Source organism: Emys orbicularis, chromosome 3, assembly GCF_028017835.1.
Source record: "Emys orbicularis isolate rEmyOrb1 chromosome 3, rEmyOrb1.hap1, whole genome shotgun sequence".
Taxonomy (NCBI): Eukaryota; Metazoa; Chordata; order Testudines; family Emydidae; genus Emys; species Emys orbicularis.
The window spans coordinates 213,837,477-213,976,962 of record NC_088685.1 but is presented as its reverse complement, the minus strand read 5'-3'; the positions used below and the strand labels follow the sequence as shown (position 1 = coordinate 213,976,962).

The 139,486-nt window shown below is 56.0% G+C and overlaps 2 protein-coding genes across 2 annotated transcripts; both read left to right on the top strand.

Moving 5' to 3' along the window:
* The first annotated feature begins 70,534 nt into the window (after positions 1–70,534).
* PTK7 (protein tyrosine kinase 7 (inactive)) lies at positions 70,535–95,967 on the top strand. Its single transcript, XM_065401506.1, has 20 exons — positions 70,535–70,559; positions 74,284–74,625; positions 77,034–77,136; positions 77,517–77,707; positions 78,760–78,910; positions 81,572–81,702; positions 81,930–82,196; positions 82,963–83,096; positions 83,556–83,691; positions 85,193–85,312; positions 85,588–85,737; positions 86,267–86,417; positions 87,907–88,034; positions 88,614–88,817; positions 89,653–89,808; positions 90,997–91,229; positions 91,812–91,892; positions 92,064–92,215; positions 92,307–92,485; positions 95,807–95,967. Exons 1-20 carry the CDS (start codon positions 70,535–70,537, stop codon positions 95,965–95,967), a joined length of 3,195 nt encoding a protein of 1,064 aa, XP_065257578.1.
* A 13,265-nt stretch (positions 95,968–109,232) lies between these two features.
* Positions 109,233–138,444, top strand: SRF (serum response factor). Its single transcript, XM_065401777.1, has 7 exons — positions 109,233–109,742; positions 115,562–115,828; positions 126,304–126,565; positions 130,026–130,145; positions 136,663–136,854; positions 137,761–137,837; positions 138,349–138,444. Exons 1-7 carry the CDS (start codon positions 109,233–109,235, stop codon positions 138,442–138,444), a joined length of 1,524 nt encoding a protein of 507 aa, XP_065257849.1.
* Positions 138,445–139,486: the final 1,042 nt, after the last annotated feature.

Here is a 139,486-nt window from a genome sequence, read left to right as displayed (position 1 = left end):
CTCTAGTCTTTACAGCAGTGTATTGGACCACTCCCCGCCTTAGAAAGACTGACAGTGCAGACTCCAACTTTTAGTGCTGGGACTCAGAAGCGATCACGGCAGCTGCCAGTGTTGCCAACTCTCTTGATTCTGTCACGAGTCTCGTGATAATTCTTGTTTTCCCTAAAGCCCCAGCTCCTGGAGTCAGTGGAGATGTGATGATTTCAACCTTCATTTTTAAAGAAAAAGTAAATTTCTAGCCCTTGTGGCTGTGGAGAACGCTTCAAAATGTGACCCCAGTGTACCTAAAGGCTCAAAAAGCAGAAGGCAAATAAAAACACCACCAAATCTTGTATTTTTACATAATCTCATGATTTTGGGTGAGCCTGAATCATGATTGTTGAACATTTGGGGTTGTCAATACTGCATCTCTGACTGTCACAGAAAGGCTAAGAGCAGTTTGGGGAAGACGATGGGTGCTATAGCCACCAATGAAACAGGCCATCACTTTAAAAACGCTGCCCTGCTCCACAGACTGGGGCTGGGGGAGAGGAGTGTGGTGCATGGGCCGTACTCTGATACTTCCTTGGAGTTTATAGGAGACAACTAAACTTTGTGTTTACTCTCTTATGTTTGCAGTGATCTCTGACATGCCAGCCAGGCATGAAAGGGTGCCCGAGAGGGCCCAGAGCGGACTGTGGGGAGGAAAGGGTACTATCAGTTACTGCACTGAGGGGGGGAACGGTGGGCACGAGGCATTGAGGGCCAGTGAGGTAGGAACTGATGCAGGGGTTTTTGTTCCCAGGTGGAATGCCTTTGCACTTTTGCTGGGTGGATGCATAGGTGGTGGTGGGAGAACAAAGTCACGAATGGTGTGGCGGAAGTGGGCAATGACAGAGCTGTTCCAGGGTGGGTGCTCAGGTCAAGCGCAGTCTTTTGCTCACTGGGAAATCTCTAGGAGGAGGTGAATGCAAATTCACGCCCCCAACTCCCTTGTTATGCAAAACCCAAGCCTTTGGAAGCTATGCCCTGGAGAAGGGACCATTGTCTAGTCATTACCTGTTCCCATAGTGTAAAGATCAAAGGCCCAGGCTGTATACAGGAAAGACTAACCTATTCAGGGGTGTACTTGTGCAGTGACCCAGGCCTTGGCTAGGCTACGCCTACTGTATGGAGAGGCAGAGGTGAACTAAAGACACCCGAGATAACCTTACATTGTTAAACTTTATAAAGGACACCCCAGAAATTTGGCAAACACATAAACAATAGGAAGTAACATCAACTATTTGCTTAGGAAAATAATCAACCGTAAATGACCATCACACAAATAGAACAGGAGTACTTGTGGCACCTTAGAGACTAACAAATTTATTTGAGCATAAGCTTTCGTGGGCTACAGCTCACTTCAGCGGATGCTCAAATAAATTTGTTAGTCTCTAAGGTGCCACAAGTACTCCTGTTCTTTTTGCGGATACAGACTAACACGGCTGCTACTCTGAAACCATCACACAAATAGTAACTGTGACACGCTGAGCACCTTTCCCAGCCCTGAAGTAAAGCTGTGTGTGGCAGGAAAGCGTGTCTCTCTCACCAACAGTGGCTGGTCCAATAAAAGATATTCCCTCCCCCACCTTGTCTATCACAATAAAAGAAACCTGTCAACAAGGCGTAGGGCCACCCCAAGAAGGAATCAGCTCCTGCTCTCCCTGGCTGCAAAGTCCAGTTTTACGCCGGCTGTCCCGCCTCCGTCTCTCTCTGGCCTGCACCTCTGTCCAGCAGGTCTGTCCGCAAGCAACAGCTCCTCACCCGAAGGGCCACGCCAGTTCCCCAGGCGCCCAAACTGTGTTTCCTCTGTCAGTGCCCCAATGGTCAACCTCCCTGGTGATATGCTTTGTGCTCCTGGCATGCCCACGGCCCTTCACAGTCCAACTTCCTCTAGCCAATCCCCTTTTTAGCCAGCACTACCTTCCTTTGCCTCCTTCTGTAACTGCCGTCCAGCTTCCCCTTTGGGCAGTTCCTGAGCCTCTCCCCAGCTCCAGCCACCCCCTCGCCTTTCTCTCTCCCCCCGGCTGCATTCTGAGCTGCTGCAGCACACCTACCTCTCCTGTTGGAAAGTCCAGCAGGTGCTAGTGCTGGGGCCAGGGTTATTAGACTTATTCTGAGCTAAGGTGGTTATGGACGTGCAATCATTGAGAGAACCCCTGTGTGGGGTTTGAAGGACTGACTCCTACGCGAGCCCCTGGTGGAGCTGGGGTGACGTCTGGTAAGTGTTCCACCGTAGGCAGCGGTTCTCTGATTGTTTTAACAGGTTTTCCCTGTAATGCTTTCACCGTTCGAATACGTGTGCTTGCTTAGAAAGAGCCGTGTTATAACTCACCTGTCGGTAACGATGCCGTTCCCAGCCTTGGAGGAGACAGCGGAGTGCAGACCATGGCCTGCTTAGGCCGTCTGGCTTACTGGGGTATCAGAAGATCTGTGCAGCCTGGTCAGACCCTGGCCAGGAGGGCATGAGAGGCAGGCCTCTGCCCCAGGGAGGTGATGGCTGGGAGCCAGGAGCACAGAGTAGGTGCCCTCCAGGGAGCAAGTGGGTGCTGTTGCCCTGACCTGGCAGTGGGCATGTGGGAAAGGGGTGGTGGCAGGGCACTGAGTGCCAGAGGGGGTGTGTGTTGGTGCATCCAGCCAGGGCAGGGTAAGTGGGGGGTGTCTGTTGCTTAGGGTGGGGCCCATGGGGGCGTCAGTTGCTAAGGGGAGGAGCTGGGGTGGGGTGATTCTCTGGGGGCAGGGCCCCATGGGAGGAGGGGTGAGTTACTAAGGGGCAGGGCAGGACCCCCCTGGGTCAGTTGCTAACGGGTGGGGCCAGAGGTGGAGCGGGGGGGGGTCAGTTGCTAGGAGAGGGGCTGGGGCGGGGGTTAGTTGCTAGTGGGGGGCTGGGGGAAATGTGTTGCTAAGGGGAATGGCCAGAGGCGGGACCAGGGGTGTCAGTTGCTAGGGGAGGAGCCAGGGTGACCATCAGTAGGGGTGGGGCGGGGTCAGAAGCTAGGGGCGGGGCCGGCTGGAGTCTGTAGCTATGGGGTGGGGTTGGGGGGGCGGGATCAGTTGCTAGGGGAGGAGCCGGGCCGGGGGCCAGTAGCCAAGGGGCAGGGTTGGGAGTGGGGGTCAGTTGCTAGGGGAGGGACGGGGTCTGTCGCTAAGGGGCGGGACCGGAGATCAGTTGCTAGGTGACGGCCCCGCGGTGGCGGTGGGGGAGGGGGTCCGCGTTCCAGAGGGGGTCGCGGCGCCTCCCCGGGGTCAGAGGTCGTGGCGCTGATCAGGGCGGTTTCCGGTGCGGACCCCCCCCCCCCCGCCGGAAGCCCCTCCTGTGTGTGTCGGGGCGGGGCCGGCGGGCGGAGCTGGCGGCGGCGGCGGCATGGAGTGAGCGCGGCGGCGGCGGCGGCGGGGACCCAGCGGGCTGCGATGGAGGCGGCGCGGGGGGTCTGGCTCCTGCTGCTGCTCGGTGAGTGCGGGGCGGCCGGGCCCAGCGCCCCCCTCAGCCCGGGCGCGGGTCCCACGGGGGCGCGGGGCCGGCCCGGGCTGGAGCAGGCGGGGCGCGGCGGGGCTTGGGGCCCGGGGCCCGGTGGCGGGGGGCTCCGGAGAGCCCGAGGGCAGCAGGGGACCGGAGCCCCCTGGGCTGGCTCTGGACCATACAGGGGCGGCCCGTTCTTCCCCAGCCCCCCCGGGCTTCGGGGAGACCCGCCTGCGGAGCGCGCTGCCTGAGAGCCGGGGCTCCCTAGGGGCGAGTCAGAGACTCGGGGAGCGGGGCCAGAAAAGACCCTCCAGCCCGACCGCCCAGGCCAGGGGACTTCACCCCGCCAGTCCCGCTGCAGGCGATGGCTCCACCGCAGCCCTTGGGAGGCTGTTCCCCTGGCCGTGTGCCTGTATTGTTCCCTTCTAACTGGGAACGGGGGGTAACTTTCCCCCGTGTCAGTCCCCAGCCACTGGTTAGGCGTTTGCTTGTTAGACTAAAGAACTTTTAATGATCAAGTCGGCACCTAGCCTGTGATCAAGTCGCCTTTGACCTTTCCTTGTGGTAAATGCAATTGACGGTGCTCTTGACGTTTCTCGGTGTGGGGTGTGAATCATTCTCGTGGGTCTTTTCAATGTTTCACCCCTTTTGGACACTGTATTCCAGCCAGGGTGTTCCCTACCTCATGTGCAGAGATCACACCTCCCTATGCTGTTCTTTGTTCCCTGTTAGTTCCTACATGCAAGGATCACCTTCACCCTTTTGGCCACAACATTGCTGTGGGAGCTCGTGTTCAGTTGCTTCCCACCAGTCCTTTTCAGTACCAGCTTTCCAAATGATGTACTCCTGCCTGCTCATTTCCCGCTGGTCCTCCCCATTAATGGGGGGAGTCCTGCAGGCAGCTGAGCACAGGGACTGCAAAGCAGTGAGAACCCATGTGCATGGAATGGTCCCTAATAGCACTAGGCTAAAGACGGAAAGGAAGCCTTGTGGTCACTTGTGAAAAAGACTTGCTTTTTATCCACTTCACCCAGTGTCACTGCTTGATGCAGGATGGCTGCATGCCCTGTAAACGATAATGCCCTCTACAGCACACCATCATTTCAAGCTGTAACAACTTTCATACAGATCTTTTAGATCTTGCAACTTGGAACTTCATTCTAAACTAGCAAGGCCTGAACTGAGAGTAGAGGGAGTTGGGTTTAGCTGGCATGTTTTTAGGATTTGAAATGTGTATTATGGTCAGGTAACTCTCCCCTTTTGAATTTTGCCCCCTTGGATCCTTACCCTGACATGTCCATAAGAGAGTTGACAGCCTCTTATCCTCCTTTAGCTTCTGTGTAAAGTGTGAGCTCTGCAAACCAGCAGCAAGTACTCCCTGGGTCAGAGGTGCTGTGCCTGTTGGCTATGTGAATAGGAGTGCTGTGTTGGACTGGGGTGGGCACAGAGAATGGGAGGGTAAGGTACTGGATATTCCCAGGTCCTGTTGCCATTTCCCCGAGGGCAGCAGCGGTAAGGTGGTGTGATTGTGATATGTAGGAAGTGTCACGTAGCTCTGCATTTTCTAACAATTTTGGTTTGCTTTTCCTTGTAAGGGGACCTTAACTCAGCATTTCGTGGTTTTCCAGCCTTTAAGTTTTGGGAAGGAAGCTCTAATATTCTAGAAGGGCTTGAGGAGCACAAGGCTGTGTTGACTGCCAGCAAATTTAATTCCACACTGGCTAAGCTTTTTGCTTGTGACGCTTAGTTATAACCACAACCATAGTTTTGAAAGTGAGGAAATTAGAAGGCTGTTATTGTGGGGGGAAAAATATCTAAGCATGAGTCTGGAAATACTTAACTTTATAAAGCATGTGGGGTTCCTGGCAGAGTATTTCCAGACTCTTCAGTGCTTATGTTATTTGGATGACTCAGACAGCATTTGTTTTTTTAATATCTACAGCGTTCTAATGTGTGAGTTAAGTTGTCAAATTATTTATTTTAACACACTGTGAAATGTGCATTAGAGAGAATGAATATATTTTTGGAGGGATATGTTTCCAATACCGATGATATAACTTATTTGTACTTTCCAATGAGGCTTTGGCAGAGTTAATCACAAGAGTCCATTAAGGAAATTAAGTAGTCCCAGGGTGAGAGGCAAAGTTCTGTCCTATTAGAAAGCAGCGATGAGAAATCAGAGGAATAAATGGCCAACTTTCACTGTAGTAAAAGGTTACCAGTGTGGTGCTCCAAAAGCCTGTACTAGGATCAGTGTGTAATAAATACATGAATTGCATAAAAACACCAGTGTTAAAAGAACATGAAAGTTGTAAAGTGAACATGCAAAAGCTAGGAAATGCCAGAATTAAGGTTGCCTGAGAGTCTTAACTTGGCCCCTTTGTGCATATGCATTATGAGTCCGTCTTTAATTACATGATCACATACTATTTTTTTCCACAGGACCGATTGCTCAGGAAATGAATTAGGGTTGTGCATTGTGTAGTGCATGAAACTTGCCTGTTAGGAGCTCTGCTTCATTTGTTGCAGAATTGGGAAGGTCTGTGGTGAATGAATCAGGGAACTGCAGGAATAGTCTCATGCTAAAGACAAGTTGAATGCTGCCCTGGATTCTATCCCTGCCTCTGCCACAGAGTTTCTATATGATACCGGGCAAGTCACAAATGAAAACTTTCACAGATGGCCACTGAGTATTCCTCATTTTCAGAGCCACCTGGGGTCTGATCTGCAGAAGTGCTGAATGCTCACACTTCCAACTGAAAGCAATGGGAGCTGTGTTCTGAACAAATAAAGTGCTACACAATGCTACTCTGAAAAATCAGTGCCTAGGTGTGTCAAATTGGGCACCCGTGTTAGTGGATACTTAGGACCTTAATCTCTCTGTGCCTCAGTTCCCCACCTGTATAATGGGGATAATTATATCTCCTCTCACAGGGGTGTTGTGAAGCTTGTTTGTGAAGCACTCAGACACTGTAGTGATGAGCACCATAGAAAAGCCATTGAGGAAACTGTATTCAGAGCAGGGTTTGAATAGTGTGTAATGAGAAGCGCAGTCAGGAAAGTAACTGAAATAGTTCCCTCCTGGATTGTATTTTCTAAATGGACAACCTACCTAATTCTCAATTACTGAGGGACAATCTCCACTCATTGATATATTTTGCTTTTCACCGCCACTTTCTACAACTTTTCATGAGTGATGTACCTGAGTATTCAGATTCTAATATCTGAACTGTATTGTTAAATCTAGTCACCTAAATGTGGGTTATTGCTGATAATGGACTCTATGTATCATATGACTTTTCAAAACTAACTTGGTATTTATGGATAATCTAAGCACTATCCCCAGATGTACAGACACTCTTTCCCCAAACTATGTATTCTATACTTTTTTTAACATTAGCTTTAATAATTTTTTAAAATCTGTTCTTATCAAATAGTATGGGGCCAATTAAATCAGCACCATCCATCCTGTGTATGGAATGAGGCATTTGGCATGTGACCATGCAATTGAAGACTGTATCATAATACATACGCACAAGGCAGTATATGTTGGCAACCTTAATTCTGGCCGTTTCCAGCTTTTGATTCTGCAAACTTAATGTGTTAACATTTTTTGTATGAAACTTCTTATGTTTTTTAAAAACTTAAAACTTGAAGAAACAAATTTAGGATTCAGAAGAGGATTATGTTCATATGGAGGACAATATCTAGTTATATTAGGTAACTAGTATATAGTCCCTCCTGCTTCATAGCATAAGCTAGGTTCTAACTGATAGGGGTAAGAAGAAACTTCCTCTGTGGACAGGTTATTCCACAGTTACCCAGTTGAAGAGTGTTCTTGTACCTTCCTCTAACTCAGGGGTTGGCAACCTTTCAGAAGTGGTGTACCGAGTCTTCATTTATTCACTCTAATTTAAGGTTTCGCATGCCAGTAATACATTTTAACGTTTTTAGGTCTCTTTCTATAAGTCTATAATATATAACTAAACTATTGTTGTATGTAAAGTAAATAAGGTTTTTAAAATGTTTAAGAAGCTTCATTTAAAATTAAATTAAAATGCAGAGCCCCCCCAGACTGGTGGCCAGGACCCGGGCAGTGTGAGTGCCACTGAAAATCAGCTTGTGTGCCGCCTTCAGCACGCGTGCCATAGGTTGCCTACCCCTGCTCTAACTAAAACATCAGGTAAAGACTACTGTTGGAGACAGAGCAGATGGGCCCTGCTCTGATCTGACAATGCCTTTTCCCCCCAAATTAATTGGTAATTAAGATCTGATGAACAGCCCATTCTGTAAAAATGGGAGCAACCAGATGTGAGCGGAGAGACCAGCAACTGGAGCCCTTGGAAATGTCAGGACTCCAGCAACCGCCAGTGCTTTTAAATGCTTAATCGGAAAAGTTTGGTAACCACCTCCTGTTGCTGGTTTTAAATGTTACTTTATGAGCTGCTATTTACATTCTTCCAGTAAGTAGCTAATGCAGTGTGGGGCTGTATTAAGCATCTGAAATATTTAAGTACTATACTCTTTCTTCAAACAGGAAAGAGTGGCAAGAAGCCACGCATGCAACGGGATAACTGCTACAAGAGTGCAGTGAAGATTCAGCTGGTCTGATTAGTTACCTTACAGTGCAGCAACTTGAGCATTGTGGGTGGAATAGCCGGGGCTTTTGAACTAAAGGAGCTGTTAAGTTGTAAAAGCAGCCATTCTCCCTGCAGGAGCTTGCACTGGCTTGAGGCTGGAGTATATTGCCTGCTTGTTAGTGCAAATTGCATTCTTTGTGTGGTGATCCCTTTGTTGTCTGGCAAGGTAGGGGCTGTAAAGCACCCATCACACTTGTGGGCACTGTACATATAGTAAAAAGGGTGACATGAAACCGTCTGCCACAGTTACACACTGAAGCGCTCCCTCTGAAGCTGGCACTTCACTGCTCAAATTTGTATTGCTTTATCAAGTTTAGCAGGAGGAATTGAAAAGAATTACTAAGGATGCATGGTAGGCAGGTGCCTAAATCACTGATGAACACAATCCTCCTTGTGCTGTCCCCAAGCCTTCTGCTTTGCAGAGACTTCTCTGTGTGTGCTTCAGGAATAAAAGTTACTTCATCCCTGGGGCCTCAGAAAGCAAAGTCTTCATGTTGCTGGAGAGTTTGATTTATTAGTGAAATGCAAGGCACACATTTATAATGCAAAAATAGTATTCATGCAGTGATAAGATAATGCAGTTAAAATCAGACAGGAAATATGGCAGTTAAGGCAACAGCTGCATTACCTTGATCCCATAAGACACGTGGTGTGTTTTCTGGTATGTGCTCCATAGCATGAATACCAATGTATTTCTATATTTAACAAGAAACATAGTAATAGAAATTGCAGCTTTGTAGTGGGACCAAGTTAGTGTTACTGCCGGGACTCTTAACTCTTGCGTTTACTGGCTTTTTTTGTGACTTACCTGCATGTTTAGCATTATATTACCATAAGGTTTTTTTTGCATGTAATTTACTTGTTTTCATCCATCTTTAAGGCCAGAAGGGACTGTGGGGACCATCTAGTCTGACCTCGTGTGAAATATAGGTTGTAGAATTTCACCAAGTGGTTCCCGTGGCAAGCCCTTAACTCGTGGTGAAGGCTAAGCTAGAGTTTACTCTGATTTCAAGCAAGGTGAGCACCTGTGGTGCAGATTGTGACTTTATCCGGCCACACTAGGGGAGTGAACTGGGGCAGCTCTGCTGGTGGCTGTCATGGGAGCACATCCCTTGCATAGACAAGGCCTAGCTCTCTGTCCTTGAAATTGGCCCAGGACCAGCCCCTGACCTGATGCCCTGCTTAGGCTGGGGAGGGAGTGCATGTGATGTCACAAAGGGAAGGAGCTTCAGTAGGCTCTGATAAGTCTTAGCTGAGTGTGTGGAGAGCGTCAGATTCTAGTTTTGATTAGCAATTAAAAACTACTTAGTGGCAGTACAGGTTGGGGCGGTTCAGGTCCATCTACCCAAGCCCTTAACAGCCTGGAAATAACAAGGGGGAAGACTTGTGCATTCCTTGCTGCCTTCACATCACCTACAACGCTGTCAATAGCACACTCCAGTGCTCCAGAAGGCTTTCATTTCCATCTCCCAAAGATACCCAAAAGCAATATGCGCCCAGCTTCATCAGACGTGTCCTGTCCAGCAAGGCATTAACAGATCTAAACAGATCAGCGCGTCTGACTGTCACGTATCATGTGCATTTGGAAAGTTATTCTGCCTTAATGCTGCTGAGCAGGGCCAGCTCCAGGGTTTTTGCCGCCCCAAGCGGCGGGGGAAAAAAAAAAAAAAGTCGCGATCGGCAGCAGCTCCACCGCGCCGCTTTCTTCTTTGGCGGCAATTCGGCGGCAGGTCCTTCCCTCCAAGAGGGACCGAGGGACCCGCCGCCAAATTGCCACCGAAGAGCCCGACGTGCCGCCCCTTCCCCTTGGCAGCCCCAAGCACCTGCTTGCTGGGCTGGTACCTGGAGCCGGCCCTGCTGCTGAGGTCACTGTTAAGGTTTTATGTGAGTCTTTCCAGCTTCTGCTGAAAAGCCAGGCTCTCAAGTTAAGAGCTGTCAGACTCTCCTCTGTGGATTGGTGACAGAGGGGCTCACCACACGGGTACTGACTTAACACCCACAACCCTTGAGTGTAACACGCTATGTATTAGTCAGCAGTGAAACAATAGTGATCATGAATCCTGAACTCTGTCCCTGGTGATGAGAGAGGGCTGTGGGTAGTAGTAGCTAGGGATGGGATAATCCAAACGGGTTTAGTCACTCGGGAAGGCATTTGGTGCAGTGGATTTGACTGGAATTTGTCATGTTAGGAAAAACTTTCTAACTCTAAGGATGGTTAGGCACTGGAACAGGTTACCACAGAGACCGTGGAATTCCCGTAATTGGAGGTGTTTAAGAACAGGTTGGACCAAACACCTGTCAAGGGTGGTCTAGGTTTACTTGGTCCTGCCTCAGCGCACAGGGTCTTGTTTAGATGATGTCTTGATCTCTTCCAGCCCTGCCTTTGTGATTCTATGTTAGAAACCTGGGTTGTGGGCCTGAAGTGATCTTGCATAAGCTCACTGCTAGCTTCTTTTTAAAGTGGTGTCAGCGGCATTTCTGGTGTGGCCATAGTAAATTGCTTGGGAATTTAAACAGAAGAGGTGAGATTTGAATGCCTGGTTTGATGGTGTTTGTGTTGCTTGTCATCCGATTCTGCGGGTTTGCTTTGCCGCTATGTCTAAAAAGTTGCAAAATGTTCTGTACATGCTCTTGATGTATAAGTGATACTGTAGGTCTCATCAAACCATCATGAACACTTCAAATAATGCTCAGTGTTTATTTTGTGTGATTTGGCTTGTGCCATTAAAAAACTTTTCAATTAAAATCTCATTGAAAGTTGCTGTTAAATTGAACTCTAAGTAACACAACCTTAAGTGTGGAGTTGGGACCAGCGCCTCCGTAATCCCGTGGACTGGGGTATACACTTAGGCCTGTGAACGACCCTCAGTCCGTCACAGATCCCCCCCCACTGTGATGTCAGTGGGAAGTTTGCCCAAACCTCAAGGATAGAGTCTGGTCCTTACATATTGACTGCATTTTAGTTACCATCATTTATTCAGCACCTGATTGTCTAACTTGGCAGCGCTTAGTAGGAAGAATTCTTGCCAGCATCACTGTTCGTCTGCCCTTTGCTTGTCCTTTGTCTCCTCTTTCCTGCAATCATCTTCTGATTTTCTTCCTCATGGCTCCTCCCAGCTTCTATCCCTGTTCATTTTCCTCCCGCTCCCTTCCTGTTTTCATCTGCTCGGATGCTCAGTGCTTTAGAGGTCTCACCTTAGTGAGATGAATGGGGTGGAGGGAGTTCTTGCCTTAGAGAAGAAGGATGGGGTGCTGGCCAGGGTGTGGGGAGACCTGAGTTCGGTTTCCTGCTCCACAGCTGGCTGCCTGTGGGATCTTGGACAAATCTCTGTGCCTTGGTCCCTGTTTGAGAGATGGGGACAATGGCACCGCCCTCAGAGGTTGTGGAGGGTAAATGCATTAAAGGTTGAGATGTGCAGACACTGGTGATGGGGGATGGAGAGATTGTTGCCCCTCTGTGAGCCAGTATTTCAGCCTGTCCATAGATCTGGAAAATCAACGCTGATGTGCGGCACTTTGAGCTCCCATTTTGAAGGCTTTCCTTGCAACCGGGTGGCATAGAAGCTGACCCTTTGAAATAAAAGCTCAGATTCTCTAGCCCCTGGACACGCCATGTGGCTGTCAGATCCGTGAATCCCCCCTTATTGAAATTTGCTTCTCCGGTGAAGCCATTCAGTGAAAACCCACCACAGATAAACATTTTGGGTAAAAAATCAAAAACATAATCCCACTGAAACTTAAGTTCTACCCTGTGTTATTTCAACAGCCAAAAGTGTATGTCTACAGGGCAAACAAAGCCGAAAAGCCACCTTGTGACAGTGAGTCTCAGAGCCCAGGTCAGCTGTCTCAGGCTTGCTCTATGGGGCTAAAAGTCGCAGTGCAGATGTTCCCACTTGGGCTGGAGCCTGGGCTCTGTGCCCCCCTTCCACTGGATTTCAGAGCCCTGCCCCAGCCCAAACATCTACACTGCAATTTTTAGCCCCTTAGCATGAGCCCAAGTCAGTTGATCCGGGCTCTGAGACTGTCGCCTCAGGGTTTTTTCTGCAGTGTAGACTTACCGTTAGGTGATTCAGAGACTTAGACGAGGGTACCTTTTCTATGGGGCTCCCAGTCTGAACTCAGCCCTGGTGCATCGCGTGGCAAACCGTAAGGAGGATGTGTGGGGAGTAAGGACAAGGTCCCAGCATGACAACCATGCAGTCATTCAGCTCAAGACATGTGGGGTTCAAATATTAAAAATAAGACCCAAGTTACAAGTAGTAAAATGACTTTTTTGTAGCCATCACTGCAGATGAGCACTTCAGCAGGGACTTGGCGAGTGAGCTTGGCCTATGTGCTGCAGTTCTCCTGGCCTCCTGTTGATTTGGGTTTATGTGTCTGCTCTATGGCTTGTCTCTCTCCCAGTGAAAGCTCCATGGGATGAGCGTGGGGAGGGCACGGACAGACTGCTTTCGTTACTGGAATGGACGATGCCTAGCTAGCTGTTAGCATTGGCCAGTGAACAGCAATTCCACCCCCAACTCCATTAACAGCTGTCTGCCATCCCCCAACACCCTGCCAACACCTGGGGGAGGCTGCCCAGAGAAATGCAGCGAAACCGAGAAGCTCAGTAACACATTATAAAAAGCCTCTGCAATTCACAGTGCTGTGAGACCTCCAGTGTTAGGAGTCAAAAGCAGGTTTTGTGTCCTTCCCTGGAGGATGCTTGCAGTGCCCCCTCCGTGTTCCCCTCTCCCCTTTGGCTGGGCATCTCTTCTCTTGCTGCTGCTCTCTTCTTCGGGCCAATGGAGCCTCCCTTTCCTGTTCCGTTCTCTCCCCCCTTGCCATATCAAGAGCTAAACTGTACCAATCACCTGACTGGTAAGTGCCTCTCTGGGCAGGTCCTGGATAAAGGAGCTACCTAATGAATAGGAGCGCGGAACGCTTCTTACGCCCAGCTCTTCCCTCCCTGCAGGTGTATGATCCCAGGCACCATTCTTTCCCTCTGCCAGGACGCAATGGGAGTCTGCCCTACCTGCCAGTAGTTCTTGGGGTGGGCGAGCCTTTCAGGCCTACTTCACAAGGCTCCTGTGCCTGTAACTGTGTGCCTAAGTGTTTCGTTACCTTCTCAAACAGCTCTGGATTTTTGTTGCACGATAATCAACTCCTTTAAATACTGCCTTTGGGAAATATGCCTCTGTGGCACTTCTCGTCTGTTCCTTGAAGAGGAAATACATTAATATACAATGGTCCTAGTCTGTTTATGCTACAGAGCTCGGTGTTTGCATAAATCTAAACGTGTCAGAGGGGAGTAACATCGTATGTCTGATGGAATGGTATTCAGCGCTCCAGCTTTACTCTTCATGTGTAAGGAGCTGTGATTGGGTGCTGCTATTGGACTGGAAATAACGTGCAGTTTGGAGGCAGCGTGCACAAAATGCAGCTTTTGTTTAACTAATTAGCACCGGAATTGCTGACTGGCTCACAGCATCCTGGGAATCTGGTTTTAGTGCTCACAACTTGACAAAGCTCTGACTGGTAGCTCTTCATTCTCCTATGTATATGCTTAAGAACATAAGAATGGCCATGCTGGGTCAGACCAATGGTCCAGCTAGCCCAGTATCCTGTCTTCTGACAGTGGCCAGTGCCAGATGCTTCACAGGGAATGAACAGAATTATTGTGTGATCCATCCCCTGTCGTCCAGTCCCTGCTTCTGGCAGTCAGGGGCTTAGGGACACCCAGAGCATGAGGTTGCATCCCTGACAATCTTGGCTAATAAGGTCCATCAGTGGCTATCCTCCATGAACTTATCTAATTGTTTTTTGAACCCAGTTATACTTTTGGCTTTCCAACATGAGTTGGAGCTTTCCTGGCAAGGAGTTCCACGGGTTGACTGTGCGTTGTGTGCAGGAATACTTCCTTTTGTTTGATTTTAAACCTGCTGCCTATTAATTTAATTGGGTGACCACTGGTTCATGTGTTATGTGAAGGAGTAAATAACACTTTCCTGGTCACCTTCTCCTGGTCACTTTCTCCAAATTATTCATGATTTTATACACCTCTGTCATATCCCCCCTTAGTCGTCTCTCTTCCAAACTGTACAATTCCAGTCTTTTAAATCTCTCTTCATATAGAAGCTGCTCAATACCCCTAATCATTTTTGTTGCCGTTGTACCTTTTGCCGTTCTAATATCTTTTTTGAGACTGGGTAACCAGAACTGCAGGCAATATTCAAGGTGTGGGCGTACCATGGATTTTTATAGTGGCATTATGATATTTTCTGTCTTATCTATCCCTTTTCTAATGGTTTCTAACATTGTTAGCTTTTTTGACTGCCACTACATATTTAGCAGGTGTTTTCAGAGAACTATCCATGATAACTTCAAGATCTTTCTTGAGTGGTAACAGCTAATTTAGACCCCATCATTTTGTATGTGTAGTTGGGATTATGTTTTCCAATGTGCATTATTTTGCATTTATCAACATTGAATTTCATTTGCCATTTTGTTGCCCCATCATTTAGTGGTGTGAGATCCCTTTGTAACTCTTCAGTCTGCTTTGGAGTTAACTATCTTGAGTAATTTTGTATCGTCTGCAAATTTTTCCACCTCCACTGGTTACCCCTTTTTCCAGATTATTTAGGAATATGTTGAACAGCACCAGTCCCGATACAGATCCCTTGGGGACCTTGCTATTTACCTTTCTCCAGTCTGAAAACTAATGATTTTTTCCTTCCCTTTGTTTCCTTTCTTTTAACCAGTTACTGATCCATGAGAGGACCTGCCCTCTTATCCCATGACAGCTTACTTTGCTGAAGAGCATTTGGTGAGGGACTTTGTCAAAGGCTTTTTGAAAGTCCAAGTACACTATATTGATGAGATATCCTTGTCCACATATTTGTTGATCATCCACAAACAATTCTAGTAGATTAGTGAGGCATGATTTTCCTTTACAAGAGCTGTGGTGTCTGTTCCCTGAAAAACTTGCAAAATCTCTTGTAAACAGGCCTCAGTATTTCATCAACTTGCTCATAAATTTTGTTCTGTCGTAAGCACAGCCACGCTGCATTTCGTGGCTGGGCTTTTTTTCCTCATTTTGGGCCAAAGGAGACAATTATTGATGTTTCTGTGTTGCTCTGCTAAAGTTCTGTTCTAAATATATTCTTTGTATTCGTCAGTGTGCTGCCTGCTCACTAACTGCAGTATTTGTGAGTTTGTCCCATGTGCACACTTGAAGCCATTGTAAATGTAGATCCAAACTTTAACTTTGTCTGACTGCTTTAATAGGAAGGCTGACCTTAAATATAGAATTTATTTGGTGATGTTCAGTCTCCTAGGTCCCCGAGGGAGGGTTTCTCCATTGTTCCTTTCCTGACTGAAGAGTTGTCACCCGACAGCAGTTGAGCGTGCTCAGTTGTTTTGGAGAAAGTGTTGGATCGATCCAGTTTACACAGATCATTTCACCTTCCTCTTCTCACTTGCCCTCTTTTAGTTACTGAAGCAACTTGTATCTGATCCGCCAGTCCATCCTCTTTGGTTAGATCTTGTAGTCTTTCCCACGATGGCCGACTCTGGCATTCCAGATATGAATTACTAGCAAAGGAATTATGGGCCAAGTCAATTTCTTCTGTACGTTTTCCAGTTTGCATCAGTGTGCAAGTCCTGCTCTTACCCAGGCCTTGCTCTCCATCCTTGAAATTGGCCCAGTACCAGCCCGTGACTTGAGGCCCTGCTGTCATGGGGGCACATCCTTTGCATCTGAGCTGACCAATATTGAAATATGCAGCTGAAATTACTAGCTCTTACCCATGTGGTGAATTGTCTGTTTGGTGGTGATGGTGCCCTCTAGGTGATTCATCCCACTTATGAGGATCATGGTTTGTAAAGGAGAGTTTTTTCCTAAATTTAATGTCTTGATACTGCTTAGCTGAAACCAGGCCTTTCCTTGTTCTAACCCTACTCTCCGTTTTACAGGACTTTTCTTGTTCATAGATTCCCGGGTCATTGAAATCCTGTAGTCTGACCTTCAGTATAAAACAGGCCAGAGAACGGCCCTGAATTAATTCCTTGAGCAGATCTTTTAGAAAAACATCCAATATTGATTTTAAAGCCATCCGGGATGGAGACTCCACCACGACCCTTGGTAAATTGTTCCAATGGTTAATGACTCTCACTGTTAAAAATGTACACCTTATTTACGGTCTGTTTGTCTAGATTCAACTTCCAGCTATTGGATTTTACCTTTCTCTGCTAGATTGAGGACCCATCTCTGTGAATGGTACAGACGTTGTACCAACCATTTAAATGGTTAAGCTGAGCAAAAATCCCTCTGGGCTCTGAATAGCTATCTTGTTCACAACTTGGCTGCTGTGAAATTAAAAAATAAACCAACCCCATACTCCTGTGGGCTGCTCTGAACTGATGAGACCCCTCTTCTGGCTTTGCAGCGGCACTGAACTGACCACCAGCCAAGAGCTGAGCTGTGGATTATACAAACAAGGAATTAAACCGAGCAGCATTAAATCCCTCGTCAAAGCTGAATACCTAGCTTCGCCGTGATGAGGAAGAGTCAGAACCTATCTGAAGAATGGATGTTGGTGCAGGCATGTGAATTTCTTCCTACTGTAAACAAGGGCTCTTTTATTTTTAGGGTTAAACACAACCCCCCTGAATTGAAGTAACATGCTGGGATGTGCATTGAAGGTACAATGGGGGGAAGCATGTCTGAAGTTGGGAATTATGTTAATTTTTTCAGGGATTTTACAGCAAATGAACAACTTCCATACTGTTGCATCTCACTCAACCTCTTTCTAGCCTTAAATTGTTTTGCATTTTCAGTCAATTTTTTAAAACACAGACTAAAAAATATATAAACCTGTCCATCAGATTGGCCTAGTTGTAAACAACTAAGAGCCGATTCAAGACACTGCATGTTGCAGCTTTCTAGGAATACACACCCCGATGAGGAGTCATGTCTTCCTCCTAGATCTTGTGCAGCTTGGGTGTGAAGCCTTCTGGCACGTTTTGCATGTGTCTGTCAGCTCAGCCCAGCCTGATCCTTGCTGGGATAAAGCAGAGAATATGTAACCTCTAGATCTCTGGGGTATTTCTTCAGGTGAATAGAACTTCTCCTTCACTTATCAAAGCAGGCAGGTAGAAGGGGAAGACTGGGTCTCGGAGTGCAGGCAGTATATAGTATCCGGATCTCAGTACGCTGGCTCTACAAAGTACCATGTTGTGCATCCTTGGACCTCACAGGTCACCAGTGTGTCAGAGCAGAGTGCCCAGTGGGCTTTTCATGGAGAAGTCTGAATAAAGGCCATAAAACATGTCCCCCGCAGGGTCTGAATCAGAAACAATCATTCCTTATCCCCGGCTTGCTGCTCAGTTTTAGAGGCTAGATCCATTGGTGGTGCTTCTGGTTAACTTGGAGGGTAACTGTGTTTTGTCCTAGCCTGTGTGTGGATCTCGCCCCCAGAGATGGAGGCTTTGGTGGCCACTACTCTGACCTCCAGGTTTCTGTACGAAAGCCTATTGGCTACTCCCTCCTTTGTTCAGTATTAGGCACCATCTACACACACAAGTTTCACTGGCATGACGTGCGTTGCTAGAGTTAAACTGACATGTCTTTGATTGATTGTATGCCTTGTGCCTCATTTGTGTGAGCGGCTTTGCATTTGAGCCCCTGCGCTGCTTGTAGAACGTGGCTGGATGGGTCGGTATCCCAGGGTTCCTGGCACTGCTCTCGGGCTTGCTGAATTTCTCACGCCAGGAGGCCAGAGGAACTGTTGGAAGAGGGGCTCAGACTCCCCCCACCCCTCGTGCTCTATCACAGAGCTCAGCTAGCTGCTAATGCCAGTTCCAAACTAATCTCCATCTGTGTGGAGGAGGCCCAGGGGAGCCCTGCCTTGCAGCAGGAGTCTTGAGTCACTCAAGGACCCAGAAGTGGAATGGGCACAGTCTGCTGAAACGTATGGTATCATTCTCTGTGCTCCAGGGGAACGGTGGCCCAGTGGTTATGGCATTAGCTTGGCACTCAGAAGACCAGGTTCAAGTCCCTGCTCCACACAGTGTGTGTGGGCAAGTCCCTTAGTGTATGTCTACACTGCAGTGTAAGCCCAGGCTCAAGCCTAGCCCCCCTTCCATCTACCCTGAAATCGCGCTGACCCAGGGTTTGAGCCCTGTTGCTTTGCAGTGTGGACACAATCTCCCCGACTCGGGTGCTGGGAGTCCTCCAAAAACTATCCCACAATCCTATGGGCCAATGTCCTTTGTCTTTTCTAGCCCAAGAACTTCGCATCTACTCTACTGAAAATGGAGGCAGCCCTTCCATTGGCTTCTGACCACCAAGCTGCAAATGCACCACCAGAGCCTTCTGTGTTTGCGATGGCGACTGAACAGAGCAAGCCTTTTACCAATCGTGCTGCTCCGTGGTCAGGGGAGCCCAGCCAGAGTTCGGTTCGGTTCTGGCAGGAGGCCAGCAAAACTGCAGACTTCAGTCAGAGTAACAGGAGTAACCATACAAACCAGCAAATAGCTAAGCAGCTGGCAGTGCTGCAAATTTACTGGACTGGTGACCAGTACAGACAGTGGGATAAGCAGCTGAATTGTGAGTACTGGAAAGCCAGGGACCAGAACCACACCGTGGGCAACTTGCCGACATCGTGCCCATTTGATGAGGGGTTTGGGTGCTGGGCACTAAACCTAACATCGAGCCAATGGTGGTGCATGATGACCTACCTGCTCAGCTGGGACAGTGTCCTGCTGATCCCAGAATCCTGCATGGGGACTGATGGGAGCCAGCAGCAGGCACCATGTGGGGACAACAAAATCTGCTGTTACTGAAAGCAGCCCCAGAGCAGGCTCTGGGCCACGGGTCCATACTCGGAGGAGCTGTTTGATGCCCCTCCCAGGAACAGCCGGTAGTGGAGCAGGCAGCAGACAAAGAAGGGACAGAAGCCGCCCCTGAGCCTGGTAAGTTTCTGGCTTATTAATATAGGAATGGGAGGGATTTCCGCTCTAGGAACCAATGCAAAAGTTATGAGAAGCCCTGGCTAGCAATGTGTATCCGCTAATGGGGGATTGTATGCCAATGCCTTGACGTCCTCCCCCCAAAGATGACTGGGGTTTGTAATTTTGCCCAGAATCGTGCCATGGGTGGGGAGGAGTTCTGTGTATTTGCATGCAGCCATAACCGGGTAAGCCATGTGGAAGCTAGCGGAGCAGCATCCCATCGATTCCTTCATGAATCCTGGCCCAATCCTGGGTGCTGAGCTCTGCAAACTTTTCCTGAAGCAGGAACTCTAGATCAGTTGTTTTCAACCTTTTTTCATGTGTGAACCCTTTAAAAATTTGGCAGTGTGGACCCCTTTATCTAAAATTTCCAAAGTCTGGGGACCCCTGGGGGTTCATGGACCATAGGTGGAAAACCACTCTTCTATGGTAACGACAACCTTTTGTGAACCCCCAGGGTCTGTGAACCACCGGTTGAAAACCACTGCTCTAGATAGGTAGTCACATTTCAGGGCATATTTTCCTTGGTAGCTGACCAGCCCACTCCACTCATCGATATGCTGCTTAGTCACTTTGTTTGAATTGTTTGCTTGCATAAACTGCAGGTTTCCCACCAGCAGCTTGGAATAACCTCTCTCTTTGCCAATCAGGCACCACGAGAACTGTTATGTCCCCCAAAATGTGCAAGGCCTGAAATGATAGAAAAAGCTTTTGTGGCACAGCCACTGATGGCAAGCCCCCCTTTCCCCAAACTCAAGTAGTTTTGCAATTGTCTCAAATGAACAAAGCAGCTTTGCATGGAATTAACCAGGCTGTGTCCAGGGAGCGCCTGTGGCCTGAAGCATCCGTCTCACAATAGACTGACATTCCGTTTGTAGCAGGATCATTTTATGTCCTTGACATTCCACAAGGATTTTTTCTGGGTTCCTGCAGTGAGCTATTTGAGACTGTAACTCTCTGGGTCTTGTCCTGTTCCAGGCTCCTCGCTCTCTACTGGCTACAGCACTTACACAGCAGAAGCCTGGGCCAACACACCTGCATGGACTGTTCCAGGAGGAATTGTTTCCGTGATGAACTTATGGTTGAAGTTCTGGAGAGGGCCAACAAGCAGGCCCAGTACCAAAGACACAGAGGGACATGCAGCTAGAGAAAAGGCATGCTGCAAGGCAAGAGGAAAGGCTCAGGCGGGCTGCACAACTTGAGGACAGGGTTTCAGCGCAGGAGCAGTTACTTGCTTCGCAGTTCCCGGAACAGGAACGGCAGCTAAGGGAGGACGGAGCTCAGCAGAAAGAGCCCTTTGAGTGGCTCATGTCACTAATGACTGCAAGAGTGGAGGCTCCTGCTGCATCACCCAGACCACAGCCCGAGTTCCTTGTGTGCTACCCTGAGCCGCAGTCCAGAAGCAGCTTGGAAGACTCCATGGTTGGTTGGCCCATGGAGTTAGGCCTCATGAGTGGCTGGCCAGGGCAACCTTGCTCCATGCAGCCCTTCATATTGACCCCTTTCCACAGGGAATGAAGGGAGAGGAGACTGGGGGGCCGGGGCCATGCCTCAGTAGCGGGTTTCTGTCTTGTACATGGTTTCACTGTTTGCACTTGTTCATGCGCTCTGTTTTTCTGTAAGGGTCTGATGTTACTGGTGTTTAGGTCTGGTAATGGCAGCTGTCCTGCCTGGCAATGGTGAATGTTGTAATTCCTTATGTTTACAAATAAAAACGTTTTTATTATATCTGGAAAGTTTATTTCTGTCACTGCTTCACCTCACATGAGGTGTGTTCAAAATAATAAAGGTAAACAGCTGATCGTGGACAATTAGGAATTCGTATGCAAAGACTATCCCTCAGTACAGTTATCTATAGCAAGTCACACTTCAGTCTCTTCCTTACATCAATCCACCGTGTGAATAACCCCTCTCCCCATTTCAAAAGTGTCATGTCATTCATAAGTACATTGCCTGACACTAACATTCCCCACCCCTCCCAGAAGCACATTCACAAAGGTACTATATCCCCTCTTCCATTGGGCCATGCATGTCTAATATGGGAGCACACAGCATCCCTGACTCTGTTGCCAGCTCCAGCAATGGGAGGTGCCCTTTCTGTACCAGTTCTGCGGCCCCTCGTGGTCACAGGCCCATTCAGGGGGAAATGTCTAGCTTCTGGCTTTACAAAGACTGTAAGGGCACAGGAAACGAACAGCATTGATGACACTAGCATCAAAACGGGTCTGTAGACACCCAACACGGGATTTCAATCTGCCAAGAGCACATTCAGCCACCATTCTGGACCTGCTGAGAGTGTAATTAAACTGTCTTTTGCCAGGGCCTTTGAAATCAGGGTACGGTTTCATAAGCCAAGGCAAAAGGAGATCGGTTTGTTTACCTTAACCAAAAGAAGGCTGAGGGGGGATATGATTGCTCTCTTTAAATATATCAGAGGGATAAATACCAGGGAGGGAGAGGAATTATTTCAGCTCAGTACTAATGTGGACACGAGAACAAATGGATATAAACTGGCCGTCGGGAAGTTTAGGCTTGAAATTAGACAACGGTTTCTAACCATCAGAGGGGTGAAGTTCTGGAACAGCCTTCCGAGGGAAATAGTGGGGGCGAAAGACCTCTCTGGCTTTAAGATTAAGCTTGATAAGTTTATGGAGGGGATGGTTTGATGGGATAACGTGATTTTAGTCAATAGGTCAATAAAGTGCCATCGCTGGTAATTAGTAACAATGATCAATGATGGGATGTTAAAAGTTACTACAGAGAACTTTTTTCCGGAGGGTCTGGCTGGAGAATCTTGCTCGCATGCTCAGGGTTCAGCTGATCGCCATATTTGGGGTCGGGAAGGAATTTTCCTCCAGGGTAGATTGGCAGAGGCCCTGGAGGTTTTTCGCCTTCCTCCGCAGCATGGGGCAGGGGTCGCTTGCTGGAGGATTCTCTGCGACTTGAAGTCTTTAAATCATGATTTGGGGACTTCAACAGCTGAGTCAAGGGAGAGAATTATTCCAAGAGTGGGTGGGTCTTTTGTGGCCTGCATCATGCAGGAGGTCAGACTAGATGATCATAATGGTCACTTCTGACCTTAAAGTCTATGAGTCTATGAGAGTCTTTTGCCAGGGCCTTTGAAATCAGGGTACGGTTTCATAAGCCAAGGCAAAAGGAGCTATGTGGGGTTCCCCAGAATACCGGTGGAGACAGTAACTCCATTCATGATGTCATTTGGTGGGAATAGTGTCCCAGCCTGTCCATGGATGTAGACTGCTGATTGGCGGAAAACCCTGGCATCATGAACTTTTCCAGTGTAACCCATGTTGTCATTCATAAATCTCCCTCTGTGGTCCACGAGGGCCTGCATAAGTGTAACAGTGCTCTTCACAATCTATGTACTCATTGAGGAGGGCAAACCTTGGGCACATGAATCCATCAGTGGCCCCAGCGTAGTTTGGAAACCCCATTCTTTCAAAGCCAGCAGTTTCTTCAGGAATATAAATCCATGGTACGCCCACATCTTGAATACTGTGTGCAAATGTGGTCCCCCATCTCAAAAAAGATATATATGAATTGGAAAAGGTTCAGAAAAGGGCAACAAAAATGATTAGGGATATGGAACGGCTTCTGTATGAGGAGAGATTAATAAGACTGGGACTTTTCAGCTTGGAAAAGGGGCAACTAAGGGGGGATATGATTGAGGTCTATAAAATCATGACTGGTGTAGAGAAAGTAGATAAAGTGTTGTTTACTACTTCTCATAACACAAGAACTAGGGGGTCACCAAATGAAATTAATAGGCAGCAGGTTTAAAACAAATAAAAGGAAATATTTCTTCACACAATGCACAGTCAACCTGTGGAACTCCATGCCAGAGGATATTGTGAAGGCCAAGACCATAACAGGGTTCAAAAAAGAACTAGATAAATTCATGGAGGATAGGTCCATCAATGGCTATTAGCCAGGATGGGCAGGGATGGTGTCCCTAGCCTCTGTTTGCCAGATGCTGGGAATGAGTGACAGGGGATGGATCACTTGATGATTACCTGTTCTGTTCATTCCCTCTGGGGCACCTGGCATTGGGCACTGTCGGAAGACAGGATACTGGGCTAGATGGACCGTTGGCCTGACCCAATAGGGCCATTCTTATGTAATATCTTTTATGTCTGCCACCTTGGGGCAAACTACACACCTGTTTGCCTCAGAAACCTCTACTACCACTTTATCCACCGTCAATGTTTCATCACCAAACTGGTCTGCAATGGACTTGTAGCAGTCTGGGGGTAGCCAGCTTCCAGACAGCTGTAGCAACCTGCTTCTTGATTGGCAAAGGTAGCCTCAAGTGTGTATCTTTATGCTGGAGGGTGGGGGCAAGCTGCTCACAAAGCTCCAGCAACGTAGCTTTCGTCCTATAAAAGTTCTGGAGCCACCGCTGGTCATCCCAGGTGTGCATGACAGCGTGATCCCACCAGTCTGTGTTTGCGGCTCTGCTCGGGCTACGTAGGGGGCATCCATGGGTATAGTGAGTGTAATGAGCAGCTCCATGCCTGGGTACGCCTCTTCTGCTGCTGCCTCCTCTTGCTGATGGGCCAGAAAACACCGCAGAAATGTCCACTGGCATCTCACGAATGCTCTGCCCGTTTCCTGACCCAAGAGTGAAAGCGCAAGCAAGAGAAGTTCTTCAGAAGGTGCCTTCTCCATGCTGGTGCCTCCAGTAGCTGGGAGCACACACAGCTTGGCAGGATTTGGTGGCAGGTTGTTCATGAAACATGCAGGGTTGGCCAGTCAAGTTTTCCCACTGTGCACCGCATCAGAGGTCTAGATCGGCCACATTTCAGATGGGCGCAGGGAGTCTGGGATATGGTTGGTCTGGCTCAGGTCTGCATTCTGCAGTGTTGACGCTAGAGCCGTGGGTTCGAGCCAGGGTTAGAAAATTCTTAACCTAAGGTTAACAATCAATGTTGATGCCCAAGCCCTGGGTTCTTTAACCCAGGGCTAGCTGATTTGAGTCCCACTGACATTGCAGTGTAGACAGACCCTTCCTCTCTGCCTCAGTTCCCCCACCTGTCCAATGGTGATAAGAATAGTGCCCTGCTGAGGCTTCACAGATTTCAAGGCCTGAAGGGACCCTTCTGGGGGTCTAGTCTGACCTTCCTAACATGGGCATTAGGACTTCCCGGCATTCGCTCCTGTTTGAGCTAGTACTGCGGGCAGTATCCAGCAGAGAGTGCACCACAGTATGTTCTGTAGTGTTCTCCATTACCGTTCCTTGATGCATCCGAACATTTCGTGCTTTCTTGACTGGAGCGGCGCGTTGAGCTGAGCTCTCCGTTTAGCCTAATGGCTGGAATGGAGAGTAATTAAACTGGAGACGTTAGGGTCCGTCAGTACATTCTGGGAGGGCTTGTGGAATTGTAGGAACACAATCGTGTTGTGGAACACAGCCAAAAGCCCTCGATTACTCAGGAGCAGTAGGAGAAAGTTCAGGGCCCCGTCCAGGCATAACTGACAGCACCTTTCTTTAAATTGAGCTGAAAAGCAGCAAGATATCAGTGACAGATATTTAGTGGTGGAGCTGTACATGGATTTTTCCTACTCCGCTTACAATTCATTTGCTACTTGAATCACCAAGATCAAAGCAGGACTCCACCAAGTACACGTGGGCATAAGTAAATACCCTGATCTTTAGCTCCAGCCCATGAATAAACACTCCTGCCTCTCTCCAGCGTTTGAAGCCTAGCTCTTGGTGCTGGAATGTGAAATATTTCATGTTAGCAGTGGGCTTGGGCTTTGGGTATTCATAAACTCCACACAAATGCTCATTGAGCAGCGGACAGACCTGGTCACAAATGTGTTCTTTGTTGATACTTGAATCTGCCACATGTATTTGTAGAGAAATTCCACTGCAATTTTTGATGGTATGGCCAGGCTGTTTGTTTAGACCCTGAACCAGCTTCTCTTCTAAGAACTGCCGTGAGTGCGGCTGCCAGTCTTGCTGGGTTCTCAGGCAGGGGGCACCTTCAGGCCTCCCCTGGGGCCTTTTGAAGTTCTGTAGGATCTTGTCAACTTACTGATGACCCTCAGGAGTGATTTTCAGCTGTGTAGAGGATTCTGGTCTAGCGGCCATTGGTTTTTTTTGTATGCAGCCCCTTCATTTGTTTTATTACTGGCGGATGGTCACGTGCCGCTCTCAGCCTGTCCATATGGTACCTCCGCGTTGGTGGGGAGGAGGGATAATGTGTATGTGAGATGTTTCTTGTCTTGATGAGGAGCAGACTCGGCTACATTCATATTTAAAATGGAATTTTTCAATTCATTGTTTCAAAAAAATTATCTTCACAGTTTTGCAGTTGGTCTCATTTGACAAGTGACCACTCTATATTTAAATAGCCTATCAGAATATCTTGACCAGTAATGTATGCCTTTTTGCCATAGTTAGACTGTCAGTATAAAACTGAATATAACAATTGGTTTATACATTTCTGGGGGGGTGGTGATCTGGGCTGGAAATAAGCAAGGTCAGTTCTTTATTCTTGGAGAAAAGGAGGCACAAAACTACCTGGCTCTTAGAGGAGATCCAATAGGTAGTTTGTGTGGCTGTGGTGAGGAGGAGTGGGGGGGAAATGCTGTGATAAAACCCTGCAGGAGATTGCTACTAAATAATGGGCTAAGGGATCTTATAGGCAGAGAAATAGTCACTGAATGTGTCACCCAAACTAACAGCCCAGAGCGTGCAGCTGTGGGGAGCTGGGAAGGCAGCTTGTAGGCCAGTCAGCATCAACAAGAAACTCTGGGAGAAAGGCAGAAGAAAACTCTGAGCCCTCAAGTCCTCAACTAGGGAAGTATCTGAAGACTGCGTTTGAACTGGATACTAGCCACTTGTGCAGGGATTCTCATACTGGGGTTGTGACCACTCGGGGTCACAGGGTGGTTACATGGGGGTTGTGAGCTGCCTGCTCTGTGGGGCTGACAGCCCCGAGCCCCCATTAAATTACCCCCCTCCATTTTTAATTTTGAAGGGGGGTCCCACTCATGCTTGCTGTGTGAACGGGGTCACAGTTTGAAACGCACTGCACTCGTGGAAGCACTGGGTGGCAGGAGGCCGTGCGGAAGAGGAATCCCAAGGAAGAGTGACTCCATGCGAGTCCCTGACTCCATGCGACTGGGCACATGAAGTGGAAAGCGAAGGGGCTGCGCAGGGGGAGGTGGGAGTGTGACCCGAGGAAAGCCTGACAGTGCAAGGATGAGAGATGGGATAGAGCAGGGGAGGTGGAGGGTTACTGAGAGCTCTACTGTGAGATGGAAGTGAGAGGGCTTCCGACTAAAGCTGGGAGTGTCCGGCTGAGGATGTAGGATCCTAGTCTTTTTTTTAGGCATGACATTGAAATCTCACTGCTTCTCAGATGGCCCTTAATTCCCATCTGCACATAGGGTTGCCACCTTTCTAATTGCTGGTAACCGGAACCCCCCCCCGAGGCCCTGCCCTGCACCCCACCCCTGCTCAGTCTCTTCCCGCAAGGCCCTGCCCCGTCGATTGCTCCTCTCCCTCTGTCGCTCGCTGGATCGTCTCCACCTCCCCCCCCAACCCACCCCTCAACTGGGCTCCCTCTGCTCCTGGGCTGGGACGGGAGCTGCTGCAGCCTGACAAGGGGCTGGCGCGTGTTAATGACCCGGAGTCTCCCCGTAGTAACTGGACTTTTGATGTCCAGTCATGTGACCGGACACTGCCAAGTCTCCTTTTCGACCGGACCTTCTGGTCGAAAACCGGGCACCTGGCAACCCTAAATGGCACCTGAACACAGAAGCCAAAAACTGGTCTGTCCAGGTAAACCCCATATGGTGGCAACCCTATCTGTACAACACAGCTGAAATGCAAAATGGCTAGTGGGGGTGCACAAACGTAGAGCTTACCAGCGCCGGGCAAGTTTTAGCTTAAATAGAGAACCAGGATAGCATAGCTGCTGAGAGTCCACTGCAAAAGCTCTGGATCCCAATGGTTCCAGTACAATAGCGTCAGAAGTTGGAGGCTGAGAGCGAAGAGGTGAGGATGGGGTGGAAGCAGAGAGTATATGATGGATGGTGTTGATGTGCCACTGGCAGTTAGAAGTGTGGGAGCTTGTCAAGAAGGCAAAGTATAGCTCAGCGCAGGCAAGGATTGGCTTTAAACCGCCCCAGGTCTGTGTCTCTGAGATCTGTGACTGTCTGTTGTATCGTGTGTCATGGAGTTACTGGTTTGGTGGCACTAGCTTGTTTACTTTTACAGTTGGCTTAAGGCGTCTGTGGAGATTATTGAGTACGGTTCTGAGAACGCTCTCTATAGTGAAGTGCTGCATGCTTCAAGCACTAGCTAATCTTAAATAAGCAGCCCTTACTGAGAGGAGAAAGAAAGAAGGGTCATGGGGAATGCTTTGTTGAGGAGCATGTGAGTCACAGTTCCTACTGCTTTAAGTGAAGGGGGAAGCACAGGGAAGTAATTGCAGCCTTCCCCTTAGAGGAGGAATGTCAGATGGAGCCTTTGTCTCACCTGGGCAGGGGGAGTGTTCTGAAGGGACATGGCAAGGCACCTGGCTCCCCACCAGGCCGTGGGGAAAGATTAGTCCTGTGGCATGTTATCATAATCCCCCGGAGCTGTGCTAAGCAAGGGCAGCGGTAGTGCCAGGAGGGGCCACCACAACCCAGTGAGCGTTTCAGAGTTGGGGGCAAACACGGAGACGTTGATTGGGCATTCTGGCCAGCTGCTAATTACGGCGGCCGTTGCATCTCATTGGCCTTAACAAGCTTAGCTGCTGAAACCAACAGTCTACCCCTTGTTGTGACCCAGCAGGCCATAGACGCTGGGTATGGGAAAGACAGGCGAGCCAGGCCTTTCCATCGGCCAGGGGCCAGTGCAGGCTTGCTCCTGTGCTGGGCTTCTTTCTCAGCCTTTGTCCAGTATTCGAATCCCCGTCTGCCTCTTTCCTTGGGAAGCTGCCCAGTGCTCGTGCTGGGCACTGCAGTGGTGAATGCCTCCAGGTCTCCTGCCCTGCAGGCTCTAGTGGGGTGGCTTTCACTTCCGTTTCAGGCAGCTTTTAAAATAGCAAAATTGTGTGTGTGTGTGTGTGTGTAACAGTTGTCAGCCTGGTAATCCCGTGCAATGTGGGACTGTCTGGGAAGCAGGGTTCTTGGACCTGCATTTCATGTAATGGTGATCGAAGTGCGGGATACTTAGCTCTTAAAAGCAATGATTTCTCTAAATCTTGGCGGCGTCAGCCCTGTGTGTATCCATCCCCTTCCCCCGTCTGCTCTCTGGAGGATCTGCTAGTGACATGTGGCTGCAGAGACCTTTTTCATAAAGGAAAGATAAATGGGCAGCAGTGGCCGGTTTGTTACTGACACCATTGTTGCTCGGTTCCTGTTTTTCTCTCCCTGATGAGCAGCACTTAGGACAAGTGCTGGACTGGGGGGATGTAAAGCCAGTTTTTGTGTCTCATGTCTGAGACTGACACCTAGGGCTTGACTACACTACAAAATTAGGTTGACTTAAGTTAAATCGACCTGCAGCCACCGCAGCAATTAAATCAGCTGTTGATGTCCACACTGCCCTCCTCCTGTCGTTGGTGTGCGTCCACGCCGGGGCGCCTGCACCGACTGACGTGGGGCATTGTGAGGCACTGACCGCTGGGCAGGGCTCACAGCTGGAGCTCCCTTGCCCCCAGGGCTGACAGCGGGAGCCCCAAACTAAATGGGAAAAAATAGAAGCCGTGAAACTGACAAGAAGGTCAATCGCACTGCTGGTAGGCTCCCTGCTGTGAAACGGAGCCATGCTTGGGGCTCAGGGCTAGGATTGTCAGCCCTGGGGCTGGGGGCGGGTTCCCACTCTGAGCCCTGACAACCAACAGGCGATGTAAGTAACACAGTGCCTACATGGACACTGCTTCACCCTAACTACATCGACCTAAGGGCTACGCCTCTCATGGCGCAGTTATTAAATTGATGTAGTCGGTGACTTACATTGGCGGGAGCAATGTTATAGTGTGGACATTAAGAGTTAGGTCAATGTAAGCTTACGTCCATAGAGTAGTCCAAGCCTTCGATTGCAGCTTTTATTTCATCCCAACTTGGCCATACAGGCCCACTTTACGTGGGTCTCTGAACCAATCTGCAGACCCCTAGGAAGCAGTGAGGGTTGAAGAAAGAGAAGGCTAAGGGGCCATATTCTTGTATTGATACCAGTGGACATTGTAAACAGATGAGAGTGACTTTTGCTGCTGCTGGCTAAAGCTTGAAAGGAAGCGCACCATTGCCCATCATCTCAAAGCTGGAGCGTGGCACTTTCTGGCTGGCCATGCAGGAAACACTGCTGTTAACCAGAATAGCTGGCATTCCAAGTTAGGGTATCTGGTTTATTGAAAATGTTCAGCAGCTGTTTGGCACTTCATCTGTTGAAAACACTGAGCCTTATTCTTGTAGAGCAACCACTGGAATGTCTGCGCCTGGGGCAACCAGCTGTGCTGCATACGTGCGTGCTGGGTGTTTCTAGGAAAAGGGATTGATTAGGGATTCTCCAGGTTACCCCACTTAGAATAATGGGCAGCTTTGGCTTTCGGATGCTGACTCTGCAAGAGCAGGCTATCTGTTTGCATTGGGATACCCAACCATTGCCCACCGTGGCATACAGTGGCAACTCACCAATAGTCTGAGACTTAGCAGTGTCCACGCATGGGAATCTGACTCCGGCATGGGCAGTAGCATCTGCAAGTTTCCATCTTGATCAATGCAACCTCCCCCAAGCATCTTGGTTTCCCCTACTTTACAGTGGGGAATTGACACTTGCATTATGAAGGGTTCTGTAGAAAGCTGTGGAGAGACACATCGTTGGCAGTCGTTGATCTGACATTCCCTGTACTTGAGGATTTTGGTAGTTCCAAAATCCTGCCTAGTGCAGCCGAGTAGTAAGGTAGGAGTTGATAGATACTCAAAGCCAGCCTCGGAAAGCATTTGGAATTGCATCACTAACGTGTCCCTCAGAAACATAGGCTGTGTCTACGCTGCAGCTGTGTTGTCGGAGCGCCGTACTGTAGATGCTTCCTACTTTGGCGAAAGGGTTTTTTCCATCGCTGTAATTTGTCCACCGCTCTGAGAGGCGGGAACGAGGTTGATGGAAGGGTTCATTAACAAAGGCCACGTCTACACTGCAGCTTATGTCGGCAAAACTTATGTCGCTCTGGGGTATGAAACTTATGTCCCCCTGAGCGACATAAGTTTCACTGGCATAAGCGCTCATGTGCACAGCGCTATGTTGGCAAGAAAGCTTCTCCCACCAACAGAGCTACTTACGCTTGTTGGGGGTGGTTTAACTGTGTTGATGGGAGAGCTCTCTCCTGTCGGCTTAGAGCGGCTACACGAGCCATCTTACAACAGCGCAGTGCGACTGTAAGCTTGCTAGTGTGGACGTGGCCGAAGTGTCACTTCCCCATTGTAAAGCAGGGAAAACCGAGATGCACGGCGAAGGATGCACTGATCACGATGGAAACTTGCCGGGTTAAGTTGGCTTAACATAAGAACGGTAAAACTGGGTCAGACCAAAGGTCCATCTAGCCCAGTATCCTGTCTGCTGACAGTGGCCAATGCCAGGTGCCCCAGAGGGAATGAACAGAACAGGGAATCGTCAAGTGATCCATCCCCTGTCACCCATTAACTCTATCGCTCAGGGGTGGGGGTGAGTTTTTCACGTCCCTGAGAGGTGTAGGTAGGTCAGAAGCCATGGATTTCATACAGTCGTACTGTAAGCAGATAACTGCTAATGCACATCTCTAAAATACTCCTATGTGGAATACTGGTCAGTAAACACATGCACTTTACTTATTAGGGTTAACTTGGTAGCATGATACAAACCAGTGTGATAGTTTAGAGAGGCACATGCCAATTTACAATAATGGTGCTATGGCACTGTGAAGTGTGTCATGTCTTGGTGTGTTCAGTAGCCACAGCGGCTTCCACGCAAGACTTCTTTCCCCGTTTCACACCCGGTGGGGCACCTACTACCTGGAGTCCTCCTTCGTATGTGTGGAATCATTGCCTCCCTACCTAGTAGTGTTTGATTCAACTTGACTATAAGCCGACAACATGATTTAAGGATCAGTTTCTCCTGGCTTCTCTTGCCTGGTGAATCTGTAGAAGGTATTCAGGGATTAAAACCTATGAGGAGGAGTCTGATAGTATCTTGACCACTTCTTTGTTTAACATAACAGTCCTTGGCAGTAGGGGATAGATGTTCTGCACAGACATGCAGCTTTCTTTAAGCTCTGTTGCCCCACTCCCAATAGTCTGGGAAGATCTGAGAACACAAGTGGCCTTTGTTACAAAGGCATCAGTTTGAGTTGGCAGTGGAGGCCTGGATGCATATGCTTTTCATTGAGTGCTCGCCGTTCCAGCTTCATACTTCCACTCCCCGGGCCAGCTTTTTTCTAGGTCTAATGTGAAAATGTTTTCCCCAAGTTTACGTACAAAAACGAGAACTCTTTCATTTAGCATTAAACGGATCCCTGAGCCATTATGGAAGTGGTCTCCTGGTGCCTGCACAGGGTAGGCTGATGCTCTTTTGTGTTTGAGAATTGCGTGTTATGCCTGATCACTTTATTCACAAGGCTTCCAAAAGCACCATGTATACGAGGTCAGTGTTTGCTCTTTGTAGGCCTACACTGAGGCTTGATCAAACCCATTCTTACACAAAGGAATGCGGATTATGGTCTAAAAAGAATCAGTTGGGGTGGATTCTGCCATGGCTTTCAATACTGGTTCTTGAAAACCATTTCTACGCTTGTGGCTTTGCTGCCTGGTGCTGGCCTGTTTCGATTTGAAAGCGGTTTTCCACAATCATTTTTAAAAACCTTTCTCAGTCTACACAGGTTTCTCTCTACTAGCAACATGATTTCCTGAAGCTGTTGTCTAGACTGGTCCTTGTAAAACAGTCTGGCCCCTGAACTACATTGTGGATGTAAGTCACAGAGCAACCCAGGCCCTGATTAGAATGGCGTACTCTGGGAGATGCGCCGTGTATGGTAGAGGCGGATAAAGGGGAGCTGAGAACTCTGTCTAGAAGCTAGGCTTTCCGAATTGCATCAGGAATGTGGCGTGGAAGGTATAACTGGGATTCCAGTTCATATAGAGGGTGGCTGCTCATATTGTGATGGTGACTGGGGAATACTTGTATCTGCAGAATGAAATGCACTGTACTGTGGTCTTTCGGTCATCGTAGGAAGTTAGGGCGGAGTAGAGAGGCTGAGTCGTCTTACTTCGGAAAGCAAGAAGTGAGTTGTTGGCATCTCTGGCCTATAAAGGGCTGGTGAACTGGAGGGCCGACATTGGGGCATATAGGGGAGTGTGTGGTGTGGATTGAGAAAGTTGTAGCCCTTGTAGGAGATGTATACAGTGAAAGGGGGGGGGGTGTAAGTGGGCTTTTGGCCTGCCAGCTAGAGAGGGAATGATATTACCATGGCACCTAGGAACCCTTGTGATGGACCAAGATCCCATTACGCTAGGGGCTGGACAAACAGACCCAAAGGATGGTCCCTGCCCCAGAGAGCTCACAGTCTAAGGGGGGACTACATTGCAGGTGTGATTGCAGCGGCGCACACTAGCAATGTGCGTATATGTGACGGAGCGGGGCAGATTTGACCTGGGAATGTTGCAGGGGGGTTACATTGGGGATGGAGGACTTCCCTGAGCTGTAACCTTAGCCAGGAGGGGGGTTGGGAGAAGTGACACCTTCTGGCCTGGAGACTGAACAAAGGAGAGGAGGAGCAGAGGTGAGGGGGGAGAGTGCTGCTGGAGGAGTTTGGAGTTTCAGTTTGGGCTGGGTGGTGCAATGCAGGGAACCCCAAGCTGGGGTCTAAGCTCCCTAAACCCCACAGAAGGACTTGATTGAGGGGTTCTGGTTGTACCTACACGCTCTGCTTGGGACTGTGTTCCAGTCATCTAATAAACCTTCTGTTTTACTGGCTGGCTGAGAGTCACGGTGATCTCAGGAAGAGGGGTGCAGGGCCCTGACTCCCCCACACTCCATGACAGTATATACCCAGGGTGGGTTTATACAGCCTGCGCTCAACCCTGTGCTGCCCCATCTTCGCTGCTAGTGGGCTTGAGCTAGTGTGGCTATGCCTACCTGAGCGGCAATCACACCGATAGACAATAGACACAGCAGGCCAATGGGGGGAAATGAGAGACAGTTGGTGAGTCTGGGAGGCGGTGGGCTTGGTACACCAGTGGCCTGTTACGTTTTTATAAGCATCATGGCAGAGGAGAGTTTTAAGGGGCAGCTTGAAGCCTTTTTACCATGCAGTGTGATACTTTACACACTTCAAGAGTGTATTTAAATCTCTCTTTCTCTTCACTCCAATTCCAGGTACTAAAGGCTGATTACATTTAACTTGGTTGTTTTAAATCTGTGGAACAGGAATGGCCCCCAAGGATTTTGCACACAGACTTCAATGCAAAACCGATAGACTGCTGCTTTCAAGACCCCTTGATAGCTAGCAAATTGAATAACCATTGGATAGTTCTGCTCCCTTTGTCATCGCTGCATCAAGTAGTTAGTTGCCCTGGAATCGATGTTCCTAGGTCCGAGTGCAAAGGTGTATACTGAAATTGGCTATAGTACACATCCTATTGAGCCTAGAGCTCAAAATAATTGCACAGACGGCTGTAATGGTGCTGGCAAATCAGATCCATTTTTCTCTGCCCAAAGGGGAAAATGAGACCTGAATCCAGTTACACTAAGGGTATGTCTGCACAGCAAATGAAATGTGATTGTAGTACGGGAAGCCTACCCGCACCAACCGGGATCTATCCACCACTGGTGACAGTAGCCGTGAAGACATGGCCGCAAGGACTGCAGCATGTGCTAGCCCATTGGGGGCCCTAAGCAGGAATATTTTTGGGCTCCCCCCACAACGCATACTAATAATTAATGGGGGGTCTCTTGGGCTGCTCGGGGCCCTAAGCAATTGTTTAGTCTGCTTATGCCTATCTCCAGCTCTGAGAACAATCCTGCTGGGGACCCTGGTTATGTATTCTGGTTGTTAACCCGCCTGCTTAATCACACCTTCATTTGCTGGTAGATCTATCCAGAAGAGTATCAGGGGGTAGCCGTGTTAGTCTGTATTAGGGTGACCAGACAGCAAATGTGAAAAATCGGGACGGGGGTGGGGGGTAATAGGAGCCTATATAAGAAAAAGACCCAAAAATCGGGACTGTCCCTATAAAATTGGGACATCTGGTCACCCTAGTCTGTATCTACAAAAACAACAAGGAGTCTGGTGGCACCTTAAAGACTAACAGATTTATTTGGGCATAAGCTTTCGTGGGTAAAAACCTCACTTCTTCGGATGCAGTGAGGTTTTTACCCACGAAAGCTTATGCCCAAATAAATCTGTTAGTCTTTAAGGTGCCACCAGACTCCTTGTTGTTTCTATCCAGAAGAGAAACCCAAATCCCCTAAGCTTCATCAACTGGGAATCTGCTTGTCATCCGCTAAGCACTGACTCTCTCCTCAAAGGTGGGTGTAGACCAGTTAGCTACTGTATCCAATCTTTCAGTTTGTAATTTGCAGTGTTAATCATTGCTGTTGAAAGCAGAGTTATTGTAAAGCTAATGTGTAAGCCACATACCCTATTATTTAAGATCCATCAGCAAACAGTCCTCTTGTTTGGGGTTGTTAGTCTCTTAAGAGTACAAAGAAATGCTTTGACTTCAAAACAAGTGGCTGTTGTAAGAAAGGTCACAGTTAAAAGCCAATTGGGATCTGAGTGGCCAGTGTCTTTGTTGCTTTCTACACTGTGTGTTGTACCTTCTTTGTGCTTCATGGCTCTCTCTGGGTGTCTCTTCTCTAGGAAAAAAGAAAAGGGCATGTTCTTAACTTATGTGAAAACTACAAATTGCCTTGTCTTCACTAGGGTGTTACCATGTGCCACTAACACAAGATAAGGACACATCCTTTTTGCCTAGTGAAGAGAGAGCCTGAAAGGCGGGGACTTGCAATACAATTGTGAACGGCCGTCTGGCAAGAGTGCTCTGTGAAGGAGCATCTGGGTTCCTGGTAAAGTGAGCATCTCAAACTTGTGCTGCAGGGTGTCCCCTGAGTTCTGGGCGTTATCTAACCACCTTGAGCGTGGTACGCACTAAGGGGCATATGAGCTGCATGGTGTTAGAATTAAGCTAGAAAATAGCTTTACAATTTCGGGTTGCTTTAAGGGAGTGGTTTTTGTTGCTGAACGATATACGTTTGCTGAGAGCGGAGAAGAGTGAGGACCGTTAAGGCACCCGTATTGATTTTCTGAGTTTCCTGCCTTCAGAACTCATGAAACATTCATGCGAGCAGGATGGGGTTAGCACTGCAGAGGACGGGTCATTCAAATGCTTATTAAACTGCTGACTGCAGTGGAAAGGGGCCAGCTACTAAATATGAAAAATGTTTCCCCCAGCAGCTAAAGAGTTGTGCTAATCAGCTTAGGCCAAAGAAAATAGACGTTTCTAATCAGTTACTGTTTCTTCATTCACATTCCTGCTTTTCCTGTGACTCTTGAAATGGAGTCCTGACGAAACAGGCTAGTTTCCAGGCGCAGGTGCAGTGTTTAAAGTATTCTGCATGCTCCCAAGTCCTTGAAAGGTATTGACGAGGAAAGAGAAGGGGGTTGGGAGTGCTGAAAGGACTCTTCATGGGTGTGCCTATGCTTAAGTTCCCAGAAACTTTCTGCTAGGCTCTGCGCTTCATCCTGTGGGCCAAGGGCAGCGCGCAAACTGACTGCAGAGCCCCAGTCCGGAATGGGGGACTGAATAGCTGTCTCTGGGATATACAATAGCACAGCTTAGCGAGCTGCTTAGTCTGAGTTTTTCTTCTAAACTGGCTCAGGAAGGGCAGAGTGAGGATCTGTCCTTCGGGGTGGCCTCTCCATAGTCCCACACTTGTGTTCCCGAGGGACCCAGCTCTACCTTCCGAAACCCTCAATGTCCGGTACTTTGATGCGGCTATCTGCACTCTTAGAATAGTGCCTCGCTAATCTTAAGAGTTCTTCGAATGTGTCAGTACAGTACTGGATAAAGCAGAATAGGTTGTCATCGTTTATTTAGACTTCCTAAAGGCCTTGATAAGTTCCCACACAAGAGGCTACTAAAGAAGCTAAGCAGTTAAGGGAAGAGGCAAAGAATTGTCCAGGATCAATAGCTTGGTAAGAGACAGGAAGCAATGAGTAGGATTAAATGGTCAGCTTTCATCATGGCAAAAAGTTGACACTTGTGACCTAAGGATCCACACTAATTCCTCTGTTACTTATTGGTCTGGTAAGGGGAGTGAGATCGAGAGAGAGCAAAATTTGCAGAGGACGCGTGGTTTGTCAGTCAGGACCAGAGAACGGTGAGGAACTTCAGAGAGACCTAATTAACCTGGGTGAACGGGCAGCACAGTGGCAAATGAAATACAATGTCAACAAATATGAAGTAATGGATACAAGAGGGAAAATGCAAACTACTCGTAAACCTGGCAGGGTTCTAAATTCCCTGCATCAACCCACAAAAGGTGTCACTGGAGACAGCTCAGAGGAGACCCTTGTTCAGTGCCCAGCTGAGATCAAAAAGCAAACATACTGGTGCATAAGGAATGTGATCATAGGCGCCAATTTCCTCGCTTTCCCCTGGGTACTCGACCCCTCCTCTGCCTTCGGCCCCGCCCCCACTCCACCCCTTCCATGCGGCCCTGCCCCACCTCTTCCCACCCCCGCCCCCATTCCAACCCCTTCCCCAAATCCCGGCCCCGCCTCTTCCCCACCTCCTCCCCTGAGCACGCCAAGTTCCCGCTTCTCCTCCTCCTTCCCAACACGCCGCCAAACAGCTGTTTGGCAGCGGCTGGGGGGAAGTGTTGGGAGGTAGGCAGAGGACCGGGGACACGGTGCACCCCGGAGCACCCATGGAGTCGGCGCCTGTGAATGTGATAGCATTATCATATTCTTTGTACTATTCACTGTTATATAAATCAGCTGTGAGGCCTCTTCTGGGCACAGTGCAGTACTGACCACCCCATCTCCAAATGGTTATTGCAGAACTAGAGGGGGTCAGAGAAAAGTGACAAGAATGATCACAGTAGCTCTCCTGTAAAGGCAGATTGAAGAGGTGAACAAGGCAGGGGGAACATGCTAAAACTGTATGAAATTACACACAAACTCCATTGCAAGAACATTATTCAGATTGCAAAGTCAAGCACTCAAAAATAAGTAAATGCCAGAATTAGGGTTGCCTGTACAGCCTCAGTCCCCTTGTCCATATGCATTGTGATAGTCTTTAATTACCCAATCAAGTACAGGTTTTCTACAAGCCTGTACCTCATTCAGTGCGTGGAGTGGATGGTGCTCACTTGATGAGCAGCCAGTCAATATTTTGTTCTGTTCTTATTGTTCAGTGTGTGATCCTGGCCTTTTTACTGCTACTTTTTAGCCTCTGCTCTGAAGACAGAGTTATTAATTCCCTCATGGGCTTTTCTCTGGTGCTCATCACTCTTACACGGAGTACGTCACAAACATGACTTAGGAGGAGGGGGCATTAGCCTCATTTTACAGATGGGGAACTGAGGTGCAGAGCAAAAAAGGCTTATGAGAGAAGGGGGGCTGGCAGTCACTTTCAGGTCAGGGCAGGTTGGGCCAACACATTCACAGGAGGGAACAGAGCTGGCCCTGTCTTCCTGCTCCCTTCCCTTCTAAGTGCATCTCCTCAGGACCCTGTGGAGGCAGTGGCTGGGTAAGTGGAGGGGTAAATAAGCAAAAGGGAGGGAGGGGCAGGGAAGAGAGGAAAAAGCAGGAATGTCGAGAACAAAGCAGCCTTTGGCCTTCTGCTCGCTTGGTGCTGAGACCATGGTGGGTCGTTAAAAGAACCTGTGGGGAGGGAGCGGAAGAGGAAGTAGAGAGACAGGGCCCGTGGGGTTGGTTGGAGCCAGGACCTGGAGGACGGGGGTTTGGAGTGGGACCCAGAAAAGAGCTGGGGAACCAGTGGAGATTCAGAGGGGTGGGAAGGGGTTGTGTTTGTGCTGCTGAGTGTACGTGAGAAGGTGGCAGTACAAGTCTGGAAAGCTGGAACCTGGGGAGGCCCCAGAAGGAAGCTGTAATGTTATTTAAACATGTAGGGTCACGGGGAAGTCCCAGCTGGGGTACTGTGAGCCTCAGGCCCTGGGCGTGAGTATTCCTTCACCAGAGCTGCCTGTGAGCCGCTCTGGAGACTGGTCACACCCCTGCAGTGCTCAGTTCACCTACCAACAAACTGTGTTTGTCTGTGCACCCACTCCTCATCCCCTATGAAATATCAGCAAGGTCCCCTCGTGGCCCCGGTTGGGCTGATCCTGTCTAGGCACTTTTAACCAAATGTGTGTCTGGACCAATCTGGTTGCTTTAATCAGAAGCTTCAGAAGTTGTTCCAGGAATCCTTGAATCTAAACCAAGAGCTTGGCAATATGCCTACAGAAAATTACAGAGAGGTCTACAAAGGGTCTGTTCTATGGGAAAGGACAGAGTGTTGTCCAAATGCATAACAAATCTCAATACTTCTCCTGCTTGTAAATTAGTTACTGAAATAGAAATGATTAATTCTCCAGCTCTCCTGGTGATCAAATGAGCTGATGCTGTAATGAGGGAAGCGCTTGTTTTTCAGGAATGCTTGATTTAATGTGAATTTCTATCGCTGAGCATCAGTTCTGCTTGGTTCTCCTGTTAATTGGTTACTGGGCTCGCTATCAGACTGTACTGGGGCAAACATTCTGCCCACCTATTGATTTGTAAAAGTGCCCTGTTTGCATATCCCTACTGCGAATGGCTTTTATCCATTTTTAGAGGGGCGGAAATGCAGTAATGTTTAGCAGTAGAGCATCCTTTTATTAAATATTGTATGAGCACAGGAAATACTAGCTTCTCTGGCTGTTCACTAATTTTGTGGCTGTTAATATAGATTTTTAAATTTCTATAATAAAACAAACACAGATTTGAAGTTGCATATCCCAACTTTCCCTATAAGCAATCGATTGATACTAAAGGTAAGTTTTGAAAGTAGAGGCCATTGGCTCTCTATCCTGGCATCTCCAAGCCCGCAGAGAGAGCTTGCTCCGTTTGCGTGGAAAGGCGGCACGCAGCTGTCTGACAAGTGGCGCAAAGGTGGCCTTTCTGCTTGAGAGTTCAGTCAGCAGCTTGGGCTGGGTTTGAGCGGAGTTACTCGGTGATGCTTTTCTGGGCCATGGGTTTGGGGATAGGCTATCGCTCCCCCGGAGACTGATTTACACCAGCTACAAAGATGGTCTAAACCTGCGGGTGCCCTTGGTATTAAATTAACGGATTATTGTAACACTCCCTCAGTAACTGCCAGATAACAATATACTAGCACAGCTTTTTACGGAGCTGAAACCCTCTGAAATGCCTTCGGTCTCCCCTTCCTCAGAGGCAGGGAGAATAGGTGGGCCCTTCTGCCCTGTGCTAAAGGCTAGAAATTTGGGCTCTTCTGGACCAGCAATGAGTGAATTTCTAAAGAGCAGGACACCTGCCCCTCCTTTCTTTTATCTGCCTGGGGTTGCTGGGAGAGGCCCGGAGAATTCCGGTCAGGTGAGCCATACTGCTGTACCCAATCAGTTGGCTGAAATTATCATTAAAACAGAATTTTAAAACCGGGAAGTTCACGATATGATAGGGACAAACTAGCACAGCTTTTGCAACGCAAACCGTGTCTGACTCATCTGCTAGAATCTTTGACTGTCTAGAGAAGAGAGTGGGTAAAGGAGAACTGCCTGACCATTTATTTAGGCTTTCAAAACTGCTGTGACAGAGTTCCTCGCAAGAGGCTAACCCCCAAATTGTACTGCTTTAACTAAAGTGTTTTCTTAATCAATTTACACAGGTGCAATAGCTGCATGTCGAGCAGACCTGAAGAAACTAGGTAGTCCAGGGCCAAAGGACCAAGCCGTGTCATAGATCAGAAACTGGCTAAGGAGTCATGGCTCAGTTTTCCTTGGGATAGGCTATCACAGGGAGAGGCATGCTCGGTTAGGGAGGTCCCTGCTCATTTAAGGCTTTAAGTCCTAGCCGTACACTCCACCTGGAGACCAGTAGGCAGCCAGTGTCGATCTCAAAGCATGGGGGCGTGTGTGATGGCTTCTGTGCCAGCTTCGATCTCCAGATGCCGATGGTGAAAAGCAGTCTGGGTTGGTGCTGTAATATGACCATCCAGCTGCGGCTGGATTCTGGAGTCCTCCAGTTGTGAACTTTGGTGATCAAAGGGATTGCCTCCAGCTGTTTTCCTCCTCCCTCCTTCCTCACCCCAGTGTAATCTTCAGCCAGCTCACTCTTATCTGTGCCCCAATCTCAAGTAGATGCTGGCTGAGGCCTAGAGCCCCCCTGGCTGAATCGGAGGAGACAGACATACATTGACTGGGTGTCAGCATAGTGAAAACCTCACGCCTCCTACTGCCCCCATATGCGGAACAGGAGGGGGACCGAGCAGCTCCCTGCAGCACTCCATGCTGGAGAGCTCTGAAGGAAAAGGGACAGTTCCCCACAATTACTTGTTATGATCTTTCCAAGGCAAAAAGAACAGTTACTGAAACACAGCCCTGTCCGCTCCTGCCAAGCTCTGCAGGCACATCGGAGCCTCTTGTGATCAGTTGTCTCAAAGCAGCTGATAGAGCTAATAACTTCATGGACACCTGGACTGCATCCATTGTATTAATGATCAGGAAAAGCCAGTGAACAGTGGGGGGGGAAACTTGCAGTTATGTCTAGGGGAGTTTAGACCAGGGAAGATGTGAGGAGCATCAGTGGACCTCACTAATTGAGGAGAATGGGCAGCACAACGGTGGGTGAAATTCAGTACTGACAAACGCAAAGCAATGCAGATTAGAAATTTGTAAATGAGCGGCTACCACTCAAGAGAGGGATCTTGGAGTCACGGTGGAGAGTTCTCTGAAAACATCCACTCAACGTGCAGCGGCAGTCAAAAAAGCCAACAGCATGTTGGGAATCATTAAGAAAGGGATAGCTAATAAGACACACTGCCTCTTGGTGGCCCTCTGGTCTTTCCCAGTCTGGCAGTTCCTATATGCCCCGTGCTACTCTTTCATAGAGTCAGTTGCTAGCTAGAGTGACCTGTAGAGGGGACACCATTGTCTGGGTTAAAAGTCCACCGTTCGTTGTCTGACCGCAGAGAGAGAGAGACAGGCAACACCATGTTTGTGCAGCACACTGCACAGTGGGGCCCCAAATCTGCCTGAGGCCTTTGGACACTACCCCAATAGAAATGCTTAATAATGATAAATCCACATTGCCTTGGCCGTATCTGTTTGACCCTTAGCCAGCTAGCTCTTATCCAGTCCCTGAGCACTGCAAGGGACTGCTCTCAGGGGCTGGACAGCCGGAACCCATGTCTCTTCACCAGCCCTCCCATGCAGCTACACCCCTCAGACAAGAGGGGACCTGGTAGAACCTGCCTGACAGCATGCGGATGCCCTTTAGCAAATCAGCAAGGTACCAGTGGAGAAACCCGTGGGCAGCCCCACAGTTACAGAGACCTATCGAAGCTCATTTCACACGGGTGTCCAGACCGGAACTCAAGCCTGGCGGTGAATGGACAGCTATTGATCCTCTCCATCACGTACTCGTACATGGACGTGGGGATAGGTTGGGCGAGAGAATTCCTGCAATCGGGCATCTTTCTTGAACATGGGTGCCCAGAACTGTACACAGTGGTCCAGAGGAGGTCTCACCGGTGCCTTCCAGTATCCTGCTCTGTACATGCTGCCAGCACTCTCTGGTGAGGAGGGATTCCCCCTCTAGAGCTCAAAGAAAGCCGATCAGTAGTGTTGCTTGGGTGCTTCTGTTTGAATATTGCACTCGAGGAGCTGCATCCTGCCTCTCCCCTCTCTTCAGCAAGGGAAAGTGTGGTCCCAAGTTCCCCAGGGGATTGGGGCAGGTGGCACTGACCGATGGGATCAGGGTCTTCCCGGATTTGTGGTAGAAAGGTTTTGTTTGGTCTCCTGTGCTGTAGGGACTGAGGCCCAGATCCTCGAGGGTATTTAGATGCCTGCCTTCCATGAGGATCTGAGTCGTAGCCCAGGCAAGGGAAAGAAGCTGTGTGGGGTGGGGGAACCGTGAAAAGGGTAGTGAAGTTCTCAAGAGGTGGGCTTCTCTTCCCTCTGTGTCCCAAGCACTTCCCGGGTTCAACTCTATCAGTGTTTCTAGCCTCCAGCCTAGCATCCCGTGCTGGAACTGCTACCAGCATCTAGTGTCTGTTGTGGATGGTGCTTCTTGCTTAAGTGTGGGACGTAGACTTTCTGTGGCGAGTGCTACGGTATGTATCCTGCAAAATAACCAGGGACAGGAAATAGGGCCTGGTACATACTCAAGAGACTTGCAGGCATCCTAGCCTGGAGCTGAGCGTAGGCCGTTCACCAGCACCGTGTGCATGCGGGCAGTTGGTCTCAGAGTTTAGCGAGCATGGCTCTGCAAAGTCAGAGCGGCAACAAGCTGTTCTGAATGGCCTCCCCTAGCCTGGAGTTTTCGAAGCGACGGCAGTGGGTAAAAGCAGCCAGCTAGTTAATCCGGGAGCTGATCTCCCCTGGATTTTGAGTTTGGTAAGCAGAGAAGAGGCAGTTGCTCGCAGCCAAGGTACAATGGAGCAGCTGTGTGCAGGAATTCAGTGGCGAATCCCTGCAGCTGTCACCGAGATCCGGAAGTCTCCTTTTGGAATCTCTGCAAGTGGAAGAGGCTTTTCTCCAAGGCCCTGTAACCCTCTCTGAGGCGCAGCCAGATGGGTCCTTCTGGCTTCCCGTTAAGCCTGCCTGACCCTAGCACTACATTTCCAGACGTGTTGTTACGTGAGAGTTACAGTTGTAAATAGAGTCATAGAAGTCATAGAATATCAGGGTTGGAAGGGACCTCAGGAGGTCATCTAGTCCAACCCCCTGCTCAAAGCAGGACCAATCCCCAACTAAATCCCCAAATGGCCCCCTCAAGGATTGAACTCACAACCCTGGGTTTAGCAGGCCAATGCTCAAACCACTAAGCTACATATCCATGACTTCGGGGGGGGAGCCGTAAATAAAATAGTCATTTAAAATCCGCGTTCCGGAGGTGGGGAATTGAAAACAAAGGTTACATTTACCACCCCAAGCATGGAAGAGTTAGATTGGCCTGGCGTCTCAGTGTTTGACAAGTGTCACAGCTAATTGGCATGTTTACATTCTGAATGTCCTTGATGGCTCAACCAGGAACAGCTGGGTTATTTTAAAGGTGAGGTGCAGAATGGGGTAGGGAATTGCCCTTTTCAGCTGCTTTATGATAGCTAGAGAGAGCCTGAATGGGTTGGGGGCGGAGGGGGGGGGGGTTCTGCCTGTTTTTTATACTGAACTCTGGCCTTGCCTGCCCGTTAGCCCAGCCTGCTTCTCAGTGGCACCGATTTAAAAGCTGGAGAAGTGCAGCAGATTGGTGAAGGACATTCTTTTCCAGAAGACTAGTAGCTGCTCCCTTCATAGCCCCATTGGCCCCTTTGCTTGTCAGCTCTTTGTGCAGTTGACTTATCTGTGAAGCATGGAGCGTGGCGTGGTTCCAGACCTGGACCCTAGCAGCAGGGGGCTGCAAACGGACCCAGAATGAGACTGGAAATGGGACAGGTAGCAGCCTCGTCTCTCCCTGCCCCCTCCTTCCAGGGAGATGCAGCTGTGTGTTTGTTTGTTGTTGTGCATGTAGCTAAACCTTCCTTGCCTAATGCACATTATAAGACTCCAGGAAGTTACTGACCTGACAAGAACACAGAGGAAACAGCCCCTTTTAATCAGTGCAAAGCGTTCTCAGCGACACACGATAGTCTCAAATTAGGTTCCTCTTGGCCTGGTTTCAAATGTGCCTGAGGACCGGCACCGCACTGTATTCCCCAGAAGACAGAGCTGATGTAGCTAAATGGGGCTGCTGCTCAGTTGGAGGAAGGTGCTGTGCTCAGATTCACTGTTCATGTGCTTTTAGACTAGGGCTCTGGACAGATGTACTTTCCAGCACGGACAGATTTTCTCGTTATCACATTAAAAGAGCGGCTAAGGGTCCTGGCAGCAGATGGCTGCCGGTTCCTCTGCCCATGCTTGCACTCTGTGCGTGCTTTTGGTTCATCCGCTCCTCTGCTGGCCGATCGCAAGACAGCACAGCCAGCCAGATGAAACAGTTGGATTGATTCACAGGCATTGCATTCATGCTTCCTGTCCCCTTTCTCTTCCCTTCTCTTTCCCTTTTGTCTTTACAGCCTTGTAGCAGAAGTTTCCATGCTCCAGCTGGCCACAGTTCTCATTTGCTGGAGGTAACCCCTGGGCTGCTTTATTGGCTTGGTTCTGATTTTCCCATTGTCTCCCAGTGAGGCAGTTCTGCATGAACAGGAGAACGTTAAACAATTGGCCAGAACTGTGCAGTTGTGAAATTGTGTGTGTCACTGTCGTTACGTTCTGGGGTGTTCGAACCGTGCAGCGTCCGAGCTGGCTTTGAATAACCAAAAGCATTTTCAGCGCTCATCCTTTTATGTCAACTAAAAGGAGACGACTTAATGGGCACATCCTGGTTTGATGTACGAGGTATTGATCTTGATTCACTTGGGTACAAACCCTGGTTTCTCTGCAGGCAAGTCAAGTAGCTTTACCCTGTAGGCTCTGTGCTTTCTCAGCAGGCTAGCAACGCTCCACAGGGAGGTTCCGGGCCAGTAGTCTGCCTCACCGGCAGAAGGTACACGCCTGCCCCCTTGGGCTGTGGGAGCCTCCTGCAGAGAGTGAGGTGCTCTATTCTCTGACTGCCCTTTATGCAGCATCTTCCTCCACTTCCTCCATTTTCCTTTCTGGTGACTGTTTATTTCCTGAGATCATTGCAAAGTCCTTGTTTAAAACATGTTATCCCATCTGTAACGTTCATGTTTCTTCTGGGGCCCTCACACCAATTCTGGTTTCACTTGGTATCCGGTCTTGTCTTTTCCTGTCACCGTCACTTTTCCTATCACTTGTCTCCTCGCCCCACTTTCAGGCTTATCCACGGCAGAGCTGAAACAGGACAGTGACCTCAAGAATCAGAGACCAAAAGCAAAATGACATGAGAACATAAGAATGGCCATACTGGGTCAGATCAAAGGTCCACCTAGCCCAGTATCCTGTTTTCTGACAGTGGCCAATGCCAGGTGCCCCAGGGGGAATGAACAGAACAGGTAATCATCAAGTGATCCATCCTCTGTCACCCATTCCCAGCTTCTGACAAACAGAGGCTACGGACACCATCCCTGTCCATCCTGGCTAATAGCCATTGATGGACCTATCCTCCATGAACTTATCTAGTTCTTTTTTGTAAACCTGTTTTAGTCTTGGCCTTCAGAACATCCTCTGGCAAGGAGTTCCACAGATTGACGGTACATTGTGTGAAAAAATACTTCCTTTTGTTTGTTTTGAACCTGCTGCCTATTAATATCATTTGGTGACCCCTAGTTGGTGTGTTATAAGAAGGAGTAAATAACACTTCCTTATTTACTTTCTCCACACCAGTCATGATTTTATAAACCTCTATCATATCCCCCCTTAGTCGTCTCTTTTCCAAGCTGAACAGTCCAGTCTTATTAATTTCTCCTCATATGGCAGCCGTTCCATACCCTTTCTTAATGATTCCCAACATTCTGTTCGCTTTTTTGACTGCCGCTGCAGATTGAGTGGATGTTTTCAGAGAACTATCCACAATGACTCCAAGATCTCTTTCTTGAGTGGTAACAGCTAATTTAGACCCATCATTTTATATGTATAGTTGGAATTATGTTTTCCAATGTGCATTACTTTGCATTTATCAACATTGAATTTCATCTGCCATTTTGTTGTGAGATCCTTTTGTAGCTCTTTGCAGTCTGCTTGGGACTTAACTATCTTGAGTAGTTTTGTATCATCTGCATATTTTGCTACCTCACTGTTTACCCCTTTTTCCAGATCCATTTATGAATATGTTGAATAGCACTGGCCCCGGTACAGACCCCTCAGGGACACCACTATTTACCTCTCTCCGTTCTGAAAACTGACCATTTATTCCTACCCTTTGTTTCCTATCTTTTAACCAGTTACCAATCCATGAGAGAACCTTCCCTCTTATCCCATGAGTGCTTACTTTGATTAAGAGCCTTTCTGAGGGACCTTGTCAAAGGCTTTCTGAAAATCTAAGTACATTATATCCACTGAATCCCCCTTGTCCACATGCTTGTTGACCCCCTCAAGGAATTCTAGTAGATTGATGAGGCATGATTTCCCTTTACAAAAATCATGTTGACATTTCCCCAACAAATTATGTTCATCTATATGTCTGACAATTTTGTTCTTTACTATAATTTCAACCAGTCTGCCTGGTACGGAAAAGTCAGGCTTACCGGCCTGTCGTTGCTGGGGTCACCTCTGGAGCCCTTTTTAAAAATTGGCATCACATTAGCTTGACATGCTGGCTGTAAGTTTTGCCTTGGGAAGAGAGGAACATAGGGCATCTGGATCTGCAGTGATCTCGTCAGGCTGTCAGGGCTGAAAGTAGCACGTTTGGCTATACATCACCTCCTCTGAAGCAGCTTGATTTGGTTCATAAGTCAGTGCAGAAGCCCTTGAAGAAGCCCCCTTCTTTTATGCTGGAAGTAGAGCTCAAGTATCAGAGTTGCGAGGTGTAGCAGAAATCTGCTTGTGGTTGGGCTGGGGCAGTTCTGAAGCAGCCCCTGTTTCGGGAAGGGGCATGTCGGCTGGGACTTTGTGAAGAGTTTAATGAGGTGTCCGCAGTGGCACTCTGTGTGCCCCATGCATTGAACTACAAAAGCTTCTGCAAAAGCTGAACTGAGTCGCCTCAGAATTTCAGACCCCATGTGTGTTGGATCAGGTGGCTTTGTCACATCCATTTGCTTCTTGAGGTTTGTGCTGCAAGACAGTCCAAGCCTCCAGTGCTTCAAACAGATCATGTCACTCCAAGGTTCAGCGCAGTAGGTGCGCCTCACTCCCAGGGTGCTCTGCATGTGGAGATATTCTCTGGAGACACCAGGCGAGTACCACCAAAAGCACTTTGAGGAGTCCAGTCCTCCTGAGACTGGAGGTTGGGAGTAGAAAGCCACAAGCCAGCACCTGAAAGGCCCATGCTCCCCATCTTAGTGACATAGAAGCAAATGGTTTAAGAGACTGCAAGGCTTCCAGCCTGGAAATGTTGGTCCTTTCCAGGCTTGCTTTGCTCATCTAAGAGTCTGGACCAAACTCTGGAGGGACGGGCCACCCCAATCACTCTTAAGCAGGTAGAGCATAAGTGTCTGCCTCAGAGGGACAAAATTAACACTTTCTCCCAATCTCTCCCCATGAGATTGGCTGCACCAGACCCTGCCAAAGTCAGCCGGGCAGATTGGTGCTGTCTGGAAGTTGTACGTTATTAAGACTGTATCAGCTACCATCAGCCCTATATTAGTATGTACCTGTTCCTCAGTTCTCTGCTCCTGGAAGCCGAACGCATTCACTGTCCTTCTCTATAGCGGGTTGGAGGCCTGGCACTGGATTAAGGTGGAAGGCAGTAATGAGAACAGCTGCCAGAGGAAGACACTCAGGCCTGCATGCTGCAAGTTTTGGGATCTGCTGTGTGATCGAGAGAACCTTTTGAGGGGAGAGTACGGCCACCCATGGGTCCCTGCAAGCTCTCAGCCCTTCTCTTGCCTTACCTGGGATGCTGAACCCTGAAGGAAACTAGCTGTTTGTTCAGCAGAGCCCTGGCGGCCTGATTTCCGTTTGTCACTGCCCCTTTAGACTGCTCTGCAACCACTCAGGTAACGTGCACCCGCTTCACACTGCCAGGTTAGTGTAAACGGGAAGCCAGCCCTAAAGCTCTGCGTGTTCAGTGGCATCCCACTTCTGGGCCTCCCAGCACGCAGGGTGACCATGCTCAGCTTCCCCAGGAACTGGGTGTCGGAGAAGACGAGCAGGATCATGCCTTGGGAATCTCTCTCCGCGGCAGACACTCCTGCGCTCGAAGTACTGAAGATGCCTGTGGCTGAGTGTACCGGAGGCATCTCTGGGAGAACATCGTCATCGACCTGGGGATGCTTGGCACCTCCTTTCCTGGGCTTGGCTGGCTTAGAGAGCATGGAGAGCAGGTTTGGGAGGCAGCCCAGGCCCTGGGGCAGCCCACGCAGTAGCAGTGACATACAGTTTCAGGATGGAGGCCAGTTGTTCTGCTTAGGCAGCTCCTCTTGTTGGCTGGTAGATCTGCAGAGGCGTTAGACTCCTGAAGCGATATTTTACTTAACCCTCCTCTTCTCCCTGCCCCAGCACACACCTTTGCAGGTGACGTGGTGGGGTGAAAAACATCGTTAGCAGTTCAGGCAGAGTTTGTCTGCCTGGAGCCAAGCCACTCGGTCTGAACCCTCTCCCGCAAGCCTGGGGCAAGATGGCTCTTTGGCTGTGTTTGAAAGAGGGTTGCCTTTCCATGGGACACAAGCTGTGGCTGTTCTGCTGCGTAGCAAATCCTTGGCTGTGAGACAAGCTCCCCTGTGCAGCTGGAGGTTTCTCTGGGTGTTGGTCTGGGCTGTGAAATAATAATGCATTGCCCGTTAAAACTGTCTGTCTGCTGCGGGTTAGCAGTGAGCAGCCCCAGCAAACGGGATCTCTTCAAGGAGATTTGTTTAATTAGCCGTTAACCCCCGATGACCTGTTCCTTTGCCTCCCTGCTTGGGGATGCCTGAGGAAACCATCAGGAGGATGTGGGGATTAGTCATCTCTGGTCAGCTTTGGGAATGGGAACTGCATCACAAAGCCTTTGTATATTGTGGTCCTCTCTCCCTGTGGGCATCTCACCAAGCCCTCGTGTGGGCCCTGCACACTGCCAACGGGGGAAACATTTTCTCTGATCATTCTCACCGGGCTGCCAGGCTCCGCTGTCATGCCAGGCTACTGCACAGTGCAGCTGCTGGCCAGTTGGTCTGGCAGACGCGTATAACCTCCCCTCCTTGTCTCCCTTTGGCTTTTCCCTTCCAGAATGTTACTTCCAAAGCTGTTCGTCCTTAGGGTGCCACCCTATGTTCTGCCATGCAGCATGCATCCGGAGACAGGGAGAGAGTCCCCTGCTCAGTATGTCGTCTTGCGGGCAAAGATGAGATGTGCAGGGACACGAAGGATGCCGTTGGCTTAGACTGAAATGCTCTCCTGGAAGCAATGTGAGATTGAGCCGGGTTAGTCTCTGTGGCTTTTGCAGAGGGAAGGGAGTCTGTAGGAGAGATCTGAATGGGGAAAGGGTCAGGGCTTGGCACGCTGATTTTGGAGGTCATGCCACACATGGGGTGGCGTTGTTACCTGCACACTCTAGGGCACCTCACTTTTACCCTTCCGTAGGCTCAGGGCATAATCTTCTGCGGGTTTGCGGGGCCTTTTACCAGTGAACGAGCCTTACACAGTAATATCCTTAACCTCTATTTATTAACAGTTACCAGACAGAATACACACGCTAAGCATACAATGCGCACCACTGCCAATACGGCAGATGAACCTTTCCTGGTGGCCAGTCAGGATCAGGTCGTCCTGGGCTCCTCCAGCTTCTGCGCAGTGTGGCTGGCAGCGTGTTGAGGTCTGGCAGCTCTGATCTTGGAGCTGTGTCCTGGAGTTCCTTTTGGACCCCAGTTAATATAGTTAAACTTGGGTCCTGCTTAGCTGTCCCGTAACCAATCATTGTAAACTGAAGTCCTACAAACCAGTATTTCCCCCCAATCCTAGCCTATTACAAAACAATTCTTTAACCAATCACATCCCACCATCTTAGTTGATTTAAATATTGTAAAAAATTAGTTACACAACAGACAGAACCAATTAAAGAACGAGACAGACCCTACAGAAGTGGGGACCGTAAAGGCCAAACAATAGAAGTAGAGATTTCACAATCACAACGGTTGATAAGTGGTTTCTTGCCAGAGAGAACACTATCAAAGTTTTCTTTAAAAATCTTAAGATCTGTCTCTTTATCTGGTGGTGGGTGGGTACGATTAGGACAGGAGCCTTTCTAACAGCCCAATTTAAAATTTTTATTAAAGCTAATGTTAAAATGTTGTATAGTACACAGGTTAAGAAAAGTGTGTCTGTACATCTGGGGATAGTGCTTAGATTGTCCACAAATACAAAGTTTGTTTTTAAAAGTCATATGATACATATAGTGCATAATCAGCAATAACCCAAATTTAGGTGACTAAATTTAAGAATACAGTTTTGATATTAGCATCTAAGCATTCAGGTACATCACTCATGAAAAGTTGTACAAAGTGGTTGTGGAAAGCAAAATATAACAATGAGCGAAGATTGTTTCCCAGTAATTGAGCATTTAGGGTATGTTGTCCATTTAGAATACAATCCGTGAGGGAAGTATTTCAGTTACTTTCCCCACTGCACTTCTTATCGGCACTCCAGCTCCTCCCTCCCGGTATTGCCGATGTCCGGTGATGTGTTCTAGGTAGATGTCTCTTGACCATCTGATGGCGTCCGACACCACGAATCGCCACATCAGCCGAGCGTAGCATTGACCGATTCCGCATTCCCGCAACACTGGCTTGTTATTGGGGTCCCATGTGCCCAGGGCTCCAATGATCAACGCTTCTGTCTGAACCTGGTAACCCTTAGCTCTCAAGGTGTTGGACAGAGGGGCATATTTCTCCAGCTTTCGAGCTCGGGTGTTGCGGAAGGCTGGGGTCCTGTTCTCGAAGAGCACTGTGACATCCACCATGATGATCTCCTTCCGGTCCTCGTCAGTGATGATGATGTCCGGTCACAGTTGGCTGTCGGTTCCGGGGATGGCAGAGTTTACGGCAGCCTTCCCTATGGGTGGTGGGATGGCTCTGACTGGGTGATCTTGGCTGGTGTTGTGTTGCAGCTGCCAGGCTCTGGAATGGGGCTTGCAGTTACACAGGACGTGGGGTAGTGTCTCGTTGGCATAGCCGCACTTGTCCCGATTCCCGTGGCGGGAACATTGTTTTGATGCAATTTAGATGGAAGGTGAGGATGTGACTCTCTGCTTCTTAGCTCATGGCTGCTGCTGCCCTAATGTGGCTGCTTCTGCTTACTAAAGAAAAATGCCTCAGCCCTTACAGCATGGAAGATTGCCTGGAGAAGGGAGGTGGAGGAAGCGGGTACCGTTTGCGGGGAGGAATACTACGGAACAGGTCCTGAGGGGTGGCTGGGGCAGAGAGCTCTGCAAGGTAAGGGCTAGTAGCTCAGATTGCATCAGTGAGGGGGTTCCTGGAGGTGCATTCCCTGCTCCAAGGTTCCTGCAGGGTTTTTGTGTTCAGGTTGCTCTATGTAACAGGATCAGCATTGAAATGCTCTTTGGAGGCAATTGTTACAGTTGGAGGGGGAGTTATCATGCAGCAGTGAAGGAGAGCATGTGTGAGCAGCGGCTGCCTGTTTTGTGATGTTAACCATGTGCAGTGGAGACTGCCTGTGCTTCCCTGCTGAGTGTGGTATTGAAGGAATTCCTCTTGGAACCCTTCCGGAGGCCAGCTGTTTCCATGACCGTTACTGGGTGGGTTGCCTCAGCCTTGTCTTCAGCGATCAGTTTACAGGCATGAAACTATAATTGCTTTGTTCTCTTTTTATTGTAATAATTGGTTAGAAATTCAGCTTAAGGCTGCACAGCCGTTCTTCGGTACAGATCCTGGGCATGAGGCGGGTGGAGAGACATGGAAAAACATTGCTTACAGCATCTCTTAATGAGCAGCTTGGAAGAGACTGATGGGAACTAAGGGCTTGTCTACACTTAAAATGCTGCAGTGCTTCACTGGAGAGGCTACCTATGCCGACAGGATGGCTTCTCCCACCCGTGTAGCTACTCCACTTCCCTGAGAGGGGGTAGCCATGGTGATGGGAGAATTCTCCTGTTGACCTCTCTAAACCAGGGGTTAGGCCGGTTGAACTGTCGTTCAGGGGGGTGATTTTCACACCCCTGAGCGATGTTGTTATACCAACCTAACTCCCTGGTGTAGACCAGGCCTAAGACTGTTTGGTGGTTGTGGTTTTTGTTTTAAACTCTGGCTGAAGATGTAGCTGGCTTCTCAGCCGTACTCTCAGAGCCTGTTTTTAAAAGACATTGCCCACTGGGGGCCGCAGAGCCAATGCCTTGTGATGGAGATGTCAGCCGTTTGCTCCAGCCCAGCTTCTCCTGCGTGTTGCCTTCCTAGGAGGGCTGGTGCTGTGATTGTCAGACCAGCGGAGGGAGCAGAGAGGTGACAGCAGTCTCCTGAGTCTATGTATCCTCTTGGGGGGTCCATGTGACTCTGACGAGCATCACAGCTAATATGTGCAGAGGATACACCCGCTCTAAGTACTTGGAGTTTTACCGGCCCAGCCCGTGGAGAAGGGGCATTGAGTTTCAGGGCCCTCCTTTTTCTCTAGGTAGGATGTGGCCAGTGATTTTAACATTCCAGTTATGTGACTCCTCTCAGCACCGCTCAGCAATACTAGTTGTCTCAAATTTCATACATCAATGAGCATTTCTAATTCCTCTTGTTTAACCAGGCTTCCAGCATTGCTGTACTGGTGATCAAAGAATTTATTCTGTGTCCCTTGACACCTTGAGTCTGGGCCACCGGCTTGGGTTTGTCCTGTGTTTACCCCGGTACCCTGCCCCTTCTGTTGCTAGTCTAATGCCTGCCTGGCCTGTCTAGCTAGTCTGTCACCCAGAGGATTGGTTTCCCTATCGCTGGGATGGAGCTGTTCGCTTGGTGCAGCAGCCATCTCTCCCATGGTAGAGTTGTGTTGTGATCCAGTGATAGTTGGCCATAGACTAGCCAGATCAGTATGGTTCTGGGTGCAGAGAAGTTTTTTGTTCCTCTTTTTCCTCCTAAAGTTCTGGTTTGGATGCAGTGTATGTCTTAAAAAGTTAGCCTGATGGGCTTTAAAGGAATTTCCAGATGTTGAGGTTGATTACAACAGGCCAGCCGCATCCAGAAATTCTTCCCTGCCGTTAAAGTAGTTCCATATGGCCTGGATGGTTAAAATGTTTTATTGTCAACTCCGCAGGTCTGAGGGGCTTTCTAAACCGGAGCCCCTCACGCTGAGCGGCATGGGGGCTGGAAATCATGTTGAGTTTCAAATCGCTCTCACTGTTTAGTTTGGCTCCCATCCCTGGACTAGCCGAGCATCTCTCCATCCTGCTAAGCTGTAGACTAGGCCTAGCACAGAGCAGGCTGTCACGCTCTGAGCAGTGTTCTTTACGCGGCTTGGGAGACTGCCTTTCTAAGCAAGGATTCATATTGTACTGGTAAGCATTCAAGGGATCTGCCGAACCTCCTAGCTTTCGGCACTCGCTCCCACAGCTTCCAGTAGTGAGAAATCAGGGACGTGGTTTCATGTTTTTGTCGGAGGGGAGCTAAACTCGGGAGTTTTGTGCTGTTCCCTGTCCCGTCATGCTGAAAATTAGCAACAAGAGAAGGAAGTTCATAAAGTCCCGCTGACTGGTGCCAGGAAACACATGGCTCACTTGGCTGTGAATGAGAGGTCTGTGGCAGGGCTGGGTGTCGGACTTGCTCAGAGGTGTCCGGAGCTCGTGAGCCTCGCAGGCTGGGAGGGCTGGGCAGAGGTAGGAGTTGGGAGGGCTGAAGTGGGGCACGGAAGACTGCTTAAAACCTGTGGTTGAGACTGTGAAGAGAGCAGCGCTTCGCTCCAGCTCTCCACGCTGAGTGTGCTGGGTTGGGAGTCATGAGACCCGGGAGTTCGTCTGCTTTGGGCTGGCTGGCCGGCCTGGGCAACTCACGTCAATGCCCTCACCTGGGAGAATGGGGTAGCTGCTCGTGGGAAGATGGAGCAACTAATGTCTGAAGCTCTTCAGCCAGGAGGTGCTAGAGAGAAGCGCTTAGTTATTGGGTTTAGCTGGGCCGAATCCTAGCCCCTCTTTTTGTTCCTGGCCGAGGGGGCGGAGCACAGCACCCATTGTCTCAGTGCGACCACTTGGGGCACCAGGTCATCCAGCACTCCTGCTACCCGACTGGCTCAGGGTGCTGTCCCAGTAAGAGAGCATCTGTGATCGGGGGATGCTGCACTGTGGGGACAGCTGCTCCAGCATTGGTTAGTTCATGTGTGTGCAGGTCTCCGAGGCCTGTCAGTCATCAGACATGTGCCAAGGAAAATATTTCCTGGCCGGACCGGGCTCCGTGTTCTGTGACAGGGTCCCTTCACGTGATGGTTTGATTGAGCCCTCCAAGATGACCAGCTAACAGATTGCGTTGCCGGTCATTTAACCAAAAGACCTCTCTTTACCCTGCCAGTGTACCCAAAGCTGGAAACACGGGGTGCTAAAGATGTTGGGGAGAGCATTTACCATAAATCAGGTGACTGAATCGTTAACCTAGTTGCCCAGATTACAAACTGCTGCCTCTGCCCCCTCTCTTTGTTGGGGTTTTGTAATTAGCAAATGAGTCCAAAGTTGTATTCTGTGACTAGGAAGGTGTGGAAGTGTCTCTGTTCTTTAAAGATGCAAATCTGAAAGGAGCCCTTTCTATTCCTGCTTATAGGACGTGTCCGCTGCGTCTGTACTAAATCCCCCAAAGAAGGCATCACACTTCAAATGGCAGCTTGGTATATTGTGGAAGTGCCTAGGCTCGGGTCAGGACTGGGGCCCTGTTGTGCTGGGCACAACACAAATGACTTTGTCATTGCCTAAGGAGCTTACAATCTAATTTGGTTTGTAAGTATTGAAGTGTCCCACCTTTGCCGGGATAAATGGCGTTCAGGATCTCTGGGCCAGGGGTAAATGACTGGGTGTGCAGCAGGCCGTGGTAGTACCGTGGGTCAGTTCCACGCGGTGGGATCAGTCGGCATTTTGTTTTCCCTGGTGGCTGAAGGCCTGTGTCTCTCTCAGGGGTCTAATGTGACATGGCTTCACAGGCCATTACTGATCCGGAGCTCTTCCTGAGGCTGACACTTTGCAATTGGCTGACTCCTGGGAAGATCTGACAGTCTTGAAATCCCAGGGCTGTTCACTGGTCGTTGATGGCGAAGGCTTTTTGGTGTTATTTGTAAAACTCAAACGCTCATCCTGTTTAAGCTGCTGGTTCGCTGTGTGCAAACTTACACTGCACCACAAGATCTGTGCGAGCTCCTCAGTGCATCTCCAGAGAGCAGAGTGCAGGGGGCTGGCTCTCTCTGGGAACGACCTGGGCTTCAGTGTTGTCAGCTGTAGGGAAAAGCCTCATCTCAAGAGGCTAGTCTGGCTGAAAATGTGTTGGCTGATTCAGGGCCCAGAGCTCTATGGTGTTAGCATCTCTGAAACAGATTTTCTCTGTTTAAAAACATCTCTTCACATTTGATGCTCTTTGCCATTCACCTGATTGTGTAAAGGAATTGCCCTACTTATGTATCTTGCCCTGTTGCTGTGTAAGACGTTTAGCATGTGCCCAAGGCAGGCACTGAACTTGCTTAAAATGGACCAGGTGGTAGCCAGCCTTCTTTTTAACACACAAATGTGACTGCCTGCTTGACGCTGCAGAGCCCAGCAGGCAATGTGGCTTTGCTCAGGCCACAAAGGATCATCATAAGCTGGGACCTGTGGTCCCCGCCCTGCCGCACCTCTGGCAGGGTGAACAAGAATCCATGGCTTCTTACTTACAAATGAATTTTTAATTTAAATCAGATTTTAAAAATTTAAATTAAATATTAAAAAAAAACAACCTTATTTAACATTAAATTTGAAATTGACAGCCTTTAAGGCCTTAACTTACTATAGTCTATTAAAATCATTTCAGTTTAATGCAAATAATTAATATTCAAGCAATACACATTTGCTGTCTGAAGTTTTAAAGATAATCAAACCACTGAACTGCTGGAAGTCACTGGCTCAGCACCTGCAATCCGAGTTTGAATAGCTAACCCAGGTTTTGACAGCACTGTGCAAATAAAGATTTTTTTCATTTCAGTTTATTCAACTAGTTCAGTTCAATGGCTAGTTTATTCCAAGCTAAGAAACTGATTGGGATTGAAAAAGCAGGAGAGTTTTGTTTTCCTCTTCCAATCTATGAATAAAAAGTAGGTGTGAGAGGATGAGATCTGTTAGTTCTAAATGCTTGCAGGACATGGTGACCAGAACCAATTAGTTAAACTTGTTAACTACAAATAATATTTGCATTGTTTAATAAGTCACTTGGTTTTAACATGTTCTGAAAAACTTACTTATTTGTTCTTATGTGTCCAGCACGTTTAAGGTTGTTTTATTTAAGGTTTATTTACTTTAAAATGCTGGCTTTGTGCATTTTTTATTGAATTTGAATTTCCATCCAAATAGAGCATGACACAAATCATGAGTAAAAAAAAAACAAAAAATCACCTAGTAAAAAAGATTTTCTAATGTAATAAAAAATGTAAAATTAAGAATCTGAATAAATATATGTTAAGCTAGATATAATTGCTTAAATACATGTGTATAGGTATAGTATATCCTCCTGGTAAGCAAAATGAAACACCACATTTAGTGTAAAGGTTATATTTAATTGCAAATCAATGTGTTTTAATGGATATACCAATCAATGAGAATCGACCTTTCTTTAGGAAAATAAAAAGTATGAATGCAAAACAAGATTAAATTATTTAAATCAAGGTTTCTTGCTTGCTGCTTTAACTCATGATGAAAATGGACTGACGATAAGTGGCTATGGGCCATAGGTGTGTTGCTGAGGTGGTTCTACCTCTGACACTTCCAATAGAGCAGGGGTTCTCAAACTGGGGGTCGTGACCCCTCAGGGGGTCATGAGGTTATTACATGAGGGGTCGTGAGCTGTCAGCCTTCACCCCAAGCCCTGCTTTGCCTCCAGCATTTATAATGGTGTTAAATATTTTTAAAGTGTTTTTAATTTATAAGGGGGGGGTCGCACTCATAGGTTTGCTGTGTGAAGGGGGTCACTAATACAAACGTTTGAGGGGGAGGGATAGCTCCGTGGTTTGAGCATTGGCCTGCTAAACCCAGGGTTGTGAGTTCAATCCTTGAGGGGGCCACTTAGGGATCTGGGGCAAAATCAGTACTTGGTCCTGCTAGTGAAGGCAGGGGACTGGATTCAATGACCTTTCAGGGTCCCTTCCAGTTCTATGAGATAGGTCTCTCTCTCTCTCTCTCTCTCTCTCTCTCTCTCTCTCTCTTTAACCACTGCAGTAGAACATAAGTATCTTTTGCAAGACAGAGTGGCTAGAGCCTGGACTCAGATGTATGTCTAGCTGGCGGGACCCCTTGGTGATCTGCTGCTCTGTGAGCTTTTCTTGCACTAGAAGAGCTTTTCTTTCTTGCTGGTGTTGTCTGTGTCAAACCGGAAAGCAGCCACTCTTGCTGGAATTGCTTCCTAAGCCAGGCTGCTGGAGCTAGTCCCGTGACTTTGAGAGGGTACCGTGTACGCTGAGCCCACCATCTCTGCCGGCAGTAGAGCTCCTTGGAGAACCAGGCTCACATCAGTTTTCTCCATTAACGTCCAGGGTACGTTTATTTATGGAAAAGACATTTGTCTCAATGCTGTGGAGCCAGTCAGTCTTGGTTATTCTCATACTAACTGTGAGGAATTAGCCAGCCACTGCGCCAGCTGCTGAGCTCCTCCTCTGAACCAGGGAACGAAGGCTGCCCCATGCTCTGGGAGGAGACAGGCTTCTGTTGGCTTGTCGTGTGCTCTGCGTTCTGCAGCCTCTGCACAATGGTCGTTTTCTAGTGCTCCGGATTTTATCTTCTGCGTTGGGATTGGACTAACGTTAGCTGAACTCTACACGTGGCCCCACCCTGCCAGGGCTCGCTGCGAGCCGGCACGGATTCGCTTCGCTTTGGAAGCAAGCAGCGGGACAGTAATGCTCTGGTGGTTAGGTCCAAGATGGGCTTGGGGCATCCGCTGAGCCTGTCCATTGCAACTAGTGTGTGAAAGACTCTGTACTGTTGTGAACACACGGCCGTGCCCACTTCACCCCAAGCCCTGACTGCCCAGGCAGCTGGCTGAGAGACCAAGCTGTCTCATCGGTGAATAAAGCTAATGCCCTGAAGCACTGCAATGAGCACCTGAAAACGACAGGTAACTTCCTAACCCTGGCTTGTGGAACACCCTCCAGTCCCCCCGCTTGTCTAATGTGATGTGGGGAGCGATTACATCCTCTCAGCCGCTAACGGAAGGAATGGGGTGACTTCCTGCTGCTCCATTCCACACCTGGCTTGGCGATCAGAGAGGCAACAGGCTGTTCCTGCTGCCCTGTGTCCGACTGAGAGTCGTGGTACGGCTGCCGCTGTGCGTGGAGTCACTGCACACCTCAGATTCTATCGATCTAGGGCACTTCTGTGGCCCCAGCAGCATAGTGCTGGGGCACCTGGCAGTCGCTCCTGTACCTACCCTCACACCACTGGGGGAGGCAGGACCAGGCTGTTATCTCCATGGGTAGGACCCTACCAAAATCACGGTCCATTTTGGTAAATTTCATGGTCATAGGATTTTTTAAATCTTAAATGTCATGGATTCAGCTATTTAAATCTGAAACTTCATGGTGTTCTAGCATGAACTCACAGCACCATGCGGGTTTGGCCCGGAGCGCAGCTGTGTGCTGGGCACTGCACAAACACAAAGGCAGGCATGGTCCCGCATAGTCTGACTAGCTGAGCGGCTGCTGCTCTCAAATGAAGCTACAGGTCAGCAAAACGTCGGCACGCATTCCAACCTGGCGGAATTCCGGCACCACCCTCTGGTTTGCTCAGTGTACGTGGTCGTACAAGTGGTATTGAAAAGTCCCCATTACTGCATCCCCTGCAGCTAGAAACGAGGGCTGGTGAGGTTCCCACATGGCTTAATGTGACACCAAGTGTCTGGATGGGGTAGCTGATTCCTGAGTGCAGCTGCAGTGTCCCCCGCTCCTTCTAGTGAGAAACTAGGTGAGGAGGGTCCGTGCGAAGACAAAGGGGAGCGCCAGCTGTGTAGCAATGTCTGGCCTGTGGTCAGGCTGCATTCCCCAGAGATGGTACTGAGGAAGCGGGAGAGACGGTGATGTTCAGATTGTTTCAAGCTGTTGGCGATTGTTCAGATCAGGCGCAGCGGGAGGCGGGGGGGCTGCTGCCTGGCACAGAAAGAGGGACGCTGGAGTGCCTGCAATGGGAACACCCGATTAGCCATGCTGGGGGCGGCCAAGGAGGAGTTAAGCAGTGGGTGCGGAAATAAGCTTTGCCTCTTATTTTGAGCCTGAGTCTTTCTGGTTTGTGCTTCTCCTTGTCCGGCTGCCGTGAGCTGCTGGGTCTGGGGGCAGAGTAGAGCCTGAAGCAGGAGGCATATGGGGCTCTGTGTTCGTGTGCTGGGATGCTCTGAATACGTGGCAGTGTTGGTGTGTTGTAAGCTCCCCGGTGCTGGCAGGGGTTGCTCCAGGAGAAGCCATGCGTGCGCGAGCACCAGGGTTAGAGGAATTCTCTGGAATGCTTTGGTGAGTCTGTTCCTGCAGCACTGAACAGTCAGTCGCTTCCCCGCTCCGAGCCGAGCCCTGGCGCCTGGGTCGCTGTCTCCAGGCCCGTGGCTGGCGATGACTCACTCCTGCCTGCAGCGCAGCGCTGGGTGTTTGGGTGCCGAGGACAGTGTGGATCCCAGTCCTGCTCACCGCCAGGGGTACCTGCAGTATCACCTGCCCTCTCCCTCTCGTGCCCATGCTCAGCTCCCTCCCCTCCTGGCACTCTCAGGGGCCGTGGGCCAGGCCGCAAGTGTGGCAGCCAGAACCGCACGTGCTGCAATGGAAGTCTCTGCAGCTCACTGTTAACATGCAGGCAGGCCCCACGTATCATGGCTGGGGGCTCCGGCCTTCCTCCATGGGGTGATGAGCTCCTGGGCTTCAGTTCAGTAACAGCAGCACCCTTCTCCTGTCGCCAAGGGGCAGTTCCGGCGGGAGAGCTGGTGGCTTGGCCCAGGTCACTTGGCAAGTCAGGTCAGTGGCAGTCACAGCAACAGAGTCCTGGTCTTCTGCCTGGCAGCCTGGTGCCCACCGTGTCCCGCTTCGAAGGGCTAGCACTGGGCCAGCTGCTGCCCCAGCTCCTCCTGACGCCCTCCCCGCACTGCACTCTGCTGCAGCTGGGCGTGGGGCCCAGGCTGGCCATGGGGAGGCCAAGGCGAATTCCTCCAGCTGCCAGGAGTCCTCTCTTGTCCCCAGCGCCGTGCCCTGAGAAATCCCCTAGGTTATGGCCACTTCCAAGGAGCCAAGTCCCTTGACGCTGGCCAGTTTTCTGAGGGCTAAAACAGGCTGGCCTGCTGCCCCCAGCACCCGAGGAGGCTGGAGGGACGCAGGCTGCAATGTTAAGCGCAGTCTGCCGGGTTACGTGCACTCAGCACTGGCTGCTATTAACCTTGTCTGCTCACACTTTTGGGATCTGTCAGTACCAACCCGAAGGCCTGGACAGGTCTCCCCTGGAATAAATCCACCCATTGGGTTTGGGGTCACTCCCATCCCACAACTCAGAGGGCATCAGGCCACAGTCTTGCTGCTGAGGGGAGCTCGCCAAGGCCACGGCAGTGCAGGGGGGTGGGAGAGAGGAGAGCGGGCGACCTGGGAAGGTGATGGCCATGTGGCTGGCTGCTCCCCTCCGTCCTGCGGGAGCCAGGCTGGCACAGCAGATGCAGTTGGCCATTGATTTCTGGGCATGACTGCTCAGATTTCCAAAGGCCCGGAAGGCCCTTTTCCATGTGGGGGAGGCGCTGCTCCCCAGGAACAGATGAGCCCCCCCCCACTCCGTTCCCATCTCTGCAGCAGCTTTTTGGCCTTTGCTGTGGGATTTGACTGTGTCCAGATCCCCCCCTTCTCACACCTCTCCATATGCCAGCCTCACTCGGCCAGGTGCTGCTCCTGTGTCACACCAAACAGTGTTAAAAAAATAATTCCCAACACCACAAACCAGTGTTACTCCTCGTGAGCCCAAGTGGTTAGCCAGCAGTCAGTGTTAGCCAGCTTGAGTCCGGGTCATAGACCGGTCTTGCAGTGGTTCTTATTAAGAGCTAATGCGCAAGATGTTTCCACAGGAAGCCACCTGCACCCTCTTCTTCTTTCTTGCCACTCTCCTGTTCAGGGTCGGTGACTGCTATAGACTTTCTGCATTCCGGCCGGATGCCAGGCTGGCATGCAAATATACGTTGTAAGCAAACGAAAAGAAATTCGGTTTTGAACACAAGTCTCTCTTAATTCAGAACTCTGCCTAATGAGTCCCATGGACCCACTGTGGCCCTGCTGCCTCCATGTGTGTCCCCGGAGGCTGGAGGTCCTGGGAGCCCCCCGTGTCAGAGGATCTGCTTAAGGAGGGGCCTGCTGTTGTCCACTGGGGAATGTACCAGGCCTGAATTTGCAGAACTCACCAAGCATATGGTATAATTTCACTCTGAGCCACCACCAGCCACAGAACTAGATCTCCTTAACCTCAGCAGGGAGCCAGGGTCCTCCCTCAGCTGTCTCACTGCTGGTGCAGCTGGGTGCGTGCTCGCACAGTTGGATACAGTTTGTACCCACACCTGTCTGCAGAAACCTTGTGAATCCTCTTTTGCCACATGAGAGCAGGGTTTGTATTTCACTCCTCGCTGTCCCGTGGACGAAGGGACAAGGCCACTCACCTGGCTGCCCAAGAGTCCAGTGGCCCTGGCCCTCAACCTTCATTAACTAGCTCAGCTGGAGGCTTGTACCTTTCAGTCAGACGTATTTAAAGTGAAATACCCCCGTTTATTTTACAAAGTGCCAGAGCTTAAGGCTTGCTTCTCTGATCAGTCAGAAACTGTCCCAAAACACACTCCTCCGGCAAGAGGCCACAGAGAAACAGTTCAGGCCAAAACCAGATTTTTGAGCGTGTTTTTTTTTTTTTTTTGCATAACATGGGGGTGAGTTATTGTGGTACACACACATAATAGTGGGTGTGGGTGTGTACACAAGTTTAACAGAGCTGTTTTAGCACTTGTGTCCATGGTGGTGTGGGCTGGCGCAGTTACATTTCACTCATGAAATGCTTTGGAGCTCAGCCTTGACTTTTAGGTTGATTCCTAATTAAGTTAATCAGCTTTTTCATGACTGTGTTTTTTCAAGCAGCCCTTTTGGTTGAAGTCAGAACAATTGTGCTATTCATCCCTCAGTCTGCCTTGGAGCCGCCGCTCAGCCCCTCTCTGACTTTCTGAGAGTCCCGATTGCCCAGGCCTGCCTTGCTGTCTGGGTTGTGTTGGGGAACAGTCTCCTCGAATCACACACTGGGCACTCATGGCAGAGAGCCTGCTGTCCATTGGGAGGGATTCCGCTGGTCTGACATTGGTCAGTGGCGGGGACTCAAATGCTGCCTTTCCTCAGTGCAATTATAAAGGGCTTTGCTTGTCTGAGCTGCATTATCCCTGGCCTGCAGGGACTATCCGGGCGTGATTATCTAGACAGCCCCTCGTGCTTTACGGAGAGCTGAAACTGACAGCCTGTGGTGCACCGAACGTGCAGTCTACCTGACCTACCCCACAAGAGGCAGTGGCTGGAAAAGGGGGGCTGGTGTCGGAGGGGGAGAGATGACGCATGTGGGATGCAGCTCTGGTACTAGAATTTTTCATTCCGCAGGAATCCAAAGCGTCTCTCAAACCGTGTGCCTGGCGCTGCACGTGGGTCGCTGGCCGGCCGTTCTGCACCCGCAGCGCTGCAGGCCAGGAAAGAACCACGAGTCAGTTCGGCAAAGTGTAACAGAGCCGTTAAAATGTGAGCAGGACGCTGGCCCCTGGCGTCCAGCCACCTGCTATGGAGTCTTTACTGGCCCGAGGAGTCAGGACTCCTCCACAGGGGCACCTCTGGCAGGGCAGCGCCCCAGTGCCACATGGAGATGTCAGGGGCCGACTTGAGGGCACCAACCCCACCTCTGCAGCACCTGTGTTTTCCTACCAAGTCCCCCTTGGAGTGTGAGCAGGTCAGCCTGGGCTCAGCTGGAGAGGGGCCTAAGGTGAGATGTCTGCTGCAGGAGGCCAAGGGCTGCTCTCTCCAGCGCTATGCTCTGAAAGCCTCCGAGGAAGCTTCTCTGTGCAGAAACAAGCCCTGTCAAACTCACAGTTTACCTTGACATGGATACTGTTGGGTCTCTATGTGGGGAGACAAAACTGTTTACTTATCGAGTGACTGAGCAGGTGGGTTCTGATGTCCTTTGGTCAGAACACTTTGGTCAGGTCCCAGATCTGAAGCATTAATTTCACTCTGTGATTAGTCCTACCCCTGCATTATCTCCTTGTATTGCTGTTTATCAGCCACAGGGTAGCAGCCACAAGTATATGGTGTCAGATACAATTGTTCATGAAACCAGCGAAGACAAAGAAATGCCTTTGGGAAGGTTTCAAGTGCTAATTGTGTCACACCAAACTGAGTGCTAAAGAAATTGTTCACAACACAAAAAAATCTAGTGTTACTCCTCGTTAGCCCAAGTGGTTAGCCAGCATTCGGGGTGTTGTGGGATGTCTCCGCCAGGAAGAGAAATTGAGATGGGGATTTCTTTGGGGCAATCCTGTTTATTTTGTTTCCTTGAACACAGTAAGAATCAAACAGGAGGCTGTTTCTTTGCTCACAATTCCAAGCCTCTTTCAGCCAGCACTCTGCCCAAAAAAACCTCTCTCTTTACTTTCTCTCAGGGTCAGACTACAAGAACTTCTCTTGTTGTCTACTGATTTTCTTGCTTCTGGCTGCTGCTTAATCACAGAGGCAGGCAACTCCATCAGACAAGACCCAGCCCCTGTGTTTGCATTCAGTCTAATCTCTGGGCGGTGGCTTCCATTGTAATTGCTCCCTCATGTAGTCTGGGTGGTAAGTAGCCAGCATGCTCATCAGCTGCAGTGAAGTTTCACCCAGGACTAGATCAAAGCTCATTAACCAACTGTTAATGCGTGTCAGCAGGAACCACAGGGACAGTTAGTCCATGGTGGGCTAGTGCGGGGTAGAGTCACGCCCCAGCTTTCTGTGAACTAAATGTCTGTGTCGGCAAGCCCCAAGTCTGGTTGCTGCTAGTTCACGCTAAAATTCAGACTCTGACGAGTCCTCGCCATGAGCCCTTAGAAAATCTGTCTCCAGCTCCTGGATGCACGCGAAGGAGAGCGCAAGTGTTGCTGCTCCTGTTCTGCGTCATGCCGCAGGTTCCCAATGCATCCTGGTGCTAGAGTGCTTAATCCAGCATGTCACTAGGCTCTACCTTGGCCCAACCAATGTTTGCCCCATTACCCCCCAAATAGACTATAAAAATGGAGAACAAGCGAGTCGTTTCCCCTGGTTCACCAGAGAGATCCGGCCTCGGACACATCCTGGGCCCTGAGTGTTTGTAAAATCCGTAGTCAAGACCTGGATCCGGCTGGCCCCAGCTCATTTTCACACAGACCCCTTCTGTACAGACAGCAAGTGTATCCACCCCTGTACACCAGAGACTCCTGTGTCCCACGCATAGTGCTTCAGGGAGGCCACAATAACCCCGCCTGACATCTTGATCTGTAGATGCATCACAAGTCCCTCAGTAACACTGTGGTTTCCCTCTCTGCAGGAACAAGAAGTGGTGCTGGCATAGCAGATGGGTTGCTGCACACGATCAGATTATATTGGAGCTTAGCTGGTCAGCTCTTCATGTATGCGATGTGATTGCACTGGTACCCGAGGGCCTGGTGATGGTGGTTCTGCCAGATTCTTTTTGTGTTGCATAAGTTAATGATTGTTGCTTTATTGGTTTAAGCACTCTTGGTTTGAAATTAATTGCTTAATACTTTAATCCCCTGGTACTTAAAACAAGGATGACGCATCCCTACATCAGATGCGAGGTTTGTACAAATTAATAGATCACAGTGAAAGTATTCAGGGCAAGGAGGGTGCTGGCATGAAAGTCAGGCTACCGCGCTGTAATTGAACGGATCTCCTTATGCATAGCCTGGCTTTTACATGAGGAACATTTCCAAAGGCCGGGACCCCTGGAACTTTCCTTTGGAGGTCGAAGGCAGGAGCATGTGTGCCTAACTGAGGGAAGGATTCTGCAGATTACTGCTGTCATATCCCCCGCCCCCCTCTGTTCCTGTGGGTCTGTTCATCCGCCTGTTGTCTTCTTGTAAACCTGTTCTGTGACTTGTCTGTGCAGCACCTTGTCTGGGGGCTACTTGACTACAAATGAATAACAGCGTGCATGGAGCTGTACGTACAGTGCAATGTCACATCTGCTGGTTGTCTGTTAGCCTTCGCCCCTCACCTACAGTGTCAGATAGCTAGCGCCCAGCCCGTCACAAGTGCAGCTTAATGGAAGAGCATGTGGGCAGCCTTGAGAGATTGAGCCGGCTTGGATTGTTTATGCGACAGCTGCTGCGGGCTAATGGACAGACTGTACCTCGTTGTAGGGCACGTGGGATGTGGCGGCTGACAGCGGAAAGCCCCTTTGGACTTGCACCGTTGTCATCCAGGGCACACACCATTGAAGACAAGCCCCCAAACCCAAGATTTCAGGCCCTGGTTCATGGCAGTGGGCTTGCACTGTGGATCGTACCATGCCTGGCGTGGGGGTCAGGGTCACTATACCTACCTTGTACTATTCAGTGCAAACTCCAGGGCTGATCAAAGTCAGCTGATTGGCACCATTTGATGGGCGGGTGTGTGTATCTCTGCAGAAGCTCTAGGTCCCCCCGGGAGGCCTCGGTGTTGAGGCGTGATCTGAAGAAGGGCCCTGTGTGCGTTCTCCGAGCTGCGCACATAAGAGTGGGCTGGCGCTTAATCACCCTCTGCCGTGCCTGGCCCAGACACAAATGGCAGGGGTGCTGGTGCTGGTCCCCCGTTGGTGTCGGGCCTACACCAGCACCTGGACACAACGCCAGGTGGCATGTTCACAAGCCAGCCAAAAAGCTGGGCCGTGGTCTGTCAAGATCCAGCCCTTCCCCAGCACCTCCACCACATGGGATGGGCTCTGTCCTGCCACCTGGGCCAGCTTCCCTCTGCATGACATCAGGTTTGCTCCCCAGTACTTTCCTATTGGCTTCTGTGGACGCGTAGTCGCAGCAAGGCCGGTCCAGCGAGGCTCTGGGAATCCAGCGCAGGAGCAGCCCCTCCTTAGCCCACGTGTTGGGTTGATCTCTCCCTGCTCACGTGACGGGGAAGAGGCCAAATGCTGCATGTAGCCACACAATGTGTGATGCTTTTAGTGGTCTTGCTCCTTTGCAAAGTGCTTCAGGAAGGCTCCGGTCATCATAGCCCTGTGCTCTCAGCCCTTAGCATGTGGCAGGTGACAGCTCCCACATCCACTTCCTGCACTGTTCCAGAACAGCAGGCCCAACCCGTCAGCGCCGCTGCGGTCCTTTCCATCCCCAGCACCTCTGGGCTCGGGCTCCAGACGGCGCTCCTCAAGGCACGGGGGGGCCGACACAGCTCAGGCACCCAAAGCACTTGGTATTGAACCGGCTTTTCAAATACTACTCCGTCCCCCCAACCCAACAGCAGCCAGGAGGGAGAGGGCGTTGAGCCGCCAGAGGAACCTGCTTAGATCAGTTGGACTCAGCTTCCTGTTAGTCCCTGGGCGGCAGCGTCTGCCAACGCTCGGTGTGGGGCACAGGGGCTGAGTGAGGTCCCCCGAAGCAGGGCTTGCTGCCCTCCCCGCCCAGAGCTTGGCCATCCCCGACGCGTTGCTCCCTGGCTCTGGCAGAGGCCTCAGCTGGGTCTGCGTTAGCCTTTGCCGTGGGTGCCTCCGCTTTTTGCGCTGCCCTGCTGCCGGTATTTGAACGGCCGTGTCGTGTAACCCTGCTGCGGGCGTGGTGGTGGAAGGCTGGCAGCAGCTGTGGGCTGCACACAAACTGGGGCAGTGGGGCTGGGATGTGACCGGCAGGCCTGGTGGTGGATGGGGAGATGTGCATGTCCGAAGACCAGCAAGGAGCAGTTTGTGATCAAGGCCTGGGTGAGATCTGGGGTGGCAGTGGAAAGTCTGGTTTTCTCTGGGAGGGGCTGCTGTTTAAACAAATCCCACATCTGATTCGAGGCCAGGATTGGAAATGGTGGCTTTCCCTTTGCAGGGCTCTCAGCTTTGTAACTGCTGGTTACCAGAGCACTGTGCCTGGGTGGATCGAGAGTGCTGACCGCTTCTGTGCTGCTTCCAGAGGCATTGTGAGGAGAGCCAGGCCTTGGCCATCAGCCCGGGGAGCTCAGGATGGCCAAGGATCTGGTTTGGATGCCTTGTAGTCCCAGCAAGACAGACATGCAAGAGATTTTCCCCCTTGCCTTTCCCAGCAAGGAGCAGACACTCAGACATGGAGATCTGCTGTGGCGACTCAGGTCCACCTGTCGGGTGCCTGTTAGCCCTGTGGCCATCCCAGCGCTCTGCAGAGCAGCCAGCCGCCCTGCGGGCCGTGCTAACCAGGCAGTAGGGTTTAGTCTTTATTTTCCACTTGAAAATGTTCTCACCCAGTGTCTGGGCATAGAGAGCCATGTTCTAAAGCTCCATGGCGCTGGGCACCAGGCTTCGTAGCCTTCACAGCCATTGCTCCTCCTGCCTGCCCTTCAGTTGAGCTAGCCAATCCCAGGCTGGGTGGGGCATGGTGGTGCAGTGCCCTCTCCCCATGGGCTGAGGAGTCTCTTCTGGGGGATTTTCCTCCTCCTGGGCCATGGTGGGGTGCTACATATGCCGTGTGCAGGCCCTGGGAGGTGAGCTGCTCTGGGATGGCGCGGTGACCCAGCAGAGCAGTTCCTCTCATCCCCTGCCCGTGCGAGGCTCGCTCCGAGGGGTTTCTGGGAGGCTGAGCACATTGGTCGAATGGGGCCAGCTGCAGATGAATATTAAAATGTCCAGCTCAAGAATGTGGGCATCAGGGCCTGAGCTAAGGCACTCCCTCCACGTTAGTGTCTGTGAAACCTCCTCTACAAGTCAGGTTTGCTTGGGTCTGGAACGTGTTCTGCTGTCTGGCCTGAGCCGCGGGGCTGGGTGATTGCTCACCTGCAGCCGTGCCCTCGCTGTCTGTGTGAATTGTGGGGGCCAGGAGCTCTGTGTCCTGCTCACGTGGGAGCTGCAGCGAGGGTATTGCATGGTGACGGTGGAAGCAAGCTGTGAGCCCCACGACTGGGCAGGGTTTGCAGTGGGAATGCAGATGGGATGGGGCCCTGAGCCGTCTCTGCCCCAGGAGTGTCCTATCCATTGTGCGTGGGCGAAGGAGGATCCCGTGGCACTGCCCCTGGGCTCCCTGCGGAGCAGCAGTGGGTGGGGCAGGCAGTGTCACGCTCCAGCACAGCCCTGGCTTTGGCTCTCCATTGCCACAGCCCCTTCCGAGGGGTGAGCCGCGGCCAGCAGGCTTCCTCTGGCCCAGGTGCAAGCTGAGCTGTCTGAGGTACCCATTGTGGGAGACACCTACCGCGTTTGTTGCCTCTTCTCGCCAGAGCAGAGACTCCTTTGACAGACCGGCGAGGCTTGGTGCAGGAGCCTGGTTCTGAAAGGGGCAGGGGCTGGCCACCCCCGCAGCCCGTGGTGGGCTGTCGGGGATCTGCCCCTGATTGTCACCAGACCAGTTGGATGTGCAGCGCTTGTGAGTGTCAGCTGCACTGCTTCCTCCAGGCTGGGCGGGCTGGCTGGCTGCGTTTTCTCCCCAGCCCCACCCCAGTGGGTCCCTGACCACCTTCTTTAGGTAGGTCTGGAGCTTGTTGCTGGAATACAGGCAGGAAGCCTGTTCCTGAAGCCATTCCCCCTGCCGGAGCAGCTGTGGGAACACGCCATCTTGGGCGCTTCGCTGTTCACCTTCGATGTATAAAATGCTCAACATCTGCCTCGTGCTGAATGGCCCCCCAAGCTCTGCGCTGCTTTGGCCTCGTTCCATGTGAGAGCGGGAGGCTGGGAACGGGATCGGGTAGCGAGCAGCAAATGCTGAATTGCCCTTTGTCTGTTTCGCTTCCGATTGCCAGCTGGTAACCCGAGCGGCGCGCACATGCAGCTGGCTGCACACAGGCAGTTTGCACGCTCCTGGGTGGAGCGTTAGACCGACCTTGTTGTATGCTCAACAATGCCCGGCATGGCCCCGGCCGGTTCTCCAGCCACATGGCCCGGGCCTGGCCAGTGCTCCCTGGCCGTGGGGGGTGCTGGGGAAGAACTGCTCAGCCTGCATTTCCGGCCATTGACACTGCGTATCCTTTTCCTGCCGCGCATTGAGGCTCAGCCCCCGCAGCAGCATCCACACGGGTCTGCTGGCTGGACCCTGTTCAGGCCGAGAGGGCAAGCATCTCTGGAGGGGCGGGGAGCAGGCGCTGGGATTGCAACAAGCTCCCCTCTAGGGAAGGGGCTTCACAGCGGCCGTTCCCCCTGCACCTGTGTGCAGATGGGCTTTGGTGGGGGGGTCTCCCAAGCGTTGGAGCAGTGGCTATCATCTGCTGCAGGGACGCTCCCCTCTCCTCCCCCAGATGTGCACACCTCAGGCTGGGGTGGCCGCACCGCTTGCCCAGCCTTGCCCGAGCCAGGCGGGGTGAACAGCCCGCAGGAGAGAGCGGAGTCCTTGTTCACGCTGCTTCCCCCGTTCCTGTGTGCCCTCCTGACATGGGACCCGAGGGGCCTGGGCAGTCTCTGAGCTCTGGGACTGTTTGGCAGGGGCAGGGCAGGAGTGCCCCTTTGGTCAGCTCTGAGCAATGGGCTTTGCCCCTTTCCCCGAGAGGCTCTCCCACAGCCTCGCAGACCCTCCCTGCTGGGGCGATTCAGCCAGAGCTGTGCCTTCGCCAGTGCTGCTCCTCCGCCTCTCCCATAGCTCTGTGCTCATCTCCTCTGGCCCGCGGCTGCCTGGCTCTGGCTGTGACTCCGCAGGGCTTCAACTGGGATTTGAACTGGTGCCAGGGTGTTTTCTTGCCTAGCTGGGTATTTGCCTCTCCTCTGAGGTGCTTTGTTCTCTTCCTGTGGCCAAAGTTCCTGCCCTCTGGGCCACTCCTGTTTCAAACCAGGAGCTGTGTTTCTGGGTGAACCCCTTCCTCTCCCAGGCGGTGTAAGGTAGAGATCAAGCCGAGGTGTGGGTTGAAAACTGGCCCTCCGGTAGGTCCGAGAGAGGAGACAGTTTTACCGGCGCGGGGGATCATTTGGGGAGGGGAGATGCTGGAGCGGAAAGCCCAGGAACAGAGCCTGTAACAGACTTGTCTGCTCCTGAAATGTAACCTGTGAAATCTGGAAACTTGGCAAGCAGGTTAGCACGTGCCAGAGCATTCGGAGCCTCCCAGCGCCCTGTGCGTGGCACGGAGAGGGTGGCCTTCTCCTTTGGCCTTGTTACTGTTGTCCTGAATGGGCACAGGGCTGAGAAAACAACGGTGCTGCCTTTTCAGTGCGGGTTTTTCTGGAAGTCGAGGCTCTGAGAATTCAAGCTGGAGATTGAGGTGCACATTTGTAACAGGGAGGGGAGTTGATCACTGGACCAGCTTCCTTAGTGACATGGCGGATTCTCCACCGCTTGGAGTTGTTAACTCCAGACTCTAGCTCCAGAAGAAGCAATGGGCTCCATGAAGGAATTGCTAGGTGAGGTTCTGTGGCCTGGGCTAGGCAGGAGGCCAGCCGAGTCCCTTTTGGCCTTGAAGTCGGACTCCCCTGGAGCCAGAGCGCCACTAGCTATTGCATTGGCCAGCAGTGCCAGGCTGAACGCTGTTGGCTCCGTGAGTTGGATTCAGAGCCCTTGGGTCACTCCCCAGGAAATGAGCCCCGGGGGGCAATTCAGCGGGTTCTCGGACAAGGGCTCGGTCACTCTGAGGACGAGGAGGAACCTGCTTGCTGGAAAACTGCCAAACAGAACACTTCAGTCACCTGGAAGGGCCTGAGCTCTTCGACGAACTCCTCGGGAGACATGATTGGCTGTCCGCACCCTTCGGGGCCTTTGAACCTCCGCCCCAACACAACTAGCCGGTTCCCCCTGCTTTCCCTCCCCAGGGTTCCCATCTGGTTCCCAGTCGAGCCCGTCAGCGCCTGTGCAGTCCCTGGGCCAGCAGCTATGGCTCCCATGGGGCAGTCAAGCTACAGAGGCGGCCGTGGGCCCTTAGTTTCTTTGGCTGGGATTCAGCGGCTGGAAAAGAGAGTTACAGCCTCAGAGACCAGCCAGCTCTGGGTTAGGAGCAGCAGCCCAGACAGAGGAGCTGGTTGGAACGGCCTGGCACTGGCCTTTGATGGGGGAGGAGAAGCCATCCGCTACCCGGCTGGGCATGCGCCGCCCTTCTGGTGCGCAGACTGGCTAGTCCTGGGCTTTGGCATGCTGCGTGCCTCTCCTGCAAGCTCCCTCTGGGCCCAGGCTCTGGAGAGACTATGCCAGGGCCCTGACTGCTGCTCTCTCCGACTCTTATTGACCAGATCAGTGGGCTTCCTTCAAAGGGCCTTCCCCTCCCCTGCCCAATCCCTGCCTTTGGGAAGGGCTGGGGGGGGAAGGTGCTGCAGGAGAGTTCCTGGTAGGGACAGTCCTGGGACCCCACCTGGGGCAGGGCTCCAGGCAGAGCTTTGCAGAGGGGCCATTGTGGGAGTGAAGTCAAGGTGCCTTCGGGGGGTTTCAGGCTTCAGGGATGCAGCTCGGAGCCAGGGTGTCCCTTTGTGACTCCTCTCAGCAGCCCAGCCCAGGGCTCGGCCCTTCTCGGCCAGCGCTCCCCTGAGAGAGGGGAGTGTTTCCAGTCGGCCTGGCACGCCGGTGTTCGGGACAGGCCACCTGCGTGAGGTTCCTGGGCTCAGCAGCGTGCGTACGCTGGGGAACGGCCCCCCTAGACTGCCCGGGGCTGAGCTGCCGGAGGGCCGTGGGTTTGGGCTCCAGAGGAAGAAAATCGAAACTGCTCTACGTCCCAATTCCGAAGGAAATGGAAACCGCCCGGGCGTCTCGTTATCAGACAGTGTTTAACCCTTGATGGGCCAGACTAGATCATGGTGCAGTGGTCCCTGGGGGCGTCTGTAGTGTTGGGCACTGAAAGCATGTGGCTGGCCCGGGTGTGGGTGTGTATCTCACTTTGCAGTGAAGCCATCGCAATGGATGTTCCACACCGGGATGTGTGTCCCTGGGGTTCCCATCACTGCAGTTCCCAGCACCTGAGCATTGCGGGATCAGAGACGTGGAGTGCCTGTAGTGTTGAAAGTGCAGCCCTGTTCAACCTCCATGTTCCACCAGGTCCTGGGGGTTCGTGTCCTTCTGGCCAGGAGGGTTCCCTGCATTCCCCCTCAGCTTGCTGCCTGTCCGCAGGACCGAGAGCGCTCGGGGCTGAAGCTGCAGAGGTGTGTGTGCCCTGCAGTGTGTTCCCCAGCCTCAGGCGCCGGGGGAGAGCTGTGAGAAACGTCCCCTCGGGCGGTGGAGAGGCCGCCGAGCTGCGTCCTGGCGCTGGCTGGGAGGCTGATTTTCACTTCGGCCTTCTCTTCTCTGGGCCGGAAGGGCATGTTCTGGCCTGGCACGAGCTAGCGCGGGGGCCCCTAGTGCCCACAGGGCAGTTTGCAGCTTACGCCCGAGCGTCCAGGCGACGGGGTGCCTGGGTTTACCCCGGGGAAGCTGCAGTCTGCCCTGTCGGCACTGGGGCTGTACCCCATGGTGGTTGTGGAGCAGATATTGGCTAACGGGGTAAAGTCCTAGGCCGTGTCTTCACTACAGAAGGGCAGGGTTTGCTGTGAAGTGCTTAACGCGCCTTTGCTGGCCTGCTGTGGAGCCGAAGCGCGGTCGGGGGCGAGGACAAACCTGGGCGCGGATGGAGCCCTGATCTGTTTGGGCAGTGAAGTCACAGCCTGGGGAGCGGGGGGTCCTGGAGCCGGGCCTGGGCAGAGCAGCTGACACAGGGCCCCCAGCACCTTTCTCCCCCTCACGTTAACCGAGCCATTCCCCAGCCGTTCTGCCCCCAGACCAATCTCAGCGCTCGTGAGGAGCTCTCTTGACAGTCTGGCCCCAGTTGTGGGACTGTGGCCCGGAGCTGTGGGGAGCCCCTGGCCTGGAGTGGGAGCACCCGCTCCCTGTCCTGCTGCCCCTCAAGCGCGGCAGCCCTCTCCAGGGCGCCGTGGCTCAGAAAGCTCTGAAGCGGGTGTGTAGTGAAAGAAGCAGGCTGTGTTCCCAGGGTCTCTCATGCACAGGCCCTGGCCTTCTCCGTGGGCTGCAGCCTTTTCACTCGCCTGCTTTCATTGCTATCTGGGCAAGGCCTCTGCCTCCCCCGCGGATGGGCGGGGACAAGGGTGGGGCGCAAGGCGAGAGCTGTTCGGGGGTACAAGTAAAGAGGCACTAAAGTCAGAAATGCTTCCAAGAGAAATAAAGAGAAATCGCTTCCCTGTACTGAACTTCCCAAGCTGTCCACGTGTCCAGTAACGCTGCTGACCAAACCCTCCGGCCGTTTCTTTCCTGGTCTTAGGTGAACAGGAGAGAGATGGGTGGGGAGAGAGAACCGGGGGAGGGGGGGTTGCCCCCTCACTTTTATAGTTCAGTCCCCCTTTGAAGTACATTGTCCTGAGGGTGACCCCTAGATAAAGGTGTTTCCCCCTGAGAACCAGGAGACAAGGAGCCGGGGGTGGGGGGAGAGGTTCCATGCTGCTGTTTGCTAAGATCAGATCTGTTTGTTCCTGCCCCGTCCTTGGTAGTCGATGGCCCATCAGCTGTGATGGCACCTGACAACTTGTCCTTTGTCTTTGGGGAGCAGGTTTACCCCTCCCCAGGCTTGCCTGGCGAACGCCCTTCAGTCAGGAGTTGGGCTAATGCTCAGAGCTTTACACAGACTGTTCCGCCAGCCCTGTCCCCGGGATGTTCTTGCCCAGGGAGTTATTAGCTGTCAATGACCCCTCCCCGGTATTTGTACAAAGCTGATTGCAGTGGTGTGCAGGTGTGACGGCAGGGGGGCCTTCTGTCACAGAGGGGCACTCGAGCCCCACGCACGCGCACTGACTGGGTCGACACTTAGAAGTCACATCGCCCGAGCTGGGTGTGAAAAGTTCTACTGGCCTAGACCCCGGTGTGGATGTGGCTAGACCGGCAGCAGAATTCTCCCACCAAATGCTATCGCCGCTCAGGGAGGCGGCTTAACTGCAGGCACAGAAAACCCCCTTCCATCGAAACGTCTATGCTACGGCACTACAGCACCGGAGCTGGGCCGCCCCCAGCCCAGGCATGGCCTTCAGTTCCCCAGGTCCTGCTGGGGCCCATTTCACGCTGTCTTCCCCTGCCTGAGAGCTGAGTCTGACCCCTTCCCCCATACGCTTCCAGCGGGGGGCTGCTCTTGCCCCATTTGATGTCTGATCTGCACCCCTTCCCCAGGGTACCCCCTGGCCCCGCAAGTGACCTCCTTTCCTGCCTTCCTTTCAGCCGTGGGCACTCGGGCGCGGATCCTCTTCACCAAGGAGCCGTCCTCTCAGGACGCCCTGCACGGCCGCAGCGCCATCCTGCGCTGCGAGGTGGAGGAGCCGAGCGGCGTGGAGTTCGAGTGGCTGCACAATGGCCTTTCCGTCCAGGACACCGAGCGCCGCTTCCAGGAGGGCAGCAACCTGCAGTTCACCGCCGTGGATCGGCAGCAGGACGCCGGGGGCTTCCAGTGCGTGGCCAGGAGCACGGTCACGGGAGAGGAGGCCCGAACGGCAAACGCATCTTTCAACATCAAGTGTGAGTACGAGAGCAGGGCCAGCGAGCCTGCCCCAGGCCTCTCCTCCTGACCCAGACCCCAGGGTGGGCACATGGGAGCGGGTACAGCCCTCCCTCCTGCTGCCTTTTCCTTGCCAGAACATCCCCTCAGCCAGTGTCCACTTTCCCATAGAGCCAGCTAACGGCCTGGCTCCTTCCTTCGATGTATGCTGTGGAGGGGCACACACCACAGCCACTGGTCTCCAGGCCTGGCCCGGTCACCCCCGCCCTCCGCAGAGAGACATGGCAGTTCCCACCTAGAAACTGCAGTGACCCAGTGACTCCTCAGGGATGTGGATGGGGTGGGGCAGGGGTGGGGGTGGCCAGGGTATGACTGGGTGTGGATGGGGTGGGGCAGGGGTGTGGATGGGGTGGAGCAGGGGTGGGGGTGGCCAGGGTATGACTGGGTGTGGATGGGGTGGGGCAGGAGTGTGGATGGGATGGGATGGGGGTGGCCAGGGTATGACGGGGTGGGGATAGGGTGGGGTGGCCGGGGGTGTGGATGGGGTGGGGCAGGGCTGTGGATGGGGTTGGGCGCGGGTGTGGGTGGGGTGGCCAGGGTATGATGGGGTGGGGCGGGGGTGGCCGGGGGTGGGGATGGGGTGGGGGTGGCCAGGGTATGACTGGGTGTGGGTGAGGTGGGGTGGGGGTGGTTGCCCCCTCACTTCTTCCCTGTCACACTGAGCGAAAAGCTGGGCTGTACACAGAGTGGTTCCTGCAGGACCCAGCAGATGTCCTGTTGGGCCCGTCTGACTCCTCGGGGGGTAAGTGGGAGAAGAGGGACTGACCGGGGTAGGAGGGGGGATTTCTAACTGGGAGCTGTGCCAGGCTGGGACCATGGGTTGGAGGAGTGGGTGGGAGCCCTTGGCACTTTGAGCTGCCAAACTAGACCAAAGCCTAGGCAGGGATCTGCGGTGCCCACCACCCGGGGAATGGGCCGGGAGCTGTGATAGGTCCTTCTCGTGGGAATTACCCTTCTGCTCTCCACCTTCCCTCCACTACACCGGGCACAAGCCATCAGACATGGCTACTAGGAAAGTGACCCCCTGTCACCATGTGAGGCCAGGCCGATGGCGCTGCCCCCGAACGCCTGCCACTTGCTCGGTGGGGAGCTGGGCCCTAGCCCGGCAGCACTCCCGCGGTGACGCCGGCATGGAGAGCTGCGAGCTGGAGTCTGTGCAGTGTCTGGAGTAACCTGATGCTGGCCAGTGGCCCTTAGCTCCGCCAGTCTTAGCCCCACTCCTTTACCTCCAGCAGTCTGTTTGTCGTGGGCCACTTGTCTCCATCTTTCGCTGATTTTACTAACCAGTGTTTGCTCCAGGCTCTGCTGGACTTTTGTCCCCTTGGCTGACGTTGAGCACAGGCCTCGGCCCTTCTGCCCAGCACTCTCCGCCAACACTAGAGAGACCGAACAGCCATGCTGGGTCAGCCCAATGGGCTAGCTAGCCCTTATCGATTTCCTAGTTCTACTTCTGGCCTTCACAACATCCCCTGGCAGGGAGTTCCACAGGTTGACTGTGCGGTGTGTGAAGAAATACTTCCTTCTGTTTGTTTTATACCTGCTGCCTGTTAATTTCATTGGTTGACTCCTGGTTCTTGTGTTATGGGAAGAGGTAAACGACATGTCCCTAGTCCCTTTCTCCACACCGGTTGTGAGTTTATAGCCCTCTCTCATATCCCCCTCAGTCCTCTCTTTTCCAAGCTGAGACATCCCAGTCTCTTTCATCTCTCCTCAGATGGAAGCTGTTCCATCCCCCTGAAGATTTTTGTTGCCCTTCTCTGCACCGTTTCCAATTCTAATGGGTCTGTGATGAGCTGGGTGACCCTCGTGGTTTGACTGAGCCCTCTGGGTGCCCCTCCCCCATGTTCCCAGCGCAGCCCCCGGGCCAGGCATGCTCAGGCTGGGCTTGTGACCTCGGCTTGCATATCTGCCTGGTTTTGATCTGCTCCATTGCCCGCTTTAAAGGCCCTTCATGGATCTCTGCAAATGCTCTACTCCCTGCTGCTGCCCCCCACAGTGGCGCAGAGCCCCCGTGTGCCGCAGGCCACGGCTGGAGACACTGCTGATGTGAGCGCTGGAGGTTGGGGGGTGTGGAGAGGCCCAGGCCCAGCTGTGATCTGCCTGGGGCCAGGGCTGCAGTGCGCTGGCTGGGGGAGCGGAGCAGCTGGACCAAGCCCAGAGCCCCAAGAACCAGCTCGGGCGCTCTGGGGCCCACGAGCAGCCTGTGGGTACCTGGGGCAGTGCTGTCGCTGACAGGTGGCAGCAGCAGTGTGGGAGGGCTGGCATGCGCCGAGCTAGGGCCGTGGCAGCGGTGGGGTGCAGGCAGGACGGCGTGGGGTGTGCACGCTGATCCAAGCAGGGGGTGCTGGAACTCCCTTTCCTTTTGCAGGGCTGGAAACGGGCGGCGTTGTCCTGAAGCACCCAGCAAGTGTGGCAGAGATCCAGCCCTCTGCCTCCGTGACGCTGCGCTGCCACATCGACGGCCATCCGCGGTAAGGAGCCACTCGCACTTCGCCAGCGGCCGGGCTGGGCTCTGCCTGGCCTTTCACCTGCTCTCTCTCTCTCTCTCTGTCTCTCCTGTGAAGATCCACCAAAGTCTAGGGGGAAGGTGAGAGGCAGGAGTAAGCACCACAGACCGCGGGAGCACAGTAAGGGCGGGCCTAGAGCCCCAGCTCCTGGAGCTGCTTGGTGTGCTGACCGGGGTCACTGTCTGTCCTTGGAACGGCTGCATGCGTCATGGCTTCCCGAGCTGTGTGTCCGTGTGTCCAGGCCAGCGGTCAGCCGAGCGGGCCATTTCCCGGCTGCTTTCTCAGCGCATGTGCTCTCAGGCCCGCTGCTGGCCGCCATGCTGACGTTCCTGCCTGTCTCCTAGCCCAGCGGGCCAGTGGTTCCGGGATGGCAGCCAGCTCCTGGACGACCGTAGCAGCTACTGGATCAGCAATAAGGAGCGGACGCTAACCCTAAAGAGCGCCAGCCCCGAAGAGAACGGCATCTACTACTGCTGTGCTCGCAACGCCGTGGGCACGGTGTGCAGCAGCGACAACTTCACGCTGAATCTCGTCGGTAAGGGGCGCGCTGCCAGCCCAGGCAACAGGGCCCCACGGGAGGGCTGGTCAGTGCTGTGTCAACTGCCTTCTCTTTGATGTTGCTGTGACCTCAGATCTGCCGCAGCTGGGGAAGTGTCAGGCTGGTGTGATTTCCTCTGTCCCCCCAGGAGGGAGGGGAAATTGTCATTCCCAGGGGCCCCGCCTGAGATAGAGAAAGGAGCAAGCACCACCCCTGCGTGGCCACATTTTAACCCCGCCTCGTCCCCGGGGCAGGCCCAGCCAGGGATGCGCAGTCCCAGGCCCCCAGCAGGTAGCTGGCGGGTTGTTAGCCCTGCTCTGCACACGGTGTATCGGTCAGCAGGGCCGTTGTACCAGTGTGTTCTACCCAGCGCAGCCCCAGTTACACCGGGATAAAGGTGCCCAGGACCAGGATAGCATATTCCAGCAGTGCCGGCCGCGTGAAAGCAGCATCCACCCAAGGGGCTGGACTGCTGTGCCCCTCCCAGTCCAGGTGAAGTGACCCGCCTTGTGTGTGTAGACAAGGCCTTAGCCACCCCTCCCGTTCCGAGTCTTGGCGGGGCCCAGCGCAAGGGCTGGAGCTGGCAGAGGGGCAGCATGCCCAGAAGGGAGGTTGGGTGAAGGTACATTTCCGCCATGGGGGAAGGGAGCAAGCAGCTTGGTGCCAGACCCCCTCTCCGTGGCTTCTTGGGAGGCAGGCTGGGCCTTCCCCAGCTCTGCTGGCCCGGCTGGGCTGGGCTGCGGCAGCAGACTGACGCTTGTGGCTCTGGCTGCGCTTTCCAGACTGGTCAGCGTTCCCAAAGGGGAGCCAGGGGCCAAAACCACCCCGTGAAAGCCAGATGTGAGGACACAGCGGCCTTTCCAGGAGGCAGGGCCTGTGCCGGGCCAGGCTGGAAACACCCGCGGGTGTGAGGGTCCCTGTCCTGGCACGCTCAGCCCTGCCCTGTGTGGGATTCCCGCCAGCCCCTGGCCAGGTCTCCCCGTGTCTTGTGTCTCGGGGGAGAGACGGGACCCCCGCCACCCTAATGTTCCTGCGGTCTCCCCTCCCAGACGAGAGCTTCCCTCGCCCAGTGCTCATCCCGCAGGACCTGATCGTGAGTAAGAACGAAGAGGCCATGTTCCACTGCCAGTTCACGGCAGTGCCTCCTCCCACGCAGGAGTGGGTCTTCGAGGACAGCTCGCCCATCACCAACAGGACCCGGTAAGTGTCCCCGCCCCCACGTGGGAAGCTGCGCTGGGGCGGGGGGAGGAAAGGAAACCCGTCTCCCATTTCATTGCGTGCCCCTGAGACCTGCAAGGCTGGAGGAGCTGTGAGCCCTGCGCGTGTGAGGGGATCAATCCCGCTTCCCATACTGAATTCCCTCCCCGCCCAGTCCAAGGGCCAGGCTCCTTCTGGGTCGGTCCCAATTCCCATGAGGCGCGGTCTCTGCCAGTCACTTGCCAGGGGCTTGGAAGGGGAGCGGCAGTCTGGGGGCTTGTCTCTCCGGTTAAGACGCGGGATGAGGGAAAGTGGTCTGATTTCTGGCTAGCTCACGTCCGGAAGGAATCGGTCGAAGCTGGCTTGACCCAAGCCACTCTTCGCCTGCAGTCAGAACGTCTGCACTGCTCTTTGCACGGCCTTAACGATGTCGGTTTAAAAACACCCTGGTAATTAAACTCCTGCCAACTCGTGGGTAGGCCAGGCCAGGCCAGGCCTCAGGGTGGCTTGTTACCGTCCCTGCCCTGTCGTTAGGGCACCTGCCTTGTGAACCGTGATCCCACTGTTCACTCCCTCCCCTGAGCTGGCCCAGGCTGTTGCTGCTGGCCCTTGGCCTGGTTCGCTTCTGTTGTGTGGCAGCACCCTGGGTGATGGGGCAGCTTGAGAGCCGGGCTTGGAATCGCCTGGTAGCCTGGGGTATCTCAGCGCTTGATGCAAGAGCTGAGGACATGGGCAGAGTGGCCGTGCACAATGGCACTGAGCAGACACGTGCCTGGCCATTGCGCTGCGCCAGGATCCGGAGTGAAGAGCCGAGGGTAAGAGCTGGAGCCATTTGCAGCACGTGGCAACAAGCCTGACCCGCCCTCCGAAGCCTAGGAGTGGCGCTGGAGAGTCTCGAGCACCCTCTGCTGGGCACATGCAGACAGCTCTGTGTGTTTCGTGGAGCACTGCGGTGACGCTGGGGCTGCCTGGCCTGTTGATTGCTTCAGAATCCCCAGCTGGCAAATTAACACTGTCCTCCGGTGGGTTCTAGGCCCCCGACCAGGCTGTGGCGTGGGCATTGCTGTTAAACTGGGAATCCCGACCTGCGCTGTTGGGAAAAAGCTTCTGAGTTTGCAATAGTTTTATTAACGCCAGTAGCAAAATCACACACGCTCCCACCCAGCGGGGGGGTGGGGGGGAGAGAGAATACAGAGTGCCTGTCTGAGCGGCCATGTACTCACACCATCCCCCGCAGGAAAACCTGCAGTCAGTCATTGTCCTCACCATCAGCCTGGCCTCTCCCAGGGCACACAGGCTGGGATACAGCTTTCCCAGTGTGGGGTGCTGGCGCCCCTGGGCCTAGCGCATATTCACTAGGGGTTCAGCCCCTTTTCCTTACTTGAACTTCTGCCCCCCCACTAACGTTGGGGTGCCCATCTCCCATAGGTTACTAGGCCTTTTACCTCAAGCTTCATAGCATATATGTCAGTGACCGTTGCATTGTGGTGGTCGGACATCTGCTGATGTTCCTGACTTGAGGAGATCTAAAGCTGCTATCAGCTGGTATCCTGTGATTACCGATCAGCAGTTCAGTCCTACGTGCACTGCAGCACCCTAGCCTGGGCTAGCTCACGACCCGGGCTTGCTCCTGGCCAACTGCTTATGCGAAGACCGTTTCAGCCCTAGCCTCTGTGAGTTTAGGTGGTGTCGCCCTGGCCTTGAGGCTTGTAGGCGCATTGCATTGCTGCCGTTAACGGAGACCTGTGCCTCAACTAGCAGATACCTATAGGCTGTGGTGCTCCCAGCTGGCCCCCGTCATGCCGAGGCGGTGGCCGGGCCAAAACTGAGCAGAGTTGCCACCCTGTGCGCCAGGTCACAGCACCCTGGGCAGGGAGCCACCGGAGCGGCCGCCGCGGGGCGAGGTTTTCGTTGGGTTTCGGTTTATTCGTTTCCCATTTGTGCAGAGCCCGGGCTCGATCTCTGCAGCCCGGGGGCACCCAGCTGACGGTTCTTGCCCCCACCGCTTCCGAACGGAGCTGAGTGTAGCTGCGGCAGGGCTGTCTGCAGCCAGCCTGGCCCCATGGCTCTGAGGAGCAGATCCCAGCTGTGACACCACCAGCCCACTGGAGCCTGGGGACTAGGAAGGGCGAAGAAGACGGCAGCAGCAGCGTGGCGGGGCGTGGGTGCAGCAGGGTTCCTCACTGGGTGGTGCTGAATGTGGCAACAAGGGACCGAGTAGCTTGGGGGTCAGTTACTCGCTGAAACTGCGCTCTCCCTTCATCACAGAATCATAGAAACGGGGCCCTGCTCTGCGCCCTCTCAGGCTGGGCGCACACACCGCCGGCAGCAGACTGCCTCAGGATCCCCTCGCAGGCCTGTGGGCTCTTGGTCATATCCCCGGGCCTGTGCATCCAGGACCACCTCCCCCGGAATTCCCTGTCAGAGAGTCCCCTGCACAACGCGCAGCCTGGGGCCTGTGAGTCACCCCGGGCCCTCCTGAGCTGGGCAGCCAGGCCTGCCCCCAGCCCCCTGTCCCAGGAGCCTGCTCCCGACCCCCTGTGTCTCATGTTCCAGTGCCCAGGAGAGGGAGCGCGTGACCACGGAGCGTATTGCTTAGACAGGCCGTGCTGCTGCTTTGCACGTCTGTCCCTCTTGTCTCAGCCCCTCGCTCCCTTCGTGCAGGGTCACGGTGTTTGCCAATGGCTCCCTGCTGATAACCCAGGTGAGAGCGCGCAGCACGGGGATCTACAGGTGCATTGGCCACGGGCAGAGAGGGAAACCCACCGTCCTGGAGGCAAGTCTGCGGCTGGCAGGTAAGGCCCCACGTGGCTGGCCGGGTGCTCATGCGGCTCCGGACGTGCTCTGAGCCAGGCGGGTGCGGCGCTGCCTCTGTAGGGTGGTTGGGGATGAGCTGTTCGTTCTCCAGGCTGCCCGGCCACAGCAGAGCAGTCCCGTCCCACTGCCCAGCTCTGCTCTGCTCCAAGGCACAGGGCCTCGGCGACGGCTGGGGGTAAGTCACGTCTCCCCCGGTTTCTCTCAGAGATCGAGGACATGGCGCCGTTCTCCCCGAAGGTTTTCATAGCGAGCCAGGAGCAGCGCGTGGCCTGCCCTGCCCCCCGCGGCGTGCCCCAGCCCCGCGTCTGGTGGGAGAGGAACGGCGTCCCGATACCCGCGAGTGGCAGGGTGCGCCAGGAGGCCGAGGAGCTGGTCTTCACCAGCGTTACCGGGAGCGACGCTGGCACTTACACCTGCCACGCGGCAAACAAGGCTGGGGAGAAGAAGCAAGACCTCAGCGTCACCGTAGCCAGTAAGTGTCTTCTGCTGGGGGCGCTGGGCAGGGGGCGGTGGGGATGGGCTGTGGGGTGCTGGGGATGGGCTGTGGGGTCCTGGGCAAGGGGTGCTGGGGATGGGCTGTGGGGTGCTGGGCAGGGGGCGATGGGGATGGGCTGTGGGGTGCTGGGGAGGGGGCAGTGGGTGTCGGGTCCTGGGCAAGGGGTGCTGGGGATGGGCTGTGGGGTGCTGGGGATGGGCTGTGGGGTGCTTGGCAGGGGGTGCTGGGGGTGGGCTGTGGGGTGCTGGGGAGGGGGCAGTGGGTGTCGGGTGCTGGGCAAGGGGTGCTGGGGATGGCCTGTGGGGTCCTGGGCAAGGGGTGCTGGGGAGGGCCGGTGGGTCGAGATGGCAGACGGGCAGTGCCCCGTGTGTCACTGACTCTGGAGCAAAGGCTGAGCGAGTGCAGGCTGCGTAGCAGACCCTCACTCAGCAGACAGCCCTAGGCGCAGCAGGGAGGAGACTGTCTTTGGGGTGGCCTCTGGCAGGTCTCCCCAGCCCGGGGGCAGTGCCCGGGTGTCCCTGTGGCTCTGGGAGGAGGTGGGGCCTTTCCCAAAGGCCCCCTGCCCCACGCCCACGTTGCAATGCAGAGCTCCTGCTGCCCCAGCAGTCAGAGCTGGGCAGGCGGGTGGTGCAGTGCCCGAGCTCTCCAGGCCAGCCAGGGGCACTGCCAGGGTCCTGGTGTGGCTGAGGCAAGCACTGCGCTGCTGGTGGGAGCCCAGGTAACGCTGTCCCCTCTTCCCCAGCGGTGCCCAGGTGGGTGGAGATGCCCAGGGACAGCCAGCTGGAGGAGGGGAAGCCGGGCTATCTCCACTGCCTCAGCAAGGCCTCCCTGAAACCCACCGTCTCCTGGTACCGCAATGGCGTCTCCATTTCCGAGGTGAGTGGAGTGCGTCAAACCCCCAGCCAGCCCGGCCGTGCTCTGCCGCTGGTCGGGCAGCCCCGGAGACCTGCTCAGCCCTATCGTCTCCGGGCTGCGCGTGGGTCCAGGGAGCAGGCTCACGCCCTGCTGCCCCGGCTGTGTGGGGCAGCTCCAATCCGTCAGCCTTTCCCAGTGCTAGGACCCCCTGAGCCCTGGCATGTCTCCCCCCACCTGCCACTGTCAGCTCCTAGCGCCCTGGGCCCTACGCTCCACACCTCAGCCCCAAGCTCTACCCCCTCCCACGGCCCCTCCCTGACCTGCTCCAGTGGGCCAGGTCCCAGCCTGAGCCCGGGCCGGGGAGGCGGCTGAGCCAGCCGTGGGCAGTCCATGCAATGGGCCTGTGGGCCAGGGCAGGGCCGGCTCCATGCCCGGGTCGGGGAGGGCAGCAGGACTGATGCCTCTGTTCTGGCTGGGCAGGACTCGCGCTTTGAGATCTCGGAGAACGGGACGCTGCGCATAAACAGCGTGGAGGTGTACGACGGGACCGTGTATAAGTGTGTGAGCAGCACTCCGGCGGGGAGCATCGAGGGACACGCCCGTGTGCACGTCCTGGGTAGGCTGGGTGACTGCGTGCTGCCGCGGGGACCCCCCCTGCCCCTGCTCGCACTGCTTGAGCAGGCGCTGCACCCCTGCTCTGGGCTCTGAGCCTCAGGCCTCTCCCTCCGTGGCTCCTTGGCTCTTCCAGCGTGAGCCCTGCTCCCTGTGTGCATGCAGCAGGGCCGGGTCTCCAGCCGGGGCCCCCTGCTCCTGTGTGTGCAGCAGGGCCGGGTCTCCAGCCGGGGCCCCCTGCTCCCTGTGTGTGTGCAGCAGGGCCGGGTCTCCAGCCGGGGCCCCCTGCTCCTGTGTGTGCAGCAGGGCCGGGTCTCCAGCCCGGGGCCCCCTGCTCCTGTGTGTGCAGCAGGGCCGGGTCTCCAGCCCGGGGCCCCCTGCTCCCTGTGTGTGCAGCAGGGCCGGGTCTCCAGCCCGGGGCCCCCTGCTCCCTGTGTGTGCAGCAGGGCCGGGTCTCCAGCCGGGGCCCCCTGCTCCTGTGTGTGCAGCAGGGCCGGGTCTCCAGCCGGGGCCCCCTGCTCCCTGTGTGTGCAGCAGGGCCGGGTCTCCAGCCGGGGCCCCCTGCTCCCTGTGTGCATGCAGCAGGGCCGGGTCTCCAGCCGGGGCCCCCTGCTCCTGTGCGTGTGCAGCAGGGCCGGGTCTCCAGCCGGGGCCCCCTGCTCCTGTGCGTGTGCAGCAGGGCCGGGTCTCCAGCCGGGGCCCTGCTCCTGTGCGTGTGCAGCAGGGCCGGGTCTCCAGCCGGGGCCCCCTGCTCCCTGTGTGTGCAGCAGGGCCGGGTCTCCAGCCGGGGCCCCCTGCTCCTGTGTGTGCAGCAGGGCCGGGTCTCCAGCCGGGGCCCCCTGCTCCCTGTGTGTGCAGCAGGGCCGGGTCTCCAGCCGGGGCCCCCTGCTCCCTGTGTGCATGCAGCAGGGCCGGGTCTCCAGCCGGGGCCCCCTGCTCCTGTGCGTGTGCAGCAGGGCCGGGTCTCCAGCCGGGGCCCCCTGCTCCTGTGCGTGTGCAGCAGGGCCGGGTCTCCAGCCGGGGCCCCCTGCTCCTGTGCGTGTGCAGCAGGGCCGGGTCTCCAGCCGGGGCCCCCTGCTCCTGTGCGTGTGCAGCAGGGCCGGGTCTCCAGCCGGGGCCCCCTGCTCCCTGTGTGTGCAGCAGGGCCGGGTCTCCAGCCGGGGCCCCCTGCTCCCTGTGTGCATGCAGCAGGGCCGGGTCTCCATCCGGGGCCCCCTGCTCCCTGTGTGTGCAGCAGGGCCGGGTCTCCAGCCGGGGCCCTGCTCCCTGTGTGTGCAGCAGCGCCCCCGCTGCCCGCGTGGGTCTCCAGGCACGGCTCCCCCCCACTCCCGGTACCAGCGCAGGTATCCAGACACGGACCCTGGTGCCAGCGCGGGTCTCCAGGAATGCCCCCCCAGCTCCCAGCACGGGTCTCCAGGCACGGCTCCCAGTGCCAGCGCGGGTAGGCAGTGGGGTCAGTTCCACTCAGGGGTCCCTGGGCTGACTGCCCCGTCTGTTTGTTGCAGAGAAGCTGAAGTTCACGCCCCCCCCGCAGCCCCTGCAGTGCCTGGAGTTCGACAAGGAGGTCACCGTGTCCTGCTCGGCCACTGGCCGCGAGAAGCCCACCGTCCGGTGGGTCAAAACAGGTGCGGGGGTGGGGCCGGGCTCTGTTTCCGGACTGCCTGGGGCTGGGCTTCCCGGCGTGGTGGTGGCTGGGCTCGGCACCAGGGATCGTTCTGGCCTAAGGCCTCTGGCCTGGCCGGGCAGCTCGGTGCCCTGCTTTGCCAGCGCCACAGCGAGGGGGAGCCCAGGCCACAGCCGTGCTGCAGGATACCTGCTGCCCGTGTCCTGGGCACAACGCTGGGGCCCGCAGTGCCCAGAGTCTCCTGGCTGCACCCTAACCCCCGTTCCTGCCCTCCAGACGGGAGCAGCCTGCCGGCTCACGTCAGCCTCAGCGCTGGCGCCCTGCACTTCCGCAAGGTGAGCCGCAGCGACGCTGGGAACTACACCTGCATCGCCTCCAACAGCCCCCAGGGCGAGATCCGGGCCACGGTGCAGCTCACGGTGGCAGGTGAGTGCTGCGCGGCTCCAGGGAGGTGCGGGGCATCGCCTGTCCCGCTGCACCACCCCTTAAACATCTGTCCTGGCCTCAGGCTCCCAGCACCTGCTGGTGCTGCAAGTCGTGGCCTCCCGGTCAGCTGAGCTGCTGGCAGCGTCTGTTGGTCCGCGAGTCGCCCCGAAACCCAGTGCTGTCTGTCAGCTCCCTCTCCCGCCCACGGCTCTGCCCGCTCCCCGCTGCAGCCTGTGGCACTGGGGAAATGCCACCCGCAGGGAGCTGTCCTGTCCCACACTGACCCCTCGCCCGGGCCCTGCTCTGACCTTCCCCCTCCCCGGCCCCAGGCCAGGCTCCCTGCTAGCGCTGGACAAGGGGGCCGTCTGAGCGCTTACCTGCATGGTTAGCTTCTCCTGGTTTGCCCCCCTCCCCCTCCCCAAGAGCTGGGATGTCCAGGGAGCCTGTGCGACCTGGCGGTGGGGGGTGGGGAGCGGCAGTAGGAGAGGTGCATGCATTGGCGCTGAGCTGCTGTGACCTCTGTGTTCAGTTTACATCACCTTTAAGCTGGAGCCGGAGCCCACGACGGTGTACCAGGGGCACACAGCCGTGTTGCGGTGCCAGGCAGAGGGCGACCCGGTGCCACACATCCAGTGGAAGGGGAAGGAGAGGATTCTGGATCCCAGCAAGCTCTTACCCAGGTACGGAGCCCTCTCTCTGCCCCCCGCTGGAACCTGAGCTCTCCTGCCTTGTGCATGGGTGGCCTGTGAGGCTGGCTGCCTCCGACCCATCCTGGAGCAGCGTCGGGGGGCCAGCTGGGGGCACCATCCTGGGCCAGGCCCCAGACCTGGAGACCAGACCAATCCCCTGGGGGATATTGGTCATTGGGTGGTTTCCTGCACTGCTCTGTGAGCAACAGCTGTGACTGGGAGTCCCCTGCCTCCGGGAGCTGAGGCTTTAAGGCAGGGCCCAGGTATGGAGGGGGTACCCTGGGCCCAGGCCGGTGAGCTCCTTGGCCGTGACGATTGAGAACCCTGCTCCAGCTGAGCCCACCAGCTGAGCCGCCGAGGAGCACAGGAGCAGAGGAGCCACTGGCACCAATCTCCAGGGAGCAGGAGAGTCAGTTCCCTCGCAAGGCCACCGCCCAGTGGGGAGGAGTCCCAGCAGGCCGGGGAGGCCAGCCCAGGACGGTGTGAGGAGCTGGGTGCTCAGGACATCTGTGCGCTCAGTGTTGGTACCAGTAGAGCTGGCTGTCAGGTGCTGTTCTCCAGCTGTAGTTATGCCCTAGCGAGGGCGCGGTTAGACTGAGAGAAAGGGGCCTTCTCCGGGGGTAGGTACGGCCCTTCCCAGGCTGCACGGCTTTAACTGGACCAGTCTAGTTACAGGGCTGAGTGGAGACGGGGCTTTGGTCCAGGTGCCCACATCCGACAGGGCAGTGCCACCAACAGCCGAGGCTGAGGGGCTGAGCGCAGGGTGGGCAGGGAGAGCGGTGCCTGGGCTCAGACTTTCTGCCTCCTGGCCCCTTTCACCAGCAGCAGATCAGTGGAACCAAGGCAGAGGAGAGAGCACTGACTGGGGGGCAGCCAGCACCCTGCATGCCTGACCCAGCACATACCTCATTCACGCCCTTTGCTGGGCCCCTGTCCTCTCCCGCTGGGTGTGCAGGCGCCTGCGTCTCAGTGGTGAGAAACGCTCTCCTGTCCCAGCGGCGGCAGTCGCAGTGGGCAGTGCCGGGGGGGTCTTGCTGCGCTGACGTATTTGAGGCCCCGGACGGATGTTCGGCTGGATCAGATGCGCGCACAGGCGTTCCGGGAGCGTGCCGGAAAGCCGCAGGGGGCAGCTGCTCCGCACAGAATCAGGCTGTGTTGGAGGGCAGCACTTTGCGGAGGGCCAGGTGGCTGCTGGCTCCACGCAGGCCAGGAGGCCCCTGGAGGAATATGGGGGTAGCGGAGCTATTTTGAGGTACACGGTATTGTTCATAGAAAATATACAAAGAATTCCCACGGTCTCCCTCCCTGTCATCCCTGGCTGCACGGACCCAACAAGAGCCCGGGCCCTCGACCCCTGCCGCTCCCCTCTGCTCGGGCCTCACGCACTGTGTCCCGGGAGGGCCTTGCCTGGGGTTTGTGCAGCGCCTAGCACACGGGACACCCCCTAAGCGCTGCTGTGGGGGGTGCCTGTCGTTCACAGGATCCAGATCATGCCCAACGGCTCCTTGGTGATCTACGACGTCACTACGGACGACTCCGGGAGGTACACCTGTATTGCTGGCAACAGCTGCAACATCAAACACCGCGATGCCATCCTCTACGTCGTAGGTAGGAGGCGCCCTCGAGCCCTTCTTGGGGACTTGGGCAGGAGCAGCTCAGCCCCCGGCGGGGAGGCCTGGGAGCAGCGGCTGGGGAAGGCAGGGCGGGTGTCTCCCCTCTGCACGGGCACCTCTGTGCAGTCGAGGGCGGGTCTCCTGTTCCCATAGCACTGTTCGGCCGTGCCGGCAGGTCCCCATCGCTGCACACAGCACCGTGGGGGCAAGGTGGAGACAGCCAAGTGGGGCTTGGAGCCGGACCACTGGGGCTTCAGTGGCAGTGGGTAGTCGGGCTCTCTGTGGCAGCACAGCTGAGGAATTGGGGTCAGGATTCACTCAGGGCAAAGAGCACCCCCCACAGAGTGTCCTGCCCAGCCAGGGGCTCCCCTGGGCCACATCCCGCCCAGCCAGGGGCTCCCCTGCACACGCACCCTCTGAGCCGAATCCCGCCCGGCCAGGGGCTCCCCGGGGCCGCGTCCCGCCCAGCCAGGGGCTCCCCTGCACACGCTCACCCTCTGAGCCGCGTCCCGGCCAGGCCGCGTGTTGAGCTGTGCGTTGTGCTGTCATCTCACGCTGCGTCCCTTGCCCCCAGACAAGCCGGTTGCGGATGGGGACGAAGGTCCCAACAGCCACACGCCCTATAAGATGATCCAGACCATCGGGCTGTCGGTCGGGGCGGCCGTCGCCTACATCATCATCGTGCTGGGCCTCATGTTCTACTGCAAGAAGCGGAGGAAGGCCAAGCGGCTGAAGAAGCACCCGGAGGGCGAGGAGCCCGAGATGGAGTGTCTGAACGGTCAGGCCTTAGCAGGCAGCCGGGGCTCGGCACAGGCCCCAGTGCGTTGGGAGCGGGGCTGGGGGGCGACTGGGGCTGCCTCGTTTCCATCAGCACGGAGCCCTTTCTACGCCAGGCAGGAGCGTGGGGCTGGGGTCCCAGGCTCTCCCAGCAGGCTGCGCCGGTGGCATTGGCAGTGCAGGTGCCAGCGGAGGCTGGCCGGGCTGCCCCCGGGGCAGGTTGTGCAGTGACCCAGCGAGCGGCTGGGCCGCAGCAAGGAGAGTTCCCCGCAGTGCGTGGATGCAGTGCCCTCTGGCGGGCAGGGCCCCCTCTGTGGCTTTCCCGAGCAGTGGGGAGCGTGAGAACTGACCCCCATGCCAAGGCATTCCCTGCTCCCCCTCCCCCAGCCTGCATGCTGAGCTCCCTTCAGGGGGCAGGTTCTGGAGGGCTGCGTTGGGCATGGCCAGCTTGCTGTGCCATCAGCCATGTGCTCTCTGCCTGGGAACTGAGGCGCCGGTTCCTCTGGTGATGGGTAGAGCCCCATGCAGTTGGTGTGGTAAGGGAAGGTCTCCCAGGGACCAGGCCTGGAGAAGCCGGTAGCGGCCTGCAGGCCGTAAGGAGCCTGGCTGGCGAGGTTTGCTGTTGTGCAGGGGGTGATGCTGGGCCATGGGGTGGGGTCAGGCTCCCAGGCCCATGGTCCTTAGCGTCGCAGAGGGCTGCTGAGCTCTGAAGGTGTCAGTCTTGCATGGGTTCGAGTGTGTGGAGGGGCAGAGCGCTCTCCGAGTCCGATCGGGGGCATTGATCCGAGATCCTGGCTGCCCACGCCTGGAAGTGACGGCCCCTGTTTTTCTCGCAGGTGGCGCTCTGCTGCAAAACGGGCAAACCACGGCCGAGATCCAGGAAGAAGTGGCTTTGACCAATCTGGGCAGTAGCTCCGGCGCTAGCAAGAGGCACAGCGCCACCGACAAGATGCACTTCCCCCGCGCCAATCTGCAGAGCATCACGACGCTGGGTATGGGCCGTGGGGCTAGGTCCGGAACCCAGGCTCAGCCAGGACATGACGCTTCCCGGGATGGGAGCCACCTGGCTGCCGCCTGCCCTCAGCCCGAGGGGTTACCTCCTGGGCGTCTGCTACTCAAGCACTCTCCTCTGGCTGCACCTGCCCTGCCAGCAGATGCACCCCATCCCCTGAGTCTCTCCCCAGGGTCCCCCTGTGGTGTCCAGCCACAGAAATCCCAGTTCCTCCCTTCCTACATGACCAGGGGACCCCAGCTCCCGGGTTTTACCTTAGACACACACAGCCCTCCAGTGCAGTTACAGCCAAGCAGGAGATTTACGGCAGAAGGGACAGAGAGTCAGCTAGAAACCAGCGTGAGCAGTGGACATAAATGGTTACATCCAAAACCAATCATAGCACGCGATAGGCGTTCCCCTGGCCTGTCTGATAGATTCCGCCCCCCACAGGTAGGTTCTCCATTGTGCTGCAAAAGACTGAACTTTGGGGCCTTGTGCACAACAGACAGACCGGCCCCATCAGCATGCACGGAGCGTGACCCCCTCCGACAGAACACTGGGGATAAGAACTGTCACCCGCCTCTCCCCCATGGGCACAGAAATACCCCCGGCTGGCTGGCCTACAGCCTGTTGCTCCTGATGCACCATCAGACTGTCCAGTCCGGCCTCTGGCAGCGCTGGCTCCGGGAATGCCCACTTGTACGACATTCTTGGGCAGAGCCGACTGGGCCCTCGGTAACGCCCTGCCGCTCCTTTGCTGGGTAGCAGCAGACAGGAACGCCGGTCGGAAGGGGGGCGTTGGCCGTATCGCCATAGCTTTACCGCTAACCTAGCTGCTTGCCCTAAACGTGTGGCTGTGACCCACCAGCCATACCCTGTGTGTGCAAGTGGCAGCGCATTGTAGCCCCCCTCGTTTGGGGGTGGCTGTCCTGCTGGCTGCTTCCAGAGTAACGCTGGGTCAGCCTTCTCCTCCCAGCTTAGCGTAGGAAACCTGGGCGGCAGCATGGCCTAGTGGGTAGGGTGCTGGACTGGGCCTCGGCTGCCCCTGAGCTGCTGGGCGACTCAGGTAAGTCGTCCCCTCTCTGCTCCAGCTCTCCTGTTTGCAGCAGGGCAGGGGGCTCGGGCTGCGCGGAGGTGATCCTGCACACGGCCCGCCTCCTGGTGACCCGCTGCCCTCTGCTTCCAGGGAAGGGCGAGTTCGGAGAGGTCTTCCTGGCCAAAGCGAAAGGCCTGGAGGACAGCGAGAGCGAGGCGCTGGTGCTGGTGAAGAGCCTGCAGACGAGAGACGAGCAGCTGCAGCTGGACTTCCGGCGCGAGGCGGAGATGTTCGGCAAACTGAGCCACCCCAATGTGGGGCGGCTGCTGGGCTTGTGCCGAGAGGCAGAGCCGCACTACATGATCCTGGAGTACGTGGATCTGGTAAGGGAGGGGCCCTGCTGGCCGGGGGCGGGGCTGAGCGCAGGCTGGGGGATGCCGTGCATGTGGGGAGAGAAGAGCAAGGCCCGCAGGGGCCAGAGGAGGGAGGTTGGGTTTGTGGCCAGGCCCTCCCCTCCCTCCTCTATCTAGGGGCCGTTTTGCAGGGCTCCTCCCCGGGATGGTCCAGGAGGGAGCGGAGACTCTGTGCAGGTCTGTCTGGGGCAGGGCACGTGGTTACTGGTCCCCTGGGCTGGTGCCGAGCTGCCAGGCCCCCCTGGTCCCGGCTCTCCGAGTGCCAAGGCCCGGCTGGGGACCGGGGACCGCGCGGAGCCCCGATCCGCCCTGGGGGCTCAGCTGCCCATTGCACAAGGGAGGGCAGAGCTGTGTAAGGGGGCACTGGTCTAAAACCTGGGGTCGAGAGGACGCAGGTCTCTCCAGAGCCCTCGCTCCCCTGCACTGGCAGTGCCAGGGCCCCCTCGCTGGAGCTCTCGCCTGCTGCCCAGAGGGCAGTGAGCGCATGCCTCTGGCAGACGCAGCCCCTTGCTGCCCTGAGCCGTGCTGACATGGCGATTTCGGCCTTGCCAGGGGGACCTGAAGCAGTTCCTGAGGATCTCCAAGAGCAAAGATGAGACGCTCAAGCCGCAGCCCCTCAGCAACAAACACAAGGTAAGTGAGGGAGCATCAGTGACCCCTGGTGGGCTAAAAGGACCAATCTGCCCGGCTGAGGGCCCCGATCCTCCCCAGGATGGGCCCTGAAGCCTGCCCCCTCGGGTACCAGCCCCGGGCCGGGCCGTGCTGCGCTGCTGTGTGCTGGCACTGATGTGTCTCTCGTGGCAGGTGTCTGTCTGCAGCCAGGTGGCCCTAGGGATGGAGCATCTCTCCAACAGCAGGTTTGTGCACAAGGACCTGGCCGCCCGAAACTGCCTGATCAGCGCCCAGAGGCAGGTCAAGGTGTCGGCCCTGAGCCTCAGCAAGGACGTGTATAACAGGTATGTCAGGCCAGACCCTGGCCGCCTGCTGCGGGCTCCCCGGTACGGTGCTCTCCAGCCGGCCTGACCCCCCCCCCGTCTCGCTGTGCAGTGAGTACTACCACTTCCGCCAAGCCTGGATCCCGCTGCGCTGGATGCCCCCGGAAGCGGTCCTGGAGGACGAGTTCTCCACCAAGTCAGACGTGTGGTCCTTCGGCGTCCTCATGTGGGAGGTCTTCACGCACGGGGAGATGCCCCACGCCAAACTGGCAGACGACGAGGTGCTAGCAGGTACGTGGGGCGCCGCCCGCACCGGGGGTGGGCAGGGCTGGGCGGGGGGTTATGCTGGGCTGTTGCCTTCTCTCCCGCTCCTGAGAAGGCTGCTGGAGCAGCGGGCCCTAGCCAGTATCCGAGTCGGGCCCAGGGCTGGACAGGCCCCGCGGTGACCCCCGGCAACCCTGTGCCCTCCCCAGACTGCTCAGTGCCTCGGCCCTGGCCGGCTTTCCCGGCTTCCTGCACACAGGCAGGGCGAGCGCTGCAGGGGGCCGAGCGGCGCGGTGCTGTCACCTGGCCTGCCCCAGGGGTCTCCTCACCCCCTGCCCCCACTCCCCCATGGGCCTTTGGCCAATGCCCCGCCCTGCCCAGGGCTCCTGCCCCTGCCCCCACCCCCTGGACCTCTGCTGTCCCTGCAGGGGGCTGACGCCTGCTCTGCCCCAGGGCTCCTGTCCCTCACCCGGTCTCTGCTGTCCCTGCAGGGGGCTGACGCCCGCCCTGCCCCAGGGCTCCTGTCCCTCACCCGGTCTCTGCTGTCCCTGCAGGGGGCTGACGCCTGCTCTGCCCCAGGACTCCTGTCCCTCCCCCCGGTCTCTCCTGTCCCTGCACGGGGCTGACGCTCGCCCTGCCCCAGGGCTCCTGTCCCTCCCCCCGGTCTCTGCTGTCCCTGCAGGGGGCTGACGCCCGCCCTGCCCAGGGATCCTGTCCCTCCCCCCGGTCTCTGCTGTCCCTGCAGGGGGCTGACGCCCGCTCTGCCCCAGGGCTCCTGTCCCTCCCCCTGGTCTCTCCTGTCCCTGCAGGGGGCTGACGCCCGCTCTGCCCCAGGACTCCTGTCCCTCCCCCCGGTCTCTGCTGTCCCTGCAGGGGGCTGACGCCCGCCCTGCCCCAGGGCTCCTGTCCCTCACCCGGTCTCTGCTGTCCCTGCACGGGGCTGACGCCCGCTCTGCCCCAGGGCTCCTGTCCCTCCCCCTGGTCTCTGCTGTCCCTGCACGGGGCTGACGCCCGCTCTGCCCCAGGACTCCTGTCCCTCACCCGGTCTCTGCTGTCCCTGCAGGGGGCTGACGCCCGCCCTGCCCCAGGGCTCCTGTCCCTCACCCGGTCTCTGCTGTCCCTGCAGGGGGCTGACGCCCGCCCTGCCCCAGGGCTCCTGTCCCTCCCCCCGGTCTCTGCTGTCCCTGCAGGGGGCTGACGCCCGCCCTGCCCAGGGATCCTGTCCCTCCCCCCGGTCTCTGCTGTCCCTGCAGGGGGCTGACGCCCGCTCTGCCCCAGGGCTCCTGTCCCTCCCCCTGGTCTCTCCTGTCCCTGCAGGGGGCTGACGCCCGCTCTGCCCCAGGACTCCTGTCCCTCACCCGGTCTCTGCTGTCCCTGCAGGGGGCTGACGCCCGCCCTGCCCCAGGGCTCCTGTCCCTCACCCGGTCTCTGCTGTCCCTGCAGGGGGCTGACGCCCGCCCTGCCCCAGGGCTCCTGTCCCTCCCCCCGGTCTCTGCTGTCCCTGCAGGGGGCTGACGCCCGCCCTGCCCAGGGATCCTGTCCCTCCCCCCGGTCTCTGCTGTCCCTGCAGGGGGCTGACGCCCGCTCTGCCCCAGGGCTCCTGTCCCTCCCCCTGGTCTCTCCTGTCCCTGCAGGGGGCTGACGCCCGCTCTGCCCCAGGACTCCTGTCCCTCCCCCCGGTCTCTGCTGTCCCTGCAGGGGGCTGACGCCCGCCCTGCCCCAGGGCTCCTGTCCCTCACCCGGTCTCTGCTGTCCCTGCACGGGGCTGACGCCCGCTCTGCCCCAGGGCTCCTGTCCCTCCCCCTGGTCTCTGCTGTCCCTGCACGGGGCTGACGCCCGCTCTGCCCCAGGACTCCTGTCCCTCACCCGGTCTCTGCTGTCCCTGCAGGGGGCTGACGCCCGCCCTGCCCCAGGGCTCCTGTCCCTCACCCGGTCTCTGCTGTCCCTGCAGGGGGCTGACGCCCGCCCTGCCCCAGGGCTCCTGTCCCTCCCCCCGGTCTCTGCTGTCCCTGCAGGGGGCTGACGCTCGCCCTGCCCCAGGACTCCTGTCCCTCCCCCTGGTCTCTGCTGTCCCTGCAGGGGGCTGACGCCCGCTCTGCCCCAGGGCTCCTGTCCCTCACCCGGTCTCTGCTGTCCCTGCACGGGGCTGACGCCCGCTCTGCCCCAGGGCTCCTGTCCCTCCCCCTGGTCTCTGCTGTCCCTGCACGGGGCTGACGCCCGCTCTGCCCCAGGACTCCTGTCCCTCACCCGGTCTCTGCTGTCCCTGCAGGGGGCTGACGCCCGCCCTGCCCCAGGGCTCCTGTCCCTCCCCCCGGTCTCTGCTGTCCCTGCAGGGGGCTGACGCTCGCCCTGCCCCAGGACTCCTGTCCCTCACCCGGTCTCTGCTGTCCCTGCAGGGGGCTGACGCCCGCTCTGCCCCAGGACTCCTGTCCCTCCCCCCGGTCTCTGCTGTCCCTGCAGGGGGCTGATGCCCGCCCTGCCCCAGGGCTCCTGTCCCTCACCCGGTCTCTGCTGTCCCTGCAGGGGGCTGACGCCCGCCCTGCCCCAGGGCTCCTGTCCCTCCCCCCGGTCTCTGCTGTCCCTGCAGGGGGCTGACGCTCGCCCTGCCCCAGGACTCCTGTCCCTCCCCCCGGTCTCTGCTGTCCCTGCAGGGGGCTGACGCCCGCTCTGCCCCAGGGCTCCTGTCCCTCCCCCCGGTCTCTGCTGTCCCTGCAGGGGGCTGACGCCCGCCCTGCCCCAGGACTCCTGTCCCTCCCCCCGGTCTCTGCTGTCCCTGCAGGGGGCTGACGCCCGCCCTGCCCCAGGACTCCTGTCCCTCACCCGGTCTCTGCTGTCCTTGCAGGGGGCTGACGCCCGCCCTGCCCCAGGGCTCCTGTCCCTCACCCGGTCTCTGCTGTCCCTGCACGGGGCTGACGCCCGCTCTGCCCCAGGGCTCCTGTCCCTCCCCCCGGTCTCTGCTGTCCCTGCAGGGGGCTGACGCCCGCCCTGCCCCAGGACTCCTGTCCCTCCCCCCGGTCTCTGCTGTCCCTGCAGGGGGCTGACGCCCGCCCTGCCCCAGGGCTCCTGTCCCTCACCCGGTCTCTGCTGTCCCTGCACGGGGCTGACGCCCGCCCTGCCCCAGGGCTCCTGTCCCTCACCCGGTCTCTGCTGTCCCTGCAGGGGGCTGACGCCCGCCCTGCCCCAGGGCTCCTGTCCCTCACCCGGTCTCTGCTGTCCCTGCAGGGGGCTGACGCCCGCCCTGCCCCAGGGCTCCTGTCCCTCACCCGGTCTCTGCTGTCCCTGCACGGGGCTGACGCCCGCCCTGCCCCAGGGCTCCTGTCCCTCACCCGGTCTCTGCTGTCCCTGCAGGTTTACAGGCGGGGAAGATGAAGCTGCCCCACCCCGAGGGCTGCCCTTCCAAGCTCTACAAGCTGATGCAGCGCTGCTGGGCCCCCAGCCCCAAGGAACGCCCCTCGTTCAGCGAGCTCGCCACCGCGCTGGGCGACAGCCCGTCGGACAGCCGAGCCTGAGCGGGGAGCCGGCCCCTTGCCGGGGGGCGGGAGGAGCCGGGCTCCAGTGTCGGACTGGGACGAGTCGGAGCCCAGAGGTATCATGGGTTATCCCGGCTGGACTGGGTGCTGGGCGTCCTCTCCCCGGCCTGCCGGCATGGTGTCCTCCAGGCCCTACCTCGGCTCCCCACGGTGCTCCAGCCAGCCATTGTGTGCAGCAGGGAACGCTGGGGGCCCTGGGCCACTTCCACAGCCCCGACCAGGGCTCCTCTGCCGCCCCAAGCCCCCGGCACCCAGCACAGCCAGGCCCCGTCCCAGGGGGGCTGGGCTCCGCGTCCCTCGGCGCTGGGAGCCTGGCAGGAAACCCCCGTTCGGCTGAGATGCGCTGTGCAATGCAGCCCTCCCCTCTCCCCCGCGCGCTCCTGCCAGCCTCTCCTTTGGGGCAGCCTGGCGCGGAGCTGGGGGCCGCGTCCCTGCCCGCTGTCAGGCGAGGGGAGCCGTGCAGATCCTCTCCCGGAGTCGCCGAGGAACCTGGGTATTTATTCAGAGGTTCTGCTCCCCCGCCCCATCCCGTCCCGTCCCGCCCATGGCCCTGCACAGCGAGCCGAGCGGCAGGGACACCAAGTGCCTGGCATATGAAGGAGATTCTCACGCGCTTTCCTGACTATCCGATGCCTTCTTTTGTACGATTCCCCAGGGCGGCGCCCCTCTGCTCCCGGTGCGTCGCGCTGACCCCTCCCAGCCCAGAGCCCGGGCGTTGGTTTGGTTGCGCAGGGGCTGTGACAGCCAAGGTTTTTTACACGCTGCTCTCAATAAAGAATCCCTTTTTGTAGCTGCTGTTCTCAGTCTCCTTCCTCCCTGCAGAGGCTGGGCGGGTCCTGCCCCGGCTGTCCGCGCCGCCAGCTCTCCAGTGCCTCGCGCACCCGCCAGCCGTGGGGTGGGGCAAAGCAGCTCTGCTGGGCTCCGGGAGCTGGGCGAGGGGCACGCGCTGCTGCTGGGGTGGCCTCCCGCCTCACCTGGGAGCCGGGCATGGAGCTGGCTGGGAACCAGGGTGCTTTGCAGGACGCATGAGCCGAAAGCCCAGCAGGTGGGTTTGTCTTTTCCGGGGAACGTTTCAGTTTTGGTTTTTTGGTGAGAAGCGGAAAAACAAAAGATTTCCATCCCAGCTGGTGCCGCAGAGCCTCTGGGCATTCCCAGTCCCCACCTGCAGCCCTCTCCACTGGCCAGCCCCAAAGCTTGCCCCCCCTCGCCTTGCTCTGCACCCAGCGCCCCCCGGTGCTGGAGACGCCCGCAGGGTGCCTGGTCGTCCCTGCGGCAGGTGGCACTGTTCCCAACACCCCGGGCACGGGGGGAGCGAGGCAGTGCTGTGCCTGGGGGCCCGAGGCCAGGCCTGTAGCACTAAGAGGAGAGGGGGCACCAGCCCCACGGGGACCTGCAAGGGGCTGAGCTCATGGGGCTCCCCGCGCTCAGGCATGGAGGCTTTTCCCTGAGCGATGGCAGGGGTAATGCCCAGATGCTGGGACATGGAGCGTCCAGGCTGGGCAATGCCCCCTCCCCAAGAGATGGGTCTGTGGCCTCTGCCATCTCCCTGCATGGGCCATTCTGCTACCAAGGCTCTGCGCTGCCTGTACCCCGCCCACCAGCCACAGAGCACCACAGGTCTGGTCCCGGTCGCTGTGCTCAGTACAAACCAGAGAGACTCCTAGACTTTAAGGCTAGCAGGGACTATCATGAACATCCAGTCTGAGCTGTACATTGCAGGCCACAGGACCTCGCCCACCCCCTGCTGCCCCCTCAGAGGCAGGCGACTCTCCTCCCCCCCCCAACTGCCCGGGTCTCTGCCAGTCTGCCCTGGGGGAGCATTCCTTCCTGACCCCACATACGGTGATCAGTTAGACCCTGAGCATGTGGGCAAACCCCACCAGCCAGCCACAGGATAGAGAATTCTCTGTGGTAACTCAGAGCCCTCCCTTCACTGAGCCATCTCCGGCTGAGGGAGATGCTTGCTAACAGCAGTCGATGGGGCCACATGCTATCGTAGGCAACGTCAGACCATCCCCTCGAGAGACTTTTCAAACTCAGTCCTGGCACCATCACTGCTCCCCTGGGAGCCTGTTCCAGAACTTCACCTTCGCCTCATTTCAAGCCTAAACTTGTTGATGGCCAGTTTATAGCCCTTTGTTCTTGTGTCCGCATTGGTGCTTAACTTAAATAACTCCTCTCCCTCCCTCCTGTTTATCCCTCTGATGTATTTATAGAGAGCAATCAGATCTCCCCTCAGCCTGCGTTTGGTTACAGTAAACAAGCCAAGCTCCTTAAGTCTCCTCTCATAAGGTTAGGTTTCCATTTCTCTGATCATCCTAGTAGCCCTTCTCTGCACCTGTTCCAGTGTGAATTCATCTTTCTTAAACCTGGGAGACCAGAATTGCACACAGTATTCCAGATGAGGTCTCACAGTGCCTTGTACAATGGCAATAACACTTCCCTGTCTCTACTGGAAATATCTCGCCTGATCCATCCTAGGATTACATTAGTCTTTTTCACAACCGCATCACGTTAGCGGCTCATAGACATCCTGTGATGGCCCAATACACCAAGGTCTTTCTCCTCCTCTGTCGCTTCCAACTGATACGTCCCCAGCTCACAGCAATAGTCTTGTTGTTAGTCCCTAAGTGCTTGACCTTGTTCTTTGCACTATTAAATTTCATCCCATTTCTATTAGTGCAGTTTTCAAAGTCCTCCAGAGCTTCTTGTATGATATTCCGGTCCTCCTCCGTATTGCCCATACCTCCCAACTCTGTGTCCTCTGCACATTTTATTAGCACACTCCCACTTTTTGTGCCAAGGTCACTAATGAAAATGTTAAATAAGATTGGTCCCAAGACAGGTCCCTGAGGCCTGTTGTATTAATTTACAGGGAATAGATGGGCCAAGGGTGCTACATAAGCCAGTCGATGTCCAGCACTGAACAGTGGTAAAGTCTGATCCTATTTCATCCCAGGGCCTGGTTGGAATTCAGCTGGAGCTGGTACAGGTGGAGATGTCACCTGAGTCCCTCTCTCTGACCTGGATCTCTCAAGATGGGGATGCCAAAGGCCTGGGTTTCCAGGACATGGTGGGGGTGGCAGCCATGGGTGAAGCTTGGGGAGGGGCCAGGGAGCTGGGGCGAGCCAGGGCCGGTGGGCAGCTGGGAAGGACTGCAGAGCTTGGGCATGGGATGCTCAGGCAGTCGCCTTGCATACATTTTTTTCTGCCCCCTTCCACGGCCAGGCAGCCCAGCCTCAGCGACTGTGGCGTCTGCCCTCTCTCCCCTGGCCCATCCTGCAGTCCTAGCCATCTCCATGTGCTCTGTGCTGGTCTCTGCCAGTCTGCAGGCGGCTCCGGGCACCAGCACGGCCTGGCGGGCAGGGACGAGGAGGGCGGGTGTTTGCCAGGGCCCCTGTGTGGCAGGCATGTTCGGCACTCGTTTCCATGGCAACAACATCACAGGATGCACCAGGAACTGAGATTAAAGCATAATTTTAGCACCTGCTAAAGTAACAAAATTCTGCCCCCTTCCCCCCACCTCCCGACTCACAGCTGTTCCTGTAGGAACCAGAACTTCAAATTTCCTGATAGTCGTCCTCCGAATCAGACCTAGAAAACCACGGGGCACGGGCTGGCTTGGGGGTGGGTGGGGGCAGGGAATGGGGCATTTCCTCTTTAGGGGGTGCTGGCTGCAGTCTGGCCCCAGGGGTGGAACTGCCTGGCTCAGGGAATGGGACATGGGGCCTTTCCTCTCTGGGGGGCACCAGCTCTGAGCCGGCCCCAAGGTGTGGGACCGGCTGATTGGGAGGGTGGGCTGGGAATGGGGCAAGGGTCATTTCCCCTCTAGGGACCGCTGGCTACAATCTGGTCCCAGGGCACTGAGTTCGGTTCTCTTGTTGGAAATCCCAAGCAAGGCTCCCTGGGGGGCAGGGCTGCCTAGTGCTGGGGCAGGGCTCCCCGGGGAGTAGAGCCATTTCCAGCCCTCAGCAGTGACAGATCATCAGGCAGCTACTTCTGGAAGCAAATGCACCAATCCAGGAAGAGCAGCTGACAGAGCAGATATGAACATGTGAAAGAACGGCCACACTGGGTCAACCCAATGGTCCATCGATCAGTGTCCTGTCTCCAGTGCCAGGTGCTTCAAAGGGAATGAACAGAACAGGGCTATTATCAAGTGAGCCATCCCCTGTCATCCAGTCCCAGCTTCTGGCAGTCAGACGTTATGGGGCACCCAGAACATGGGGATGTAACCCTAACCATCCTGGCTAATAGCCACTGAGGGACCTATCCTCCAGGAACGTCTAGAATTCTTTTTTGAACCCAGTTATACTTTTGGCCTTCACAACATCCCCAGGCAATGAGTTCTACAGGTTGACTGTATTGTGTGAAAAAGTACTTTTGAAACCTGCTGTCTATTAATTTCACTGGGTGATCCCCTAGTTCTTGTGTTACGTGAAGGAAGAAATAACACTTCCTTATTCACTTGCTCCACACCAGTCATGATTTTATAGACCTCTACCATATCCCCCCTTAGTCGTCTCTTTTCTAAACTGAACTGTTCCAGTCTTTTTCATCTCTCCTCAGACAGACGCTGTTCCATGCCCCTAAGCTTTTTTTGTTGCCCTTCTCTGCACGTTTCCAATTCTGATATATCTTTTTTGAGACAGAGCAACCAGAACTGCAGGCAGTATTCAAGGTGTGGGTGCATCATGGATTTATGCCATGGCGTTCTGTTCTTTTCTACTTTATTATCTATTCTTTTCCTAACGGTTCCTCATATTCGGTTTGCTTTTTTGACTGCTGCTGCAGCACATTGAGTGGATGTTTTCAGAGAACTATCCACAATGACTCCAAGATCTTTCTTGAGTGGTAACAGCTAATTTAGACCCATCGTTTTGTCTGGAGAGTTGGATTATGTTCTCCAAGGTGAATTACTTTGCACTTAAAACATCGAATTGCGTCTGCTGTTCTGTCACCCAGACACTCCGTTTAGTGAGAGCCCTTTGTAACGCTTTGCCTCAAATTGAAGCTACCACCAGCACCCAGAGCCCATCCACAGACAAACCCCGGCCGCCCAAGGCACCCAGGGTAGGAGAAGGAGCACCAACTGCAGTCTCCCCCCAACAGCCTGAGCTCGGAGCTGTCAAGGGTTCCACAGGGTCAGTGGAGAGACACCCAGGAGCTGTCAAACTCTTCCATGTGCTCCAGTATTTCCTGGTCGGCAAAGGCATGAGGGGCGCTAGGGAATGTGTAGAGGAGATGAGCTACAGCCGGCTAGCCCTGCTTCAGCAATTAGCAACAGCCTTCAAGTCCCAACGTCCTTTAGGACGTGCAATCTAGGAGCGTGTTTCCAGCCACCAGAGGTGGGTCACCACGCAGGCAGCTCTGGAGGACAGCGGCCCCCTCCCCAGTCTGCAAGCCATCGAATGAAGCATGGGAGTGCTGACCAGAAACCCGGAGTGCCTGGGGCTGGGCTGCATCGATCTGCACTTCCTGGGCCGAGCACTGTGCCGAAAGGCCTGCCTGCACAAAAGGAATGAAGTGCCTGGCCAATCACTCGCAGAGCCTGAGTTAGGCACCTGGGCTCCCCACCCAATGAATGGGAACAAACACCTTAGACGGCAGTTCCCCGAAGCCAGTGTGCTGGGCAGGTAGCCGCCTCAGCTAGCCAATGGGAGATGGCAACCGGGGAGGTGGATGCTAAGGCCTGCCCCTCCCCCAGAGCTAGCTGCTCCAATCCAGGCCGCAGGGCGGTGCCGACCTCTGCTAGCGATTGAGCCAGAGCAAGGGTGACCAGACAGCAAGTATGAAAAATCGGGACAGAGGGTGGGGGGTAATAGGTGCCCATATAAGAAAAAGCCCCGAATATCGGGTCTGTCCCTATAAAATTGGGAGATCTGGTTACCCTAGCCAGAGCCCCTCACTCGGCGCCAGGCACCTGGGCCATTTTGCCAGGAGCCGGTGCAGCCCCCGTATGGCTGCAGTCCCAGGGGTTCATGCACTCCCTGGGGAGGCAGGAGACCCAGGTCTGACCCCCCCTCCCCCGCCGCCCCCGCTCTGCCAGAAGGGGGAAGAGATTTGACCAGGGCTAGGAGGGGAGTGGAGAGGAGGCCATAAGTCTGTCCGTGAGGTAGATTTCTACCAGATCCCAGTCACCAGCTGGTCTGTTATCAGTTAGCTCCTCCGAAACTGCAAGATTCGCTCTTCAGCCTTAGCTCAGTGAAACTCTCCTATTGTTTCACCTTCTTTTGGTACTCTGTGTAAAAACATATTGTGTGTTTCATTTTTACACGGAGAACAGTTCTCCGCAAATCTGTGTAATACAATTTCAGAGTTAGCCAAACTATTAACCACATCAAGTGCTGCAGAATCAGCTATGGGAAGTTAGTGTCATCCTTTTTTCAGGCCCCGTCACTTTTCGATAGCGACTGGAGAACTGTTTGAATTTTCTCCAGTTGTTTTCCAGAGTTTCAGCTCAGGTGGAGCTTTTACCTGCTCCCTTCTTCCACTCAGACACTTTTCTTAGGCCGTGGCTACACGACACATTTTGCTGTCGCAAGTTACATCGGCATAAAGCCATCAAAGTTAGTACATCGCTCATGCACATGCATACATGGTTCCTTGTGTCGGTGCTGCGCGTACTCACCAGGAGAGCTTGTATTGATGTGCAGTGCATCATGGGTAGGTATCCCAGCATGCAACCCACCCCTGTCCAGTGCACTCTTATGGAACGTTTTGGCAATGCAAGGTAGGGCAGAAATGAGTCGCGCAGGGGTGACTGGGAGCCAGGGATCAACTTCCCAGCATACAATTGTCTCCATCCCATAATGTCACCTATATCCATATTTTTCACACCTTTTAAAACAAAATCACAGGAGCCCCTGTGGCCCTCCTCACTGTCGGCCATCTCCGACAGAAGCCTGGAGCCTGCACTAGTCTCATGTGCATTGCAAGCACAGGGGGTTAGATGACCCTGGCCATCCCTTCTGTGAGTCTATGGCACACGACCCTCCAGTTTTTGGAGAGCTGCACAGAGAACCACATGAGTGGGGAACGTGACGATTCCTTGGAGGACAGATTGCTGTGGGACATAGCAAGAACCAAGGTAAGGTTGCTGGTGGCATTCATGGAGCAGCTGCAGATGGTGAAGCACTGCTTCTGGGCCTGAGAAACAAGCACTGATGGGTGGGATTGTACCATAATGCAGGTTTGGGATGATGAGCAGCGGCTGCAGAACTTTCGGATGCACAACCCCCCCCCCCTTCCTGGATCTGTGCGCCGAGCTCACGCCAACCTTCCAGCACCGGGACACCAGCACGAGAGCTGCACTGACAGTGGAGAAGCAAGTGGTGAGTGCACTGTGGAATCTTGCAATGCCGGATTGCTGCTGGTCAGTGGGAAATCAGTTCGGAGTTGGAAAATCCACTGCGGGGTATCGTTGTCATGCAAGCGTGCAGGGCCATGAACCGTCTCCTGCTACACAGGACAGTGACTCTCGGCAATGTACAGGACATAGAGGGCGGATTTGCAGCAGTGGGGCTCCCAAACTGCGGTGGAGCAATAGACAGCACACACATCCCTATTTTGGCACCAAGCCACCTTGCCACCGAGTGCATCGAGATAAAAAGCTACCTTTCTATGGTGGTGCAATTGTTGGTGATCACTGGAGATGCTTCACCCACATCAACGTGGGCTGGTTAGGGAAGGTGCATGACGCTCACATCTTTAAGAACACAGGACTTTTCAGAAAGCTGCAAGCAGGGACTTTCTTTCCCAATCAGCTGATTATCATTGGTGATGTATAAATGCCAATAGTGATTCTGAGGGACCCTGGCTCATGAAGCCGTACACCCGCTACATTGACAGCACCAAGGAAAGATTCAGCTACCAGCTCAGCAGGTGCCGAATGACAACTGAATGTGCTTTTGGTAGATTGAAGGGATGCTGGCGTGGTTTACTCACAAGACTGGATCTTAGTGAAAAAACATCCCAATGATTATAGCTGCCTGCTGTGTCCTGCAGAATATCTGTGCAGCAAAGGGGAAAAGTTGCTGCTGGGGTGTAGGGGCTGTCTGATGAGTTTGAACGACCAGACCAAGAGCTATCAGAAGAGCTTAGAACAGGGCTATATGGCTCAGGAAGTCTTTGAAGGAGCACTTTACAAGTGAGCCACAGGAATGTGTTGTGGTGGACTGTGCTCTCTCTGGCCCTGCTGTTTTAGGGCTAGTAAGGAACTGTGTGGTGATTGCTAGACATGTAGGAATATAACAGTATCAATGCACCTATTAATTTTGTGGTGCTTATTGTACATTTATGATTATTACACTGTGTGTGTCATTGATCCTATGAGTTGTCACTGTTCAACAACAAGTAAAGGGGTGCTTTCAGTACCACTAGGTGCTCTGTAGCATATGTTGTGAAGTACTAAAGATTAATTATTCTCCAAACAATAGAATTTTGAATAACAAAACCAGTGCAAAGAAAAATCTGTGCAATTTAAAAGCAAATATATTAAAAACTTAGTAAAGTAATGGAACGGAACTTAACAAGGGGAAAGAACATTCATGTCAATTTTAGCTACACATACGGCAAGTGTGGCTTTCACGGGTCAGTGTATGGGAAGCGGTGGTTGTCCTGTGGAGTGGTAGGGGTAGGGATGCAGCCCCTGATGTCACATGGAACGTTGAGCAGGTGATGTAGGGAGGCACTAGACTGGAGTTCTCCATGGGCTGCCAAGGGAGGCAAGCCTGGGATTGTTGAACTTGTAGGTCCACAAGAGCCTGCAGCAGCTGTGTTTGCTGGCAGAGAAGCCCCATTACATCCTGGTGCATTTCCCCTCTCCTTTTTCTGCTGGGACGCCTGGGCCCGTCTCCTGCCTGCTCTTTCCTTCTCCAGGCTGTCTGCTGTGTTCACCCTCCAGACCCTGTGCTTATGGTCCAATGCAGCACTGGCTTGCAGGATCTCATTGAACATATCAACTGAGTCCTTCTTTCTCCTCCTTATCTGGCTCAGGGGTTCTGTGGGTGTAGAGGTGGAGACACTTAAGAACATAATGGCGGCGGCAGCAGCTGCAGATAAAACACACAGAGGTACCATTGTCAGTACAGTCACAACGGAAAGCGAAAGTTAAGATTCAGAACTCCCTTCCCTTGCTCCCCTAAAGTTTTAAACAAGACGTGCTTCTTGGTACTTGTGTTTCGGAGCATCACTCACAGCCCCAGCCATGGGGAGTGCGGCCTGCCGGAAATGAGGGAATTGCTCGATTGCATGAATCTAGCGGTATAGAGCATTGGCACTGAATACTGGCACTGTTTTCCACAGGCGGGGGTGATTTTAGCTGATATTTCACTCCGGAGAGTAACAAAGGCAGAGAGAGCCCAGCTGCTGCTGGTGTCCCATATGCTGCTAGCCCGTGTACTGCAATGGTGCAAGCCGAAGTGATCGCTGACTGACATGGGAAAGTGTCCTACCGCAGAGGAAGAAATAAGGCTGCCATCCCTGGAGACCTTTGGCAGAGGACTGCAGAGCTCCTCAAACCTCCATGAAAGTGTCATCGAGATGTCTCAGGAGGATTCAAGCGACATCCCTGTGCACATAAACAAACTGCTCCGCATGGTCCCCTGCCTAACTCTAGGGGGCAATGAAAAGCAGATAGCAACTCTAGCTCTCCTGGTCGTAACACGACCTCTCCCAGCAGAGTAAATGAATGGAAAGGCGATAGCTGGGTCCTGCTAATGTCCCTGGGATGGGAAATACAATTACACACTTACCTGAAGTTCCTTCCGCTGCATCAGGCTCCACAGCTGGGACTGTGGTGGCTTCTCAGGCAAATCCTGGCTCCTGGCTTAGCTGTAGCCCCCCCCCCCCCCCCGTGGGGGTTGGAGTGTGGGAGGGGGCAGAGGATTGGGGTGCAGGGGTGAGGGCTCCGGCTGGGGGAGTGGGCTCTGGGGTGGGGCTAGAGATGAGAGGTTTGGGGTGCAGGCTGCCCCAGGGCTATGGCAGGGAGCGAGGACTCCCCTCCGTTCTCTCTTCCCCACAGCAGCACCTGGACTGGGTGCCTCTCCCCTGGCCGCGTCAGGTCCAGGCTGGGTTGGGGCCGGGGGACGGGTGCCTCTTCCCTGGCTGTGGCAGGTCTGGGCTGGCCTGGGTCGGGGCGCCTCTCCCCCGGCTGTGGCCTATGATGATTTCTTCCACGCTGCCCTGCTGTTTCTCCCCAGGGAGTAGAGCGCAGCATGGAGCGGGGGGACAGGTTGAGGCCCCGTCCTCTCCAGTGCCATGAGCTCCATGGGGTTTCCAACAGCCCTGCCCACTGTGGGCCTTGGCCCAACTCCACTGCAGTCAACGGGCCCTGGGCCAGGATCTCTGCTAGGCCAGGAGTGCTGGCACCTACCCCACAGTCATGGTGAGGCCTCAGTGTATGGGGTTTCCCATCTAACTCCAGGCACGCCCCCACACCTCCACTGGAAGGGCCAGCCCAAAGAGATGCTCGAGCCTCAGCTTGTGTCAGGCAGTGGGGCTCAGACCTTGTGGCATCTGCCCCTTCCCCTCTGTGGGGCGCTATAAAGGGCTTCCCTGGGTGAGCAGTTCCAAGCAGCGCTGGGCTCCCCCGTGCAGTTTGTCTCCCTGTGTTAGAGGGTTGGGTACCAGAGGAGGCCATTCCTACCCGCCTCTCCTGCTGATCAGAAAAGGGACCCCCCCCCCCTTTCCGAAGCTGCTCATTCCCTCTCTTGTGCAGGGGGTGAGGGAAAGGGAGATTACAGTTTGCAGTGGGGGGAAAAGAACTAGCCCAGAGATTAGATTCATGCTCCAATAACCCCTCAGCCTCAGCTGGATGTTTAGCCAGGGCCCGGGGGCTGTTCTTTCTTTCTCCAGGCAGGGAGCTGTAGACTCAAGAGGAGATCTAGGGTGGATACAATGTGGGCTCTGTCCCAGGGTGAGCTGGCCCTTTAAGAGGGCGATATCAGCCTCACCTGTGCTGGGGTAGCCAGCCTGCCCAGGTGAAGGGGGAGTCCAGGGCTCCTGTGATGGGAGCATGTGACCAAGAACCAGCCCCCATGGGAGGTGTAAGGGGCAGCCTGAGCTCAGGGCAGGAGGGCTGGGCGTGTTACCCTTGGCCCAGAGGCCAGCCTTAGCTCCCAGGCCGAGGGGCCCGGGAATGGGAGCCAGCAAAGAAATCTGGAGGGGGGAAGAGAGAGAGAGAGTGTGTGTGTGTGTGTGTCCGGGTGAGTGTGATGGTGCTCAGCCACCCTCCCTCCGAAAACAAGGGTGTGGGTGCGGTGATTCCCTCTGATGTTATTGGGGTGGCAGCAGCAGGGTCTGAGGCTGGAGGTAAGACCCTGTTACAAGCTCAAACGAGGGAGTCAGCCAGTGCCTCGGCCTCTGAGAGGTACAGGGTGGCTACCTGCAGAACAGGCCCAGGAGTACCCCCCACCCCCCATTAAACTCTCCTGGCCTCTCTTGAGAAGCAGCATCTCTGTTGTCATCTCTCTTGTCTCTACCCTGTTCTCTGTGGCCCACCCCCAGGGCCAGGGCTGGCTTGTTCCCCTTCCTCTGGTCTCTGTACCCTCTGCATTCCCAGCCCTTGTCCCTACAGCGTGGGCGAGTTATCCCTCTCCTGCTCCTACGTATGCAGGCTCTCCCCTCCTGCTGGGGCCCCTAGCTTAGGTTCTGTTGTGGAGCTTCCCATCCGCTAGCACCTCTCCCCTGGGATACCCCTCCTCTCCCTGCCCCCCCTCCCATGACTGACCGTGGGAAGCCAGCCCCTCCCATTCTTCCCCTTCCAGTGCAAGAAAAGGGAAGCAATATGGGGGTGACTGGTTCTGCTGAGTGGGGGAGAGTTGGGGCCCCTACTTCCCCACCCCAAAGATAGCTGCTATCAGTGAGGATGCTGGGGGAAAGGGAACTGGGCCCCCTTTTTTGCTGTCTTTAGCTGGTTGTAAGACTTAAGTCTCCACAGAAATAAAAGGACCTTGTGTGAAACAGATGGGATAGGTGGGTTCTAGCTCCCCCCCCCCCCCATGTTTTAGTCATGATCTAAAGCCAGACCTTTGTATCTTGCTATATAGGCCTTGGCATAGGAACTGCCAGGTTGGGTCAGAAAGCCATGGCCCAGCTACTCTCATAGCCTGTCTCCAACCGTGGTCAGGATCAGCGGCTTCACAGGAAGGTGTGAGAACCCTGAGAGTGGACAACTTCAGAATAAGCTGCCCACAAGGGGAATTTCTCCCACCCCCCACCCGTTTGTGGCTGCCTTCTGCCCTGAAACGAGGGTTTATAGCCCCTATTTTCATGTTGTCTATGGTGAGCGTGGATGGTCCTGTGCATATTAATGTCCAGTTGTTTGCTGAACCGGGCTATGCTCCTGGCCTCAATGATGTCTTGTGGTACTGAGTTCCACAGGCTAATCAAATGTTAAACCTTGGCATGACTTGCTGAAACAGGGTTGTGAGAGGTTGCTGGACAGTAGGAAGAGGAGGGCAGTGGCTGCTTTCAGCTCAGCTGGGGGCTCACAGCAGGTCTTTAACACAGGAAAGTGCTGGCCTAGCCCCCTAGCCATCCACTGGGGTGGAGGTGTGAGCTGGGTGGCTCCCAAGGCCAGAAGCCTTCACCAACCTCTGGTGAGGATGGGCAATAAACTGGGCCAGTCCCCTTCTGGCCTGATCCCCGCACAGGGAATAGGAATAACCTAGGGCAGAGGCCTGGCCTACAACTCTCCAGCCCCACTCTGCCTGGCCTGGCCTGCACAGTCCCTGATCTCGACCCCAGCCTCTCCTCGTTCTAGTTCCAGCTTGTCCCTGCTCTGTCCCGGGCCAGGCCCGCGCTACCGCCCGCAAGCATTCATGGGGCTCTGTCCCTTTAAGAGCCTCCCTCTGTCCTCGGCCCCTCCGGCTGACGTCGAGCGTGAGCACAGCTCCCCAGGAATGTATGCAAATCAAGCCCCGCCCCCCGGGCCAATGGGAAGCGCCGCTCGGGCCCCCCTCGCCCAATGCCGAGCGAGGCCCGCCAGAGGGCGGCCAATGGGCGGGAGGCGCCGGCTCGCACCATATAAGGAGCGGCTTCGCCATAAAAGGCAACATTGTATCGCTTTATATGGGGGGAAAGTGGCGCGCGGGCGGCGGGCCGGAGCGGATCCCTGTGTAGCGGGAGCGAGCGGAGCGGGGCCAGGCCGGGAGGCGGAGGCGGGGGCCGGGCCGGAGCAGCCGGCGCGGGGCCCATGGCAGCGCCGGCCTGACCCGCCCTCGCTCTCCCTCCGCGGCACCATGTTACCCAGCCAGGCCGGGGCCGGGAACGGCGCTGCCGCCCTGGCCCGCGGCTCCGGCATGGGCATGGCCCGGGCCGCCTCGGGCCGGCCGGGGGCCGGGGCGCCGCGCGGCGCGAACGGCGGCGGAGCGGGCGGCCGCGGCCCTGGCAACGGCGCGGGGCTGGCGGGGGGCCGCTTCGAGCGGGACCGGGACGCGGCGGCGGCGGGGGCCGGGCCGCTCTACAGCGGCAGCGAGGGCGACTCGGACTCGGCGGATGAGGACGAGCTGGGCAGCGGCGAGCGGCGCGGCCTGAAGCGGAGCCTGGCGGACGTGGAGCTGGCGGGGGTGGGGCCCGAGGCGGCGGTGGCGGCGGCGGCCGGGGGCTACGGCGGGGTGAGCGGGGCCGTGAGCGGAGCCAAGCCCGGCAAGAAGACCCGGGGCCGGGTCAAGATCAAGATGGAATTTATCGATAACAAGCTGCGGCGCTACACCACGTTCAGCAAGCGGAAGACCGGCATCATGAAGAAGGTACTGGGCCGGGCTCCGGGGGGCTCGGCGGGGGCCGGGCTCCGGGGCGAGCGCACACACCACTCCCGTGCGGAAGGTGGGGTCGGGCTAGGAGGCCCGGGCCTTTGCGGAAGAGGCCCCCACAGCCGCCTTGGGGGAGGTCCCCTCGTGGGGTCACAAAGAGGGGGGTGGGGGCGGCTCGGGACACTGGGGGGCCGGGAGACCCCCCCCACCTGGCGTGCGAGGGAGCGTCTGGCTATGGGGGCCCAGCGTAACCCCACTGCCAGCCCCCAGGCCTGGAGCAGCCTGGACCTGCGGCTGGGGAAGGTGCTGGGTGCTCCCCTGGGAGTATCCCCACACCCCAAGGAGCCAGCCCAGGGTCAGATCGGGTCCGGGCTCGGGGGAGGAGTGGGAAAGGGACTCGGGGTGGCTTCCTTCGGTGACAGCTGGGGCTTGTCACCGCTCCCCCTTCTGAAGCAGGGACCAGAAAACCAGGAACGCTTCTCCTCCAAGGCTTTGCTGGGCCAGATAAGGTCCTGGCCTGGCTTTAAACCTGCATGGTAGCAAGAGCGAGCCTGGCCGGCTGGTTGTTGGGGTGCGGAGTGCACCCCCGTGGGATGGAGGCTAAGCCCAGTGTAGGGTTAATAGGAGGGGGTGGTTTGAGTGTGCTGAGACAGGCATGCTGAAAATACTTAGAGAGAGACTTGGGTGACCAGATACACTGATGAGCCAACTCTTGGGTGGCCCTTAGACCCTACTGTAATCAACATGACTGATAATGATGATAGTCTCTTGGCTCAAGGAGACCAGTCATATCGCAGCTGGGCTACGTATTGGCCAGGTACTAAACTGCCAACATGCAGTGCCTAGGGAAATACATGTTAAGTGTTGGTGACGTTTCAGGGCTCCCCCTAGATCGGGAGGAAGGAAGGTGTTTTTAAAGGGGTCTAAATCCTGTTTACACCCACGGAGCTAAGTAGTATTCACAACACCGTCTAAAAAATACTCGTGAACACTCTATAAATCGTCGCCTCTTCTCCTGTTCTAGACCCGCTGTGCGCACTGGGTTCCGCGCTAACGGAAACCCTTTGAGAAAGGGATGGGCCGTACCCCGTGAGCGGGGCTATTCTTGCCATACGCACGCTAGTGCCCTACCCAATCTAGACGCCGACTGACCCAGCTGGGGAGAGCATTCTAGAGTCTTGAGTCCTGACTGTTGCAGAGCTCATCTCGCTATTTGGCCTAGCTGGTCTCTTAGCTTGTCCCTAGGTGTGACCAGATGGAGGTTTGTACAGCCCTAATAGATCCCCTCCCTCGGAGTTCGCACCCCCCCCCCCAACACACTGAGTTAAGCTTTGCTGCCCCCCCCACCCCCCAAGTGTTCACCAAGCCACGCTGGACGCAGCTCTAGCTCCCTTCCTTGGAAGTCAGGCCCTCTTGCCCATAAATCCGCTTGCCAGTTTCCAAACTCTTGGCGTATTTCTGGTTCTGAAGTCCAGAACAGAACATGTTCCAGATGCGTTTCTACCAGAGCAGGTCTGTTATCGTCCAGCCTTCACTTGATGCTTTTACATGTGATCTGTCTTACTCAGCGGACTTGCTTCCTAGCATCAAGAGATCTTGACTGTAGCAAGAGGGGCGAGAACAACCCAAAAATGCAGTATTGGTACTAAGGCGGTGGCCCAGCCTCTCCCAAAAAGGTACAGGGCAGACTTGGGAAGATGGGTTGTTGCTCTGAACATAATGGTGTGACCGAATGCTCTGCCCATCCAAACTGAGGAATGAAACGCTGAGTGGGTCCCCCTCCATCAGCTGTCTAGCATCTCCACTTGTGCACATGGAGGTGTGGCCAGCCAGAAGTTAGAGAAGCATTCGGTGCGTTACACCTGGTTGGCTAGCAACTCCAGGGAAGGTGACCGGGTGTAAGATATCACCTGAGTGCAGCCATCTCAGCCAGCCGGGTGAACAGTGTGCCGAGGGGCTGTGCTCCTCAGGACTCCAGTGTGAATCCCAATTTACAGAGGATACTGGGAAACAGCAGCGTGGGTCCAGGGCTCTTTGGCATCGTCTCCTCCGTCTCAAGGGCTGAGCTGAGCCAGTTGGGGGTTGAAGGATGACTGATTTGAGCCGGGAAATGGGGGTGAGCAGGGATGTAGCAGGTTTGCAGAGGAGACGCTGTTATTTAGGCGAGTCGGGACCAGAGGAGCTTCAGAGAGCCCGAGGCAGGCTGGGAGAACAGGCAGCACGATAGGAAACCGACTCCGGTGTCCGGAAATGCGAAGTACTGGACGTTAGAGGGGGAAACTTGACCTGTTCGTACAGGTTACTGGGCTCTACTATCAAGTGAGGAATGGGACCTGGGCATCGTTGTGGGGGGCTCTCAAAACCATCAAACAATCGGACCCGATATTCAGATGACTGAGGAATGGGCTGGAAGATGGTGCAGCCCTGCGTGGGCACCGTGTGTAGTTCTGCCACCACATCTCTCCCGGGAGGTTACAGAACTAGAGCAGTCTAGAGAATGGTCAAGGCCCAGGAGGGCTCCTCTCGGGAGAGCGATTTGTTACCCTAGGGAGGAGCCGAATTGGAGAGGACGTGATAAAAGTCGATAAATGAGTGGGGCAGAGAAGGGAGACCCTTGGCTTACCCAGGTTTGAAAAGGGCTTGGGCATCTCCATGGCTACCGCGAATACCCAGTGTTGTCACGATAGATCCCTTCCAGAATTGTAAACCTTCTGCCTCAGGGCTTACGCCAGTCTCTGGCTGTGCCCATGTGTCCTGAGAGACGCTGTGTGTGCAGGGCCCTCTGGGCCAGTACAATGTGATCCCTCCTGGGTAGAGGGGGAAGCTGCTGGGAGAGGGTCCGGGCAGCGGATGGGGGCAGAGAGCTGCCTGTGAGGGGCTGCTATGCTGTGCCGTGGGCATCGGGGCTCACGAGGCCTCTCCGGGAATCTCTGCTGGGCCTGTAACAAACTGGGAAGCATCTGGCGCCGTGGCAGGTTGCCCTTGAGAACAGGGCTGTACCTTGCTGGGTGAGGAGGGTGGCTGGGGGCTGTCCCTTCAGAAGCCAGCTGCTTTGATTCTGTACCACTGATGCATGCGGTAACGTTGCTGGGGATGGTCTGAGGTGGTGCGCCTGACCGCTGGCTACCCTCTGACAGCACCCCTTTGTCCTTCCTGGCTGTGGCTGGTGGCACGCAGGGCACATGGGGGCAGGTGATGCCATCGGAGGGGTGGGGAAGGCAGAGTTGGCAGGGTCAGTGGAAGCAGAGCCAGCTGCTAACGTGCCCTCCTTGAAGTGCTGCTAAACGGTGCTTTGCCGGGACCCCGGCACGGTCTCCTCCGGCTATGACTGCTTTGCACGGCCGGCAGCGTCCCGGGGGGGCTACCTCCTGCAGTACGGGGTTTCTTCCCCGCTAGCCTGCTGTGGCAGTCGCGCCGGTGTAACTGACCTGCCTGGAACGGATTTGTCACCACTCCCCGAGAGCCCGCACCAGGGATTGTCCTGATTTCACTAAACCCGCTCAGAAAGCTGCGCCGCGGCTGCTTCTGGGCTGGGCGCTCCCTGGATCCTTGGGTGCGTGTGTGCCTGGCCGTGGGCCTGAGACAGCGCTGCTGCTCCCCCGGGGTGCTCTGGCTGGGGACGGGTGGGGCGGGCAGCTTCCCTGTGGGGGCTGGGGCTTGGGAAGGCATTGTGCCTCTGGCCGGGACTGCACTAGTGGTTTCTGTCCCCTTTCCCCCTCTTGCCCAGGACAGGCTGGCCATGTGAGCTGCTCGGAGTGTGGTGGGGAAGGCCAGTGGCCAGCCTGTGCTCCTGTCGGCTGGGTCCAGGCTAACCTTTGCAAAGGCAGAGCGTGGCGCCAGCCGCTGTGGTCCCTCTGGGGGGAGCTCTGCCTGCCCCGAGTGTTGCAGAGCCCCGGAGCAGCAATTTGCCAGTCTCACCTGGGGGGTGGGTGTGCCCACTAGCCCCGGGGGGTGCCTGCCCGGTCCTTGCTCCGCATGCTGAGGTGGTGAGTTGAGCTGTCCCTTGTCGGTCTCGCCCACTTCGGAGGGCCACATGGGTGGGCAGCCTGGGAGAGCAGGGGTCAGTGCTGGGCCTGGCTTGCTGCCTCCGTGCCCTGGCAGGGTGCTGGTGCCAGGCGCCGATGAGCTGACTGGGGGAGCTGCAAACACCAGCTGGGCCAGGGGAGTAACAGGCGCCTGGCAGTGTGGCTGGGAGCGGGGACCTGTGGTCCCCGGATCCTCGGTGGCAGGGAGACGAGTGCCGTACCCGGAGCAGCTGGACACGCCAGGGGGCGGTGGTCAGCAAACGACATGGGGCGCTGTCCTGTTTCGGCTCCAGCCTGCCGACCTGGAGGAGGGATGGGCCCCAGCAGCCCATGGTGTCTGGGTTGTGCTGGGTTCGGTGCGACAGGCTCTGCCTATAAGCACTTGCGGTCCAGGATGAGTGTTGGGGGCTCACTTGCTCGTGGGACGCTGGAGCCGAGCGCTGCTGTGGCCCGCTGGCCCGTCGCCCTGCCCTCGCCCTGCTGGCTGACTTCCATGGCAGTGGGGTTTGAGGTGCAGGGCGTGGTGGGAAGTTCTCTTGGCGCCGGGGTGGCAGGACTGCATACGTGCTCACTCCGGGGCCTCTTGTTACCAGGAACCATCCCAGCCTCGGCCGGGAGAGATGCAGGCCAGACCCCCGCAGGTCACTGCAGGCCAGAACCCTGCTCGCCTGGATTGATGGCAGACATCCCTGGCCCCGGGCGCTTGGGCTTTGGGGGTTTCCCGGGGAACTGCAGGGACCCTGTGCCCTGCTGTGCTGACAGTCAGACAGGACCCCCACTGGGTGCTGGTCCTGCCCTGGGGACAGGGGACCATCTCCCTCACAGCGGGGCAGCCCCCTTCCTGCCTGGGTCAGGGCTGCCTACCCTGCTCCTTCTCTGAGGCTGCCGGAGCTCTGGCTTTGCTGGGCAGGGCGGATCCCCCGCCCGTCGCCGGCTGCAGCAGGAGGATTGGCCGGGGGCACTTGTGGTGTGGGTGGAGGGTTTGAAGCCAGGCAGCCCTGGTGGAACCTCGCTCTCCGCTGCAGGGGCTGTGCGCAGCCATGGGCTGGGGGCGCTGGCTTGTTGCTGGGTGGGGGAGCCCAGGGCAGCCCAGAGGCCTCGTGGGGCTGGTGCTGTGCAAACCCGGGGGAGACGGGCACTGCCCAAGAGCCTGGTAGCAATCTGGCTGTGGGGGTGAGGTTTGGACGAGCTCTGCCCATGGCAGCCGTGCCCTGGGAGAAGCTGCCTGGGATTTGCCAGGAGCCAGGCCTCAGGCTGCGGGGGGTGGGATGGGGGGGAGCGTTCAGGACACTGCGAAGGCGTTGGCAGGAGCAGGCAGGCAATCGAGGCTGGCTGGCGATGCTGTGACAAGAGAGAAGTGGGGTGGGGCGGTGCCGGGAAGGGCCCTGATGCAGAGGACGCTGGGGGGGTGGTTCGGGCAGAACAGCCGGCCTGGGAGATGATTTGGGGGGCAGCACTGACGTCCACGTGACTGGCCTTGGGGGGCTGCCCGGCTGAGTCCAGGGTGTATGGCTTGCAGGTGTGGGAGGAAGCAGGGGGACACCCCAGACATGGCTGAGGCCTGATCATGGCGGTGAGGGCAAAGGGGACATGGCGGAGGGCTCAGGGGGACTTTGGGGGTTCCAGTGGCACCTACAGACCTGGACCCTGCTGGGGGACCCCTTTGTGCAGGGGGAAGGCAGAGGCAGGTAACGCTGGCGTCTCCAGTGGGGGCAGCGCTAGCCCCGGCCTGTGGCCATGCCCCACGTCGGGTGTCCGTGACTGACGGGCGTGCTCTCTGCTGCCTTGCAGGCCTATGAGCTCTCCACCCTGACGGGTACTCAGGTGCTGCTGCTGGTTGCCAGCGAGACGGGCCACGTGTACACGTTTGCCACGCGGAAGCTGCAGCCCATGATCACCAGCGAGACGGGGAAGGCGCTGATCCAGACGTGCCTGAACTCCCCGGACTCACCCCCCCGGTCCGACCCCACCACCGACCAGCGCATGAGTGCCACGGGCTTCGAGGAGACTGACCTCACCTACCAGGTGTCCGAGTCCGACAGCAGCGGCGAGACGAAGGTAACCCCCTGTCCTCTGTGCCCGTGGGCAGGGCCGGCTCGGGCCCTGGCAGCCTGCCTGGTCTCTGCCCAGCGTGGGGACCACCCTGCAGCAGGGATCGGCTCGAAGGCTCCTCCCCTGCCACCCAGACTGGGGAGCTCGCAGGGGCTGCCTGGGGGGACTCACCCCTGTGGTTCCCTGGCATAGTATTCATGGGCCTAGTCTGCTGGCCTGGGTGCTGGACCCCCTCCTTCACTCCCTGGCCCTGCCCCTGTGAGCTGGGCCCCCCTCCCTGTGGTGGGGCCGTGCCTCAGTTTCCCTGGGGTGATGATTGGGTGGGGTGGGGGGACCAAGCTCCAGAGGATCGTTTCCCGGCCTGGGCTGTGATAAGGTCAGGGCTGCAGTCCCCTGCCCACCGGGGGCTCACTGGCTAGGAGCTGCAGAGCGGCTCTCCCCTCGGTGGGGGGGTGGGTGACAGGTGTCACTGCCCCTGCAGCCCCCCTCCCCCCCCGCAGCCCCTCGCCATGTTATCTCTCCTTCGGCGTCTCCATGCTCTCGCTCTCATTGATAAAAATTTGATTCTGCCTCCATGGCCATATAAGGCCTGGTTTCCCTCGCCAGAGTCCCTGGCAGGGCCCCTCACATTCCTTATAAGCTGCAGCTGTCTCTTGCTTTGGGGCCGGTTTGGAAGGGGGCAGGGAGGACATGGGGAATGGAATCGTTTGGCTGGCCGGGCTGTTCCTCCTCTTCTGGCTCGGGCTCTCGCTCGCCGAGAACACGGGCCGTTGCTCCCCCCCGGGGGCTCCGAGGGGCGGGCTGGCTGGCTGGGACCCTCCTGGCTTCATGAGCCCCCTGGGCCGTCCCCGTCCCCCTGCTGGGAAAGGCTCCGTCATGGGGGCTGGCAGCAGGGGGAGCTGAGCTATCTGGGGACATAGGCCCCAAGCGAGGAACCACGTGGTGCCGGGGGGGGAGGAGGCTGGGCAGGCCACGGCCTTGCTTCCCCGGGGTGGCTGCCGGAGCCTCTTGCCGGGAGATTGCCACCCTCTCTTTGGCACCAGTGTCCCCGCTCCCCCGGTCCTGGTGGGGGTCTCGGGTCTGCACTCGCTGTGCGGTGTCTCTGCCAGCGGATCAGACCCCAAGTGGCTTCTCCTGGCTCCGTGGTGGGAAGGAGCAGGCAGGCTGAGGGCCCGGTGGGGTGCTGCAGGTGGACAGGCTCTTATGCGGAAAGGACCTGGGGGGATGGGGGCGTAGCTACCCCCTGCTGGGCGGTATGAGTGTCTGAGCCCCAGGGGGGCGGTGGGTTCGGTGTGGAAGCTGCCCCGCTAGGATGACTTCCCTGCTCTGCGCTGCACAACCGGATTGGGGCATTGGGAGACTCCTGCCCCACCATGGCACTGGGGTTGGAGGCAGCACGCAGGGCTCGCTGGCCCTGGAGCCCCGGGCATCCTCCGCGGGGGGTGTGTGTGTGTGTGTGTGTGTGTGTGTGTGAGTGATATTGGCACTGTCCTGAGCAGCAGCCGCCCCGTTTCCTGCTGTCCCGTCTGCTCCCCTGACATCAGTGGCTTCCCAGCTATAACAGCCCACCGTGGGGGGGTTTCAGGGCTCTCTGGACACACGCACACACGCTACGGCCTGGGCAGGCAGAGGAATGGGGCAGCTGAGGGGGGACCCTGTTAAAACCTTCCACCCCCGTGCCCTGCAGCTGAACCCCTGGTGTGGGTGACCCGGGCCCTTGCTGGGCTGGCTTGCTGAGCGGGGAAGGAAATCGGGGATCTGCTAGCACTGGCAGTAAGGGGGGCTGCCGCAGCACCCCAGCCCTGTGCTGGAGCCCATGGCAGCAGGCGGGGTGGGGTGTACGCTGCCTGTCGGCATGCCGACCAACCGTCTGCGGCACGCCCAGCCCTGCACGCCCCTCTGCTGGCTTCGTCTCACACCTTGTTTTCTGCAGCCGGGGATCCTGCCCCTGCTGGCAGGGTGCCCCGCGCGGGGCAGGCAGAAAGCTGAGCTGGGACCGGAGTCCTGACGCCCTGCACCACCGCCTCCGGGCTGAGTCTCCATGGCCGTACAAGCCACAGCCGCCCAGCCCTGGAAACGCAGACGCGTGTCTGTCGCGAGCGCTCGCACTGCAGAGCTCTCTCCGTTCAGAGGGCCCAAGGCCAGAAGGGCCCATTGTGCTCATCCCTCCTGACACCTGTAAAGCGCAGGCCAGACAGCCTCCCCCGGCGACTCTGGCGTGCGGCCCAGACAGTCAGTTCGCGCTCGAGCCGGTCTCTGCCGCAGAGATCCAGTCGTGATGTAAAGTCTCCAAGTGTCGGAGACTTCACCTGCCCAGGGTTAATGATCTTTGCTGGTAGAAGTTGACGTCTTTTTTCCGATCTGAATGTGTCTAGTGTCCGCTTCCAGCCGTGGGCTCCTGTGTGTGTTTGCAGGGTTGGAGCACCCTGCTAGCCAAAATCTCTTCCCCGTCTACGCACTTGTAGATTACGATCAAGTCATCTCTCGGATCAACTACCTTGCTGGGCCTCCTTCAGTCTCTGGCTGTGGGAGGTGTTTTCCAGACCCCTCTCCTCCAGGTGCCTTGCTGCAGAGCCCTCTCCAATTTGTCCACATCTTTCTTTTCGTTTGAAGCGTGGACCCAGCATCCTGTAACAGTCTCCCCAGTGCTGTATACAGTGATGACCCCCATGCTTCCTGCTTCTGCGTGATATTCCCCTGCTTTGCAGCCAAGGATCTGTCCCCTCTTTCCTACAGCATCCTGGCACGGGGAGCTGGTGTTCAGCTGATTATCGGCCATGACCCACCCCCAAGTCCTGTTCAGAGTCCCTGCGTTCCGGAATAAAAGCCTCCATCCTGGGGCTTTGCTCCTCACATGTCTGACCTGGGGTTGGGCTGTATTCAAATCCATGTCAAAGGAGCCCGCGTTACCAAGCGATCCCGATCGCTGAGTGTCCTGTCGTCTGCACGTTTTACCGACAAGGGTGTTGGACTTTCTTCCAGATCATCGATAAGACGTTGAATAGCGCTAAGCCAGGTACAGACCCCATGGGCCCCCACTCGGAACATCCCCAGCTAGTTCTTTCCTGAGCTCTGTCGGGAAGCTGGGTCTAGGGGCTGTGTGGAGAGTAGCGTTCGCTGCTCTCAGTCACGTGGCGCTGAGTCTTAGGACGGGATGTCTCACTGTTACCTTCTCACCCGGTCCTGTGGTCTCATCGGAAACAACAGCTGGCTTGTTTCCCAAAGACCTGTTCCCCCATGATCCTGGTGACTGGCATTAATTATGCCACCACCCTTTAATTCTCTACTGATTGCTCCCCGTACCAGCGTTGCCAGGAGTTTGCCCAGGATTGATGCCAGGCTAACCAGCTTTATAGTGACCTGGGTCACCCAGTTTGCCCTGGTACGTTGGCACAACATTAAGGGTTTTTTTGGGGGGGGCGATTCTCGGGCACTTCCAAGAGTTCCTGACCAATCAGCGTTCCTGGGTGCAGCTCAGGCCGGCCTCCCGCGGCAAGTGTGTGGGAGATGCATGCACACCGTTAAAGGCTGCGTTCGTTTAGTCTCCAGCCCCCTCGCTGAGCGCAGGGCGCAGTGGAGGCTGAGATGCTCCCAGGAGACGGATGCTCTGCGGCAGCCAGCTCCATGCTTGTGGCGACGCAGACCCCGGAGAGTGACGGAAAGCCCCAGCCTGGAGTGCGTCCTGGGGCTCTCTGCACTCACAGGCCCTCCAGGGGGCTTGGCTCCTTCTCAGCACTTTGCTGTGCTGTTGCTGGTGGGGCAGCCCCCTGGGAGGGGCGATGGGGACGGACGCTGCGGTACGGCCCAGGGAGGGTAGCGGAGCCGTGGCCGAGCCCTCGGAAGCACTGGGCTGGCGTAATCATACCAAAGCGAAGCAGGGAGGGGGCTCGGGTAGTGCGGCAGAGATCGGCGAGGTGGGCAGGGGCCGTGCCCTGCGGTGCTCGGGCTGTGGGGAGAATGCTGGGACTCTTCAGGCAGCTCCAGGAGTCTCTGGCTATCAGCTGACTGACCAGCTCTCTCCCCCGGGTGCCCGGCTGCACTGAGGGGTGGTGGGTCCCTGCTGCTTTCCCCCTTCACCTGCCTTTGCCTCTGGCAGTGGGCAGCCCTGGGAGAGTCCACCGGGAACAATCCCACTGATCCGAGGGTTAGAAACCCTGAGCAAGGAGGGAAGGTTTCCAAACTGGGCCTGTACCGAGCCTTGAGAAGAGGAGGCTGGGGGGGAACCTGATAACTCTTGGAAGATGCCGAGGGCTTCTACCGTGAGGAGGGTGATCAGTTGTTCTCCCTGCCCGCTGAAGGGACAAGCCGTGACGGGCATCCTGCGCCACAGGGAGATTTAGGCTAGATGGGAGGAAAACTTCCTGTCGGGGTGGTTAAGCTCTGGCCCAGGCAGGCAGTGCAATGCCCGTCACTGGGGGGTCTCTAAGGTCAGGGTGGGCAAACCCCTGGCAGGCATGGTCTGGGGTTACTTGGCCCTGCCTCAGCGTAGTCTCCCAGGCCTCTCCCCCTCCATGGGGAGCGTCCGGCCAGCAGGGGCGTGTGCCCGGGCATGTCTCCAAGCCCTGTGTGCTGGCTAGGACCACATTTCTGTTTGGGAGGGGTGGGGAGCGTCTGGGTTTAATCCCTGTCTGCGTCCCTCGCCCCTCTCCCAGCGCCGCTGTGCATAAAGCACGTCCCAGCCGGTGCTGTGGGTTATGTTCTCCTTAGATCTCCTAAATTAAGTCTGATGGGGCCTGGCCGGCACTTGGCTGGGGAGCGGGGGGAGGGGAGAGTCCTGCTTGTGCATCTTCTCTACCTGGCTGATCCCTGGGCTGGCCCGTCTGAGAGGCCTGGAGCCAGGCACTGACCACGCGCTGCAGCCTTGTGTGCCCCTGGCCGTTGTCCGGGCTGCCAGCTGTTTGATGAGGTCTCTGCTGCACGGGAGCAGAGCAGGGCTGCCAGGCTGCTGCTGAGCCCTGGGTGTGCGGGGCTGCCGGCGCCTGCAGCAGAGGGAAGGTCTGGCATGGACAACCCCTTCTCCACCAGGGACGCCCAGCCTTAGGCAGCACCATGAGGTCAAGGACTTGACGCCCCAGCAACCAGAGGGGCAGGCCAGGCCTCGGGCGGGCCAGGGTGGCTCCCAGCCCCCCCCAGGGAGTGCTGCTTCTCTCAGCATCTCTCCTTTCACAAGTGTAGCTTCTGGAGTCGGCCCGCATGGCGGGGGGAGCCCAGGGGCTGTCCAGCATGGTGCCCCGGAAGAGCATGAGATCCTGGCAGCAGTGCCAGGCAGCTAGGGCCGGAGCTGGGGCTCGGTGGGGCGTGCGCCGTGAAGCTGCGGCGGTTCGCAATGCGATGCCTGCCCCTCACTGATGTGGCTGGGGCCCAGCTCGGTGCCTTGAGGTACACAAGCCCCCGCAGCTGCCTCCCCCCCTGGCAGGTCCTGGTGCAGCTCAGTGGCGGGAGATCTGGCTCCATCCAGCCGTGCCTGATGCCTGCACGCCCCACGGCGTGTGCACCCGGGACAGGCAGGGGCACTGAGCTCCCTCTGGCCTTGGCTCAGGCCCCCCTCCCGCATTCCTCTCCTGCAGACTGGTGCCCGCCAGCGCGGGCTGTGTTGGGGTGTGTGTGGGAAGAAGGCCCCTGGTCACTGCCGGCCCAAGGGAAGGACACTGGCCTAGGGGACAGTCCAGCTGCACCGCCGGGGAGGGTAGGCAGCTGGGAGCGGCTGTCTCTCTCTCTCTCTCTCTCTCTCTCTCTCTCTCTCTCTCTCTTGCACGCGCCCCCACAGAGCGGGTGGCTGCAGCCAGGGGCAGGGAGGCAGCCCCCCCAGTACCAGCCAGCCTCCTGTGGGGGCTGGGGGCTGGGTCAGCCTGCGGGGTCCCTGCGAGCAGGTGGGGTCTGAGCGCTCTGCCCTCGGCCGCTGGCCTGCTCTTGGGCCACGCAGGGGCGAGCCAGCTGTCTCGTGTCTGGCCAGGCCAGGGTGCCGGTACCCCATAGCGTCTCTGGGCCTCCAGCCCCACCTGCTCAGTGGGCATGACAGCCCTCCCCTGCCCCACAGTGTTTGAAGGGGAAATAGGGTAACAGAGGTGAGGCCTGATAATTCCCTGCTAGCTGGGGCTGTCCTGCGCCCTGCCCTGGCGAGTGGGGGGTGCTGAGCCTGCTGCCGATAGGTGTGGGATGTGACCCCCCACTGTCCCTGACCCGGGTGCATATTGCCCCCCAGGGATCCTGCCGCAGAGCCGGGAGCTCCCCCCGCTGGTCCCCATTTGGGGGCTGCCTGGGAGGCTCCCTAGCCATTGCTCCAGGCTCTGGGCCAGCAGCTGGCAGGGCTCCCCCAAGGGCCTGGCCTGGCTTGGGAGAGCTGTAAGCGGGGTCGTGGAGAGCGAGGGGACAGGGCAGAGACGAGGCTGTTCGCTGAGCCCCAGGGGAGGGAGCAGGGCCCCGGAGCTGCTGATTTCCAGGTTCTCTGCTGCTCTGGGGGGACGTCGGCTCCCTATGGTGGTGAGTCGGGCCTGGCCTGCCCCCCTTCCCCTGCTAGGGCAAGCCAGGCGCCACTGGTGTGCTGACAAAGGGAACAGCTGCGGCAGCCGAGGGGCTGGAATGTGGCTGGGCAGCAGGTGTGGGGGAGAGGCCGGACGTCCCGGAAGTGGCGTTGGTTTGGGGCTGGCCCCTCTCCAGCCGTGCACCTGTCCCGGGGCTCACGGCTCTCACCTGCAGCGCGGGGGGTGCACGCACGAGGACGCAGTTGGCAGTACGGCCTAGGCACGATGCAGTGAGCGCTGCACCCAGAGCCCTGGCAGCTCTGAGCAGGGCCCCACTGCCCGGGAGGGTGAGATGCGGCACATCAGACCTTCTCCGGGACACTTCCAGAGCACCCCGCTGGCAGGGGGCAGGCGGGCCGTGCCCAGCCCACAGCTGTGTGAGCCTTCCTGGAGATGCAAGGACAAGCTGGCCCCTTCCTCTGCAGGGCGGGGGGCTGCTTGCTTGCCAGGATGACCTGGGTCGAGCTCACACAAACGTTTCCCTGCCATGCAGGGGCCCTGGCGCACCTGGGTCCCCCCTGTTCTCTGCCTGGGACATGTGCTGCTCTAGGCTCCTGGGGTCTGTTCCAGGCAGGTCAGGCTGGCACGAGGAGCTGCTGCTTCCTTCTGGCCTTGGACTCCCTGATTCTCCAGTGCGACGGGGGCCTCGGAGTGATCGCACGGGAGCACCCCCCCCCCCTCAGAGTGACATGAGCCTCGGCCCGTTGCTTATCCATCCCCGGTTGCTCCAACCAGCCCCAGCTGGCCACGCGGGATGGTGACGTGCAGCATGTGGCCAGTGGGCTAAGGCGCCCCGCCAGGGCGGAGCAGCAAGTGTAGGGCATGGGGGCTGCTCTAACTTGAGCTGAGCTGATCTGCTCTGGGCCCCGAGGGGGTCGCTGGAGTGCAGCACATGCCAGCCCCGGGGCCTGCAGCGGGGGGCCGCTCCCTGGGAAGGTGGCGGGAGGAGTGTGGGCTGTGAAGGGAAGGGTTTGGAGGCGGCCGGAAGTCAAGCTGCATGCACGGGGCTGGAATGCTAGCCACAGCCTTCTCTCCGCAAAGCCGGGAACCGGCCCCGAAGGGCCCCTCGTGGCCCCCAACCGCTCTTTGGAAATAAATGTGCTTGGCCCCTGGATCCCCCCGCCCACGAGGGCTGGGAACCACTGACCTGAGCCCAGCTGGGGTCCCTGCAGGCCTGGATCCCCCTCGCAGCCCCTGGAGTGGGCAGCAGGGGATTGTCAGGGGAATGAGGCTGGGAGCTGGCAGGCTAGGTGAGGCAGCAATGGAGGAGGGACACCTGGGCTCGCCAGCCCCAATGGGTCAATATCCTGAGGCCAGCTCCTCCCCCTCCAACACCATGAGACTTGGGATACTAAAGGTTGAGTGCTGTGTGTACGCGCGTGCTCGCTCGCAGTGGGGGGGCGCTGGCGGCTCCGGGAGTACTGCAGCCCTCGGCTAATAGGGCGCAAGTCAGCTGACCCACGTCGGGAGTCCTGGGCTAGAGCGTCTGCCCTGCATTTGAACCCAGGGTTCGGATTTTCTGGCCTGTGCTTGAGCTTAGACACTGCCCCCGGACTGCGGGGCAGCTCGGCTGCCCACCCTGCTCCCTGCCCGGGGGCGCTGTTGGTGGCACTCCGGTGCCGAGCTGCTCTGGGGGCTGTCACAGCAGCAGGACTGCGCTCGGAGGAGCGCTGGGCCGGGCGCGCTGGCGGGACCGTGCCCAGGGGCCCGTGTAGAGGATAACTAGGACATGAGTCTCCAGGGCTGTCCAACTATTCAAATGAAACTTGGCAATTCTGAGTGTTTTGAAATGGAGGGGGGAAGGGGGGTTGGTGGGCTGGTGGGTTGTTGTTTTTTTTTTTCTCTTCCTCTTTGGCTGTTTGTTTTGAAGTTTAGTTTCAGAGAGAAAACATCCCCCCTCCCTCCTTCCCCCCCCCCAGCTTGGCTGCTGCAGACACACAGGGGTAGGGGGGGTCCCCAGAAGGCAGTGGGGGAGTTTGGGGGCTGCCCTGGCAGAGAGCAGAGTGGGGACCAAGCAGCTGCCCTGCAGGGGGGGTTGGGGACTCTGGAGGGGTGGGGGCACTGTGGGAGCGGGCAGAGGGGAAGCCCCCCAGGTGGCGTGAGTTGTGGGCAGTGCTGACAGTGCATGCCCGTGGGTACGGTGCCCAGGGTGCACTGCTGTCAGTGACCGGATCAGGCAGTGGGGACGGCCCGCCCGGCCGACTGCTATTGAATCGCTGGCTGATCCCCCTGGGAGCATCATCGGCTGGGTGGCTGGGGTCACCCGCTCTTGTCCTCCCAGTGAGGGGCTGGGGCCGGTGACTCGCCCCCGCTCCCAGCCCCTGCGCGGGGGGACAGGAGACTGCCGCTGAGATAATGGAAAGTGGATTTGCCTGGCTCTGCTCCGTTATCACATGCTCATTCTAATTCCGACTGCAGGGAATCTCAGTGCCCCGGCTAGCGGGGATCTGCCACCCAGCCCTCCCCTCCCCTGGGGGAGACGGGCAGGGCGCTCTGGATTGGCTGGGCCTGTCCAAAATGGGCTGCCTTCCCTTTTTTAGCCGTTCGGCAGGCTGTGAATTCCTGCTCTTGGCAGCGCGACAGGCCGGCCGCAGCACGTGGGCGCTCTGGGCCCTCCAGTCTGCACTGGCTGTGCGGTGCTCTGAACACAAGCTCCGTAGCCCTTGGCAGCTGGGGGCGGGGCTGTGATCCCCGGGGAGGCTGGCGCCCCAGGGCTCTGCCGCTGGCGTGGGGCTCCTTGCTCCTCTGTGACCCTCGCTGGAGCTGCCTGGGGGCCATGGCAGACACAGGATCTCTTTCTGCCCAGCGTGGGCCCCTGTCAGATCTGGCTAATTTCTGTCCCCATCTCTGGTGCAGCTGATCTCCAGGCGCCTTTGCCTCCTGCACGGGGCTGGTTCCCTGTCGGCCCCTTGCACTGAGTGGTCACGCGTCTCGGGAACGAGAGCAGGACAGTTGGCGTTTCCTTTGAGTGTAGTTTGGCTGGCGATTGATTCCCTCTTTGCGGGCCGGCTGCTAATTACTCCGCCATAGAACAAAGCCGGGTGTGGGGAGGGGAGAACCCTGTGCATGCTGCGGTGGGGTGTGCCCGGAGCCCTGGGGTGTGCCTGGGGGTGTGCCCTGAGCCCCCGGGTGTGCCCAGAGCAGTGGGGTGTGCCTCAGGGGTGTGCCCAGAGCAGTGGGGTGTGCCTCGGGGGTGTGCCCAGAGCCCCGGCGTGTGCCCAGAAAAGTGGAGTGTGCCTAGGGGTGTGCCCAGAGCCCTGGGGTGTGCCCAGAGCAGTGGGGTGTGCCTCGAGGGTGTGCCCCGAGCCCCCGGGTGTGCCCCGAGCCCCGGGGTGTGCCTGGGGGTGTGCTGCAGCGAGGTGTGTCCGGAGCCCCGGGGTGTGCCAGCATAGTGTGGATTTTTGCTCCGCGTGTTTCAGGGAGTTTGGTTCTCCCGTGGGCCTGGCCCTGGCTCCCAGCAGCTTCTGTTGCCTGCTAGCCTGTGTAGCCCCTCACCCCGGGGGTTGGCACAGCCCTGAGGTCTGGTTGGGGGGGGGGGGGCACGGACGGGGCTCAGGACCCGGTTTGGTTTGGGGGGTTGGCAGAGCCCTGAGGTCTGGTTGGGGGGGGGGGGGCGTGGACGGGGCTCAGGACCTGGTTTGCTTTGGGGGGTTGGCAGAGCCCTGAGGTCTGGTTGGGGGGGGGGGCGTGGATGGGGCTCAGGACCCGGTTTGGTTTGGGGGGTTGGCAGAGCCCTGAGGTCTGGTTGGGGGGGGGGGGGCGTGGACGGGGCTCAGGACCCGGTTTGGTTTGGGGGGTTGGCAGAGCCCTGAGGTCTGGTTGGGGGGGGGGGGCGTGGACGGGGCTCAGGACCTGGTTTGGTTTGGGGGGTTGGCAGAGCCCTGAGGTCTGGTTGGGGGTGGGGCGCGGACGGGGCTCAGGACCCGGTTTGGCTCTCCCTCACCTGCCCGTCTCTCGTAGGACTCGCTGAAGCCTGCATTCACAGTTACCAACTTGCCAGGGACGACGTCGACCATCCAGACCGTGCCCACCACCTCCACGTCCATGCAGGTCAGCAGCGGCCCCTCCTACCCGATCACCAACTACCTAGCGCCGGTCTCGGCCAGCGTCAGCCCCAACACCGTCACCAGCGCCAACGGGACAGTGCTCAAAACGACGGGCACCAGCGCCGTGGCCTCCGGAGGGCTCATGCAGCTCCCCAGCGGCTTCACTCTCATGCCAGGTCAGTGCACGCCAGGGGCGGGGGGCTCTCGGGGACTGGCCCCAGGCCGATCGGGTGTGGGGGAAGCGAACCGGGCTGCCTTGCCCCCGGCGGTGCTGGCTGGGCCTGCTCTCTGGGCGCTGTCCCTGCAGCCAGGCCCTTGCCCCGGGGGCGGGCGGGGATGGGCTCTCGCTGCCTCCCCGCCTGTGGTGGGGATTGCAGGGATCCAAGCTGGGCCGTGCGGCTGTGTCCAGGGCCGCCCCTAGGAGGGAGCTCAGCACAAGCTCCGGGGCTGGAGGAGGTCAAAAGAGCTGGTCGTGATGAAGCCTTTCTTTCCCCCTCCTTTCGGCAGGTGCTCCGCTCCCTCCTGGGACCCCTACCATTCCTCTCGCTCAGTTACAGCCGCACTCGCTGGCCCTCTCCAGCCAGCAGGGCCAGGCGGTCGCGGGCACAGCCGGACAGCTGCAGCAGGCACAGCAGACAGTCTTCCGCTTCCCCACCACAGCCGGAGGGCAGATTGTGTCTCTGACAGGTCAGCGCTTGCTTCTCCTCGTGGGAGCGGTGGGGCTGGGGCAGGGGGGAGCACGGCCCATGCCAGCCTGAAGGGCAGAGGAGGCTGAGGCTAGGGTGCTCTGGAGGGCAGTGCTTGCCTGCTGGCTGGCAGGGGCGGTATCCTAGACAGGCGCGGCGCATGCTGCAGGGACGCTGCAGTCAGTGCTGAATCGATCCACCCAGCTGGGCTCACGCCGCACTGCAAGGCCTCCCCAGGCAGCGGGCTGGGCACAGCCTTGTGCCCGTCAGCCCGACGGATGGCGCAGGCTGAGTTTGACTGTGCATGGGGGCCCCGGCAGCTGTGGAAGTCGGTGCAGGAGGAGGGGTGTCTCGGCAGATTCCTGGCCACCCAGGCGCCTCTCTCCAGCCCTGGCGGTGGCGCTGTGTTGGTTTCGGGGAGCCGGGAGCTGTGGAGGGGAAGCTGCTTGGCTCCCTGGGGTGACTCACCCCTTGTAAATAGAAACAGGACAGTAACAGCTGCTCCACCAAAGAGGCGTTACAGGCGGTGATCCACTAATAGGGCGTCAGGCTAGAGGCAGTGGGGGGTCCCTGAACTCCCCTCTGCAGGTAATAGAGACGAGGCAGGGTCCGAAGTGGAGCAGGAATATACGGAGGGGTTACAGAGCAGCGAGTCCCCAGAGCACACTGGACACGTTGACAAGGTCGGTCTCAGTTCAAATCAGCTGCCGAGAGCAGAAGGCTCTGGAACCTACCAGGCAGGGTCAGAAGGAGATCCCCGGCTGGGCGCTGGAGTTGATGAGTTCAAACTGGTGATAGGATGTTCTTGTCACCAACCAGGGGGATTCGCCGTTAGGAGTCGAGGTGGGACGTCCAGCTAAAAGCCATGCTCCAGTGCCCTCATGCGTTCCGTGCCCGGGTGATGTCGTCCGGCCTGGGCTGTGTGTTTACAGTTGTCCTTTGAGCTGTTCTAGCACCCTGTGCTTTGAAACAGGGACATGGGAGTAGCCCTGGGGCTGGAGAGGTGCCTTTTGCTGCCCTTGTGACCGTTCACCCAGATTTAGTGGAGTTGTTCTCTGAAAATTCCCTTTGCACATGCTCCGGACAGGTTTGTTAGAGGCTCAACAACAACCATCTCCAAACGTTCTGTCTGCTCTGAACATGCTCCCGCCACGGGCTGAGCGGGGCTTCCCCTGGAATTGCTTTTGACCAGACTGAGCAGAGCTGATCTCTCAATGCCCCCCAGGCAGTCTGGCGAGGGAAGAGGAAGCAATTGCATTGCATTGACCCAAATGCAATTTGGGGAGGACAGGAAAAGAGCAGGACAGGAGAAGGAGGGGACATACTATAGAAGTGGTCAGGCTGGGGGAGGGACGGGGGGACAGGGGCAGGAAGGGTCTGTGCCCAGAGAGCACACATCCCTCCAGAGCCCGGGATCCCTGAGCCCCAGCACTCCTCTGCTGTCAGCCTCACTGGCAAAGCGTGACTCTCCCTGGCGGAGAAGATAGCCTACTACTGCTTCAGTTACTCAGCGAGCTCCAGTGATGGAGGTCTGTGCTGTGGAGCGAAAGGCTTTACCCCTGTAGATGACCCAGGCGGGCCTCTGCGTGGTTCCTGTTATTTCTGTTTGCTTTTTAAAAACACTGGAAGTTACATAAAACCCGCCGTGGAAAGAATGGGAGCGAAGCAAAGTCGCACACTCCGCACTGCGGCAAAGCCTTCGTTACCTGGGCACGTGCTGTGTGGGGCCACGCGTCGAATGAGGAGGACACAAGGAAATGGTGAATCGACGCGCCCAGTCCACCCATTGCGCACGCACAAGGGCCGAGTGGAGGTTGCGTAGGCAGCTGGAGAGCTGGCATTTCCCAGCGGCTTGACTTGGCAAGCTGAAAGTTCTGCCAGGGGGGATGTCTCTCCTCGTGGTTCCAGGTAGAAGCCAGTCGCTGACTGGCAGGGTTCAGAACAGCTGTAGCTGCCCGGTTTTGGTGTCCTGCCCTCTCTCTGGACTAGCTGGTCCTGGGTCGTGTCGGAGACGGGACCCTGGGCTGTGTGTGTATTGTGCAAAAACCGCACACGGAGTGTGCCCTTCGGGGCCCAGCAGGTTCGACCGGCGGCCTTGTGCTGTGTCACACAGCTGCTCCCAGGAACATCGGGCTTCTCTTTTAGCATCCGGAGCCAGCTTCGTAGCTGTGTCCCCCTCACGGCCAGGGCCGCAGCGAGCTTCCCCCATTGGAGCACAGAGAGCCCGGAGGGGGCTGGCTGCGTGGGGCTGGCCTGTGGCATCGGCACGTCGTTCGGCTCCAGCTCCGCACGCCCTGGGCTGTAGCCTGTGGCAGGTGGTTCCCAGCCCCACTCCCGCTCCTTTCCTGATTGAGGTGGGGGTTGCTGCTGTGGGGGCCTGGACCAGGAGCCTTTGAGGTAGCCTAGTGGGTAGAGTCCCAGTTGTGAGGGGGGCTTCCAAATCCAGCCGGGGTGGGGTGTGGCAGGGGGCAGAGCATATTGCTGCTGGCTGGGCTCCCCCCTCAGCCCCTCTCTGTTGTCTGGGGTAGGCGAGGGCTGTGTGCCAAGTGGGGAGGGCAGTGAAGCAGGGCCCCCCACGCGCCCCCTCTGCGTGGCTGGCTCTGGGCAGTAACGCCTTGCGGGGGTTGCTGCCATCAGTCTCCGGGGCTGCCGAGCCCAGCCGGGGAGCGGGTGGAAATCCGGTCGGGAGGTCGGCCTTTCCTCTGGCAGGCGGGCGGGCGCCATCAGGTGCATGCAGGGGCAGCCGGGGGGCAGGGGCCGGGTCTCCTCCCCCCACTGTGTGAACGTGCCCCAGCCCACGGAGTGGGGCCTAAGCGCTCTGCTCCCCTTTCATCCTGCCTGCAGGCGCAGGGGGCGGGTGTGTGATGCGGGGCCGGCAGGTCCCTGCGTTGCCTTTGGGGGGCAGCGGCCGGGGGAGCGTGCAGTGAAGGGCTCTCCTCTCTCCTCCCAGGCGGCACCGTGACGCAGCAGGTTCCAGTGCAGGCCATCCAGGTGCATCAGGCCCCACAGCAAACGTCTCCATCCAGCGACAGCAGCACCGACCTCGCCCAGACCTCTTCCAGTGGAACAGGTAACCTGCTCCGCGGCGGCTGGCTCGCTGCCCCCGGCCGCTAGGCCTGGCTGCGCTTCCCTGGCCGTGCAGGGCTGGTCTGCGCCCTGCTCAGGGTGTCAGGAAGTATATCACAAAAAGTGTTGTAGCCAACACGAGGGAGTTCTTTATTGTTCTTTGTCCTAACACAAAAAGAGGTACTGATCACAGAACTAAACGTGAAGGGTCTCTTAAATCCAAGTGATCGTCAATCATATTTATAATGTGCAAGCAGAGTAATACAGACCAGTAATATATATATTCCGGGGGCTTTAAAAGAGCCAATTTCACAAAGCAGTTTACGATCCACATCAGCTGGTGGGAAGAATTTTATCAGATCAATGTGAACGATCGTTGGGAATCATTTAAGAACACATTACTAGATGCCCCAAAAGTCTCCATTCTTCTTCGAGTGCTTGTTCGTGTCCATTCCAACCAGGTGTGTGTGCGCTGCGTGCACGACCCATGGAAGATTTTCCCCCTAGCAGCAACCGTAGGCTGGCTGATCAAGGGCTGATCCAGGGCTCAGATAGAGAGGCAAGTTGCCTTCATAAGAGCGTCTTTCGATGAACTGGGACTGCTACTGAACGAGGGGAAATCAAAGCTGTCCCCAGTTCAGAGGATAGGATGTGTAGGGAGGGTACTGGATTCGACACACGCCATGGCAGTCCTTCCCAAAGTGAGATTTCTAGCCCTGGGTTACGGACATGTCAGACTTGGGCTGGGGGGCACATTTGGGAGACCTCAGTACACAAGGCCTCTGGTCTCAGGCGGATCTCGCTTTACACATCCATATCCGAGAGCTGAGAGCGGCGCGCCTGGCATGCCAGACTTTCCGAGCCCACCTAGCAGGGTGTATCAGTCCTGACAGACAACACCACGGCAATGTTTTATATCAACAAACGGGGGAGGGAGCCCACCTAGCAGGGGGCTGTGTATCAGTCCTGACAGACAACACCACGGCAATGTTTTATATCAACAAACGGGGGAGGGTGCACACTCCTCTCCCCTGTGCCAGAAGCCCTCATGCTGTGGGACTCGTGCATCGAATGTTCTACACAGCTGCAAGCATCGTCCCTCCCTGGAGTACAGAACGAGCTGGCGGACCATCTCAGCAGGTCGTTCCACGGCCACGAGTGGTCCCTTCGCCCGGACGCAGAGAACTCAATCTTCCATCGGTGGGGCTTTCCCCAGATAGACCTGTTCACCACACGATGCAACAGTTCTGCTCCTTCCTGAGTCGCAGCCCAGGCTCCATTGCGGACACGTTCGGCCTCCCCCTGGGTGGAGGAGCGGTCTCCTATACGCGTTCCCACCCGTCCCTCTCGTTCACAAGGTGCTCCTCAAGATTCGCAGGGACCGAGCTTTGGTGATCTTGATAGTTCCAGTCTGGCCCCGCCGGCACTGGTACACATCACTCCTGGAAATGTCCTGCCACCCTTCCCGGACCCAATAACGCAAGATCACGGCCGCCTCCAACATCCGAACCTCCAGTCGCTCCACCTCACTGTGTGGAAGTTCCCTGGCTGAACCCAGTGGAGCTGTCCTGCTCTGATCAAGTCAGACAAGTTCTCCTTGGCAGCAGGAAACCCTCCACGAGAACTGCCTACCTTGCCAAGTGGAAGAGATTTTCAGTCTGGCGCAGCGCCTTCCGTCCCCAACGCTTGCCTTGGTGCCACTTATACTGGACCATCTTCTCTACCTCAAGCAGCAGGGGCTGTCCATGTCATCAATAGGGGTTCACTTGGCCGCCATCTCCGCCTTCCATCCAGGCGCAGAGGGCTGCTCGATCTTTGCCAACCCGTTGGTCAGCCCTTTCCTTAAAGGGCTCGACAGATTATACCCGCAGGTCTGACAGCCTGTCCCGGCTTGGGACCTCAATCTGGTCCTATCCAGACTTATGGGGTCGCCATTTGAGCCCTTGGCGACGTGCTCCCTGCGCTCTCTCTCTCTCATACAAGGTGGCGTTTCTGGTAGCGATAACCTCAGCCAGGAGGTGTTTGAGCTCAGGGCCCTAACATGAGTCCCCCTACACTATGTTCCATAAGGACAAAGTCCAGCTCAGGCCTCCCCCGGCTTTTCTCCCAAAGGTGGTCTCCCAGTTTCACATCAACCAGGACATCTTCCTCCCTGTATTCTACCCTAAGCCGCACTCGAGTGGCAGGGAGCAGAGGCTTCACTCACTGGATGTCCCTAGGGCACTAGCCTTCTACAGCGAGAGAACGAAATCATTCCGAAAGTCCGTCCAGTTATTCGTGGAGGTGGCGGACAGAATGAAAGGTCTGCCTGTGTCATCACAACATATCTTGTCGTGGATCATACCCTGCATTCGGGAGTGCTACAGCCTGGCAGGGGGGCCTGCTCCTCCGATCACTGCGCACTCCACCAGATCTCCTCAGCAGCATTCCTGGCGCAGGTTCCCACCCAGGAAAGCTGCAGAGCAGCGATGTGGTCCTCCTTACACACTTTTTCACCACACACTACGCGATTCCCCAGCAGGCCAGAGACAATGCGGCCTTCGGACAAGCAGTGGTCCAGTCAGTGGACGACTCCGACCCACCTCCTGAATTTAGGCTTGGGAGTCACCTGGTTGGAATTGACATGAACAAGGACTTGAAGAAAAAGTGGTTACTCATCTTCTCGTAACTGTTCTTCGAGCTGTGGTGTTCACGTCCATTCCAATACCCACCCTCCTACCCCTGTCGGTGTAGCCGGCAAGAAGGAACTGAAGGGGTGGCAGGTCGGCAGGGCCATGAAGGCATGACAACAGGGGTTGCCCAGACCCACCCGACGGATGCTGCTAGGGGAAAAATCTTCCGGCTGTTGTGCATGCGGCACACACACACCTGATTGGAATGGACATGAACAACACATCTCGAAGAACAACAGTTACGAGAAGGCAAGTAACCATTTTTCCCCCAATCGGAGAAGAGGGCCGGACTGGTTGAAAAACTGATCTGACTTCGATGGAAATGAAGGCAGCTGTTAAAAAGTATATTGTGACAGGTTCGGTCAGAGAGATCCCCTTGGGACGGTCACCTGATGTGCTGAAATTACCTGTGAGCCCGTTTTCCCTGCCAGCTTGGGACTCCAGAACCCTGTCTTGTTGAGCCAGACATGCTAGCCTGCTGTAACACAGACCCAGGGTTTGGGCCACACCCCCAAAGCTGCAGACTTTAAAAACAGCTCAGCAGGATACCAGACATCCAGTTTCCAATGGGATCCAAACCCGAAATAAATCCGCTTTTACTCTGTATAAAGCTTATACAGGGTAAATTGTTCGCCCTCTATAACACTGATAGAGAGAGATGCACAGCTGTTTGCTCCCCCAGGTATTAATCACTTACTCTGGGTTTATTAATAAACAAAAGTGATTTTATTAAGTATAAAAAGTAGAATTTAAGTGGTTTTAAGTAATAACAGACGGAACAAAGTAAGTCACCAAGCAAACTAAAGCAAAAACACGCAAGTCTAAGCCTAATACATTAAGAAACTGATTACAGGTAATATCTCACCCTCAGAGATGTTCCAACAAACTTCTTTCACAGACTAGACACCTTCCTAGTCTGTGCTCAGTCCTTTCCCTGGTACAGTCCTTGTTCGTTCCAGCAGACATCTCAGGTGGTAAGCAGGGGCTTTCTCATGATTGGCAGCCCCTTTTGTCCTGCTCCACCCCCTTTAATGGTTTTGGCACAAGGTGGGGATCTTTTGACTGTTTGTCCCCACCCCCGCCTCATCAATGAAAAAGTACAAGGATTAAGATGGATTCCAGTATCATGTGACATGGTCACATGTCACTGTAAGACCCCTAGTCTCCATGCTTCCTGGGTTGGCCCACACATAGGAAGGCTTGCAGGTAAATAAACCATTTACAACCAATTGTCCTAGTCACTGGGAGCCATCAAGATTCTAAACCCCCATTAATGGTCCACATTTTGCATAATTACAATAGGACCTCAGAGTTATACTTCATCTTTCTAGCTTCAGATACAATAATGATACATGCATACAAATAGGATGAATATATTCAGTAGGCTATAACCTTTGTAATGATATCTTACAAAGAGACCTTTTGCATAAATCATAATCCAGTTGTATCATATTTACAGTCATAAGCATATTTCCATAAAACATATGGAGTGCAACGTCACTAAATAATTTTATTCATATGAAAAAGAAATGGAAGAAAGGGGAAGTTGATAGAAATGTCTGTAAATCAGAAATTAGGAATTGTAGAAAATTGGTAAGGGAAGCAAAGGGACATGGAGAAATCTGTAGCAGATATAAGGACAATAAGGAGGAGTTTTTAAAATCTATTAGGAACAAAAAGAGTCCTCACAATGGAAATGGTACAATTATCAAAAAATAACACAGAAAAGCCAGAAGTTCTCAATAAATATTGCTGTTCAGTATTTGGGGAATAAACAGATGATATAGTCTCATCATATAGGGATAACACACTTTCCATTTCACTAGTATCTCTGGAGGTATTAAATAGAAACTACTAAAGTCAAAACATTTTGAAATCAGCAGGTCCAGATAACTTGCATTCAAGAGTTTTAAAAGAGCTGGCAGAAAAGCTCGCTGGACCATTAATGTTGATTTCCAATAAGTCTTGGAGCCCTGGGAAATTTCCAGAAGACTGGAAGAAAGCTAACATTGTGCCAGTTTTAAAAAGGTGGATGGGATGACCCAGATAATTATAGGCCTACCAGCCTGCCATTGATCCCAAGCAAGATAATGGAGTAGGCTGACCAGATGTCCTGATTTTTATAGGGACAGTCCCGATTTTTGGGTCTTTTTCTTATATAGGCTCCTATTACCCCCCCCACCCCCATCCGGATTTTTCACATTTGCTGTCTGGTCACCCTATAATGGAGCCTCTGATACGGGACTTGATTAATAAAGAACTAAAGGAGGGTAATGTAATTAATGCAAATCAGCATGGGTTATGGAAAGTAGATCCTGTCAGACTAACTTGATACCTTTTTCTGGCTGAGATTTCAAGTTTGTTTGATAAAGGTAGTCATGTTGTCATAATATACATTGACTTCTATCAGGGGCTTGACTTGGTATCACATGGCATTTTGATTACAAAACTAGAATGATATAAAATTAACATGGCCCACATGACATGGATTAAAAACTGGCTAACTGATAGGTCACAAAAATAACTGTAAACGGACTCATCGAGCGGGTGCGTTTCCAATGGGTCCCACAGGGATTGGTTCTTGGCCCTAGGCTATTTAACATTTTTATCCATGACCTGGAAGAAAACATAAAATCATCCCTGATAGTCTGCAGATCCCCAAGTTTTGTGTTGACGGGTAAATAGTGAAGAGAAAGGTCACTGACTCAGAGTGATCTGGATCATTTGGTAAGCTGGGCTCAAGCAAACTATGTGTTTTAATATGGCTAATTGTAAATGCATATCTCTGGGAACAAAGAATGTAGCCACGCTTACAGGATAGGGGCCTCTATCCTGGGAAGCTGCGACTCTTGAAAAAGATGCGGGGGTTGTGGTGGGTAATCAGCTGAACATGAGTTCCCTGTGTGACGGTCTGGCCAAAATCGCCAACGGGAGCCTGGGATACATAAACGGGGATCCTGCGTAGGAGCAGAGAGGTTGTTTTATCTCTGTCTGGCATTGGTGTGACCACTGCTGGGATCCTGTGTCCGGTTCTGGTGCCCACAGTTCAAGAAGGATGTTGATAAATTGGAGAGGGCTCAGAGAAGAGCCATGAGGATGATGAAAGGGTTAGAAAACCTACCCTAGAGTGATAGACCCAAGGAGCTCGATCTATTTAGCTTAAAGAGAAGGTTAAGGGGTGACTTGAGGACAATGTACAAGAGACTTCACGGGGAACAAACATTTAATAATGGGCTCTTCAGTCTAGCAGACAAAGGTCTAACGTGATCCAATGGCTGGAAGTTGAAGCCAGACAAATTCACACTGGAAATGAGGCGAATGACTCACCCAGGGTCGTGCTGGATTCCCCATCACGGGCAATTCCTCAATCAAGTTTGGCTGTTTTTCTAAAAGCTCTGCTCCGGGAATGATTGGAGGCCGGTGTCTGGCCTGTGCTCTCCAGGGGGTCAGACGAGGTGATCCCAATGGGCCCTGGAATCCAGGATCCCCAAACCCGCAAACGCCGAGCTAAGGTCCCACATAGAAGAAATCCCAGCCTGGGAACGCCCGGCTGATGCACCCAGAGCTCCGGAGCGACAGTAGGAGCAGCTTGTGAAGTCTCTTAGAAATCCCCGAAATCTAATGCAGGCAAATCACAGCTGGGCATGAATCCTCATGGGCTGGCTACTCCAGGGATGCAGGGCAGGGGACGTGGGGGCAGCGGAGGCTCTGGGGGTGCAGTGCTTGTCCTTCCTAAGGAGCACTGTGGATGGGCACTGCGGGTGCAGTGCAGGGGGGCTACAGGTCGTGCTCTCCCTGGGGAAGCCCCTCCTGCTCCTCTGACTAGCGCTTGCTCTGTTTTCCTGCCAGTGACACTGCCAGCGACGATCATGACTTCGTCTGTGCCAACCACAGTGGGAGGCCACATGATGTACCCCAGCCCTCACGCCGTGATGTATGCGCCCACCTCAGGCCTGACAGACGGGGGGCTGACCGTCCTCAATGCCTTCTCCCAGGCATCCTCGGCAATGCAGGTCTCCCACGGACAGGTCCAGGATCAGGGTAAGAGGGCTGCTCCCCATGGTGCGCTGGACTTCCCTTGTGCATGGTCCCCCCAGTGCATCCAGCCCCCGCCCACATGTCCGGCCCCCGCCCCCATCCGTCTCCGGATGATCCTCTCTGCCTGCTGGCAGCAGGGGGGTCGCCCTCTTCCCCAGCAGTGGGGGCTGGAGGTGCCAAGAGCCGTCTGTCACCTCAGGGCCATTGAGAAGGGTGGGGGAGAGCAGCCATTTTGAAAGAGGGCAGCTGTTGAGTGGGGCTGGGTGAAGCGTTCAGGCAAGCGGAGCACCAGCAAAAACTGACCCTCGGCCCTAAGAGACGACGTCAAAACCGACCCATTGCCCCAGACCTGCTCGCCAGGGACGGGAGGTGTGGGTGGGAACATGGGGGAGCGGGATTTGGGGAGTACATGGGGGGCAGGGAGACTTGGGGGATGCGCGCAATGGGACAGGAGGGGCATTTTGGGGGTGTGGGTGGGGGCAGAAGGAAGGGGGATTGGGGAGTGCATTTGGGGGTGGGAAGGGGATTTAGGGAGGGTGCCCAGTTGACATGGGGAACAGGAAGGGATGGGGGATTTGGGGGGGTACGTGGGGGGAGGTGAGAAACAGGAGGGGAAGACAGTTTCGGGGGGCACAGGTGACTTGGGATGGACACTTTGTGCTGCCTTGGCGATGGAGAGCAGCAGTAAGCCCTGGTGAGCCGGCGCTGCGCATTGTGGCCGCTTGGTCTGGTGCGGAGCGGGGTGATGCAGCCAGTGCGCGTGGCCGAACCGCCTCTCAAAGGCTCGATGGCAGGTGTTTAACGTGGCCCGGCCTGCCCCGGCGTTCCCCGCCCCGGCGTTCCCTGGGGCCCGGCCTGCCGCGGCGGCGTCCCGGGGCGGAGGATCTAAGCGCTGACTCTGTGTGGCAGGTGCGGTCCCCCAGGTGTTCCTGACGGCCCCATCGGGCACTGTTCAGATTCCGGTCTCAGCCGTCCAGCTTCACCAGGTAGGCACAGAGCAGTTCGGTGGGTACCTCGCCCGCACCACCCATCCGGTCTCTCCCCCACACCAGCCCTGCGGATGTGTGCAGGCCGCTGCCCCTCCCCCTGGCCGCAGGGATCCCCAGGGGTCACTGGTAACGGGGGATGTCCCAGGCACTGTGCCCAGTGAGCTCTGATCCTGGGACGGGAGGTGCTCTGAACACAGTCAGCCTCTGGTCTGCGGCGCCCCCAGCCTGTAGGGGAGACGGCAGCAGCCTAGGTGCTGGGCCACAGATGGGACAGGACCAGAGCCTGGGCCGCTTGTTGGCAGCACGGGTGGGTGAGCTGCTCCTTCTCCCTGCTGTTAACAGCGCACCCTCCGAGCCCTGAAGCATTGCTCTGTGGATGGGGAGGCCTAGCATTGGCCCCCCGTGCAATGGGTGGCTCTCCGGGTGGGCCCGTACCCCAGGGCCTTGGCTGCACCCTGGGGTGGCCGCATGACGCTCCCCGGTGCTCTCTCCTCCCTTCTCTCTCCAGATGGCTGTCATTGGCCAGCAGTCCGGCAGCAGCAGCAACTTGACAGAGCTGCAGGTGGTGAACTTGGACACGTCCCACGGCGCCAAGAGTGACTGAGAGGCCCTGTGGTGCCCCGGCCCGGGAACTGCGGCAGCTGCTGCCAGCCGGGTGCCGTCTCTGGCTCCGTGGGCTGCGGAGCGTCTCGCCGGCGCCGGGATCGGCAGCGATTCCCTCTCGTACGGACTGCGTCACTTATTTATTGTTGCCTTTTCACGTTTCCTTCACACACACGCACGCACACACGGGGCGCGGGGTGCAGCTGAGCCGGGGCTGGGCTGCGTTGGGACGCTGCGTTTCCTGGGTTTTTCTCACGGCAGCCAAAGAAACTCAGCCCTCGAGGGCAGGGCTCCCCCGCCAGGTCCGTAAACAGCCTGGCGTCTGGCCCGGCTCCTTGCTGACCGGGCGGCTCCAGCTGCTGTTTGCCAGGAGTATTAGCCCCGAGCAGGGCACGGGCCCAGCAACGCGACAGGAGCAGCCCCCACCGAAGGAGCCCTCTTCCCAGGTCCAGTTCTCACTCCCCTCTGCCCATGTGCCAGGGAGGGGTAGAGCGGGTCCAGGCAGCGTGCCTTCAGCATGGCTCCCTCCTGCAGCCTGCAGGCTGCTCCAGGGGGCATCCCAGGCTGAGTCTGCTCCCCTGTCAGGGCATCGGCATCCTCTCCTGCGGGCAGGGTGGGCTGGACAGGACCTGCTCCTGCCCAGGTGCCAGGCCCCGTGGCCGAAAGCAGCCCCCCAGCAGCGACAGTGCAGCACCGTGGGCGAGATGCTGCCCTTGCCCGTAGCCCTGGCCCTGCTGGGACACAGCAAAGCGAGCTCCTGGCGCAGTCCCTACAGCCCCACCGGCCCTGTGCAATGCCTCCTTGGGCTGGCGGGTGTCCCTGGGGAGCTGTGACGCTGTCCCAGCACCGTCCATGAGAAGCGGGGCGGGGGGGCGCTGCGTGGGGTTGATGCTGAGAGGAGCTGAGCTGGAAGTAAATGGTGGTTTGCATTTCCCATGATAAATGTCTCTTGTTCCGCCTGGCCAAGGCAGTTGCTTTTGTGCCCCCTGGACACTAGCGAGCTGCCTGGGAGCAAGGTAACCTGGGCATGGGTCCCTGCCCTT

Bases quoted from the DNA above. Each gene is read 5' to 3' on its own strand.
- PTK7 (XM_065401506.1), top strand. From the start codon at position 70,535: ATGGGCTCCATGAAGGAATTGCTAG. The intron at 70,560-74,283 runs GTGAGGTTCTGT...CCCCTTCCCCAG, and splicing joins CTCCATGAAGGAATTGCTAG to GGTACCCCCTGGCCCCGCAA. The intron at 92,216-92,306 runs GTATGTCAGGCC...CTCGCTGTGCAG, and splicing joins AGCAAGGACGTGTATAACAG to TGAGTACTACCACTTCCGCC.
- SRF (XM_065401777.1), top strand. From the start codon at position 109,233: ATGTTACCCAGCCAGGCCGGGGCCGGGAACGGCGCTGCCGCCCTGGCC. The intron at 115,829-126,303 runs GTAACCCCCTGT...CGTCTCTCGTAG, and splicing joins ACAGCAGCGGCGAGACGAAG to GACTCGCTGAAGCCTGCATT. The intron at 137,838-138,348 runs GTAGGCACAGAG...TTCTCTCTCCAG, and splicing joins CAGCCGTCCAGCTTCACCAG to ATGGCTGTCATTGGCCAGCA.